The sequence below is a fragment of the Rhipicephalus microplus genome, chromosome X (assembly GCF_043290135.1).
Source record: "Rhipicephalus microplus isolate Deutch F79 chromosome X, USDA_Rmic, whole genome shotgun sequence".
NCBI classification, from domain to species: Eukaryota; Metazoa; Arthropoda; class Arachnida; order Ixodida; family Ixodidae; genus Rhipicephalus; species Rhipicephalus microplus.
This window is the reverse complement of record NC_134710.1, coordinates 8,943,789-9,081,185: the sequence shown is the minus strand read 5'-3', so window position 1 is coordinate 9,081,185 and position 137,397 is coordinate 8,943,789. Positions and strand designations below refer to the sequence as shown.

At 45.8% G+C, this 137,397-nt stretch overlaps 2 protein-coding genes across 2 annotated transcripts; both read left to right on the top strand.

Moving 5' to 3' along the window:
* Positions 1 to 79,250: 79,250 nt before the first annotated feature.
* On the top strand, positions 79,251 to 99,377 carry LOC142776788 (uncharacterized). The gene is made up of 3 exons (XM_075881146.1): positions 79,251 to 79,317; positions 89,542 to 89,683; positions 99,217 to 99,377. The coding sequence occupies exons 1-3, from the start codon at positions 79,280 to 79,282 to the stop codon at positions 99,337 to 99,339; spliced, it is 303 nt and encodes a 100-aa protein (XP_075737261.1). The 5' UTR covers positions 79,251 to 79,279; the 3' UTR covers positions 99,340 to 99,377.
* Positions 99,378 to 113,945: 14,568 nt separating this feature from the next.
* LOC142776787 (uncharacterized) lies at positions 113,946 to 134,242 on the top strand. The gene is made up of 3 exons (XM_075881145.1): positions 113,946 to 114,114; positions 125,316 to 125,457; positions 133,983 to 134,242. The coding sequence occupies exons 1-3, from the start codon at positions 113,963 to 113,965 to the stop codon at positions 134,103 to 134,105; spliced, it is 417 nt and encodes a 138-aa protein (XP_075737260.1). The 5' UTR covers positions 113,946 to 113,962; the 3' UTR covers positions 134,106 to 134,242.
* The last annotated feature ends 3,155 nt before the right edge of the window (positions 134,243 to 137,397 follow it).

The window sequence follows — 137,397 nt, the reverse complement described above, 5'->3', positions numbered from 1 at the left end:
CTCCCGCCATTCGTTCGTGAAGTTTCTTTAAACGCCCTTAAATACATAGTTCGCGCTTTGTGGCCACGTCAGAAAAGCTTTCTGGACAACATGTGGAAGCGAGCTTTTTAGCTATTAGATCGTAGCATGCTTGAGAAAGCTGTGGTAGTGAAACAGCCTCCACTGCAGTATTATTTGAGCGTGGGACTCGACAAACGGATACACTTTTGCTCAAAGCCTGTGGCCATATACAGCTTCTCTAAGTGCAGTGCACCTCCGGTTCCCTTTGGGCACAATTAAATTGCTTAATTAATCTTTAGTTAACTCCGCTAGTTCACCGAAAGAAACTTGCGATTTGCTTTAATGCTCACTTAGATCACTTAGCTCACAATCATGTTCTGCACGTATAAGCTCCGCTTCATGCCCTGCGCTGCACCCGGAATCAACCGAACGCTGCAATATTGCCGTTGCACGCGTCATTCTACCCGCAGACGCGATGCTGTAGAACACCTGCGCTGTTTGAGTGCAATCTGACTCAGCGCAGGCTAATGCAAATAAGGCAGGCCACCAACGCGGGAGACGCCACGTCGCTTTCTGCGTGCCCGACGAGTATATTCACTGCGCAGCCGTTGAAAATAATTTGGCAGACCAATGCCCACTTTCCTCCCGTAGGGAGCATAGTAACTCTCGTGGTGGCGTTTTCTAGTGCTCCTGGCGTTGTTCCGCCGTTGCTTTGAAATTTTTATAATTGAAAACAAAAATGCTTTTGTATCTGGTGAAGAATAAAATGTGTTTGTATCATTTTCAGCACAACATAGCGTTGGCCTATTTGTGACCATAAGGATATAACGTGCGACCTATGGCGTCAAAGCAATCAAAACGAACGACCAATCTCGTCACTCGCACTTCATGACGCGGCGCTTCTGCGATCACAGAAATAGCCATTGTGTGTCGCGGTAGTCTGAGAACAATGTAGTTTCTCCGCAGAAATAAAATTATAACCACTTATTTTTTGGCGTTCCCACTCGCTCCACGATATCGGTGTGATCCACCATTCGAGAAGCAGTAATATCTACGCGCGTAACTCAGGCCGCAGGGCCCTTTAATAATGGAATACTTACACAAGGCTTTAAAGGACTTTTAGCATTGGTTTTGGGCGAACACACACGCATTATCTGGACATCATCAACCGCTTATATAGCCCATAACATAATTAGGCAAACTGCGTTGCTCAAACAATTTAGTTAGCGATTTTTTCGATCACCTCAGGAGGGATTTACTTATTTTTTAAAAAGTCTATGACATTTATGCACTCGCGGTGTCGAAAATAGTTTTTGTCCCTCTTTTGTGACATATTTAGAGGAAATATGCCTGTACCTCTTCACTATTGCTGCGTTTTTCTCAAAACACCATTTTTATAATGTGTGACCTTTTTCTCTGATTCATTTGCGATAACAAACAAGCTTTTCGCGTGTGTCTATTAGTGGCAAATACGTAATGGGAAGCAGAATCAATAGTCAATCAAGGTGCATTTTTTATGATGAAAAAAAAAACAATCATACCTTGCAATTTTCATACGCGGAAAAATATAAAATAAACATAACTAATCTATTGCTTGTCATACGCTCATAATTTCAGTAACACTTCTGTGAAGGGTTTCTTGCTATTTTGGTGCAGTGCTTAAAAAATATTACTTCAAGTACCATATGTCAAAAAAATTTAAAATAAAGTAAACAATGAAGTAAACAACAATCGACACAATTTAAGCTAATTGTGAGCCCCAATACGAGCCGTGCGTTTTCATTAGAATTACCTTGCAGATTTTCTAGCCGTAACCTATGTTGCCACTTCTGTATAGCCAAAGTGAAAAAATAAACAGCACGAAAAACGAGAAACCAGACGAAGAGGGTCATAGAAAGTCCCCTATGTCTGTGTCCCTTTTCGTCTGGTCTCTCGTTTTTCCCTCTGTTTCTTTTTCACTATGTCGTACCAAGGCGCCCAAGCAACCACTTTAGCTGTATAGCCAAATCTTGATACATTTTGAAAGTATCAGACCTCGCTTTAAAATCAATTTGTCGTGCACGTAAAACACCGCACCTCACGACGACGTGCAAACCAACGTGGTCTTAATGTGGACAGCTCGCAAAAGTCAAGCAGGATACTTAGTAGAGAAAGCACTTTTTTCACAGACTTGAATACAACAGATGACGACGTCCTTGACTGCAGTGCATTTTTGGAGGGTCTCACATATAGGGTTTAAATGCTATGGTAATGTGAATGTGGCTCGCGTTGCCAGCCTTGTTTACATAAAAACTATGCAGAGTACTCGGCACTCTCTGAAGTCGAAACGGTATTCTGGCGTTATAGAGCTTCCTCCTGATGATTAGTATCCTGCCCTCGAGTAAACGACGTTTCCTGGCATGGTAAGTGGGTCGTTAGCTACGTATTGCATCAGAAAGAAATGAGACGTCAAAATTGTCTATCAGTTACTTTGATACCTGTGCGACCGTTGGAAGGAAGACATCGGAGCGTGCGTACGTCCTCGTTATTGCGCTCGTGCTTGACGAATTCGAACGCTTTCGCGGAAAGCGATGCGATGCATTTTGAGTGCGGCGTGATAGCACATCCACTTCGTTTCAACTAATGTGCGTTCGCCATCACTTCACAGCCAACTTTATTGCGTCATGCACTTTCATAAAGCGAAAACCCAAGAGCTTGGAAAAGCTTTGCCTCGAAGAGTAAAACGCAACAATGTCCTCCGAGCCTGTTTTCATCACTTCGCCTCTCGGTGGGCGGCACAATTCAGGCATTTTGAGCGTGTTACGTTTACTGTAAGTACACCTGTGGTGTGCCAGGCCTCTTTTTGCGGTTAGCCGCACACGTTGTTGTTCAGAATGATAGTTAATTATAACCTTTCGTTGGGCAGTTCGAACATTTTCAGGCCTGCCATGCCATATTACATGTCTCTTGGCACTATAAATCATTCATGTATCAGGAAGTGTTTTTTTTTATTTTTAAGCAATTTGAAGCGTGTCCGTAGCTCCGTGATTGCACACCTGTTTGCCACACACGAGTTCTAGGCCCACTTTAATAGAAAATACCCCTTTATTAGCATTCGTTTTGAATTTTCATGCGCGGATACAACTGTTTTTCTCTCACAAGCAACTATACGTTAAGGACAATACGAGAATTTCTACGAAACGATCTCTTTAACGCTGTCGCGCTGAAGTTTCCGTAGTTCCCTGCACTGGCTCAGAGCATGCACTAGGTAGCTGTCTGTAGCGCACCAGAGAATCGGTGAAACTGCCTAATCTTGCTATCGGAATGGTGGATTGCCACCATTTAGAGCCTGCATATGATAATTTCTAATGCTTCACTTGAACAGCATAAACTACCACATGATTGACTAATAGCGCGAGTCGTATCAGTACACAAAACAGGTGATAAACATAAAGTATAAAAATACAGACTAATATTCAATACATGTGCATGCTGTAAAATATTCGAACATATATGGTCAAAAATCGTGTTTAGTTTTCTCGAAAGCTGAAACAGGTTATATCCTAACCAGCATGAATTTAGGAGACGTTTATCCACAATCACCCAACTTGCTGAAACAGTGCATGATTTCGCTGAAATAATTAATGAAACAGGTCAAATAGACGGAATTTGCTTAGACTTATCGAAAGCCTTTGATCGCGTTTCCCACTCGCGTTTAATTTGTAAATTACTTGATCTTGGAGTAAAATTAAATATAACTAGGTGGATTGAATCATATTTAGCTGATAGGACACAATACGGGGAGGTGAAAGTAAAGAAATCGAGAATGTGAAATGTAACGTTTGGTGTTTCCCGTGGATCAGTTTTAGGACCTGTTTTATTCCTCTGTTATATAAACGATATTACAAGTGTCCTTAGTAGAAAAATCACTGTTCGTCTGTTTGAAGACGATTGCCTAATATATTCTAAAATATCTTCTCATGAAGATTACCAAGAGTTAGCCTCAGCACTGCAATCTATTGCTGGTTGGTATACACAATGGAAAATGAAAATAAACCAAGAGAAAACGGTATACGCCCGCATAACTAGGAAAACAAAAAATGCGTCAGTTTTCAATTACATATTAGACGGAAAGCCATTGACACAAGTTACGCACTTCAAGCATTTAGGCATTACGATATCAGATGACTTATCTCGGAAAAAGCATATTACTAACTTATGTAATGCCGCTGACGTTAAACTCTGGTCACTTAGACGTAAGTTGAAACCTGCTTCCCGCGATGTTAAACTAACAGCATATCTGACTTTGATACGTCCCGCACTAGAATACGGAAGCACAATATGGGATCCACATACAAAAAGCGAAGCAAAAATATTGAAAAAATACAGAGGTGTGCAGCAAGGTGTTTAATGTCGAAATATAAGTATATAGACTCAGCGACCGAAATGCTGACTGAACTAAAATTGCCCGAGCTTTCATTGCGACGAAAAGTGGCTAAATAAAAATTCATGCACTTAATGAAACACAACTACTTTAACTTCAACCCCTACAGATTCATAGAAAACAGAACGTCATGTATTTCACGGGTTGTTACATCTAGCCATGAGGACCAGTTTGTGCCTATCCCTACAAAGGTTGACACCTTTCAATATTCCCTCTTCCCAAAAACGATTGAAGAATGGAACGCACTACCCCATAGCATAACTCAAATTAATTCTACAGAGGAATTTGTAAAGATGGTAATTGTATATTACTCCTCTAGGTAACCACATCAAGGCGTTGTTACCTCATGTATTCTACCTGGAGATGTTCCCTTTTTTGTGTATTTTTCTATAACTGCACGTCACGTTGGTAGGAAAAGTTCCTACGACGCTGAAGCTTGTGATGTATATGATGTAGCCTTCGTGAAGTGTGTTCCAGGAAGTTATGCTAGAATGCCAATCTTTGATCACTACTGTGTAAACCTTAATTAATATACCTGTTGAATTGGTCCTCTGTTTAAAACTGCCTGTTGTGTTGTCTTTCTTGATTTCATTTTGTAGTGCTTGTGTCAACAAGTGAAGTGTATTTCTTTACCCCACCCTGTAACGGCCTTTGGCCAACAGTATATATAGATAGATAAATAAATATTTAAATAAATGAATGAAACACCGCTCTCACATGAAGCATTTGCTTCTTTTCTTTTCTTCCTTTGCGGAAAGGTGAGTGTGGACTACATTGACCGCACAATGACCGACATTCTAGAGAGCATCAAGTTGTGCAATCGGTGGACCCCGAATGAAGATCAGGCAGCCAGCGGTGGTGTCCGTCGCAAAAGTCCCTAGGGCCACCTTCCGTACCGAGGACTGCGGCATCGATCACACCTGTGGGCCAATTTTGAAAACCAAACTACGCCTGCCCTTTAAGAACCATGAGATTCTTCGCTTCTCAACGCTTCAAAAATTATTGGGCTTAAAATTTTCAAGGGCACCAATATATCTGGCAATAAAAGCATTTGAAAAAGCAACGTGTCTGGCTCATCTACGTCGCCACTCTTAAAATAATTTGTCTATACTGTTCACGCAATCAATCTCTCTCTGCGAAAGGACTACATTTGTCGATAGGATGTCTAGGAGTTATGATATTTGTTACCGGGCTCGCATCTTACAACTGAACTTTGCAGATTGCCGCCAGTCTGGGAAACCACTATCTCCACTTGCATGCCCCTTCCAAAAGCCACCTTTGCAACGCGCCCTTCAAACGGCATGACGAAGCCTTCAATAACAGCACGTGTGCCAAATCATCGACTCTCTGGGACGTGCCCGCTGCCACGTGGTGCTCGCCCGTCAGCTGGTCCATGATCAGCTGGCCAAATTGCACACGGCGCGGGACGGCAGCGACACCTACCTGGAGGCAAACGGACATAAAAGCATCGTCGCCGACGCTCCCCTTCAGTGGGTCCGGCAGCTGCATGATGTGCAGTCGCTACAGTGTCTTCTGCTTCATTTTGCAGATTGCCGACAGTCTGGGAAACCACTATCTCCACTTGCATGCCCCTTCCAAAAGCCACCTTTGCAACGTGCCCTTCAAACGGCATGACGAAGCCTTCAATAACAGCACGTGTGCCAAATCATCGACTCTCTGGGACGTGCCTGCTGCCACGTGGTGCTCGCCCGTCAGCTGGTCCATGATCAGCTGGCCAAATTGCACACGGCGCGGGACGGCAGCGACACCTACCTGGAGGCAAATGGACATAAAAGCATCGTCGCCGACGCTCCCCTTCAGTGGGTCCGGCAGTGGCATGATGTGCTGTCGCTACAGTGTCTTCTGCTTCACTTTGCAGATTGCCGCCAGTCTGGGAAACCACTATCTCCACTTGCATGCCCCTTCCAAAAGCCACCTTTGCAACGCGCCCTTCAAACGGCATGACGAAGCCTTCAATAACAGCACGTGCGCCAAATCATCGACTCTCTGGGACGTGCCCGCTGCCACGTGGTGCTCACCCGTCGGCTGGTCCATGATCAGCTGGCCAAATTGCACACGGCATGGGACGGCAGCGACACCTACCTGGAGGCAAACGGACATAAAAGCATCGTCGCCGACGCTCCCCTTCAGTGGGTCCGGCAGCTGCATGATGTGCAGTCGCTACAGTGTCTTCTGCTTCATTTTGCAGATTGCCGACAGTCTGGGAAACCACTATCTCCACTTGCATGCCCCTTCCAAAAGCCACCTTTGCAACGTGCCCTTCAAACGGCATGACGAAGCCTTCAATAACAGCACGTGTGCCAAATCATCGACTCTCTGGGACGTGCCTGCTGCCACGTGGTGCTCGCCCGTCAGCTGGTCCATGATCAGCTGGCCAAATTGCACACGGCGCGGGACGGCAGCGACACCTACCTGGAGGCAAACGGACATAAAAGCATCGTCGCCGACGCTCCCCTTCAGTGGGTCCGGCAGTGGCATGATGTGCAGTCGCTACAGTGTCTTCTGCTTCATTTTGCAGATTGCCGCCAGTCTGGGAAACCACTATCTCCACTTGCATGCCCCTTCCAAAAGCCACCTTTGCAACGCGCCCTTCAAACGGCATGACGAAGCCTTCAATAACAGCACGTGCGCCAAATCATCGACTCTCTGGGACGTGCCCGCTGCCACGTGGTGCTCACCCGTCGGCTGGTCCATGATCAGCTGGCCAAATTGCACACGGCATGGGACGGCAGCGACACCTACCTGGAGGCAAACGGACATAAAAGCATCGTCGCCGACGCTCCCCTTCAGTGGGTCCGGCAGCTGCATGATGTGCAGTCGCTACAGTGTCTTCTGCTTCATTTTGCAGATTGCCGACAGTCTGGGAAACCACTATCTCCACTTGCATGCCCCTTCCAAAAGCCACCTTTGCAACGTGCCCTTCAAACGGCATGACGAAGCCTTCAATAACAGCACGTGTGCCAAATCATCGACTCTCTGGGACGTGCCTGCTGCCACGTGGTGCTCGCCCGTCAGCTGGTCCATGATCAGCTGGCCAAATTGCACACGGCGCGGGACGGCAGCGACACCTACCTGGAGGCAAACGGACATAAAAGCATCGTCGCCGACGCTCCCCTTCAGTGGGTCCGGCAGTGGCATGATGTGCAGTCGCTACAGTGTCTTCTGCTTCATTTTGCAGATTGCCGCCAGTCTGGGAAACCACTATCTCCACTTGCATGCCCCTTCCAAAAGCCACCTTTGCAACGCGCCCTTCAAACGGCATGACGAAGCCTTCAATAACAGCACGTGCGCCAAATCATCGACTCTCTGGGACGTGCCCGCTGCCACGTGGTGCTCGCCCGTCGGCTGGTCCATGATCAGCTGGCCAAATTGCACACGGCATGGGACGGCAGCGACACCTACCTGGAGGCAAACGGACATAAAAGCATCGTCGCCGACGCTCCCCTTCAGTGGGTCCGGCAGCGGCATGATGTGCAGTCGCTACAGTGTCTTCTGCTTCATTTTGCAGGTAGGGAATCCGTACCGGTATAAATGCCATAGAAGTGACAACCGTTTTTTGCTGCTTTTGCCGGACCCTACCTGCGCATGGCTTTTGAGTGTTGTCACTAGTGTAAAAATTGTCTTGAGATTTCTGTTACTTTTGTCTGGTGACGTCGAGACCAATCCCGGCCCCGCATCCAAAACTGAACAAATATTACTAGAATTGCTAGCTGGGCAAACACGTATTAGCGAAGATATATTAGCACTCACCACAAGGGTTGCAGCGTTCGAAGCCCGTCTAACTAAGTTGGAGTCTAGTGTCACTGATAATAACGATCTTGTGAAACGTGTGCCGGAAATGGAGATTAAAATGAACGATCTAACTAAAGCAGCGCACACACTTGATCGCAAAAACGACGACTTGGAAAATCGATCACGACGAAATAACCTTATAATACATGGATTGCTGGAACCACATGATGAGAAACCCGAGCAGCTACTACCGTCGGTCGTGAACCTTATATCAACGAAGCTTGATATTGAATGTGACAACATCGAACGCTGTCATCGCCTCGGAACACGCAGAAGCGACAGTCCAAGGCCAGTAATTATCAAGCTACTCGATTTTCGAACCAAATCCGAGATCCTATGCAAGGCTAGGAAATTAAAAGGAACGGATATCTTCATCAACGAAGATTTTTCAGTCAGGGTTCGACAAATCCGCAAGGAACTATGGCAACACTCTGCTGACCTAAGAAAAGTAGCCAAAAAAGTACGACTACAGTACGATCAGTTAGTAATTGACAGTGTTCGCTACGTCTTGGCCAACGTCACAAAGTCAGTTATTGAAGCGTCTAGCAATCGTGTTCCCCGTAGCAATGAATGACTTTCCGGAAGCCAGCGTAAATTAGTGCTGCTGAACGTAAATGCTCGCAGTTTGGTGAATAAGACTGTAGACTTTAATTGGCTCATCCAAACTTACGCCCCATCACTAATTTGTGTTACTGAGACATGGTTGCATAATACTATTTCTGAGGCTGAATTCCTACCCCCGGGTTTCTCGGTGCTACGTAAAGACAGAGAGGACAGCCGCGGTGGCGGTGTCGCCATCTTCTTAAAGAATAGTTTGAAGTTCTATCCATTACCCGACCTTCCCGAGTCAGAATCTTTATGATGCAAAATCAGCGTTGGGGGGAAAATAACCGTATTAGGCATAATATACCGGCCTCCTGGTACTGACCACGTTGTTTTTCCTGCTATTAGTGATTATATATTGAAAAACAGGCTTCACAAATTTAAACTGATTTTATGTGGTGATTTTAATGTACCGCATGTTGACTGGAATTTACTCTTACCCACTGGTCGCGATAGAGCACTCAGTGAAGCTTTAGTTGACCTTGTTGTGTCGTTTGATCTTACCCAAGTAGTCGATGTTCCTACGCGGGAAAATGCAAATTTAGACCTTGTATTCTTGATTGAGGCTGTACAGCAGGATGGATTTGAATGTGAAGCAGTGAATGGGGTATCTGACCACAAGGCAGTCCTTCTTAGCTTGAATGTTGCCTGTGAACCCAAACTTCCGACGTACAAAACAGTTCTGGATTTTACCCGCGCGGACGACAATTCAATTCTTGCAGTTCTAGCAGCGTCTTTTGATGATTACTTGTTCAATAGCAACCAATGTCATGTGGACTTGTTGGTTGATCAGTTTTATAAGATTGTTGAACACTGCATACACACATATGTCCCACAGAAGTGCCTAAAACGAAACCCTCGGCATCCTTGGCTAAACAGAGAAATTATTCAGCTTACTCGGCGAATAAAGCGACTTCGCAGGCATCGTAACACTCTCCTATATAACCAGCACTTATTGAACTCTCTGAAAACAGAGCTAAGATAAAAAATGCATGCTGCCCGCAAATTCTACTATGAAAGTTCGTTAACAACCTTTATGAAAAACGACCCATCTAAATTCTGGAAAACTCTTAATCCTGCAGGCCCGACATCTTCCTTACTTATTGTGAACGAGCAGCCCTCTTCGGATTCTTTAACTATCTCGGAAGCGTTCAATGGTTATTTCAAATCAGTTTTTAGTACAGATGATGGCACCAGTCCCGCTTTTGGTCTTGACAGTACATTGCCTGCCTTCCCAGAACTACAGATTAGTTACGCTGGAGTTGTCAATCTCCTACTGAATATCGACACAAATAAGAGTGCCGGCGCTGATAACATCCCTAACACATTTTTAAAACGTTACGCTGAATGGAATGCGAGGTATTTAACAATCAGTTTTCAGAGATCCCTTGAAACAGGAATTGTGCCGCAGATTTGGAAAAATGCAAAAGTTGTTCCGGTGTTCAAATCTGGCGACAAACAAGTAATTCCAAACTATCGACCTATTTCATTAATCTGCACCTGCTGTAAAATTCTAGAACACATTATTCACAAACATGTAGTCACATATTTAACTGAAAACAACCTCCTCTCCCAAAATCAACATGGCTTTCGTGCAGGATTTTCAACAGTCACGCAGTTGCTGGGGTTTACGCATGACATCGCTTCGACTTTAAACGATCGTGGTTAAGTGGACGCCATTTTTATTGACTACTCGAAAGCGTTTGACACTGTTTGCCACAATAAACTCCTCCTCAAATTAAAAGCCTTTCTGCGCGGCACTCACGGCATTCGCTTGTTATCTTGGCTTTCAGATTACCTAAATTTAAGGCAGCAGTTCGTCGCGTTCAACAATTCGCATTCGTCATCCCTCCCTGTCACATCAGGTGTGCCGCAGGGCTCGGTCCTTGGGCCTCTTTTTTTCCTAATTTATCTCAACGATGTTGTCGAAATAACAAAAAATACAAAGGTCAAACTCCGTCTATACGCCGACGACTGTGTCCTCTATTCTTGTATTAGTACCTCCCGTGACCAAATACAGTTAAATAATGTTTTTTCTTCTTTCCGTACCTGGAGCTCAACGTGGCAAATGGCACTAAACCTTAACAAAACGGTAAGCATGACATTCACTAACAAGAAGGAACCCCTACGTTTTTCCTATGGCCAGAACATGAAGCATGTCAACGAATACAAGTATCTTGGCGCAACATTCTCACCGAACTTAAAATGGCATAAACATATAAACCTAATCTGCTCGAAAGCGCTCCGAAAATTGGGCTTCTTGAAGCGAACGTTAAAAGATGCAACTCACGAATGCAAACTAACAGCATACAAATCCCTGATACGGCCTGTTCTTGAATATGCCTCCGTTGTCTGGTCACCTCACTGCGCATGCGACATAGCACATTTGGAAGGTGTTCAAAATAAAGCAATAAGATTCATATATCACCGTTATGATAACAATTTTTCGCCTTCGTCACACGCTGTACGTCTATCACTCAAATCACTTGAACACAGACGTACTTGCGAGCGTATCGGCACTTTACATAAAATCGTGAACAAGATAATCACCATTGACATGCCCTTTTCCTTTGCCAACTCCGTTGCAAACACTCGCAGGTCAAACCCCATTAACACACCCTTCATGCCATTTCTAGATTGTTTTAAGTTTTCATTTTTTCCTTTCACAGTGGAATTGTGGAATAATCTGGATGTTTCTCTCCGAAAGTTGCCTACCATTAGTTTTTTAAATGAACTACCAAACCATATGTTTTGTTAGTTTAGTGTGTATTCACTGTTATGGACCCACTCCTGCAATGTCTCGAACTGTGAGACAGCAGTATTTGTAAATAAAAAAAAAAACTCTCGTGGTGAGGCAAACTACGGAAGCGCTATCGAATGAAGGTAATCCATAATGGCCCAGTATGTCTCATCTATTTTGCATCAATCCGTTATTTTACTATGACGACATATAGCACTTATTTCTTCCTTTGTTACTGTATTATTAACTTTTATAGACCACCTGGTTCGGTATATGCATGGCGGTTCATTTGCAGATACAGCTTCAATTTTAGCAGCGAAGCGTCATGCCATCTTGATTTCCACGCAACTTTTATATACAAATAATTGATGAAAATGTTCCCTGCTCCATACACTTTGTTCAGTGGATATCGTACGATGTGCGGCCACAGTTTCCGTGTCATTTTTAGATGCAGAACTGCAAAAAAAGGACGCAAGATCCGTAAATACACTTTGTTCAATGGACATCGTACGATGTGCGGCTACAGTTTCCGTGTCATTTTTTAAATGCAGAACTGCAAAAAAAGGACTCAAGCTCCGTAACAACAAAACCTTTGATGCATGAATCTTATAAGGTTCAAGAAAAACACAAAAATACAGAATCGACGTTTCAGCGCCCCATATCAAGGTATTCTCCACCGAAACATCAACTGTTGTTTTGTGTTATTTACGAATGACGACTGTATCGTTTATTGAACTATGATTTTTTCTCGCCAGACGAACTTTGGTCCAACCCTGGACATTATGAATGTTGTCGAACCCTGGACATTATGAAGTGACCTAAGTTGCTTCTGCCGCGCACTTGAAGAAATATTCAAATGCACTTGCTTCGATAGCCTGCTTCCCGTTACTTGCAATCAAGACGTAACATGTTTGCATAGAACTCCCCCCTTTTGGTGCATTCTCTGAGGGCCTTTTTAAGGAGTGGAGCGTTTCGTTGCACTGGGAGTGTGAAAAAAAACAATCAACGTCCTCATGAACCACCACGTGCTCTATTCTACATCTCAGTCCTCCTGTTCGCTCTGGCAACGCGTACGAAGCTTTATTTGGCAACTCTCATGGTTGAGAGTGGAGGGGGGGGGGGGGGGCAGAACGAGGCAGAAGGAAAGAAGTTCCTCAGGAGGTGGCGGGCACCCCACGATCCTAATCAGCTGGGCTATGTAGGTATACTGGCAGAGTGAAGTGGAGCTAGGAGCAAGAAAATGGAGAAAAAATACGCGAAACAGATTCTTTCATTTGCGAATCATTCGAAAGGCTGCACGTGAACCTATGTGAGCCACACGGATCCGGTTCTCAGAATTCACAGCAAGTTCTCCCAGCGGGTGAAGCCAGTTGAATGAGTTTCTCGCCGTGAAGTACATTTTAGTGCCACAAGGACTCGGTGCTCAGAGAGAGCAGCACGCGGACGCGGCAGGTGAATCCAGCTGAAGGAGCGTATCACGATTTGCGTTTCGCCACCCACAAGGGCCTGGTGCTCAGAGAGAGCGGCACGCGCTTGTGGCGGTTGAAACCATCGGCAGGAGCGTATCGCCGCTTACGTTTCGCGTCCCACACGGACCCGGTGCTCACAGAGAGCAGCACCCGCTCGCGGAGTGTGAAGCCACTTCCAGAAGCGTGTCACCATTTACGTTCCGTGGGCCCTACGGATCCAGCGCTCAGACAGAGCAGCATGCGCTTGTGGCGGGTGAAGCCATAGGTAGGAGCGTATCTCCATTTACGTTTCACCGGCCACACGGACCCGGTGCTCAAAGAGAGCAACACTCGCTCGCGGCAGGTTAAGCCAGTTACAGGAGCGTATCGCCATTTACGTTTCGCGGGCCTTACGAACCCAGTGCTCAGAGTGAGTGCCAGGCGCTTGTGACGGGTGAAGCCACCATTAGAAGCGTATCGCCGTTTACGTTTCGCGGGCCCCATGGACCCGGTGGACAGCGAGAGAAGCACGCACCAGCGGCAGGTGAAGCCAGTTGCACAAGCGTATCACCGTTTACGTTCCGCGGGCCACACGGACCTGGTTCTTAGAGAGAGCAGCACGCACTCGCGGCAGGTGAAGCGAGTTGCCGGAGTGTCTCGCCGTTTACATTCTGCGGGCCGCACAGAGCCAGTGCTCAGAAGTTTGGGTCACTAGGCCCAATAGAAGGAAAAGTGGGACACGCTCCTGCGAAGTCCCATTATCGAAGATCGAATCCTGGCCATCCAGCGTGCCCTGGATTGGGCCGGCAGGCTAGACTTGTCGGTTCCGTCGTGTGATTAGCCAGGTGCACGTTTTGTTGCGTTTTGCTGGACCAAATAAAGTTCATTCACTCACTCACTCATGACCTCGTGATGGCACTCAGCGAATAGGGGTGCTAGGGTTCCTCGATGCGCGTGCCCCCTCGGAGGGTGGAACCATTCTTTGAAGGGGTGAGTGCCACCAGCTGATCGGTGGCCGCCATTCGGCTCCCTCTGTCTCGTCGTGGGAGTGAGCCACGTGCGCGGCATTTTCTTGGGCAAAATGCCCGGATGTTGCGAGCATCAGAGCACAAATCACTCGCGAAATGGCTACAGAATGTTCATATTTGCGAAAGATCTGAAAAGGCGACTCTTGTGGCTTGTAAAAATCAAGCGCGACATGGGGCAACTTATGGACCATTCGTGTTTGTGCACCATAAGTTATGCCATTTGAGCATTTCGACAGTTACAAAGTTAAAGCGCTGTCACCCAGGCACTTTCAATCGCGATAAAGCTTGATCTGATTGACTATTTTACGTCGGCTACAGAAGGGCGCCAATGACTGTTGAAAATTTTGATTCTGATCGTATCTAATTGCGGTGTCCAGTGCACCGGGTGCAATACACGTTCATTCGCATGCTGCGTACATGCGTATTTAACTCGTTGAATCTGGATAACACCAAATGCGTTGTTCTTAATCTTTTGTTGTACACAAGCTGCAATTGCACGAAGATGTGCGCCTACGTTGTGCGCTTGTTGCTGCCGGCGCCTTCAACTATTTCTTTTAGGGGCAAAGCCTCTTACGCCGTGGGTCGTATGTCGCGTGTCCTCGTAGTGGTCGTAGCCAGTTGCATTGCATTGCATGCCAATAAAAAACAGTGTCATAGCATATCCACGAAGGGAAGGATGATGAATGGTGCGAAGCGTCCATCAGTCCGTCCGTGCTTCCGTGCGTCCGTCTTTCCGTCCATCCGATGACCGTCCGATCATGCGTCCGTCTGTTCGTACGTCCCTGGGTTCGTATGTACGTCCATTCATCTTTCCGTGCATCTGTGCCTCCGTCCCTGCATTTGTCCGTGTGTCTGTTCGTCCGTACGTCCGCCCGGGTGCCCATTCTTAGCGCCTACGACATGAAACGCGCTTTAAAGCTTGTATGCGTCAAACAGTTTTTGCACATGCCAGCATGCTCATGTATTAAAAATGATGGCTCACAGTACTTGGTTGACATGATTTCCCTCATGTCAACCAGTACTTGGTTGACATGAGGGAAAATGGAGTGTTGTGGAGATTTTGTAGAGGGAATTGATTATGGAGAAATTCTTTTCATCGAAGCGTTCACTTCAATAGAGGCGGCATTTTGCACCATAGAGGTGGATTTTGCACTGCCAACACTCCACCATAGAGGTGGAGTGTTGGGAGTGCAGGGATGAAATGAAGGACTTTGTGAACCATGAACACGCATATTTACCTGCACGGAAGAAGTATGTTACCATTGGTGAGAACTTGCGTTAAACGAGCGGTGAGGTTATGAGTTTGCTCATATTTTGTGAAGAGGACTTTAAAGGAATCACATCCTGGATAGGCAACTTGTTCATCCGGAAGTCCCCTCTCAAAGCTGCAACTGAATATTAAATAAAAAGGGTGAAGTGCAATGGGCAGGTATGCGAGCAACACAGGGTTTCTCTGGAAAAAATGTTGATGTCAATTTATGCACAAGTAAAGTTTCGCATTCACCTGTGCTAGCTCGAAACAACGAGAAACAGCAGAAGTGGAAGCAAGGCATGCGCTGCGGTTAACTTGCAGTCAGTTATATCACTTCCTTTTGCAGTATAGTAAAGTTATCACCCAAATAAAGCTATGACATTTGAAATTGCCTTATATTAAATTCACTTTCCTTGCTCGTTGTTGTAAATCCATGCGGTCGCTTCATTTTAACGATACTTTAGCAATTCTTAAGAACTAGGGGGTCTGATAAAACGTATTTATTAAAGGGTGAACCTGTGCCCACAACTCAAAGTGACTATGATCGTAGAACGTGTCAGTCGAACACCAAAGATGCCCACCTTCTTCTTCCTTTTCAAGGAAAGTCCCGAGCGCGTGGCGCACATCAGCCGGGTCCAGCTGGGTTCTCATGCCATCATCGTCATTTCTGCGCAACACTACATGGCGCGCATGTATGTCCCTGTGCGCGCGGTGATGGGCGCCTTGTTTTAATGCAGGAAAGATGTCGCGGCCTAATCCCCCTCCTCATACGCATCGTCCCGATGCGTCAGGCAATTAATAGATTGGTGGTAGGCGTCACAGGTTTTCCGATGATCTTTCTTAGTAAGGCTTCATCCGGACAACATGTACAACCTCTGTAGGGTTGCGGCATTTTGAGCTCCCGTGTGTAGCAGATCTGACTTGGTACGTTACATCGCTTACACGATGGAGTACTTCGTAAAGCCCGAAGTATCACCTAAGAAGTTTTGCAGAAAATACACGGTGACGCACTGGGGTCCGTATCCATACTTTGTCACCTGGTTGATAATGCGCTTCGGTACGACGCTGATTGTACCGGTAGGAGTCGATACGCTGTTGGCGGCGTATTCTGTATCTCGCCATCTGCCGTGCTGCCTCGGCTCTTTGCAAGAAGTCGTCTAGGTCGGGTGGATTTCTGCTTTCATCATTCAGTGGTAACAAGGTATCCAGTGCAGTGGTGACTGTTTGGCCGAATACAAGTTCATGTGGTGTCACCCGCGTTGTTTCTTGAATGCCTGTATTGTATGCGAACGTGATGTAGGGCTATATTTCATCCCACAGTTTATGTTCGGCGTCGACATACATTGAAAGCATATCAGTCAGAGTTCTGTCCAGGCACTCCGTTAGGCCATTTGTTTGAGGGTGGTATGCCGTAGTTTTTCTCTGGTCTGTATGGGTCATTCGCGTCAGACATTTGATTAGGTCTGCGGTGAAAGCTGTGCCTTGATCTGTAATTTCGACGCTGGGTGCACCATGTCTGAGGACTATGTTGTTGATGAAGAACTTGGTAACTTCAAGGGCTGTTGCACTGTACAGCGAGTCAGTCTCAGCGTAATGAGTGAGAGAGTGCGTGGTCACGACTATCCACTTCTTGCGTGTGGTCGATGTCGGAAACGGGCCTAGGAGATTTATACCGACTTCTTAGAATGGGACATCCGGCAGTTCTATTGGCTGGAGGAGGCTTGCAGGTTTCACGAATGTAGTTTTGCATCTCTGACACTGACGGAAAGTTTTACCATAGTGCTGAACTGATGCTAACAGTTTTGGCCAGAAGTATTTTAGATGAATTCTGGCGAATATACGGCTGACACTCATATGTCCAGATGTTGGCTCATCATGACATGCGTGCAGAATCTCATTTGGTAAAGGTGCAGGTACAACGAGTAAAAACTTGTCACCATGTGGCTCGAAGTTCCTCTTGTAAAGGACCCCTTCTCGAAGACGGAGCGAAGGGAGCCCTCTGGTTAAAGTGTGCAGTACTTTAACGCCCCGCGCACTTTATCTGAACTACAAATACAAATACAAACTATACAACTACAATATACAAACTCTGCATGCAGTTACTCAACACTCGTTGGCAGGCCATCGCAGCTGCAGGCGGCTTGCGCAGAAGGCATCGTGATTGCGGACTCCGTGGCAGACGACGCGGTTTTCTCCACTCTTGATAGAGTTTCATACAATAATACTTGGAAAAGAATGTGGCGCTGCCATTGCATTTCCTCACAGGAATTATGGGAAGAACAGGCTTCGGATTGAATCGCGCTTGCCAGTGAACTGTGTACGGGTCTTTTTCTGCAGTTTCAGTTTTGGTCTTCTTGTAGACTGGGTAGTGGGGTGGGTGCAAAAGACTGAAGCTGCGCCTGTGTTGTTCAAAGATACTCTAAACGGCTAGGTCTCTCAATTTACTGCAACGCTAGTGCTGTATAAGTTGTGTTGGACAGTTTAAAGGAAGCATCGTCTACTCACCGCTGCGCATAGATGTAGCGTCCTATGCCAGTGCAGAATATTACATCGAGTTCACGTTTGTTGTTAGTGCTTCTTGCGAAAACTCGTTGAAATAAACTGCAAGGCGACGCGAAGTAGACGCCCCCCCCCCACGCTCTTCTGGCTCAACGTCACAACAAAATCAGAGGTGCGTTGGGGGCAGACCACTTGAACCGACACACCTGGCATCGCAGAATATTAAACGTTAAGTGTTTCTCAATTAATACTGTGCTGTTATTACCATAAATGGATACTGCTTACTTTCGAGGAAAAAACAAAAATATTTGTTTTGAAATGTTCGAAAGAATGTTTTATTGCATCTTGATGTCAAATCTGGAACGCAATGGCAGTTCAAAGCATACCCTGATGATTAAATTTGTCAAAGTCTCACTTCTAACGCGTAGTCACAAAAACCTTTTGCAATAAAGCTTGCGTACAAAAAAATGAAGCAAGTTTCAATTAGACTTAACTTCATGTCACTTTGTTTTACACTCAGGAAACAAGCGTCGAGTCTTAAGAACGTAATCCATCTAGCGCAGATCCGTAGCCTGTACTTCCCATAATTCCCATGGGGGTACAAGCGCCGCTGAAGGAGCCCGCGTAGACACTAGCGCCAGATTCCCCTCTAGGTATTATTTTATGAAACACTATGCCACCCTCCAAAGCGGCAAAAGAAGGCGCGCGCATCGAGGAACCCTAAGAGGCGCTGAACTCCTGCAGATGGAGTGAGCGGTGCTTGGAAAGCAGAGGCGGAACTCTGTTACCAAAGGGCAGCATAGCGCTGTGGCGTGGGAGTACACCGCGAAAGGCCCTCACTCCTCTTACGCATTCACGCGCCGCTTTGTACATTCTCCGAGTTCTAGTGCCTCTACTAGAAACAACCTAAAATAAATTACATTAGTCTTCATCATTTCCCATTTTCTCGATTTGTAAGCTTGCGCGGCGTAGTAGCAAACTTCGCCATTTCTTATTTTATGTTGTTTATCGTGTGCCGCCGTATACAGCCGAATATTTTGTCTGTTGCGTGTAGCAGGAACGTCGCTAGAGCTTCCGCAGTTTCTTTTGTCTTCGCACCTGTCTGTGTCGAAGATCGGTGAATGTGGCGGTAAGAAGGCAATATTGACTGAATCCTAATTTTGTTATCACCGTGTATTCATTGTTCTTCATTTGAACACTGTTCTACCTCCCTGTTTATTTATTTCTCTCTGAACAATTGAGCATTGCTATTACTTAATGAATTGCCCGCTATTTTTGGACATCCAGAGAGCTTGTTCCAGAACTAGAGGAGTAGATAATGTATTCCGTTGTCGTCTTGTTATATTATATGCTATTATATGTTATTATATGCCTTGTTAGTGAACGTAAGGTTAACCTGCATGGTACAAGTGGCATGGCCCAATTTGAGAGAATTTTTAGCTAATACATAGCTTTGTCAGATGTCGCCAATGGGGTGTCCACAGAGATGTTAAGAACAGCATGTACACGATAGTCAGTCAATATCATGCGCGCGTTTTATGCAATTTCCTGCACCTGATGGTCAACTGGCAGTTGGCAGACGACGAAGACGAAGAAACGTGCGGGCACTACGTTAACAGATACCCCCCCCCCCCCAAAAAAAAAAAAGAACGGGTCGAAAAGTAATTTTCAATTCTGGATAAATCCGTGACATACCAAATTAATCGGGTTTGGCAAAACCAGCTGTCTGGTCGGCTCCTAAAATCAAGTTGTAGCTATTAGTGTCTACTTTGTTGTTGATTCTTTTTTCTCACTATCTAAATCTTTGGTTTCTTTCTTTTTTTTTTAACATACTGTCTTCACTATACAACTCCCCAAACCCCCCCTTTTTTTTTCGTTGTAAGCAATGATGCAGTTATCGTCCATATGAGACTATATGTTCTCTTGGCCAATCCTCCAGAGTGGGTACGAGCCATGGATTAAAGGATACAAACAAACAAACAAACAAACAAGCAGCAGCCATGGAGGACGACCACGTCAAACACCACTGCGGCATGAAACCCGATAAGAAGAGGCTCAGTCGGCCCGTCAGGTAACTGTGTTTTTTGTTCGTAATAACTGCATGGCATCAAGGAGATCAAAAAACGCCCGGCCTCCGCACAGTCACTGCGAAAGCTAGAATAAGAGCGGCCTGTCAAAGTCTGTAACAACACTCATTGGGTAACTACTGCAAGCACACTTGCTTGATACCTACTAGGGTATAATATTTGCTTCAGTAGGCTGGCATTCGCTATGGTATTCTCGTCATTCTTCTGAGAAGCGTCGTATCCACTGAACATTTACGAGGAATTTCGCGTCAATTGTTCATGCAGTGGCTGACGACGATGAGAAACTATACCTGAAGTGGGTATGCACCACAGTTATTAAATGATCAAAAACAAGTGCTTTATAGATTGGGACATTGGATGACTCATTCGGTACGCTATTCACATTGTGCGACGACTGGCGGTTCTTTCGCTCTTTTAAAACTCTCTGGAAGTCATATTAACGCGATGACTTTGGCGACATCAAGCCTGCCTGAGGCAGTTTTGCCAGAAAGTCCCAAGCACCGGTGTGGTTCAGTGGTGGAATACTGGTCTCGCACCCGGCACACTCGCATTGAAGCCACAAAGTGTCATTGGTGCTAGCTTTTTTTCTTCCTTTTCTCTCACGCGATATGGTTATGGTCACTGGCGGCGGCGGCGGCGGCGGACAACTGCGCGTCACCCGAGTTGTGATGTCATAACATATTTCGCTGTAAAATGCAGAAAGCAAACGGATAACCTCACGACCACGTGACGGAGAATATTGCCACTGCTATGGCATTTGTTTTTAATTTAGTTTTAATCCAAGAAAAATAGCCGCGATTTGATCTTGACCTAGGATGTATTTCCTGTAACAGCATATGAAGCGAGCCAATGGTATGATCTAAAAGAGTGTCTGTTAATCATGCAATTTTCACTCTAACCACAGAGTCGCTCTTCTATTCCATCTTTTTTTATTTGTTCATCGTAGAAGGCCCTCAGTATAAGGCCACTAAAGTGATTATTTTACAATATCGATAAATAATGCCATTTCTATGGTCCCGAGATGCTCCTGTCGAGTGCCTGATAGTAGAAATATCTTGCGATTTCGAGTGAAATAATAAATGAGTCACAGAATACAAGATTAGCGGTTTTTTTATCGAGTGCCGTACACAGGGACGTAAAACGTAAATCATGCAAAGTGACGCAACAAGCACGGAGGACGAAAGCTAGAAGAGCAAATGCTCAGCGAAAACATGATCACACTGCACCATTTTTGTCGTGACTCTAGCGGAAAATGACCTGTAGTATTGCTTGTTTAGAGTTCGGAGACTGGTTTATACCAAGTTTTTTTCGAGGTTCAGTAAGCAGCCCATCCACCAAAAGACGGCTCTTACTTCTCCGATACTATTCGCCAATCCTGTCGCCGCACAATTGGGCGCTGCTATACACCAACCTATGCACTCTTCCTCTATAGGAGTGTTTCAGTTTGCCCATAAACTAGGCGTTGGCGTTCCACTTGATTACACTAGGCTTGAGCTTGAGAGGCCTCCAGAGGTGATGCCATCAGATCGCGCAGGATAAGTCGGGCAAGCACATAACGTAAACAAATGTATTCTGCGTCATTACTTATGTAAACTTTCAGTAGCCACATGTTTCCTAATGCGCAGAGTTTAAAATTTTTTACGTCAGGAACACCGGCGAAGCCCTGCCGTTTACGTTTTTGTGCAACAGTGGTTGTGGTGGTCAGCTGCTGACCCGAAGGTCGCGAGTTTGATCCCGCCCGTGGCATTCGCATTTTGGTGAAGGTTAATTACAGAGCCTGAGTACTTTGCGATTTCAATGCACGTTAAAGAACGCCAGATGGTCGAAATTTCCGCAGTTATGTGTCATGATTTTAGGCCAGCAAACCTCTGATTTTCGAGCCAAACACATACGATCGTTGCCTGCCTACTCAATACGTTCGGCAGTACCGGCACTTTGAACGTCACGCGCAGTAGGGCCAGTGGAAAGCCAAGCCGAGGAACCAAAAATTGAGATTTGTGGGTTTTCTACGGTTTTCCCAAGTCCACAATTTCGGATAAATAACGAAAGTGTAAAAATTCCGATTGGTACGTTCGTATGTTTCTCCTTCTGTACATAAGCGTGCCCAGTCATATCGATTTTGTTTTCTAGTGAATGTTGATTATTTTTTTCTGCATTTCTCTCGCAATAGTGGCGAGAGACTATTTTTATTTTATTAGGTTTGTTTGTGGCTCAGTATGAGTACACGTTCGCTAAATCATTGTCACTTTAAGACAGCTGTGTTTATATATTTGTGAACTTATAATTATCTGTATTCCTGTTATCATTCTGGATTATTATGTACCAGTGTGCTCTGTACAACAAATTCTTGTTGGTGTGTTTATGCTTTTGCTGCCAGGGTGACACGACCTAGTCAGGCGTTTATTTAGCCTTTGGTCGTGTCCCCCAAAGCAAAGTGTAATGAATATGCCTTGAATAAATGAAATGAAATTATGAAATTGTCAAAAGAAACTTCAGTGGCATCTATTGACCTAAATAAATTGCCGTAGTCTGTATTTAGGGTGCTGTAGCACTTATTCAGTGCTATTCTACGCTTTAGCATATAGAGTGGTGCATTCTAGGGTGTGAAAACCACGCAGATGGCGTCTATAACATTGTAATCAGCTCGTTTGATAACATTTTTGTAGTTTCAAGGCCATCTTTAACACAATCTTGGTTGCCATTTTTCCGGCTAAACACTAAACGAAGACGTTTTTAACGTTTGCGTGTAGGGAACGGCGTTCTAAGGAACGAGGTGCCTGGAACTATAGTTTCTTTTGGGAGGAACGTGGGAGCGCCACCGTTCTAATTAGGATAGCGGAACTGTAAAGGTAACTAGTTACACGTCTACGAATGAATGCCTGGGGAAACGGCATTTCTTGGGTAAACATTCCATGGCTTTGAACAGCCGCGCGCACACACAGTACGTCATGCAGAACCGGGTTGATGGGTGACTGCGTCAGGCTCAAATATATATCGCTTCTCTATTGCTTGACTATGATGCATCTTGGTTTTCTCTTCAAGGCGTCAGCCAAAGTCCCACGGAATCATAATATATGATGTACCATGATCAATGATTGCTCTGATTTCCGCAACCATCAGAGCAAACACCGACGTGCAGCCGCGCATTGTAACAGACCCTGTTGGGCTCGAACTTCGTGCGTTCCCCCAATACCTTATGTTACCCACCCCGCGGCCGGCGACCCCTCGCCAACAAGGAAGCAGGGCCACCGGAATGCGGGTCGATGACTGTCTGCAGGCCACAAAAGACGCGACAACTCCCGTGCCGCTGTCGAGCTCAATTATGGCGCCTTACAGAAGACCAAGCCAGGCTGCAGGTGGCCGGTACACGTGGAAGGTACACGTGGAAGGTACACGTGGAAAGTACACGTGGAAGGCACACGTGGAAGGTACACGTACGCGTCCGCCGGACAATCAGAATCAGCGGAGGCGACAGCATTGGCGCAAGGGCCAATTGTATTGACGGCCTGTCAGCCCGGCATCGCGGGAACTTACTCGGAGGCGCTTTTCCACGACCTGGAAACGTCCGTCGTTGACCATTGCGGGAACCGGCGTGAAAGAAACCTGAGCGACGGGGGAGAACCGATGAGTGGGCAAGAGGCGGTGGGTCTTCGAGGTTGTGGCGAGGAGAGACACATCTGTGCGTTCAAATTGGACTGTAAGAGTGGTTCGTTACGATTGGACTGTAAGAGTGGTTGAATGGGGAGACAGGGGATAAAACCAGGGGTGCAGCGAAAGTGAAAGGAGGAAGAGAAGAGAAACGAATAAACGTCTCTATATCCAGATGATGTCGGAGCGGTCGCTTCCTCAAGGTGCCAGCAGATGAAAAGTTCTCGTCTTCGGCTTCCTTGGCGGCAGCAGCAAATGTCGCGCAACAAGCGAGAGGCGAGTGGAAAGAACCAAACGGAACGTACCTGGCACTATTTAACGATCCATACGTCAGCACGCCTTCTGCGTGTCACAAAAGGATTAAGAGGCCATACGCTTATCAAGTGAGGCCGATGCTAGACGACGACGTGATACAACCCTCGACCAGTCCATGGTCGTCCCCCATCGTACAGGCGAATGAGAAGGATGCCACCCTTAAATTTTGCGTCGATTGCCATAAACTCAAAAGAGTAAAAAAGAAAGACGTTTATCCTCATGGACGCATGGACGACACACTAGACCGCCTGCGACACTCTTAGTATTTCTCCTCCGTGGATTAACGCAGCGGCTATTGGCAGATCGAAGTTGATGAACGTGACCGCAAAAAAAGCATGGCTAATTCCTGATGGGCTGTATTAATTCAAAGCGCTAACATTCAGCCTTTGCTCCACTCCGGCGACGTTCCAGAGGATGACGGATACAGTGCTATCAGGTCTTGAGTGAAAAGCATGTCTGTTTACTTAGATGACGTCCTTGTCTTTTAGAAACGTTTGAGCAGCACAAGCAGGGCTTTGATATGCCTTTGTGGCAATTCGAACCGCAAGGTTATCGCTGAAAGCAGAAACAATTCATTTTGATTATGACGAACTAATGTTCTTTGGCCACCTTGTTAGCCATGATGGTATTCAGGCGGACCAACACAAGTTTATTCAAGTTTACTCACTAATATTGCATGTACAAAGAATGGGTTACATGATACATACAAAATCAGGAGGTCACAAAGTAAGGGACTCTCAATGGGACCTCAAATTAGTGGCGTGCATAAAAACTAACGGCAGCAAAAAGAGTGACCAAATTGAAGTTGCAATCAAAACAGAACGATCTATGCAAATATATATATATATATATATATATCTATATCTATATATATATATATATATATATATATATATATATATATATATATATATATATATATATATATATGTGTGTGTGTGTGTGTGTGTATCGGCGCTAGCTCTATGCCAGAGAGAAAAGACGACGAAGTTCTTGTGTCGCACTCTCGGCCTCCTGTTTTCTGTGCTGCAGCTGTGTTGCTTGCCCTGGCGAGTTTCTGGTGAAACTCCTTCGAAGAACACGCATGGTAAAATATATATATATATATATATATATATATATATATATATATATATATATATATATATATATATATATATATATATATATATATATATATATATATATATATATATATATATATATATATTTGATGAAAATGAATTTATTATGGCTGAACAAAAGCTTCCTTTAACAATATGTTTTCATGTTGTGTTGAAAAGCTTTAGCATGAAGAGGCATGCAATTCCAATGATGAATACCATAGAAGCGAACTGTTACTCTGCCATAGTTCGATCTTATTTTGAGTAAAATAAAGTTTCTTGCTCTGAAAACCTGGTATTATTGTTATCGACAAGGACATAGTGAGGAATACTATCTAATGATATTTCATGATAAATAAGATGATATGTGATGAAGGATAATCTGTGATAAAACAACTCCTGAACTGGTAGACTGCGTAGGTGTTAATAGATGGGTATAGAATGGGAACGGAATGGGCTATATGTCATTAGTTTTATCGCCTTGTTTTAAAGGCGCTGAAGCAGTTAGAGATGAATGGCGTTATGATGATAGGCAGTATGATAAATGGCTGGTAATATAAGCATGATAAAGCGACAAAAATTGGAGGTTCAAAGAATGAACGTGCTTTAATAATACTGCGGATACTAAAAGAAACCTTTTTGGTGAGCTAGTTGGCATGAATATTATATTTAAAGTGTTTATCCAGAGTAGTACCAAGAAAATTATTATCAGATGCCGGTATATCAAGAATATTCAATAAGAGAAGGATGAAAGAAGTAATGGCCATTTGGGAGCCATGAAAAAGCACAAACGTTGTTTTGTGCTTGGCTGTTATTAATTTCCCACCAACTGCGAACAAACGAGATGTGCGTCGATTTTTGAGCCTTTTTGCATACTACATTCGTTTTGTGCAAAATGTTGGTAATGTAGCCCCACCTCCTCCTCGTCCAGCAAAATAGGACGTTGCCTTCGTGTGGGGCCCTGAGCAAATACACACTTTTCCCGTGCTTCAACACGGCCTCCAAACTGAGCCCGTACTTGGACAGTGCGATAAACATGCCGACACTCAGATACACACAAACGCCAATAACATTGGCCGAAAGAGTGCATTCCTAGTTCAGTGGCAAGATGACATCGAATGTCCAATTTCTCATGCTAGCCTGACTTTGCTTATGCTGGATAGTGACTGAAAAGGCGTGCGTAGCTCTTTTCTGAGTGATAGGTAAATTCAGACTGTACCTGTATGGCCGCCCGTTCAGAGTTGTTACCGATCATTTTGCCATCTGCTGGTTGGCGAATCTTAAAGACCCCTCCGGACGTCTGGCCAGGTAGAGCTTATACCTTCAAGAATTCAACTTTACAGTTGTGCAAGTCTAGCCGGAGGCAGACTAACGTGGACTGCCTTTCGAGCTCCCCTTACAAAGGCGTTAGGTGATCGTTTTCACTGCGATATCAGTGCATCTGAGTTGGCTGAACATCTCATAATCAGAAAAGCAAGAAATTCATGAACTATCTTGAAGACCACAGTTTGCATCTGCCACCAGTATTTTCACGATCGCAATCATCGTTCTTTGTTCACAGCAATATCCTGTGTATAAAGAACGTGTGACCACCTGCAATTGAACACCTGATCATCATCCCATCGGTGTTACGAGTGGATGTCTTGTCTGTCTGTCACAATAAATCTTCGTCCGGCCCTTGTGATTCACGCGTACTTTGGCCCGGATTGGCCAACACTACTACAGGCCAAAGGTCAATCGGGACGTGAACCATTACTTAAAACGTGTCGCGAATAGCAGCGCTGCAAGGCACCACCTCAGTGCCCACCCGCTTTTCCGAAGCCCGTTGCCCTTCCAGCACAACCGTTTCAGCAAATTGGCATGGACATGCTCGGACCTGTCACCAAGTCTCATGATGGAATACGCTGCATTTTAGTTGCTGATTACACGACGCGATACTAAGTAACGAAAGCATTACAACGTGACAGCGCCAGTGATATTGCCCACTTTCTCAATCAGAACCCCGTCCTGAGTTGTGCAGTACCAGCAGTTGTCATAACTGATCGTGGAACAGGTCTTACCACCCTGATGATACAAGGCGTCATGCAGCTTAGCGGAACCGTTTATCGAAAAACTACTGCATACCATCCACAAATGAATACCTTTACAAAGAAACTCAAGAAGACGGCCGTCAACAAGCTATTCTTTCACGTTTACCAAGACCACAAAAACGGTGGCTGACAATCTTCCCTACGCACGTTCGCTTATAACACCGCCGTGCAAGAAACTACTGCGTTCACACCTTGCGGGTTGCTTCGCCGGAGAGAGATAACTACAGCGCTGGATGCCATGCTCTTATCCGGAAGGCATCGTATACCAGTGTTGTTATGAACTCGCTACATGCTGGGCATTGCTCTCTCGCCACCCTTTCTGGTGTTCCTCCAAGAGAAAGTGACGCGGCCGTCACGGAAACCAGAAGTGTCCATCAGACACGCCGGACGCGTCTCTCGAAGATGCTGCGCGCGTCCAACAGTGGGTGGTGCTCTCCTCCACGAGCCTCTCGGCGCCTATAAAAGGCCGTCGCATCAAGTGTCGGGGGTTCCCTCGTCCCCGTTATGTGCATACGTTGTAAATATACACGCTTTTTTCCTTCTGGCGGAATTTTGCCTTGTCACTGTCTGGATCCTTCCTGCCCAATCCGTTGGCCCTTGCGACACGCTACCCAAGAAACCTGTGGACCCTATTTCCTTCGTAACAACTGGTAGCAGCGGTGCGATGGCAGTGGGCCTTGCAACTTGAGCATGCTGACACCTGGACAACGCAACAGAACCTATGACTGCATTGACGTGAGTGTCAGACTCTTTTCCCTCAAGATTTGCCGAGCTTTTAAAGGTAGATTTGAAGCTTGAAACTGGTAGGTTATCTGTATCAAACTTTAGCGTTTTTGGCGTAATTTTCCTTAGTGATATTGATGGAGAATAGATAGGGAGAAGAGTTATGTCTGACCTTGTGGTTATAGACCTCAATTCACTACGCAAGCCTGATGTGTTTTGCTTTGTGCGGAATTGAGGAAGGACATGGAGAACGCCGCAAGGAAGCCGCACATCATTCAGGCATTACTTGCCTTATGATTATATGATTGAGAGCTTCACCATTCTTGGTAAATTATTAAGGAGCTCCATGCAAACGAGGAAACGCGCTAAGCTGAAGCTAAAAAGCGTGAAGCAAATGATAAAAAAGGGCGTGCTGAGGAAAAAGGAAAGCATGCTGATGAAATAAAAGGACCATTGCTTCTTTCCGAATTAAAGCGGCTAGAGCTCCAGACTGTGCTGAGGAGGCATGTGAGTGTTCAATGTACAAAAGCGAAGCCACTAGTGGTGATGCGAGTGCTAGGTTTACAGAACGCGCGCGTGAGTTAGATCGTAATGACAGCGTTCCTGGGCAGTATGAGGTAAGATACACCACTAGCCTGGCTGGAATCAGAAGGATTTAATTTATCAGCGCAAGGCAGATGCAGTATTTCCAGCTCAGCAGGAAAAGAGTTCAGACGCACTCGTCAAAGCTCCGAGTACAAAGTCGGAGGTAGAGTTTCTCCGGAAGGGCTCCATTGAAATAACACGCGATTGCCTCTCGGTTAGCGTGGGTGAATGTCAGGCCGAAACTTTTGAGCTTGTAGCTGCCGAACCGGGTATGTTACTCGTTACTACAATGAACTCCATAAGCATGACGGAAGACCGAAGACACGGACAATGACACAGAGGTAGAGAGAGAAGAATCGAATTCTCGATTTGAGGCAGAGAAAGGCGTGTGGATTCAGGCCAATGTCGTTCAGATGCTCTTGCCTTCATGCGTTTGGAAACAAGTTTTTTCGGATAAAGCCCCGTCAATGCTGCGCCGTGGAGGGCGATTCCGTTATGCATCCAAGAAATTTGAGAAGCGCGTGCCAACGAACTATGTTACAAAGTGTCTTCGTGTATCGGATCGAGCCAGGTGGTAAAGAAGTCCCTCCGTCAGGTGTGGGACGCGATTGCTTGAGTGGGCCGCGAATTCTTCTTCCTCTCGCTTGCCAACTTTACTCATTCTTGTACAATAAGCCTGGCAGGTCTTAGGGGGTAGTGTATGGCGCTTGCGGGTTTCACTGTGATGGCGCATCTGCAGAGGGCGAGCCCGGAGGTCAGAGCTGAGTCCACGACGTCTAGCCGGGTCCGACGTTATGCGCCATCAGCTGTTCCCGGCATTTGCAAGAGTGGACACTTCGGCCTCCTAAACAGTGACCCTCTAGACAGTAGCTGCAGATCCTTGTCCATTAGTTCATCGTCTGCCCAGCAGAGATGCTGTCATAAACTCGCTATGCACTGGGCAGTGCTCTCTCAACCCCCTTGCTGGTGTTTCTCTAAGAGCCACTGACGCGTCTTTCACGGACACCGGAGGCGTCCGTCAAAGACGCTGGACGCGTCCCTCAGAGACGCTGTGTGCGCCCAACAACGGGCGGTGCCCTCCTCCTCGAGGGTCTCGGTGCCTATAAAATGCGAGTGCATCAAGTGTCGGAAGCTTCCTCGTTTACGTTATGTACATATGTTGTAAACATTGCTGCGTGCCAGTGCATGGAGACGAAGAAGCAAAGCATATAGACTGGCGCGAGCAAATCTCTGTGGCTGGCGCTGCTCGTTTAACCGGCTGAAAATACACCTGTGACTACCCCTCTGAGTCGGTCTACTTCACGTAACATATTTAGTGAAGTTGTGCGATCCCCGTCCTCGCCACGGAATTCCGAAGCGGACGCTCCCTCGCGGCATTCAACATGACCACTCGAGACTCGGCTACATCCTCCCCGGTTGCCCGCCCTTCTGCCCGGCCTGTCAACCCAGCTTCTACAACAACTTTCGTGACGCTTCCCGCCCTCAAAGACCCTGGCGTGTTCTCGAGGATTCTGACATTGGCTACGCCTCTACGAACGCGTCAGCACCACTTACAGGTGGGACCCCACACTTATGCTTGCGAACGTCATCTTTTATCTCGATGGAACCCCTCGTGATTTGTTTAACAACCACGACCATGACATTACAAGCTTGTACAGCTTCAAGATAGAGATCCGTGAGCTTTTTAGCAACCCCTTCGGTCGTCGTGAAGCTGTGAAGAATGATTTGTCGACTTGCGCATAATCTTACACGGAGTCCTACATCAGTTACATTCAGGCCGTCTTCTCACTATGCCGCAAAGCTGACGAAAACATGTCGGAGCTTGACAAAGTTGCGCATATTCTAAAGGGTATTGCCGCCGATGTTTTCAACCTGTTGGTATTCAACAATGTGTCATCTGTTGATGCAATTATTCGAGAATGCCGCCAGTTCCAACAAGGTGAAAGCAGGCGGATCTCCCATCAGTTCTAGCGCCTTCCGAACACCGCGGCGACATCCTCGTGTCTCGACACATATCATCCACCAGACACCTGTGACAACTTGACGCGACTCGTCAGGCGAGAGCTTGAAGCGGCTGCTCCAGCTAAGGTGGGACCAACGTGCCCTGACCCCTCTCCTCCAATTATGTAGCCCCTCATTCAAGCAGTCATCCAGCAGAAAATCACCAGCTTGGGAATTCACTCTATTTCACCACCTCCCTGCCTCGACTTCCAGCCCCAACGTCCCTTCCCGACCAGCTCTCCCTCAACGTTCCGTAATCATTCCGCATGGCGAACACACGATGACAAGCCGATCTGCTTCTCATGTCACCAAATCGGGCACATTTCTTGCCATTGCAGAAGTCGCTGGGTTCCTCCTGCACAAGCCCTTCCACGTCCCTGCACGTCCCTTCGATGCGCGTTCTGACTATCGCCATGAGGCCAGCCGTGACCATTTTGCCCAGTAACCTGCTACTAAAGACAGCTACTCCCGCTCTCTATTCCCCCAACGTCGCCAGTCTCGTTCTCCACAGCCCCGCCGACAGTCTTTAACCACCTTCACACGAAGTTTTTCGACGGAAAATCAAGTGTTGCAGCTTCCGAAGTTGGCGCTGCATCACTCGGACTGACGGATGTACCTACAAGGATTAGAGGCCAAATTATAGGGAAGTGGACTGGGCTTCACCTCTCTTTCATGAAACAAGGAAAACTCATTGAACAGGCACTACCGGCATTGATGTACGCAGATGATGTAGTGCTAATGGCCGAAACAAGGAAGATTTGCAGAGATTGGTGGACATCTGCGGTAATGAGGCAGATAGGTTAGATTTCAGATTCAGTAAGAAAAAATCAGCAGTCATGATTTTTATGACAATGAAGGTAGTGAGCTCAGAATACAGGAGGTCATGCTAGAGATAACAGATAAATACAAATATCTGGGCGTATGGATAAGCGATGGGGCCGACTACCTAAGAGAACACGAAACATACGTGACGACTAAAAATAACAGGAATGCAGCGGTAATGAAAAACAAAGCACTGTGGAATTACTATAGATATGAAGTTGTGAGAGGAACTTGGATAGGGGTCATGGTTCTAGGTCTGACGTTCGGCAATGAGGTCTTGTGCATGAGATCAGAAGTTCAAGCAAGATTAGAAATTAAGCAACGTGGAATAGGTAGGCTTCCCTCAGGAGCTCACGGGAATACACCCAAAGCAGGGAGCACAAGGTTATAAGGGATGGACATCATTTGAGGCAATCGTTTTTCAAATTTATCTTGCTGCTAGCTTTCTATGCAGGGAAGCTAGCAGCAAGATAAAGTTTGAGAAGCGATTGAGAAAAATGGGACAGGAGCGTTCGGCTAGGAAGGTATTCAGCTACTTGTACATGAAGAATTTCGATACAAAATAAAGGAATCCAACCAGAAAATTGACTGGTAAATACTTAGAAAACAACAGGGGCCAAACCAAAAAAAAATCATCAGTTAAGAAGAAGGTGAAGGAAGCTGAGACCAATATGTGGAGAATCGGTATGATTAAGAAGTCCGCACTAGAGATCTATTGAACTTTTAAGCAGGAAATTGCCAATGAAAGGATATATGATAATACTCGGGGTAGTTCTCGAATGTTTGAGGCCAGGACGGGAGTATTGCGAACCAAGATATATCGGGCCAAATACGAAGGGGTAGACACAGTATACAGTGCGTGTGGAGAGGAAGAAGAAACTGCTGAACACTTGAAAATGGTTTGTAAACGGCTTCACCCTATAGTTCAGGATGATGGCGCAGAGATTTTCAAAGCACTGGGGTTTAGGGACAAGGAAGACAAAATAGACTTTAAACGAGTATAATTAACTAGAAGGAGATTATCTGATTGGTGGCTAAAGTCAAGGCACGAGTGAAAATTAAACCCTTCACTGCAAAGTACGAATCCTCCACCTCACTATTTAAAGATATGTATATATATATATATATATATATATATATATATATATATATATATATATATATATATATATATATATATATATATATATATATATATATATATATATATATATATATATATATATATATATATATATATATATATATATATATATATATAGTTTTCGGTTCATTAAGTAATAAGGCTTGGTGGCGCTAGCCACTGCCCGATCTAAAGGGCACAGCCATATGCATCCATTCATCCATCCATCCATCCATCGACAGAAAACCCTCTCTTGACGATACGGACAAAACGTAACCTTATAGACGTACAAGTAGATGGCGTATATGTCACTGATCTTGCCGACACTGGCTCTCAACTTTCCGTGATGACGAGTTATTTTTCGCCGCAAGCTGAAGAAGAATCTCGCACCTACGACCACTCAGTTCGTCCGTGTTGCGGATGGCGGAATAGCATCTATCGTTGGAATGTGCTCCGCTCATGTAAGCATTGCGGATCGACACACAGTTGTTTTCTTCACCATCTCTTATAAATGCCCCCACGACATAATCTTAGGCCTCGACTTAATGTCCGCGCATTCTGCCCTCATAGACTGATCGACCAGTACGCTCTGTCTACACTTGCCCGCATCAGAATCTCTTGCACAACGGCCGAGTCGCCTCTGCACAACGGGACATGCGCGCCTCCCTCCACAGACACTGACGTACATAGAGCTCGTCTCAATACCACCAGTTCCCGACGGTGACTATGTTTTCATCCCCATCACCGATGTCCTAATAAATCGTGGCATTACAATGCCGCACTCCATTCTGTGCGTCGCAGGAAATCCCACGTGTCTTCCAGTTGTCAACTTTAGCTTGACGCCTCAAGTGCTGTCACAAGGGATCTCTTTGGCGTTGCTCTGCACCTTAGAAGACAATGCCGTAGATGTTTTTTCGATGGCCGCTTCTTCTGACCCCAACACTCAAAATCAATCTGACACTTGCTTCGACAGCGCTATTACGTCGATGACCGCTTCCAACTTAACGCCGCAGCAGACTGACGAGCTCCGCCTGGTTCTGCTGTCCTACATCGACGTTTTTGAACTCAGTGGCCGTCCATTGGGGAAAGCTACTGGTATGACCCACCGCATAAACACTGGTAATGAGCATCCTATTCATAGGCGTCCATGTCGGGTGTTGGTGGCCGAGCATCACATTATTCAAAGTGAGGTCGACAAAAGGCTCGCCAAGGACATCATTGAGCCATCCTAAAGCCCTTGGGCTTCTCTAGTAGTGCTAGTCCGCCAGAAAGGCGGTGCATGTGGTTTCTGCGTTGATTATCGGCACCTCAAGAAAATTACCAAAAAAGACGTGTACCCTGTACCACGAATTGATGATGCTCTTGATTTCTTCTATGGGTCCCACTATTTTTCCTCAATAGATTTCGTTCCGCCTACTGGCAGATAGAGGTAGATGAAATGGACAGTGAAAAGACTGCATTCATCACTTTCTATGGCCTATATCTGTTCAAGTTCATGCCCTTCGGCCTTTGTAACGCCCCAGCCACCTTCGAACGAATGATTGACTCCTTATGTTTCCTTCCAATAGCAGCTTTGTAAAAAGCAGCAGCATTTCGCAGTTTTGAACGGCGAAAAATGAAGAAACACTGCATTGGCGAGCTAAGAAAAAAGGCGGACAAGCCCGAGGTACTGCGACTTGGATGCGCAGTCAACAATTTTATAATTTTTAAATCCACCATTTCAAATAACCTTGCACGCCACCTTATAGACCATGTGCATTGCGAAATTACAATGTCGAGTAAAGGAAGAATGTTGTTTCTTTCACGTTCCGCCATGAATGGAATCGCCAGCATAAATGAATTTAGGTGTGCTAGGAGACTATCGACATTAGACTTCTGGTCACGCAACACACGTACTTTTTATAATTTCGCCCATCCAAACGCATTTCTGTCAAGCATATTTTCTTTTAAAAACTATACCAGGATTCTGTATTACTTAGCCCAAATATTCACAAGAAAGTCATACTAAGAGAACAACAAATTTTGTCAAATTTTTGCCGTCTAAATGTGTATTCCTCTTTTAGGAAAAAAAGCAAATTAAGGAATGTGCGCAATACATAGATTTCCGAACGCCTATAAAGCTATTAATTGAATGCTCATTCATCGCAGTCCTTCATATTGCATATTATGCTTGACGGCGCTCTATTGGATGCATGCGTTTGTGCACTGAAATTGCTCGCTGTGCAGGCACCCCCTCTCTGAGGGCGAGTCGACGGCTGACAACGGTGAACGTAAGGCGTCTCTGCCAAACCCGGAGATGGTAGCCGGCCAAGATCCCCGCGTGGCTGGCACCATCATGAACATCATCCAAGATGTGTCAAAGATCGAGGTCAGGAATCTCCATCGAATGTCTCCCGCATGTCGTAATTATTCGCTGCAACTAAAGTGAAGAGAAAGTTGACAGGACCACGCCTATTTCGACGATCCATAAGTCGATAAGTGCCTTCAAAATGCCGTGGCTTGAAACTATGTTCATCCCGTCAAAGCTTCACCAATCCGTTCGTTCTGCTGAAGTTAGTTGGACGAGCTCAGCGAAAGCATTTTAGTTAGTCAAAAGAAACAGACCGAAACCTTTTCTCTCAGCGCCCGTGCCACGAAATATTTACACTAAAATGAGACAGCACGAGACCCATTTGAACGCACCACATCTGCCGCCGAACACAAGTATTAAGATAATGATAAAGGCTGAAACGAGTCACCTATATAGAACAAAAACAATTACAAAATACTGGTGACTCAGTACTTGATAAGACAACCTGTTGTAAACAGCAGTTTTGTTTCATTAAAATTGAGCAGTCTCTAAAGAAGTATAGCCTTCAGTTAATACAATAATAGTTTGAACTTAAGGTTGGCCCTTGGATGGAACAGCCATAGCGCAGCCCCATCGGGTTGTAAGACAGATGTCCACTACCAGCGCTCAAATTTTTCGCGCTTGGTGAGAGTTTCTTGAACTTTGGAGCTTCTTGTGCAGGGCCTCATCCATCGAGGGGTGCCACGTCGGCAGAATGAACTTGCTCAGGTCACGATGCGTGCTGGCGCCGCCCGGTGGGAGGGAGGGGTGCGATGTTTTTTTTTTTGTCTGTGAGCGCTGCAGTGCAGAATATTCAGATGAACGAAAAAAGAATGACCGAAATTTGTGTAATAACACAACTTATTAGCCTTCAATCCTCAGCAGACAACGAGAAAAAAAGTCTTCTTTAGCGTATCGCTTTGTCACTCTGCCACTAACTTTTAAAAAGCCGGTTCCAATCACCGTGAGCGTCGCTTTAAGGTAGCTCGATTCACCCAAGAAAAATTGGCCCCGTATTTGCATGTTACACTGCAAATGTCGTCGAATGACGATAGTCTTGCATCTGGAGAGAGCGAACAAAACGTTTATTTGATGTCCTGCACAAGAACATTTAGGAATTGTTTGCTAGAGGCGCGACGTTAGTGCCTCGAGCATGCAGTGGAGGCGAACGACTACATCAAGTCACGCCCACGTGAGACAAGAGCGCCATCTGGCAGTTAGCTACGAAAACGAAGCACTCGCGCCCTACGCGCCCATCTCGGTTGTCATAAGGTTTACAACGCGAGGCGACACGTAGGTGCCACCACCGTGTCGTCTTAGCAAAGCATTGGAAATGCTCGCCTATTCGTGCAAGCGTTGCCTAGTCATCGAGCTTGATAAACGCTACGGTCCTTATAATTACTTATGTGTGCCTTTTCTGGTTAGAGACACACATAAAAATATTGAAGTGTTGTTATGGTGTCTAAGATATGCACAATATTTGCTTTTTAATGGACAATTGCACAAGTGTGAACGCTGAATCTTAAGCAATATTAGTGGGTGCTGCGGATGGGGTTGGCCGTTTGGAGTACCGTTTCGCCACTTTGATGCCGTTTAAAGTACCATTGAGGGCAGAGAAACAGGCATATTTACTGAGAGGCAGACCAAAATTTTTGCGTCTAAGGTCTCCAAGAAAGACTATCGGCTTTGAAAAATTCTGAGTGTGACATCCGTTTCCCGCACGCCACCGTCGATGCGATTGGCTCACTCACATCACGTGACTTCGCAACGCCATATTCCTTCCAAGCGCTGTCGGTGCACGCACGCCGAACGCGCAGCGCGGCCATGATTTTCGCATAAGCACCGTTTCTAGAAGTATTTCTGCGGTTTTTTAACCTGACATGCATATGCGAGGAAGTATAGCTTAGCAGAAACTGAACGTGACCTGAGAATCTCGTCTATTTTCGCAATACGTGCACAGAAGATGCCGTAAAACTGCTTTCTACATGACTGCAGAGAATTGATCTCAGAGAATTCACTCTCCCCGCCAAGGTGGTTCCGTGGCTAAGGTACTCGGCTACTGAACCGCAGGTCGCAGGATCGAATCCCGGCTGCGGCGACTGCATTTTCGATGAAGGCGAAAATGCCGTGAGCCTGTGTGCTCGAATTTCGGTGCACAATAAAGAACGCCAGGTGGTCGAAATTTCCGGAGCCCTCCACTCCAGTGTCCCTCATAATGAAATGGTGGTTATGGGACGTTAAACCGCACATATCAATAAAACCAGAGAATTTGCTCCCTCCAAGAACACTGGTTTCTGAAGTAATCTACGAGAAGTTCGCTGGAAATAAACTCGTGTGACAGAATATTTGGACTCGCTCGCTGGATGTCGTGCCGATTGGTTGTGCCCTTGCGATCTCCGAGGAGAGCACAGCTGTGGCCGACTGGCTCACCCTACGCCATTTCCTGCCGCCGACAAGAGCTCTCGCTGAGTGGTTCCCCGTCCTAGGGCTCCTGCGACCGTGTCCATCTTTAGTATCTTCTCCTAGCTTCTTGGTGTCGCTGTCCCTGCGCCGTGCTTTCTACGTCCCCCTCTCTATCTCTATACCTTTAATCCTATGTTTTTAATCCCTCCTTACCCCCATCCCTCGTGAGCTACCGCTGAGATGTCGCACACTGATGCAGACAGTTACGGGGCTCTCTTTTCTTTTCTTTTTGAGAGTCACATAAGAAAGGAAAAAGTATTTCACCTTATGCGACTTCTCTGTTCAGTGATTCAAACAACGCACTAGAACCTCTTCAATTTGCTCGGCTGATTATATCTGAATATTTTGAACAGACTGCGCATGCATTGGGAGTAAACAGGTCACGCATCACAGAAATATCTAAAAGTAAGTAAAATAACTCTTTATGGGCAGACCTTGAAGGCCATTGTGGCGTGATCATTTGCTGTGTCGCAAAACACGAGCGTGACTGATAGATTCCGCATGAAACTTGTTCATACAAAACGCTATCAGGAGATGTTATTAGGCGAATTTATTGCAAAAACGAGGATGCTGACACGCTGTATTCCAACGAGTGTACCTTTGCAATAAAGTTAATGTTCACAATGAAAACAGGTGTCTTTTACATTTCCAGTGAGTTACACTCGTGGTTGGGCCAGTTCGAACAGCTTCATGTCCATATATATATATATAAATAGAACGTGCATTTCGCGCTTCTTTCCTTTTCGTTTTAGTTAACCTTGTATAGACTTCCATTGTACTCCAAGTGCTCAGATAAACAGGAAAGACTGTTTCTCCTTAGCAATTATTGCCGAGCTTATTGGATAGCGACATTATCAGTACCTAATTGAAATATTGTGATTGTTTACCATACGCTTAGAAAACTATTTCGGCTTCGCTATTTCTGAGCAAAAATGTAAAAAGTACTGTGTGAACAAAACCTTAATATGCGCGCATGACGAAAGAAAGTAGAAACTGAACCGAACTTTCAACTGCTCACGCGCTTCCAACTTGAACAAAAAAAAACATATATGCCGCGGAGCACAGCAAAATCTCAAGAACACGTCTCTTCTCGTGTCATTTAGGTGTTCTGCGTTCATTTCTAACCGCCTACTTTTTTTACGCATTGGTTAGGAAATAACAACACATTTACAAATGTGTCGCCGTTTGCTGAACAGTGACTGCACATTCAGCAGACTGAAATGTTAGCTCAAACACGCAATATTCACTCAGTGTAGAAATAAACGGTTTCTTGCGTGAAGTGCCTGTGCCGAGCGAACACCTTCGTACTAAGCGAACGCACCCGTGGCACGAAACGAAATTGATGAAGTGATGATGGCCGTGAAGAGAGTTTGGGAGTAGACGGAGATACTCGCCACAAATTATATTCACAATTACGTGGCTTGCGGCGCAGTTCATTCGTAATCATCGATAACTCAAAATCGCTTCTATAGCAACCTATTGAAGAATTAAACCCACATAGTACAGTTCAGGCGAGAGTAACACGATATCGGACGGAAAGATTAGTCTCCTCTCCACGCACAATAGCGACGGGACGGAGGGCCTAAAATAAAATTAGCTGTCACCGCTTAATGTTGCCCGCAAGCAGCCTAACTTTTCGGTACTATTATTCACGGGACCATAGCGGTATACCATGGAAATATTAATTGTGAAGCAGTTAATGGTTGAGCTTAATCCGGTGCGCTATTCTTACTGTGCATACGCAACATCTGGGCCAAACAATGCCAGAACGCGCTCACGCACTAGCGCTAAGACGCTCTGGCATCTCCCTCTTATACTCCTTCAGCAGAATTCTGTTGATGGCGTCGGGGAACGAGATTCTGCAACCACGCGATGAACAAATATGCTCCCGCGTGTCGTTGCGATGAATCTGCGTGGCGTGCTTCAACAAGAGTTTAAAACGAATAACAGCAGCAGAAACTACACTAAACTCATGGTGTGCTCCACTTGCAAGGGCGCGTTAACATCGCGCAAGGTATACCCGTGTAGAAACGAACTTAAAGCCGATCCATTCGCTACCTCACATGTTACTCATGGTTCCCCTTAGTATAGGAGATGGTGTTTTTCTTTTTTTCAGTGACTCTGTTATAGCGCATATGCTACCACAGGCAAGAGAGTTTAGCACACTTGGTCCTTGCGCCGCTTCCACTGCCATTCGGCGAGCGCCGTCACGTGAGGCAAAATGACGTCAGATGTTTATTTTTGCGTGGCGAAGCCAACTTTACGGACGCGACGGCGCGGCTGTTGCGCCAACTTGTTTCCGTCAGTTCCATCGCCAATGCTTTTTCGAACTTTTAAGCAGCTGCCAATGATGGTTAGAGACAAATTTAACTTTTTCAGTAATCACCAGCGTGACTGTACGCACAACAGTCTTCTGACCACCAATTAGAACGCTCCCGCCATTCGTTCGTGAAGTTTATTTAAGCGCCCTTAAATGCATAGTTCGCGCTTTGTCGCCACGTCAGAAAAGCTTGTGAGCACGTAGTAAAGAATTGCAATATTTTCTGGACAACATGTGCAAGAGAGCTTTTTAGCTATTATATCGTAGCATGCTTGAGAAAGCTGTGGGAGTGAAACAGCCTCCACTGCAGTGTTCTTTGAGCGTGGGACTCGACAAACGGATACACTTTTGCCCAAAGCCTATGGCCATATACAGCTTCTCTAAGTGCAGTTCACCTCCGGTTCAGTTTGGGCACAATTTGATTGCCTAATTAAACTTTAGTTAACTCCGCTAGTTCACCTAAAGAAACTTGCGAATCGCTTTAATGCTCACTTAGATCACTTAGCTCACAATCATGTTGTTGCACGTATAAGCTCCGCTTCATGCCCTGCGCTGCACCCGGAATCAACCGAACGCTGCAATATTGCCGTTGCACGCGTCATTCTACCCGCAGACGCGATGCTGTAGAACACCTGCGCTGTTTGAGTGCAATCTGACTCAGCGCAGGTGAATGCAAATAAGGCAGGCCACCAACGCGGGAGACGCCACGTCGCTTTCTGCGTGCCCGACGAGTATATTCACTGCGCAGCCGTTGAAAATAATTTGGCAGACCTATGCCCACTTTCCTCCCGTAGGGAGCATGGTAACTCTCGTGGTGGCGTTGTCTAGTGCTCCTGGCGTTGTTCCGCCGTCGCTTTGAAATATTTATAATTGAAAACAAAAATGCTTTTGTATCTGATGAAGGAAAAAATGTGTTTTTATCATTTTCAGCACACCATAGCGTTGGCCTATTTGTGACCATAAGGATATAACGTGCGACCTATGGCGTCAAAGCAATCAAAACGAACGACCAATCTCGTCACTCGCACTTCATGACGCGGCGCTTCTGCGATCACAGAAATAGCCATTGTGTGTCGCGGTAGTCTGAGAACAATGTAGTTTCTCCGCAGAAATAAAATTATAACCACTTATTTTTTGGCCATCCCACTCGCTCCACGATATCGGTGTGATCCACCATTCGAGAAGCAGTGATATCTACGCGCGTAACTCAGGCCGCAGGGCCCTTTAATAATGGAATACTTACACAAGGCTTTAAAGGACTTTTAGCATTGGTTTTGGGCGGACACACACGCATCATCTGGACACCATCAACCGCCTATATAGCCCATAACATAATTAGGCAAACTGCGTTGCTCAAACAATTTAGTTAGCGAATTTTTCGATCACCTCAGGAGGGATTTACTTATTTTTTAAAAAGTCTATGACATTTATGCACTCGCGGTGTCGAAAATAGTTTTTTGTCCCTCTTTTGTGACACATTTAGAGGAAATATGCCTGTACCTCTTCACTATTGCTGCGTTTTTCTAGAAACAAAACACCACTTTTATATTGTGTGACCTTTTTCTCGGATCCATTTGAGATAACAAACTTTTCCCGTGTGTCTATTAGTGGCAAATACATAATGGGAAGCAGAATCAATAGTCAATCAAGGTGCATTTTTTATGATGAAAAAAAAAACAATCATACCTGGCAATTTTCATACGCCGAAAAATTATAAAATAAACATAACTAATCTATTGCTTGTCATACGCTCATAATTTCAGTAACACTTCTGTGAAGGGTTTCTGGCTATTTTGGTGCGATGCTTAAAAAAGATAACTTCAATTACCATATGTCAAAAAATTTTTAAATAAAGTAAAAAATGAAGTAAACAACAATCGACACAATTTAAGCTAATTTTGAGCCCCAATACGAGCTGCGCGTTTTCATTAGAATTACCTTGCAGATTTTCTAGCCGTAACCTTTGTTGCCACTTCTGTATAGCCAAAGTGAAAAAAAAAAGCAGCACGAAAAACGAGAAACCAGACGAAGAGGGTCATAGAAAGTCCCCTATGTCTGTGTCCCTTTTCGTCTGGTCTCTCGTTTTTCCCGCTGTTTCTTTTTCACTATGTCGTTCCAAGGCGCCCAAGCAACCACTTTAGCTGTATGGCCAAATCTCGATACTCACTTTGAAAGTGTCAGACCTCGCATTAAAATCAATTTGTCGTGCACGTGAAACACCGCTCCTCACGACGACGTGCAAACCAACGTGGTCTTAATGTGGACAGCTCCCAAAAGTTAAGCAGGATACTTAGTAGAGAAAGCACTTTTTTCACAGACTTGAATACAACAGATGACGACGCCCTTGACTGCAGTGCATTTTTGGAGGGTCTCACATATAGGGTTTTAAATGCTATGGTAATGTGAATGTGGCTCGCGTAGCCAGCCTTGTTTACATAAAACCTATGCAGAGTACTCGGCGCTCTCTGAAAGCGAAACGGTAGTCTGGCGTTATAGAACTTCCTCCTGATGATTAGCATCCGGCCCTCGAGTAAACGACGTTTCCTGGCATGATAAGTGGGTCGTTAGCTACGTATTGCATCAGAAAGAAATGAGACGTCAAAATTGTCTATCAGTTACTATGATTCCTTTGCGGCCGTTGGAAGGAAGACATCGGAGCGTGCGTACGTCCTCGTTATTGCGCTCGTGCTTGACGAATTCGAACGCTTTCGCAGAAAGCGATGCGATGCATTTTGATAGGAACGTGACTTGATGAATAAAGGGTGTTTTTAAGTTCGGCGTGATGGTACATCCACTTCGTTTCAACTAATGTGCGTTCGCCATCACTTCAAAGCCAAGTTTATCGCGTCATGCACTTTCATAAAGCGAAAACCCAAGAACTTCGAAGAGCTTTGCCTCGAAGAGTAAAACGCAACAATGTCCTCCGAGCCTGTTTTCATCACTTCGCCTCTCGATGGGCGGCGACATTGAGGCATTTTGAGCGTGTTACAATTACTGTAAGTACATCTGTGGTGTGCCAGGCCTCTTTTTGCAGGCACACGTTGTTGTTCAGAATGATAGTTAATTATAACCTTTCGTTGGGCAGTTCGAACATTTTCAGGCCTGCCATGCCATATTACATGTCTCTTGGCACTATAAATCATTCATGTAGCAGGATGTGTTTCTTTTTTGTTTTTAAGCAATTAGAAGCGCGGCCGTAGCTCCGTGATTGCACACCTGTTTGCCACACACAAGTTCTAGGCCCACTTGAATAGAAAATACCCCTTTATTAGCATTTGTTTTTAATTTTCAAGCGCTCATACCACTGTTTTTCTCTCACAAGCAACTATACGTTAAGGACAATACGAGAATTTCTACGAAACGAGCTCTTTAACGCTGTCGCGCTGAAGTTTCCGTAGTTCCCTGCACTGGCCCAGAGCATGCACTAGGTAGCTGTCTGTAGCGCACCAGAGAATCGGTAAAACTGCCTAATCTTGCAATCGAAATGGTGGATTGCCACCATTTACAACATATATATGAGAATTTCTAATGCGTCTCTTGAGCAGCATAAACTAACACATGATTGGATAATAGCGCAAGTCGTACCAGTACACAAAACAGGGGATAAACATAAAGTATAAAAATACAGACTAATATTCATTAAATGCGCATTCTGTAAAATATTCGAGCATATATTGTCAAAAAGCATGTTTAGTTTTCTCGAAATCCCAAACAGGTTATATCCTAACCAGCATGGATTTAGGCGACGTTTATCCACAATCAACAAACTTGCTGAAACAGTGCATGATTTAGCTGAAATAATTAATGAAACAGGTCAAATAGATGGAATTTGCTTAGACTTATCGAAAGCTTTGATCACGTTTCTCACTCGCGTTTAATTAGTAAATAACTTGATCTTGGAGTAAACTTAAATATAATTAGGTGGATTGAATCATATTTAGCTGATAGGACACAATACGGGGAGGTGAAAGTAAAGAAATCGAGAATGATAAATGTAACGTTATGTGTTTCCCGTGGATCAGTTTTAGGACCTGTTTTATTCCTCTGTTATATAAACGATATTACAAGTGTCCTTAATAGCAAAATCACTGTTCGTCTGTTTGAAGACGATTGATTAATATATTCTAAAATATCTTCTTATGAAGATTACCAAGAGTTAGCCTCAGCACTGCAATCTATTGCTGGTTGGTACACACAATGGAAAATGAAAATAAACCAAGAGAAAACGGTATACGCCCGCATAACTAGAAAAAAAAAAATGTGTCAGTTTTCAATTACATATCAGACGGAAAGCCATTGACACAAGTTGGGCACTTCAAATATTTAGGCATTACGATATCAGATGACTTATCTCGGGAAAAGCATATTACTAACTTATGTAATGCCGCTGAGGTTAAACTCTGGTCACTTAGACGTAAGTTAAAACTTGCTTCCCAAGAATTTAAACTAACAGCATATCTGACTTTGATACGTCCCGCACTAGAATACGGAAGCATAATATGAGATCCACATACAAAAAGCGAAGCAAAAATATTGAAAAAATACAGAGGTGTGCAGCAAGGATTATAATGTCGAAATATAGGTATATAGATTCAGCGACCGAAATTCTGACTCAACTAAAATTGCCCGAGCTTTCAATGTGACGAAAAGTGGCCAAATTAAAATTCATAACTTATTGAAACACAACTACTTTAACTTCAACCCCTACAGATTCATAGAAAACAGAACGTCATGTATTTCACGGGTTGTTACATCTAGCCATGAGGACCAGTTTGTGCCTATCCCTACAAAGGTTGACACCTTTCAATATTCCCTCTTGCCAAAAACGATTGAAGAATGGAACGCACTACCCCATAGCAAAACTCAAATTAATTGCATAGAGGAATTTGAAAAGATGGTAATGGCATATTACTCCTGTAGGTAACCACATCAAGGCGTTGTTACCTCCTCTCTTCTACCTGGAGATGTTTCCTTTTTTGTGTATTTTTTTATAACTGCACGTCACGTTGGTAGGAAAAGTTCCTGCGACGCTGAAGCTTGTGATGTATATGATGTAGCCTTCGTAAAGTGTGTTCTAGGAAGTTATGCTAGAATGCCAATCGTTCATCACTATTTTGTAAACCTTAATTGTTATACCTGTTGAATTGGTGCTCTGTTAAAAACTGCCTGTTGTGTTGTCTTTCTTGATTTCATTTTGTAGTGCTTGTGTCAACAAGTGAAGTGTATTTCTTTACCCCACCCTGTAGCGGCCTTTGGCTAACAGTATATATAGGTAGATAAATAAAGAAATAAGTAAATAAATAAATAAATAAATAAATAAATAAATAAATGAAACGCCGCTCCAACATGAAGCATTTGCTTATTTTATTTTCTTCCTTTGCGGAAAGGTGAGTGTGGACTACATCGACCGCACAGTGACCGACATTCTAGAGCACATCAAGTTGTGCGATCGGTGGACCCCGAAGGAAGATCAGGCGGCAAGCGGTGCTGTCCGTCGCAAAAGTCCCTGGGGCCACCTTCCCTACCGAGTACTGCGGCATCGATCACACCTGTGGGCCAGTTTCGAAAACCGAACTACGCCTGCCCTTTAGGAACCATCAGATTTTTCGCTTTTCAATGCTTCAAAAGTTATTGAGCTCAAAATTTTCAAGGGCACCAATATATCTGACAATAAAAGCATTTGCAAAAGCAACGTGTCTGGCTCATCTACGTCGCCACTCTTAAAATAATTTGTCTATACTGTTCACGCAATCAATTTCTCCCTGCGAAAGGACTACATTTGTCGATAGGCTGTCTAGGAGTTTTGATATTTGTTACCGGGCTCATATCTTACAACTGAACTCTCGTGGTGAGGCAAGCTACGGAAGCGCTATCGAATGAAGGTATTCTATAATGGCCCAGTATGTCTCATCTATTTTGCATCAATCCGTTATTTTAATATGACGACATATAGGACTTGTTTCTTCCTTTGTTACTGTATTATTAACTTTTATAGACCAGCTGGTTCGGTATATGCATGGCGTTTCATCTGCAGTTACAGCTTCAATTTTAGCAGCGAAGCGTCATGCCATCTTGATTTCCACGCAACTTTTATATACAAATAAATAATGAAAATGTTCCCTGCTCAATACACTTTGTTCAATGGATATCGTACGATGTGCGGCCACAGTTTCCGTGTCATTTTTAGATGCAGAAATGCAAAAAAAGGACGCAAGATCCGTAAATACACTTTGTTCATTGGACATCGTACGATGTGCGGCCACAGTTTCCGTGTCATTTTTTAGATGCAGAACTGCAAAAAAAGGACGCAAGCTCCGTAGCTACAAAACATTTGATGCATAAATCTTATAAGGTTCAAGAAAAACATAAAAATACAGAATCGACGTTTCAGTGCCCCGTATCAAGGTATTCTGCGCCGAAACATCAACTGTTGTTTTGTATTATTTACGAATGACAACTGTATCTTTTATTGAACTATGATTTTTTCTCGCCAGACGAACTTTGGTCGAACCGTGGACATTATGAGTGTTGTCGAACCTTGGACATTATGAAGTGACCACAGCGTAAGTGGCTACTGCCGCGCGCTTGAAGAAATATTCAAATGCACTTGCTTCGATAGCTTGCTTCCCGTTACTTGCAATCAAGACGTAACATGTTTGCATAGAACTCCCCCTTTTTGGTGCAATCTCTGAGGGCCTTTTTAAGGAGTGGAGCGTTTCGTTGCACTGGGAGTGTGAACAAAAACAATCAACGTTATCATGAACCACCACCTGCTCTATTCTACATCTTAGTCCTCCTGTTCGCTCTGGCAACGCGTACGAAGCTTTATTTGGCAACTCTCATGGTTGAGAGGGGGGGGGGGGCAGAACGAGGCAGAAAGAAAGAAGTTCCTCAGGAGGTGGCGGGCACCCCACGATCCTAACCAGCTGGGCTATGTAGGTATACTGGCAGAGTGAAGTGGAGCTAGGAGCGAGAAAATGGAGAAAAAATACGCGAACTAGGTACTTTCTCTTGCGAATCATTCGAAAGGCTGCACGTTAAACTATGTGAGCGACACGGATCCGGTTCTCAGAATTCACAGAAAGTTCTCCCAGCGGGTGAAGCCAGTTGAATGAGTTTCTCGCCGTGAAGTACTTTTTTAGTGCCACAAGGAGTCAGTGCTCAGAGAGAGCAGCACGCGGACGTGGCAGGTGAATCCAGCTGCAGGAGCGTATCACGATTTCCGTTTCGCCACCCACAAGGGCCTGGTGCTCAGAGAGAGCACACGCGCTTGTGGCGGGTGAAACCATCGGCAGGAGCGCATCGCCGTTTACGTTTCGCGTCCCACACGGACCCGGTGCTCACAGAGAGCAGCACCCGCTCGCGGAGGGTGAAGCCACTTCCAGAAGCGTGTCACCATTTACGTTCCGTGGGCCCTACGGATCCAGCGCTCAGACAGAGCAGCATGCGCTTGTGGCGGGTGAAGCCATAGGTAGGAGCGTATCGCCTTTTACGTTTTACCGGCCACACGGACCCGGTGCTCAAAAAGAGCAACACTCGCTCGTGGCAGGTTAAGCCAGTTACAGGAGCGTATCGCCATTTACGTCTCGCGGGCCTTACGAACCCAGTGCTCAGAGTGAGTGCCACGCGCTTGTGACGGGTGAAACCATCGGCAGGAGCGCATCGCCGTTTACGTTTCGCGTCCCACACGGACCCGGTGCTCACAGAGAGCAGCACCCGCTCGCGGAGGGTGAAGCCACTTCCAGAAGCGTGTCACCATTTACGTTCCGTGGGCCCTACGGATCCAGCGCTCAGACAGAGCAGCATGCGCTTGTGGCGGGTGAAGCCATAGGTAGGAGCGTATCGCCTTTTACGTTTCACCGGCCACACGGACCCGGTGCTCAAAAAGAGCAACACTCGCTCGTGGCAGGTTAAGCCAGTTACAGGAGCGTATCGCCATTTACGTCTCGCGGGCCTTACGAACCCAGTGCTCAGAGTGAGTGCCACGCGCTTGTGACGGGTGAAGCCACCAGTAGAAGCGTATCGCCGTTTACGTTTCGCGGGCCCCATGGACCCGCTGGACAGAGAGAGCAGCACGCACCAGCGGTAGGTGAAGCGAGTTGCCGGAGCGTCTCGCCGTTTACATTCTGCGGGCCGCACAGAGACAGTGCTCAGAAGTGTGGGTCACTGGGCCCAATACAAGGAAAACTGCGACACGCTCCTGCGAAGTCCCATTATCGAAGATCAAATCCTGGCCGTCCAGCGCGCCCTGTATTGGGCCGGCAGGCTAGACTTGTCGGTTCTGTCGTGTGATTAGCCAGGTGCACGTTTTGTCGCGTTTTGCTGGACCAAATGAAGTTCATTCACTCACTAAATTATGACCTCGTGATGGCGCTCACCAATAGGGGTGCTAGGGTTCCTCGATGCGCGTGCCCCCTCGGAGGGTGGAACCACTCTTTGAAGGGGTGAGTGCCACTATCCGATCGGTGGCCGCCATTCGGCTCCCTCTGTCTCGTCGTGGGAGTGAGCCACGTGCGCGGCATAATCTTGGGCAAAATGCCCGGATGTACTAGCCTCAGAGCACAAATCACTCGCGAAATGGCTACAGGATGTTCATATTTGCGAAAGATCTGAAAAGGCAACTCTTGTGGCTTGTAAAAATCAAGCGCGACATGGGGCAACCTATGGACCATTCGTGTTTGTGCACCGTAAGTTATGCCAGTTTAGCATTTCGACAGTTATAAAGTTAAAGCGCTGTCACACGGGCACTTTCAATCGCGATAAACCTTGATGTGATTGACTCTTTTACGTCGGCTACAGAAGGGCGCCAATGACTGTTGAAAATGTAGATTCTGATCGTATCTAATTGCGGTGTCCAGTGCACCGGGTGCAATACACGTTCATTCGCACGCTGCATACATGCGTATTTAACTCGTTGAATCTGGATAACACCAAATGCGTTCTTCTTAATCTTTTGTTGTACACAAGCTGCAATTGCACGAAGATGTGCGCCTACGTTGTGCGCTTGTTGCTGCCGGCGCCTTCAACTATTTCTTTTAGGGGCAAAGCCTCTTACGCCGTGGGTCGTATGTCGCGTGTCGTCGTAGTTGTCGTAGCCAGTTGCATTGCATTGCATGTCAATAAATACAGTGTCATAGCATATCCACGAAGGGAATGATGATGAATGGTGCGAAGCGTCCATCAGTCCGTCCGTGCATCCGTGCGTCCGTCTTTCCGTCCATCCGATGACCGTCCGATCATGCGTCCGTCTGTTCGTACGTCCTTGGGTTCGTATGTACGTCCATTCATCTGTCCGTGCAACTGTGCCTCCGTCCCTGCATTCGTCCGTTTGTCTGTTTGGCCGTACGTCCACCCGGGTGCCCATTCTAAGCACCTACGACATGAAACGCGCTTTAAAGCTTGTATGCGTCAAACAGTTTTTGCACATGCCAGCATGCTCATGTATTAAAAATGATGGCTCACAGTACTTGGTTGACACGATTTCCCGAGGGAAAATGGCGTGTTGTGTAGATTCTGTAGAGGGAATTGATTATGGAGAAATGCTTTTCATCGAAGCTTTGACTTCAATTATGGCGGCATTTTGCACCATAGAGGTGGATTTTTTGTGTAAGTACTCTTGAAGAAAACAAAGTGTTGTCAGTGCAGGGATGCAATGAAGGACTTGGTGAACCTTGAACACGCATATTTAACCGCACGGAAGGAGTATGTTACGATTGGTGAGAACTTGCGTTATCCGAGCGGTGAGGTTATGAGTTTGCTCGTATCTTGTGAAGAAGACTTTAAAGGAATCACATCCTGGACAGACAACTTGTTCATCCGGAAGTCCCCTCTCAAAGCTGCAACTGAATATTAAATAAAAAGGGTGAAGTGCAATGGGCAGGCATGCGAGCAACACAGGGTTTCTCTGGAAAAAATGTTGATGTCAATTTATGCACAAGTAAAGTTGCACATTCACCTGTGCTAGCTCAAAACAACGAGAAACAGCAGAAGTGGAAGCAAGGCATGCGCTGCGGTTAACTTGCAGTCAGTTATATCACTTCCTTTTGCAGTATAATAAAGTTATCACCCAAATAAAGCTATGACATTTGAAATTGCCTTATATTAATTGCACTTTCCTTGCTCGTTGTTGTAAAGCCATGCGGTCGCTTCATTTTAACGATACTTTAGCAATTCCGAAGGACTGGGGGTGTGATAAAACGTATTTATCAAAGGGTGAACCTGTGCCCACAACTCAAAGTGACTATGGTCGTAGAACGTGTCAGTCGAACACCAAAGATGTCCACCTTCTTCTTCCTTTTCAAGAGAAGTCCCGAGCGCGTGGCGCACATCAGCCGGGTCCAGCTGGGTGCTCATGCCATCATCGTCATTTCTGCGCAACACTACACGGCGCGCATGTATGTCCCTGTGCGCGTGGTGATGGGCGCCTTGTTTTAATGCAGGCAAGATGTCGCGGCCTAATCCCCCTCCTCATACGCATCGTCCCGATGCGTCCGGCAATGAATAGATTCGTTGTAGGCGTCACTGGTCTTCCGGTGATCTTTCATAGTAAGGCTTCATCCGGACTACATGTACAACCTCTGTAGGGTTGCGGCGTTTTGAGCTCCCGTGTATAGCTGTTCTGACTTGGTACGTTACATCGCTTACACGATGGAGTACTTCGTGAGGCCCATAGTAGCGGCTAAGAAGTTTTTCAGAAAGTCCACGGCGACGCACTGGGGTCCATATCCATACTTTGTCACCTGGTTGATAATGCGCTTCGGTACAACGCTCATTATACCGGTAGGAATCAATACGCTGTTGGCGGCGTATTCTGTATCTCGCCATCTATCGTGCTGCCTCGGCTCTTTGCAAGAAGTCGTCTAGGTCGGGTGGATTTCTGCTTTCATCATTCAGTGGTAACAAGGTACCCAGTGCACTGGTGACTGTTTGGCCGAATACAAGTTCATGTGGTGTCACCCGCGTTGTTTCTTTAATGCCTGTATTGTATGCGAACGTGATGTAGGGCTATATTTCATCCCACAGTTTATGTTCGGCGTCGACATACATTGAAAGCATATCAGTCAGAGTTCTGTTCAGGCACTCCGTTAGGCCATTTGTTTGAAGATGGTATGCCGTAGTTCTTCTCTGGTCTGTATGGGTCATTCGCGTCAGACATTTGATTAGGTCTGCGGTGAAAGCTGTGCCACAATCTGTAACTACGACACTGGGTGCAACATTTGTGAGGACTATGTTGTTGATGAAGAACTTGGTAACTTCAAGGGCTGTTGCACTGTACAGCGAGTCAGTCTCAGCGTAACGAGTGAGATAGTCCGTGGCTACGACTATCCACTTCTTACGTGCAGTCGATGTCGGAAACGGGCCTAGGAGATCCAGACCGACTTCTTAGAATGGGGCATCCGGCAGTTCTATTGGCTGGAGGAGGCCTGCAGGTTTCACGGATGTAGTTTTGCGTCTTTGACACTGACGGAAAGTTTTACCATAGTGCTGAACTGATGCTAACAGTTTTGGCCAGTAGTATTTTAGATGAATTCTGGCGAATGTACGGCTGACACTCATATGTCCAGATCTTGGCTCATCATGACATGCGTGCAGAATCTCATTTGGTAAAGGTGCAGGTACAACGAATAAAAACTTGTCACCATGTGGCTCGAAGTTCCTCTTGTAAAGGACCCCTTCTCGAAGACGGAGCGAAGGGAGCCCTCTGGGTAAAGTGCGCACTACTTTAATGCCTCGTGCACTTTATCCGAACTACAAATACAAATACAAACTATACAAACTACAATATACAAACTCTGCATGCAGCCGCGCAACACTCGTTGGTTGGCCATCGCAGCTGCAGGCGGCTTGCGGAGAAGGCATCATGATTGCGGACTCCGTAGCAGACGACGCGGTTGTCTCCACCCTTCATAGAATTTCATACAATAATACCTGGAAAAGAATGTGGCGCTGCCATTGCATTTCCTCACAGGAATTATGGGAAGAACAGGCTTCGGATTGAATCGCGCTTGCCAGTGAACTGTCTACGGGTCTTTTTCTGCAGTTTCAGTTTTGTTCTTCGTGTAGACTGGGTAGTGGGGTGGGTGCAAAAGACTGAAGCTGCGCCTGTGTTGTTCAAAGATACTCGAAACGGCTAGGTCTCTCAATTTACTCTAACGCTAAAGCTGTATAAGTTGTGTTGGACAGTTTAAAGGAAGCATCGTCTACTCACCGCTGCGCATAGCTGTAGCGTCCTATGCCAGTGCAGAAAATTACATCGAGTTCACGTTTGTGTTTAGTGCTTCTTGCGAAAACTCATTGAAATAAACTGCAAGGCGACGCGAAGTAGACGCACCCCCACGCTCTTCTTGCCCAACGCCACAACAAAATCAGAGGTGCGTTGGGGGCAGACCGCTTGAACCAACAAACCTGGCATCGCAGCTGATGAAAAGTTAAGTGTTTCTCAATTAATACTGTGATGTTATTACCATAAATGGATACTGCGAACTTTCGAGGGCAAAACAAAAATGTTTGTTTGGAAATGTTCTAAAGAATGTTTCATTACATCTTGATGTCAAATCTGGGATGCAATGGCAGAGCAATGCATACCCTGGTGATTAAATTTGTCAAAATCTCACTTCAACCGCCTAGTCGCAAAAACCTTTTGCAATAATGTTGCAAAAATGAAGCAAGTTTCAATTAGACATAACTTCATATCACTTTGTTTTACACTCAGCAAACAAGCGTCGAGTCTCAAGAACGTAATCCATCTAGAGCAGATCGGAAGCCTGTACTTCCCATAATTCCCGTGGGGGTACAAGCGCCGCTGAAGGAGCCCGCGTAGACACTAGCCACATATTCCCCTCTAGGTGTTATTTTATGAAACTCTAGGCCGCCCTCCAAAGCGGCAAATGGGGGCGCGCGTTTGAGGAACCCTAAGAGGCGCTGAACTCCAGCAGATGGAGTGAGCGTTTCTTGGAAAGCAGAGGCGGAACTCTGTTACCCAAGGGCAGCATAGCGCTGCGGCGTGGGAGTACACCGCGAAAGGCCCTCACTCCTCTTACGCATTCGCGCGCCGCTTTGGATTCCCCGTATTCTAGTCCCTCTACTAGAAACAACGTAAAATAAATTAGTCTTCATAATTTCCCATTTTCTCAGTTTCTGAGCTTGCGCGGCGTAGTAGCAAACTTCGCTGTTTCTAATTTAAGTTGTTTATGGTGTGCCGCCGTATACAGCCGAATATTTTGTCTGTTGCGTGAAGCACGAACGTCGCTAGAGCTTCCGCAGTTTCTGTTGGCTTCGCACCTGCCTGTGTGGAAGATCGGTGAATGTGGCAGTAAGAAGACAATATTGACTGAATCTTAATTTTTTTATCACCGTATATTCATTGTTCTTCATTTGAACACTGTTCTACCTTCCTGTTTATTTATTTCTCTCTGAACAATTGCGCATTGCTATTACTTAATGAACTGCCCACTATTTTTGGACAGCCAGAGAGCTTGCTCCAGAACTAGAGGAGTAGATAATGTATTCCGTTGTCGTGTATTATTATATGCCTTGTTAGTGAACGTAAGTTTAACCGGCATGGTACAAGAGGCATGGCCCAATTTGAGAGAATTTTTAGCTAATACATAGCTTTGTCAGATGTCGCCAATGGGGTGTCCACAGAGATGTTAGGAACAGCATGTACACGATAGGCAGTCAATATCATGCGCGCGTTTTATGCAATTTCCTGCACCTTATGGTCAACTGGCACTTGGCAGACGACTAAGACGAAGGAACGTGCGGGCACCAGGTTAACAGATACCCCCCTCCCCCCCCCCCCCCCCCAAAAAAAAAAACGTGTCGAAAAGTAATTTTCATTTCTGGATGAATCCGTGACATACCATATTAATCGGGCTTGGCAAAACCAGCTGTCTGGTCGGCTCCTAAAATCAAGTTGCAGCTATTAGTGTCTACTTTGTTGTTGATTCTTTTTTCTCACTATCTAAATCTTTGGTTTCTTTCTCTTTTTTTAACATACTGTCTTCACTATACAAATCCCCAACCCCCCCTTTTTTTTTTCGTTGTAAGCAATAATGCAGTTATCGTCCATATGAGACTAATGTTCTCTTGGCCAATCCCCCAGAGTGGGTATGAGCCATAGATTAGAGGATACAAACAAACAAACAAACAAACAAGCAGCAGCCATGGAGGACGACCACGTCGAACACCGCTGCGGCAGGAAACCCGATAAGAAGAGGTTCAGTCGGCCCGTCAGGTCAGTGTGTTTTTTGTTCGTAATAACTGCATGGCATGAAGGGGATCAAAAAACGCCCAGCCTCCGCACAGTCACTGTGAAAGCTAGAAGAGCGGCCTTTCAAAGCCTTTAACAACACTCATTGGGTAACTACTGCAAGTACACTTGCTTGATACCAACTAGGGTATGATATTATATTTTTTGTTTCAGTAGGCCAGCATTTGCTATGGTATTCTCGTCATTCTTCTGAGAAGCGTCGTATCCACTGAACATTTACGAGGAATTTCGCGTCAATTGTTCATGCAGTGGCTGACGACGATGAGAAACTATACCTGAAGTGGGTATGCGCCACAGTTTTTAGGTGATCGAAAACAAGCTTTTTTAATAGATTGGGACATTGGATGACTCATTCTGTACGCTATTGGCATTGTGCGACGACTGGTGGTTCTTTCGCTCTTTTAAAACTCTCTGCAAGTCATATTAACGCGATGACTTTGGCGACATCAAGCCTGCCTAAGGCAGTTTTGCCAGCAAGTCCCAAGCACCGGTGTGGCTCAGTGGCGGAATACTGGTCTCGCACCCGGCGCACTCGCATTGAAGCCACAAAGTGTCATTGGTGCTAGCTTTTTTTTCTTCCTTTGATCTCACGCGATATGGTTATGGTCACTGGTGGCGGCGGCGGCGGCGGACAACTGCGCGTCACCCGAGTTGTGATCTCATAACATATTTCGCTGTAAAATGCAGAAAGCAAGCGGAGAATCTCCCGACCACGTGACGCAGAATATAGCCACTGCTATGGCATTTGTTTTTAATTTTATTTTGGTCCAAGAAAGATAGCCGCGATTTGGTCTTGACTCAGAATGTATTTCCTGTAAGAGCATATGAAGCGAGCCAATGGTATGATCTAAAAGAGTGTGTGTTAATCATGCAATCTTCACTCTAAGCACAGAGTCGCTCTTCTTTTCCATCTTTTTTTATTTGTGGTTCATCGTAGAAGGCCCTCAGTATAAGGCCACTACAGCGATTATTTTACATTATCGATAAATAATGGCATTTCTATGGTCCCCAGATGCTCCTGTCAAGTGCCTGATAGTAGAAATGTCTTGCGATTTCGAGTGAAATAATAAATGAGTCACAAAATACAAGATTAGCGGTTTTTTTTATCGAGTGCCGTACACAGGGACGTAAACCATAAATCATGCAAAGTGACGCAACAAGCACGGAGGACGAAAGCTGGAAGAGCAAATGCTCAGCGGAAACATGATCGCACTGCACCATTTGTGTCGTGACTCTAGCTGAAAATGACCTTTAGTATTGCTTGTTTAGAGTTCGGAGACTGGTTTATACCAAGTTTTTTCGAGGTTCGGTAAGCAGCGCATCCAGCAAAAGACGGCTCTTACTTCTCCGATACTAATCGCCAATCCTGTCGCCGCACAATTGGGCGCTGCTGTACACCAACCTATGCGCTCTTCCTCTATAGGAGTGTTTCAGTTTGCCCATAAACTAGGCGTTAGCGTTCCACTTCATTACACTAGGCTTGAGCTTGAGAGGCCTCCAGAGGTGATGCCATCAGATGGCGCAGGATAAGTCGGGGAAGCACATAACGTAAACAAATGTATTCTGTTTCATTAGTTATGTAAACTTTCAGTGGCCACATGTTTCCTAATGCGCAGAGTTTAAACATTTTTAACGTCAGGGACACCGGCGAAGCCCTGCCGTTTACGTTTTGGTGCAACAGTGGTTGTGGTGGTCAGCTGCTGACCCGAAGGTCGCGAGTTTGATCCCGCCCGTGGCATTCGCATTTTGGTGAAGGTTAAATACAGAGCCCGAGTACTTTGCGATTTCAATGCACGTTAAAGAACGCCAGATGGTCGAAATTTCCGCAGTTGTGTGCCATGGTTTTAGGCCAGCAAACCTCTGATTTTAGAGCCAAACACATACAATTGTTGCCTGCCTACTCGATGGCTAACACGTTCGGCAGTACCGGCACTTTGAACGTAAGGCGCAGTAGGGCCAGTGAAAAGCCAAGCCGAGGAACCAAAAATTTAGATTTGTGGGTTTTCTACGGTTTTCACAAGTCCACTATTTCGGATAAATAACGAAAGTTGAAAAATTCCGATTGGTATGTTCGTATGTTTCTCCTTCTCTAAATAAGCGTGCCCAGACATATCGATTTTGTTTTCTAGAGAATGTTGATTATGTTTTTGTGCATTTCTCTCGCAATAGCGGCGAGAGACTATTTTTATTTTCTAAGTTTGTTTCTGGCTCAATATGAGTACACGTTCGCTAAATCATTATCACTTTAAGACAGCTGTGTTTATATATTTGTGAACTTATAATTTTCTTTGTTCCTGTTATCATTCTGGATTATTATGTACCAGTGTGCTCTGTACAACAAATTCTTGTTGGTGTGTTTATGCTTTTGCTGCCAGGGTGACACGACCTTGTCAGGCGTTTATTTAGCCTTTGGTCGTGTCCCCAAAGGCAAAGTGTAATGATTATGCCTTGAATAAATGAAATGAATATATGAAACTGTCAAAAGAAACTTCAGTGGCATCTATCAATTGACCTAAATAAATTGCTGTAGTCTGTCTTTAGGGTGCTGTAGCTCTTATTCAGTGCTATTCTACGCTTTAGCATATAGAGTGGTGCATTTCAGGGTGTGCAAACCACGCAGATGGCGTCTATAACATTGTAGTCAGCTCGTTTGATAACATTTTTGTAGTTTCAATGTCATCTTTAACACAATCTTGGTTGCCATTCTTTCGGCTAAACACTAAACGAAGACGTTTTAACGTTTGCGTGCAGGGAACGGCGTTCTAAGGAACGACGTGCCTGGAACTATAGTTTCTTTTGGGAGGAACGTGGGAACGCCACCGTTTTAATTAGGATCGCGGAACTGTAAAGGTAACTAGTTACACATCTACGAATGAATGCCAGGGGAAACGGCATTTCTTGGGTAAACATTCCATGGCTTTGAACAGGCGCGCGCACACACAGTACGTCATGCAGAACCGGGTTGATGGGTGACTGCGTCAGGCTCAAATATATATCGCTTCTCTGTTGCTTGACTATGATGCATCTTGGATTTCGCTTCAAGGCATCCGCCAAAGGCCCACGGAATCATCATATAAGATGTACTATGATCAATGATTGCTCTTGTTTCCGGAACCATCAAAGGTGACAACACAATACCCGCTACAGTCGATGTCAATGTGAAGCTGCCATGTGTGCAGAAAGAGCAAATCCACTGTTTTCTCTGCATGTTTAGCGACTGTTTCGCGTCTACATTCAAAATAAAGCAAACATCGACATGCAGCCACGCATTGTAACAGACCCTGTTGGGCTCGAACTTCGTGCGTTCCCCGAATATCTTATGTTACCCACCCTGCGGCCGGCGACCCCTCGCCAACAAGGAAGCAGGGCCACCGGAATGCGGGACGATGACTGTCTGCTGGCCACAAAGGATGTGACAACTCCCATGCCACTGTCGGGCTCAATTATGGCGCCTTACAGGAGACCAAGCCAGGCTGCAGGTGGCCGGTACACGTGGAAGGTACACGTGGAAGGTACACGTACGCGTCCGCCGGACAATCAGAATCAACGGAGGCGATGGCATTGGCGCAAGGGCAATTGTATTGAAGGCCTATCAGCCCGGCATCGCGGGAACTTACTCGGAGGCGCTTTTCCACGACCTGGCAACGCCCGTCGTCGACCATTCCGGGAACCGGCGTGAAAGAAACCTGAGTGACGGCGGAGAACCGATGAGTCGGCAAGAGGCGGTGGGTCTTCAAGGTTGTGGCGAGGAGAGACACATCTGTGCGTTCCGATTGGACTGTAAGAGTGGTGCGTTACGATTGGACTGTAAGAGTGGTTGAATGAAGAGACAGGGGATAAAACCAGGGGTGCAGGGACAGTGAAAGCAGGAAGAGAAGAGAAACGAATAAACGTCTCTATAACCAGATGATGTCGGAGCGGTCGTTTATTCAAGGTACCAGCAGATGAAAAGTTCTCGTCTTCGACTTCCTTGGCGGCAGCAAAAATGTCGCGCAATGAGCGAGAGGCGAGTGGAATAAACCAAACGGAACGTAACTGGCGCAGTCGACAGGATCTGCATGGCTGAACTGAGGAGGACAGCGGAGAGAGACCTCGGCCGAGACTGACGACAACCACCTTCAACTGACTACCACGCTGCGGGATCAACGAAGCAAGGCTAGTCCACCAGATTCCGAGCAGGAAGAGCACACCGCAAGGCTACTTCAGGCGGGAACCTCTTGATTTTCTGTTGGGCGTTGGCGATGACAAAGCATTACAACTTGCGAGACAGACAAAGGAAACACTCGGAACTGAACGGGACGGGGCAGGAAACTTGCAGGCGTTCGGAGTCACCGACAGCGGCACGGGGGGTCATGGTGGTGTCACATCAGATACGGCGTCGGAACAGCAGCTAGCGCTGCTCCAGCTTCAATTAAACATTGCTGAGGAAGAAACAGAGAAGCAGTGCTTGATTCTGGAAAGCGAGCGGCTACGAGCCCGTAATGGGGCCGAGTCCAACGAGAGCGATGACAGCGTAGCGCTTGGCGGAAGGTCAGAGGAAGACAGGCGACTGAAATTCGCAAGCTTGTTAAAGGGTGTACTGGCACCAATGCCGAACCAAGAGGCGCTTGCGCCAATGTGGTTCGAGGATGTTGAGGCAACGCTCGAGTCGTATGAAGTTCCGAGCGAATGGTGGGCCGGGCTATTTTTGCCACAGTTGAGTGAAAGGGCAGGCGGGCTGCAGTGCAGGCTTGCAGCACAGGAGCGCAAAGCTTATGTTAAGCTTAAGTCAAGCATTTTGGAGGGTCTCAGGCTTTCGGCGGCGGAGTACAAGAGGCTGTTTGCGGGATCGAAAAAAGGAGAAAGCGAGTCCTGGGATCAGCTTGCCGTATGCCTTGAGAATTATTTCGACTATTATGTCCAGAGTTCAAAGGTAGGCACGTTCGAGGAACTCAAGCAGCTAGTCGTCGCGGATCGCTTGAAAGAATGTTTGAGCCCCGAAGCGAGAACACATGTCATTTGTAATCAGCAGGAGTCCTTTTTGCTGCCCAGTGGTGTGGCTAGGCTTGCGGAGAGATTCGAGGAGAGCGAAAAGTGCAAGGCAGCACAAAAGAAGGCAAATGTAGAGGAGTGGCAAAAGAAAGCTAAAACAGCAGTAGATACACCCACAGACGGAAAAAGGAAAAGGCGATGTTTTGAGTGTAAGGGTGCCGACCACATTGCCAGGAATTGCCCCAATAAGGGCTCAGTTGCAAGGCAAGGAGCTAGGCCAGCAGGACAAGAAAACGGTTCAGTGGTCGCGAGGGTGACGGCTTCTGCATTCGGGTCAGAAATAGCAATGGCAGACAGGTTGTGGCAGCGCAAAGAGCAGAAACAACCCTCACTGGAAACTGTAACGCTTAAGAGCTCAGGTCGATCATTAAACGCCGTGGTAGACTCAGGAGTGGAGGTGCGCGTCATCAGAAAGGCAGTGGTACCTCAGTACGATGGTACGGGTTCGTAGATAAAGTTGACGGGAGTGTTCGGCCAACAGGTAACCGCTGAGTTGGCTTACGTGCCGCTCATAGCTACTGAAGGAAATCCTTACGAGATGTCCGAGGCGGTGCAGTTGGCCGTGCTTTGTGCAATCACAGATAAGCTGCTAGACTGCACCAACGCGCTGATCACGCCCAACGATTACGCACAGCTTCTCGAGGAAAGGGTTAAACGTGACATGGTGTCAGACGAGTGTTCAGCAGTCGAGGAGACCGAAGCTATAGTAGAGCTGTCAGATGAGGCATGCGAGGAGCAACGGGCGATGGCAGGCGTCATAACCGCGGAGAGCAACAGCGTAAGTTCCGAGCCGGTCAAAATCAAACGACAGGAGTTTCGTGAGGCTCAGGGAGCAGACCCGGCTTTGCGAGATGCTTGGGCGCAGGCAAAGGCCGGAACGCATCGCATGCTCGTTCAAGACGAGCTATTGTATCATCAGGAACACCTCGCGGGTCGCATCTGCAAACAGTTAGTGCTACCATCACACAGGCACAAAGAAGTGCTAAAAATGGCTCACGATTCACCACGGGCAGGTCATTTAGGAGAGCGGTAAACACTACAACGAGCGAGTTGGCATGAATATTATATTTAAAGTGTTTATCCAGATTAGTACCAAGAAAATTATCATCAGATGCCGGTATATCAAGAATATTCAATAAGAGAAGGATGGAAGAAGTAATGGCCATTTGGGAGCCATGAAAAAGCACAAAAGTGGTTTTGTGCTTGGCTGTTATTATTTTCCCACCACCTGCGAACAAACGAGATGTGCGTCGATTTTTGAGCCTTTTTGCATACTACATTTGTTTTGTGCAAAATGTTCCTAATGTAGCCCCACCTCCCCCTCGTCCAGCAAAATAAGACGTTGCCTTCGTGTGGGGCCCTGAGCAAATACACACTTTTCCCGTGCTTCAACAGCGCCTCCAAACTGAGCCCGTACATGGACAGTGCGATAAACATGCTGACACTCAGATACACACAGACGCCAATAACATTGGCCGAAATAGTGCATTCCTAGTCCAGTGGCAAGATGACATCGAATGTCCAATTTCTCACGTTAGCTGGATTTTGCCTATGCTAGCTGGATAGTGACTGAAAAGGCGTGCCTAGCTCTTGTCTGAGTGATAGGTAAATTCAGACTGTACCTGTATGGCCGCCCGTTCAGAGTTGTTACCGATCATTTTGCCATCTGCTGGTTGGCGAATCTTAGAGACCCCTTCGGACGTCTGGCCAGGTAGAGCTTATACTTTCAAAACTTCAACTTTACAGTTGTGCAAGTCTAGCCGGAGGCAGACTAACGTGGACTGCCTTTCGAACTCCCCTTACAAAGGCGTTAGGTGTTAGGTGATCGTTTTCACTGCGACATCAGTGCATCTGAGTTGGCTGAACATCTCATAATCAGAAAAGCGAATTCGAGCTTTGAAAATTCATGAACTATTCATGAACCAGCATTTTCGCGATCGCAATTATCGTTCTTTGTTCGCAGCAATATCCTTAGTATAAAGAACGTGTGACCGCCTGCAATTGAACAACTGATCATCATCCCATCAGTGTTACGAGTGGATGTCTTGTCTGTCTGTCACGATAAATTTTCGTCCGGCCCCTTGTGATTCACGCGTACTTTGGCCCGGATTCGCCAACACTACTACAGGCCAAAGGTCAATTGGGACGTGAACCATTATGTAACCGTGTCGCGAATACCAGCGCTGCAAGGCACCACCTCAGTGCCCACCCACTTTTCCGAAGCCCGTTGCCCTTCCAGCCCAACCGTTTCAACAAATTGGCATGGACATGCTCGGACCTTTCACCAAGTCTCATGATGGAATACGCTACATTTTAGTTGCTGATTAAACGACGTGATACTAAGCAACGAAGGCATTACAACGTGACAGCGCCAGTGATATTGCCCACTTTCTCAATCAGAACCGCGTCTTGGGTTGTGCAGTACCAGCAGTTGTCATAACTGATCGTGGAACAGGTCTTACCACCCGGATGATACAAGGCGTCATGCAGCTTAGCGGAACCGTTTATCGAAAAACTACTGCATACCATCCACAAAGGAATAGCTTTACAGAGAAACTCAAGAACACGGCCGTCAACAAGCAATTCTTTCACGTTTACCAAGACCACAAAAATGGGGGCTGACATTCTTCCCTACGCACGTTCGCTTATAACACCGCCGTGCAAGAAACTACTGCGTTGACTCCTTGCGGGTTGCTTCACCGGAGAGAGATAACTACAGCGCTGGATGCCGTGCTCTTATCCGGAAGGCATCGTATACCAGTGTTGTTATGAACTCGCTATGTGCCGGGCAGTGCTCTCTCGCCCCCCTTTCTGGTGTTCTTTGAAGAGAAAGTGGCGCGGCCGTCACGGAAACCAGAAGTGTCCATCAGACACAACGGACGCGTCTTTCGAAGACGCTGCGCGCGTCCAACAGTGGGCGGTGCTCTCCTCCTCGAGCGTCTCGGTGCCTATAAAAGGCCGTCACATCAAGTGTCGGGGGTTCCATCGTCCACATTATGTGCATACGTTGTAAATATACACGCTTTTTTCCTTCTGGCGGCATTTTGCGTTGCCACTGTCTGGATCCTTCCTGCCCAGTCCGTTGGCCCTTGCGACACGCTACCCAAGAAACTGGTGTGCCCTATTTTCTTTGTAACAACTGGTAGCAGCGGTGCGATGGCAGTGGGCCTGGCAACTTGAGCATGCTGAAACCTGGACAACGTAACAGAACCTATAACTGCATTGACGTGAGTGTCAGACTCTTTTCCCTGAATATTTGCCGAGCTTTTAAAGGTAGATTTGAAGCTTGAAACTGGTAGGTTATCTGTATCAAATTTTAGCGTTTTTGCGTAATTTTCCTTAGTGATATTGATGGAGAATAGATAGGGAGAAGAATTTGATGTCTGAGCTTGTGGTTATAGACCTCAATTCACTACGCAAGCCCGATGTGTTTTGCTTTGTGCGGAATTGAGGGAAGACGTGGAGAACGCCGCACGGAAGCCGCACATCATTCAGGCATTACTTGCCTTATGATTATATGATTGAGAGCTTCACCATTCTTGCTAAATTATTAAGGAGCTCCATGCAAACGAGGAAATGCGCTGAGCGGAAGCTAAAAAGCGTGAGGCAAATGATAAAAATGGCGTGCTGAGGAAAAAGGAAAGCATGCTGATGAAATAAAAGGACTATTGCTTTTTTCCGAATTAAAGCGGCTTGAGCTCCAGACTGTGCTAAGGAGGCATGTGAATGTTCCATGTACAAAAGCGAAGCCACTAGTGATGATGCGAGTGCTAGGTTTACAGAACGCGCGCGTGAGTTAGATTGTAATGACAGCGTTCCTGGGCAGTATGAGGTAAGATACACCACTAGCATGATTGGAAGTCAGAAGGATTTAATTCCTCAGCGCACGGCAGATGCAGTATTTCCAGCACAGCAGGAAAAGAATGCAGACGCACTCGTCAAAGCACCGAGTACAAAGTCGGAGGTAGAGTTTCTCCACAATGGCTCCATTGAAATAACACGCTAATGCCTCTCGGTTAGCGTGGGTGAATGTCAGGCAGAAACTTTTGAGCTTGTAGCAGCCGATCCGGGTATGTCACTCGTTACTACAATGAACTTCATAAGCATGACCGAAGACTAACGACACGAACAAAGATACAGAGGTAGAGAGAGAGGAATCAAATTCTCGATTTGAGGCAGAGAAAGGCGTTTGGATGCAGGCCAAAGTCGTTCAGATGCTCCTGCCTTCATGCGTTTGGAAACAAGTTTTTTCGGATAGAGCCCCATCAATACTGCGCCGTGGAGGGCGATTCCGTTATGCATCCAAGGGATTTGAGAAGCGCGTGCCAATGATCTATGTTACAAAGTGTCTTTGTGTATCGGATCGAGCCAGGTGGTAAAGAAGTCCCTGCGTCTGGTATGGGACGCGATTGCTTGAGTGGGCCGCGAATTCTTCTTCCTCTCGCTTGGCAACTTTACTCATTCTTGTACAATGAGCCTGGCAGGTCTTGGGGGGTAGTGTATGGCGCTTGCGGGTTTCACTGTGATGGCGCATCTGCAGAGGGCGAGCCCGGAGGTCAGAGCTGAGTCCACGACGTCTAGCCGGGTCCGACGTTATGCGCCATCAGCTGTTCCCGGCATTTGCAAGAGTGGACACTTCGGCCTGCTAAACAGTGACCCTCTAGACAGTAGCTGCAGATCCTTGTCCATTAGTTCATCGTCAGCCCAGCAGAGATGCTGTCATGAACTCGCTATGCACTGGGCAGTGCTCTCTCAACCCCCTTGCTGGTGTTTCTCTAAGAGCCACTGACGCGTCTTTCACGGACACCGGAGGCGTCCGTCAAAGACGCTGGACGCGTCCCTCAGAGACGGTGTGCGCGCCCAACAACGGGCGGTGCCCTTCTCCTCGAGGGTCTCGGTGCCTATAAAATGCGAGTGCATCAAGTGTCGGAAGCTTCCTCGTTTACGTTATGTACATATGCTGTTATGTATATATTGCTGCGTGCCAGTGCATGGAGACGAAGAAGAAAAGCATATAGACTGGCGTGAGCAAATCTCTGTGGCTGGCGCTGCGCGCTTAACCAGCTGAAAATACATCTGTGACTACCCCTCTGTGTATGCCATTATACATGTCTCTTGGCACTATAAATCATTCATGTAGCAGGATGTGTTTTTTTTAAGCAATTTGAAGCGTGTCCGTAGCTCCGTGATTGCACACCTGTTTGCCACACACAAGTTCTAGGCCCACTTTAATAGAAAATACCCCTTTATTAGCATTTGTTTTGAATTTTCACGTGCGCATACCACTGTTTTTCTCTCACAAGTACCTATACGTTAAGGACAATACAAGAATTTCTACGAAACGATCTCTTTAACGCTGTCGCGCTGAAGTTTCCGTAGTTCCCTGCACTGGCTCAGAGCATGCTATAGGTAGCTGTCTGTAGCGCACCAGAGAATCGGTGAAACTGCCTAATCTTGCTATCGGAATGGTGGAATGCCACCATTTAGAGCCTGCATATGATAATTTCTAATGCGTCTCTTGAGCAGCATAAACTACCACATGATTGGCTAATAGCGCGAGTCGTACCAGTACACAAAACAGGTGATGAACATAAAGTATAAGAATACAGACTAATATTCATTACATGCGCATGCTGTAAAATATTCGAGCAAATATTGTCAAAAAGCGTTTTTAGTTTTCTCGAAAGCTGAAACAGGTTATATCCTAACCAGCATGGATTTTGGAGACGCTGATCCAAATCACCCAACTTGCTGAAACAGTGCATGATTTCGCTGAAATAATAATGAAACAGGTCAAATAGACGGAATTTGCTTAGACTTATCGAAAGCCTTTGATCGCGTTTCCCACTCGCGTTTAATTTGTAAATTACTTGATCTTGGAGTAAACCTAAATATGCCTAGGTGGATTGAATCATACTTAGCTGATAGGACACAATACGGGGAGGTGAAAGTAAAAAAATCGAGAATGTTAAATGTAACGTTTGGTGTTCCCTGTGGATCAGTATTAGGACCTGTTTTATTCCTCTGTTAAATAAACGATTTTACAAGTGTCCTTAGTAGCAAAATCACTGTTCGTCTGTTTGAAGACGATTGCCTAATATATTCTAAAATATCTTCTCATGAAGATTACCAAGAGCTGGCCGCAACACTGCAATCTATTGCTGGTTGGTACACACAATGGAAAATGAAAATAAACCAAGAGAAAACGGTATACGCCCGCATAACTAGGAAAACAAAAAATGTGTCAGTTTTCAATTACATATTAGACGGAAAGCCATTGACACAAGTTACGCACTTCAAGCATTTAGGCATTACGACATCAGATGACTTATCTCGGAAAAAGCATATTACTAACTTATGTAATGCCGCTGGATTAAACTCTGGTCACTTAGACGTAAGTTGAAACTTGCTTACCGAGATGTTAAACTAACAGCATATCTGACTTTGATACGTCCCGCACTAGAATACCGAAGCATAATATGGGATACACATACAAAAAGCGAAGCGAAAAAATTGAAAAAATACAGAGGCGTGCAGCAAGGTTTATAATGTCGAAATATAGGTATATAGACTCAGCGACCGAAATGCTGACTCAACTAAAATTGCCCGAACTATCGTTGCCACGAAAAGTGGCTAAATTAAAATTCATACACTTAATGAAACACAACTACTTTAACTTCAACCCCTACAGATTTCTAGAAAACAGAACGTCATGTATTTCACGGGTTTAACATCTAGCCATGAGGACCAGTTTGTGCCTATCCCTACAAAGGTTGACATCTTTCAATATTCCCTCTTCTCAAGAACGATTGAAGAATGGAACGCACTACCCCATAGCATAACTCAAATTAATTCCACAGAGGAATTTGAAAAGACGGTAATGGCATATTACTCCTCTAGATAACCACACCAAGGCGTTGTTACCTCATGACTTCTACCTGGAGATGTTCCCTTTTTTGTGTATTTTTCTATAACTGCACGTCACGTTGGTAGGAAAAGTTCCTACGACGCTGAAGCTTGTGATGTATATGATGTAGCCTTCGTGAAGTGTGTTCCAGGAATTTATGCTAGAATGCCAATCTTTGATCACTACTGTTTAAACCTTAATTATTATACCTGTTGAATTGGTCCTCTGTTTAAAACTGCCTGTTGTGTTGTCTTTCTTGATTTCATTTTGTAGTGCTTATGTCAACAAGTGAAGTGTATTTCTTTACCCCACCCTGTAACGGCCTTTGGCTAACAGTATATATAGATAGATAAATAAATAAATAAATAAATAAATGAAACACCGCTCTAACATGAAGCATTTGCTTCTTTTCTTTTCTTCCTTTGCGGAAAGGTGAGTGTGGACTACATTGACCGCAAAATGACCGACATTCTAGAGAGCATCAAGTTGTGCAATCGGTGGACCCCAATCGGTGGACTCCGTCGCAAAAGCCCCTAGGCCCGCCTTCCGTACCGAGGACTGCGGCATCGATAACACCTGTGGGCCAGTTTTGAAAACCGAACTACGCCTGCCCTTTAAGAACCATGAGATTTTTCGCTTCTACACGCTTCAAAAATTATTGGGCTTAAAATTTTCAAGGGCACCAGTATATATGACAATAAAAGCATTTCCAAAAGCAACGTGTCTGGATCATCTACGCCGCCACTCTTAAAATAATTTGTCTATACCGTTCACGCAATCAATCTCTCTCTGCGAAAGGACTACATTTGTCGATAGGCTGTCTAGGAGTTTTGATATTTGTTACCGGGCTCGTATCTTACAACTGAACTCTCGTGGTGGGGCAAACTACGGAAGCGCTATCGAATGAAGGTATTCCATAATGGCCCAGTATGTCTCATCTATTTCGCATTAATCCGTTATTTTACTATGACGACATATAGCACTCATATCTTCCTTTGTTACTGTATTATTAACTTTTATAGACCACCTGGTTCGGTATATGCATGGCGGTTCATTTGCAGATACAGCTTCAATTTTAGCAGCGAAGCGTCATGCCATCTTCATTTCCACGCAACTTTTATATACAAATAATTGATGAAAATGTTCCCTTCTCCATACACTTTGTTCAGTGGATATCGTACGATGTGCGGTCACAGTTTCCGTGTCATTTTTAGATGCAGAATAGCAAAAAAAAGGACACAAGATCCGTAAATACACTTTGTTGAATGGACATCGTAGAATGTGCGGCCACAGTTTCCGTGTCATTTTTTAGATGCAGAACTGCAAAATAAGGACGCAAGCTCCGTAACAACAAAACCTTTGATGCATGAATCTTATAAGTTTCAAGAAAAACACAAAAATACAGAATCGACGTTTCAGCGCCCCATATGAAACCGCCACCGCTGCTTTGGCAGCAGCGGTGGCAGAACCGGCAGATCTACTGATTTTCGTCTGTTTGCGCAGATTTTTTTCGTCGACCACTGCCTTCCTGTCGGTGGCCTGTGTGGAAACCATCTCCCTGCTATCAAGTTTCATCGCATCGTGTGCCATTTTCACGCCGCGATTTCTTCGGATCAACTGATATCTCCAACTGAAGCTACCGACGATCTTACCGCTGGGGGCCACCACCATCACCGAGCTTCACTATAAAAGTCACCGACCCTGAGGACAGCGGCTCTTTGGCAGCAGCGGTGGCAGAACCGGCAGATCTACTGATTTTCGTCTGTTTGCGCAGATTTTTTTCGTCGACCACTGCCTTCCTGTCGGTGGCCTGTGTGGAAACCATCTCCCTGCTATCAAGTTTCATCGCATCGTGTGCCATTTTCACGCCGCGATTTCTTCGGATCAACTGATATCTCCAACTGAAGCTACCGACGATCTTACCGCTGGGGGCCACCACCATCACCGAGCTTCACTATAAAAGTCACCGACCCTGAGGACAGCGGCTCTTTGGCAGCAGCGGTGGCAGAACCGGCAGATCTACTGATTTTCGTCTGTTTGCGCAGGTTAGTTCACGCCCGGTTCAAATTTGCTTTGTTGTTCTTAGCGAGTTTTCTGTGCTGCCGCTGCTGCCAAGTGAATTGTATTTGTTCTGTGTGCTACATTTCCTGGTACTATGTCGACACTAAATGCATGCCCTACATGTAACGATGCCATTAAATCCGATGAATTGTCGGTGGCATGTGGCGAGTGTAGCCACTGTTTTCACATTGGAACATGTGCAGGCATATCAGAAAAACAGTATAAAAAGAAGTCCGAATCGGCTAGGCAAAAGTGGGTTTGCTCTACGTGCAAAGATAGTGGAAAAAGTGTCGAGATCACTGAAGGGAGGCCGGAAGCTGAAGTTGACATCAGATCTATTCTCAGTGGCATAAGTCAGAAGTTAGACGAGTTGTTGCCGCTCAGGGAAACAGTGCCAAACATCGAGCGGTCGATACAGCTCATGTCGGACAAGTACGATGAGATGTTGACAAGGCTTGCCGCACAAGAAAAAGATACGAAAGAAATACGGAAAAGACTTGAACGCCTTGAACAGGACACCTGCGCTAGTGATGATGCTTCAAAAAAACTTGAGGCCGATTTAAATGAGCTCGAGTGGAGAAGCCGCAAGCTTAACTTGGAAATACATGGTGTAAGCGTCTCTGAAGGTGAAAATTTGCTTGCAAAGGTAAATTCTGTTGCCAGCATGATTGACGTTTGTGCACTGGACGCAGCAGACGTCGCTGCCATTCACCGCCTCCCATGCAAATTTGGCAAAACACCAGGTATAATCGTTCGGTATGTCAGACAATCTGTTAGAGACGAATGGCTGCATAACCGGTCAAAACTGAGAGAAAAGAAATCAAGCCTGTTCATCCAAGAGAACTTGACCAGCCAAAGTCGGCAACTGCTTCGAGAGGCTAAGGAATGGGCGAGGGAAAATCGGTACAAATACGCCTGGCACAAGAACGGGAAAATCCTACTGCGCAAATCTGACGGCGATTCCGTGTTAGTAGTGCGTCACAGGACCGACTTTCCCGTCTAAGCCTGCTAGTTGCTGACTGTATCTAGATTATTTCATTCCTCAAAATGGCTAGTCAAAGTCCCTTTCTTCCACACGAGCTAGACGCTTTTGTGACAAGTCATCACGCACATTCCTTGAAGTGCCTTCATCTAAACGTTCGTTCACTCTATAACAAGGAAGAAGATATAAATGACTTCATCAATGGTTTTCATTTTCTGTTTGATGCAGTAATGCTTAGTGAAACTTGGTGCAGGGATGATCGTGATTTGTTCAAATTTCCGTCTTATCAATCGTATTGTGTAAACAGAACTAATCGCCGAGGCGGTGGCGTTATGCTGTTGCTAAGAGAGCACGTAAACTGCGAGCTGCTTTCCAACTTTTGTATCTGTTGTGATGATTTTGAAATAATAACAGCTCGTGTGAATGACTGTATGTTTTCCGTTTGCTATAGACCACCAAGTGGAAATCTTCCTAGTTTCTTTTGTTTCTATGAACAGCTGTTATCATTTGTTTCAGAAACTGGCGATTATTTGGTGTCTGCTGGTGATTTTAATATCGACCTGTTGACCATTTCTGCACCACAAAAGGCCATGTTAACCATGCTGACTTCAAACGGATGCGAAAATTTAATCTATGTACCGACAAGGGTAACTACTGAAAGCGAAACACTGTTAGATTTATTTATTACTAATATCGATTCTACAAAAGCCAACAGTGGTGTAATAACGTGGGACCTTAGTGACCACCTCCCAATATTTGCTCTACTAAGAAAGCAAAATTTCACGATAAATGAAAAGCATCAGTACATTTCTTTTCAAAATATTACACAAACAGGTTTGGATAATTTTAGAGCTGAATTGCTACTTAGCGATATTCCGCAAATTCTGAAAATAGACGACGTTGACATTGCATACAGTAAACTTATTGATGAAATTTCTCGTGTGTATAAGCGTCACTTCCCACAAAAAAAGTTTAAATTGGGTAAAAAAATAAGAAAACCATGGATAACCCCTGAATTGTTACAAAAAATTAAGTGTAAAAATGCGCTTTATCACAAGTTCATTAAAAGTAAGGAACCAAGCATATTGAAAGAATACAAGTCGCTTAGAAACAAACTAAACAAAGAACTAAGGTCACACAGGAAATGCTATTTTCAAGCTGAGTTTGATAGCTGCTCAAAAAAACCCGATATGTTATGGAAAAAGCTTAATACTGTCTTAAATCGCCGTAAATCGTCTCCACGTGTAGAAAAGCTATTTCTTGGTGGCCACGAAATATGGGGCGATGATTTGGCGAATACATTTAATGATTATTTTGTGAGCAATTCTAATTCTTGTGCATCTGCTGATATTACAAAATTTATGCCTGATAGCAATCCATCTTCCTTTTTCCTTCGCCCATTTACAGAGTCTGAAGTACTGTCAGTTTTTCTTTCGCTTAAAAATAGCTCAAGTTGTGACGTTGAGGGCATGCAGGTTCGTCCAATCAAGTATGTGCTTGATTTAATTTGTCCATATCTTACCTACATCTTTAATCTGTCTTTGGCGAGCGCTATCTTTCCCAGGAGGATGCAGATCGCAAGAGTTTCTGTGCTTTTTAAGAAAGGTGACATAAACGATATCAAAAATTATAGACCTATTTCAATATTACCAGTATTATCCAAAGGGCTGGAGAAACTTATACACGTGCAAATGTCTAATTTTTTCGATAAGCACAATCTTATATCTACAGCCCAATTTGGATTTAGAAAACACCTTTCTACTGAGTTAGCCTTGCTACAACAAAAAGAATTCATTTTAACACAATTTGAAAGCAAGAATCTTGTGCTCGGCCTTTACATTGATTTCAGTAAAGCATTTGATTGTATCCATCATTCCATACTACTTAAAAAACTTGAAACCTATGGTATTCGCGGGCACTGCTTAAACCTCGTGAAGTCGTATCTAGATCATCGCCATCAGTACGTCCAGATTGAGCATTACCGTTCAGACTTAAAACACATCAGCAGAGGCGTTCCTCAAGGTAGTATTCTCGGCCCATTTCTTTTTATAGTTTACATGAATGACCTAGTAAATATCTACAGTGATGCGAAATACGTTATGTACGCTGACGACGCTAGCCTATTTTTTTCGTCACCTGAACTTGGTAGCCTTCAGAATAACACCAACACTGCTCTAAGGGCGCTCCAAGAATGGTCAGCAGCAAACGTTTTGCAAATTAATACTAAAAAGACAAAAGCCGTGATTTTCAGACCAAAATCTAAGCAGATAACCTGCGAACACATCACCCTTCTTTACACAAATGAAGCAATAGAAATAGTGAGTAGTGTGAAAATACTGGGAGTTACCTTCACACAAAATATGCTTTGGGATTTACACATCGAATCAGTTTTAGGCAAGCTATCTCGTGTGGTTGGTATGATGGCGCGTCACAGATTGATATTACCTTTTAAAATAAAGCTTCTTGTTTACAATGCGCTCTTTTTTTCTTCCTTGTATTATTGTTTTTTGGTATGGGGTACGACGACATATACAAATCTTGAAAGACTTCATGTACTGCAGAAAAAATTTCTACGGGCGCTTTTCAATGTACCCTACAATTCCCATACTTCAGATTTATTCTTGAAGGGAAATGTCATCCGCGTGTTTACCCTATACAATTACAAGTTAAGTATAGCGTTCAAACGAGAGATAAAAGAAAACCTGAAGTTTTTCCACGAGTTATCTCATCTTGCCAAAAACACCCATTCATACGGCACTCGTTACATAGAACAGTGGAAGGTGGTCACTGCGCGGACAAGCTATTCTATGCAGAAGCTATCATACACGCTGCCAACCCTTTTAAATTCATTTCATAAATTACACATTGAATTGAAAATAACCTCTGCACGAACACTGCGCGAGCATTTCATCAATTCATGCTAACATAGTAAATAGTGTAAAATATTGCTTTTTTTCATTTCCTTACTGATGTGTTTTTTTTTTAGACATATCTGTATTCCGAATATGTGTTTCTTGTGATTTTTGCTATGTGAATGTTTTGCCATCGCTGCCTGCACTGTAGGGGTGGCTGCGGGCCTCTGTCAAGTTGCTTGTGCCTTCAAGCAACTTTTACCCGCAGTCTCCTCCATCGCTGATGGAAATAAAAATTATTATTATTATTATTATTATTATATCGAGGTATTCTGCGCCGAAACATCAACTGTTGTTTTGTGTTATTTAAGAATGACGACTGTATCTTTTATTGAACTATGATTTTTTCTCGCCAGAAAAACTTTGGTCGAATCCTGAACATTATGAATGTTGTCGAAGCCTGGACATTATAAAGTGGCCACAGCGTAAGTTGCTTCTGCCGCGCGCTTGAAGAAATATTCAAATGCACTTGCTTCGATAGCCTGCTTCCCGTTACTTGCAATCGAGACGTAACCTGTTTGCATAGAACTCCCCCCTTTTGGTGCATTTTCTGAGGGCCTTTTTAAGGAGTGGAGCGTTTTGTTGCACTGGGAGTGTGAACAAAAACAATCAACGTTATCATGAACCACCACGTGCTCTATTCTACATCTCAGTCCTCCTGTTCGCTCTGGCAACGCGTAAGAAGCTTTATTTGGCAACTCTCATGGTTGAGAGAGGGGGGCAGAACGAGGCGGAAAGAAAGAAGTTCCTCAGAAGGTGGCGGGCACTCCAAGATCCTAACCAGCTGGGCTAAATAGGTGTACTGCCAGAGTGAAGTGGAGCTAGGAGCGAGAAAATGGAGACAAAATACGCGATATAGATTCTTTCTTTTGCGAATCATTCGAAAGGCTGCACGTGAACCTATGTGAGCCACACGGATCCGGTTCTCAGAATTCACAGCAAGTTCTCCCAGCGGGTGAAGCCAGTTGAATGAGTTTCTCGCCGTGAAGTACTTCTTTAGTGCCACAAGGACTCAGTGCTCAGAAAGAGACGCACGCGGACGCGGCAGGTGAATCCAGCTGCAGGAGCGTATCACGATTTGCGTTTCGCCACCCACAAGGGCCTGGTGCTCAGAGAGAGCGACACGCGCTTGTGGCGGGTGAAACCATCGGCAGGAGCGTATCGCAGTTTACGTTTGGCGTCCCACACGGACCCGGTGGTTACAGAGAGCAACACCCGCTCGCGGAGGGGGAAGCCACTTCCAGAAGCGTGTCACCATTTACGTTCCGTGGGCCCTACGGATCCAGCGCTCAGACAGAGCAGCATGCGCTTGTGGCGGGTGAGGCCATAGGTAGGAGCGTATCGCCGTTTACGTTTCACTGGCCACACGGACCCGGTGCTCAAAGAGAACAACACTCGCTCGCGGCAGGTTAAGCCAGTTACAGGAGCATATCGCCATTTACGTTTTGCGGGCTTTACGAACCCAGTGCTCAGAGTGAGTGCCACGCGCTTGTGACGGGTTAAGCCACCAGTAGAAGCGTATCGCCGTTTACGTTTCGCGGGCCCCATGGACCCGGTGGACAGAGAGAGCAGCACGCACTCCCGGCAGGTGAAGCGAGTTGCCGGAGCGTCTCGCCGTTTACATTCTGCGGGCCGCACAGAGCCAGTGCTCAGAAGTTTGGGTCACTTGGCCCGATACAAGGAAAAGTGAGACACGCTCCTGCGAAGTCCCATTATCGAAGATCAAATCCTGGCCGTCCAGCGTGCCCTGGATTGGGCCGGCAGGCTAGACTTGTCGGTTCCGTCGTGTGATTAGCCAGGTGCACGTTTTGTCGCGTTTTGCTGGACCAAATAAAGTTCATTCACTCACTCACTCATGACCTCGTGATGGCGCTCAGCGAATAGTGGTGCTAGCGTTCCTCGATGCGCGTGCCCCCTCGGGGGCTGGAACCACTCTTTGAAGAGGTGAGCGCCACCAGCCGACCGGTGGCCGCCATTCGGCTCCCTCTGTCTCATCGTGGGAGTGAGCCACGTGCATGGCATTTTCTTGGGCAAAATGCCCGGATGTTGCGAGCCTCAGAGCACAAATCACTCTTAAAATGGCTACAGGATGTTCATATTTGCGAAAGATCTCAAAAGGCGACTCTTGTGGCTTGTAAAAATCAAGCGCGACATGGGGCAACTTATGGACCATTCGTGTTTGTGCACCGTAAGTTATGCCATTTGAGCATTTCGACAGTTATAAAGTTAAAGCGCTGTCACACGGGCACTTTCAGTCGCGATAAAGCTTGATGTGATTGACTCTTTTACGTCGGCTACAGAAGGGCGCCAATGACTGTTGAAAATTTTGATTCTGATCGTATCTAATTGCGGTGTCCAGTGCACCGGGTGCAATACACGTTCATTCGCATGCTGCGTACATGCGTATTTAACTCGTTGAATCTGGATAACACCAAATGCGTTGTTCTTAATATTTTGTTGTACACAAGCTGCAATCGCACGAAGATGTGCGCCTACGTTGTGCGCTTGTTGCTGCCGGCGCCTTCAACTATTTCTTTAAGGGCAAAGCCTCTTACGCCGTGGGTCGTATGTCGCGTGTCGTCGTAGTTGTCGTAGCCAGTTGCATTGCATTGCATGTCAATAAAAAAACAGTGTCATAGCATATCCATGAAGGGAATGATGATGAATGGTGCGAAGCGTCCATCAGTTCGTCCGTGCTTCCGTGCGTCCGTCTTTCCGTCCATCCGATGACCGTCCGATCATGCGTCCGTCTGTTCGTACGGGGCTGGGTTCGTATGTACGTCCATTCATCTGTCCGTGCATCTGTGCCTCCGTCCCTGCATTCGTCCATGTGTCTGTTGGTCCGTACGTCCACCCGGGTGCCCATTCTAAGCGCCTACGACATGAAACGCGCTTTAAAGCTTGTATGCGTCAAATAGTTTTTGCACATGCCAGCATGCTCATGTATTAAAAGTGATGGCTCACAGTTCTTGGTTGACATGATTTCCCGAGGGAAAATGGAGTGTTGTGGAGATTCTGTAGAGGCAATTGATTATGGAGAAATGCTTTTCATCGAAGCTTTGACTTCAATGAAGGCGGCATTTTGCACCATAGAGGTGGATTTTTTGTGTAAGTACTCTTGAAGAAAACGAAGTGTTGGCAGTGCAGGGATGCAATGAAGGACTTGGTGAACCATGAACACGCATATTTAACTGCACGGAAGGAGTATGTTACGATTGGTGAGAACTTGCGTTATCCGAGCGGTGAGGTTATGAGTTTGCTCATATCTTGTGAAGAGGACTTTAAAGGAATCACATCCTGGACAGACAACTTGTTCATCCGGAAGTCCCCTCTCAAAGCTGCAACTGAGTATTAAATAAAAAGGGTGAAGTGCAATGGGCAGGCATGCGAGCAACACAGGGTTTCTCTGGAAAAAATGTTGATGTCAATTTATGCACAAGTAAAGTTGCGCATTCACCTGTGCTAGCTCGAAACAACGAGAAACAGCAGAAGTGGAAGCAAGGCATGCGCTGCGGTTAACTTGCAGTCAGTTATATCACTTCCTTTTGCAGTATAATAAAGTTATCACCCAAATAAAGCTATGACATTTGAAATTGCCTTATATTAATTGCACTTTCCTTGCTCGTTGTTGTAAAGCCATGCGGTCGCTTCATTTTAACGATACTTTAGCAATTCCGAAGGACTGGGGGTGTGATAAAGCGTATTTATTAAAGGGTGAACCTGTGCCCACAACTCAAAGTGACTATGGTCGTAGAACGTGTCAGTCGAACACCAAAGATGTCCACCTTCTTCTTCCTTTTCAACAGAAGTCCCGAGCGCGTGGCGCACAGCAGCTGGGTCCAGCTGGGTGCTCATGCCATCATCGTCATTTCTGCGCAACACTACACAGCACGCATGTATGTCCCTGTGCGCGCGGTGATGGGCGCCTTGTTTTAATGCAGGCAAGATGTCGCGGCCTAATCCCCCTCCTCATACGCATCGTCCCGATGCGTCCGGCAATGAATAGATTCGTGGTAGGCGTCACTGGTCTTCCGGTGATCTTTCATAGTAAGGCTTCATCCGGACTACATGTACAACCTCTGTAGGGTTGCGGCGTTTTGAGTTCCCGTGTATAGCGGATCTGACTTGGTACGTTACATCGCTTACACGATGGAGTACTTCGGAAGGCCCATAGTAGTGGCTAAGAAGTTTTTCAGAAAGTCCACGGCGACGCACTGGGGTCCATATCCATACTTTGTCGCCTGGTTGATAATGCGCTTCGGTACGACGCTGATTGTACCGGTAGGAGTCGATACGCTGTTGGCGGCGTATTCTGTATCTCGCCATCTGTCGTGCTGCCTCGGCTCTTTGCAAGAAGTCGTCTAGGTCGGGTGGATTTCTGCTTTCATCATTCAGTGGTAACAAGGTATCCAGTGCAGTGGTGACTGTTTGGCCGAATACAAGTTCATGTGGTGTCACCCGCGTTGTTTCTTGAATGCCTGTATTGTATGCGAACATGATGTAGGGCTATATTTCATCTCACAGTTTATGTTCGGCGTCGACATACATTGAAAGCATATCAGTCAGAGTTCTGTTCAGACACTCCGTTAGGCCATTTGTTTGAGGATGGTATGCCGTAGTTCTTCTCTGGTCTGTATGGGTCATTCGCGTCAGACATTTGATTAGGTCTGCGGTGAAAGCTGTGCCACGATCTGTAATTACGACGCTGGGTGCACCATGTCTGAGGACTATGTTGTTGATGAAGCACTTGGTAACTTCAAGGGCTGTTGCACTGTACAGCGAGTCAGTCTCAGCGTAACGAGTGAGAGAGTCCATGGCTAGGACTATCCACTTCTTACGTGCAGTCGATGTCGGAAACGGGCCTAGCAGATCCAGACCGACTTCTTAGAATGGGGCATCCGGCAGTTCTATTGGCTGGAGGAGGCCTGCAGGTTTCACGGATGTAGTTTTGCGTCTTTGACACTGACGGAAAGTTTTACCATAGTGCTGAACTGATGCTAACAGTTTTGGCCAGTAGTATTTTAGATGAATTCTGGCGAATGTACGGCTGACACTCATATGTCCAGATGTTGGCTCATCATGACATGCGTGCAGAATCTCAATTGGTAAAGGTGCAGGTACAACGAATAAAAACTTGTCACCATGTGGCTCGAAGTTCCTCTTGAAAGGGACCCCTTCTCGAAGACGGAGCGAAGGGAGCCCTCTGGTGAAAGTGCGCAGTACTTTAACGCCCCGCGCACTTCATCCGAACTACAAATACAAATACAAACTATACAAACTACAATATACAAACTCTGCATGCAGCCGCGCAATACTCGTTGGCAGGCCATCGCAGCTGCAGGCGGCTTGCGGAGAAGTCATCGCGATTGCGGACTCTGTAGCTGACGACGCGGATGTCTCCACTCTTCATAGAGTTTCATACAGTAATACCTGGAAAAGAATGTGGCGCTGCCATTGCAATTCCTTACTGGAATTATGGGAAGAACAGGCTTTGGATTGAATCGCGCTTGCCAGTGAACTGTGTACGGATCTTTTTCTGCAGTTTCAGTTTTGGTCTTCGCGTAGACTCGGTAGTGGGGTGGGTGCAAAAGACTGGAGCTGCGCCTGTGTTGTTCAAAGATACTCTAAACGGCTAGGTCTCTCAATTTACTGCAACGCTAGTGCTGTATAAGTTGTGTTGGACAGTTTAAAGGAAGCATCGTCTACTCACCGCTGCGCATAGATGTAGCGTCCTATGCCAGTGCAGAATATTACATCGAGTTCACGTTTGTTGTTAGTGCGTCTTGCGAAAACTCGTGTAAATAAACTGCAAGGCGACGCGAAGTAGACGCCCCCCCCACGCTCTTCTGGCTCAACGTCACAACAAAATCAGAGGTGCGTTGGGGGCAGACCACTTGAACCGACACACCTGGCATCGCAGAATATGAAACGTTAAGTGTTTCTCAATTAATACTGTGCTGTTATTACCATAAATGGATACTGCTTACTTTCGAGAGAAAAACAAAAATATTTGTTTTGAAATGTTCTAAAGAATGTTTCATTGCATCTTGATGTCAAATCTGGAACGCAAAGGCAGAGCAATGCATACCCTGATGATTGAATTTGTCAAAGTCTCACTTCTATCGCGTAGTCGCAAAAACCTTTTGCAATAAATCTTGCGTACAAAAATTGAAGCAAGTTTCAATTAGACTTAACTTCATGTGACTTTGTTTTACACTCAGGTAACAAGCGTCGAGTCTTCAGAACGTAATCCATCTAGCGCAGATCGGAAGCCTGTACTTCCCATAATTCCCATGGGGGTACAAGCGCCGCTGAAGGAGCCCGCGGAGACACTAGCGCCAGATTCCCCTCTAGGTATTATTTTATGAAACTCTATGCCACCCTCCAAAGCGGCAAATGGGGGCGCGCGCATCGAGGAACCCTAAGAAGCGCTGAACTTCTGCAGATGGAGTGAGCGGTGCTTGGAAAGCAGAGGCGGAACTCTGTTTCCCAAGGGCAGCATAGCGCTGCGGCGTGGGAGTACACCGCGAAAGGCCCTCACTCCTCTTACGCATTCGCGCGCCTTTTTGGACATTCTCCGTGTTCTAGTGCCTCTACTAGAAGCAACCTAAAATAAATTACATTAGTCTTCATTATTTCCCATTTTCTCGGTTTGTAAGCTTGCGCGGCGTAGTAGCAAACTTCGCCATTTCTTATTGTATGTTGTTTATCGTGTGCCGCCGTATACAGCCGAATATTTCGTCTGTTGCGTGAAGCACGAACGTCGCTAGAGCTTCCGCAGTTTCTGTTGTCCTCGCACCTCTCTGTGTCGAAGATCGGTGAATGTGGCGGTAAGAAAGCAATATTGACTGAATCCTAATTTTGTTATCACCGTGTATTCATTGTTCTTCATTCGAACACTGTTCTACCTCCCTATTTATTTATTTCTCTCTGAACAATCGAGCATTGCTATTACCTAATGAATTGCCCGCTATTTTCGGACAGCCAGGGAGCTTGCTCCAGAACTAGAGGAGTAGATAATGTATTCCGTTGTCGTGTATTATTATATGCCTTATTAGTGAACGTAAGGTTTACCTGCATGGTACAAGTCCATGGCCCAATTTGAGAAAATTTTTAGCTAATACATAGCTTTCTCAGATGTCGCCAATGGGGTGTCCACAGAGATGTTAGGAACAGCATGTACACGATAGGCAGTCAATATCGTGCGCGCGTTTTATGCAATTTCCTGCACCTGATGGTCAACTGGCAGTTGGCAGACGACGAATACGAAGAAACGTGCGGGCACCACGTTAACAGATACCCCCTCCCAAAAAAAAAAGCGGGTCGAAAAGTAATTTTCCATTCTGGATAAATCCGTGACATACCAAATTAATCGGGTTTGGCAAAACCAGCTGTCTGGTCGGCTCCTAAAATCAAGTTGTAGCTATTAGTGTCTACTTTGTTGTTGATTCTTTTTCCTCACTATCTACATCTTTGGTTTCTTTCTCTTTTTTTAACATATTACCTTCACTATACAAATCCCCAAACCCCCCCTTTTTTTTTCTCGTTGTAAGCAATAATGCAGTTATCGTCCATATGAGACTATATGTTCTCTTGGCCAATCCCCCAGAGTGGGTATGAGCCATGGATTAGAGGATACAAACAAACAAACAAACAAGCGGCAGCCATGGAGGACGACCATGTCGAACACCACTGCGGCATGAAACCCGATAAGAAGAGGTTCAGTCGGCCCGTCAGGTCAGTGTGTTTTTTGTTCGTAATAACTGCATGGCATGAGGGGATCAAAAAACGCCCGGCCTCCGCACAGTCACTGCGATAGCTAGAACAGCGGCCTTTCAAAGCCTTTAACAACACTCATTGGGTAACTACTGCAAGCACACTTGCTTGATACCTTCTAGGGTATAATATTATAATTTTTGCTTCAGTAGGCCAGCATTCGCTATGGTATTCTCGTCATTTTTCTGAGAAGCGTCGTATCCACTGAACATTTACGAGGAATTTCGCGTCAATTGTTCATGCAGTGGCTGACGACGATGAGAAACTATACCTGAAGTGGGTATGCGCCACAGTTTTTAGGTGATCAAAAACAAGCTTTTTTAATAGATTAGGACATTGGATGACTCATTCGGTAAGCTATTCGCATTGTGCGACGACTGGTGGTTCTTTCGCTCTTTTAAAACTCTCTGCAAGTCATATTAACGCGATGACTTTGGCGACATCAAGCCTGCCTAAGGCAGTTTTGCCAGCAAGTCCCAAGCACCGGTGTTGTTCAGTGGTGGAATACTGGTCTCGCACCCGGCACACTCGCATTGGAGCCACAAAGTGTCATTGGTGCTAGCTTTTTTTTTCTTCCTTTAATCTCACGCGATATGGTTATGGTCACTGGCGGCGGCGGCGGCGGCGGACAACTGCGCGTGACCCGAGTTGTGATCTCATAACATATTTCGCTGTAAAATGCAGAAAGCAAGCGGAGAACCTCACGACCACGTGACGCAGAATATAGCCAGTGCTATGGCATTTGTTTCAATTTTATTTTGGTCCAAGAAAGATAGCCACGATTTGGTCTTGACTCAGAATGTATTTCCTGTAACAGCATATGAAGCGAGCCAATGGTATGATCTAAAAGAGTGTGTGTTAATTATGCAATCTTCACTCTAACCACAGAATCGCTCTTCTTTTCCATCTTTTTTTTTGTGTGGTTCATCGTAGAAGGCCCTCAGTATAAGGCCACTACAGCGATTATTTTACAATATCGATAAATAATGGCATTTCTATGGTCCCGAGATGCTCCTGTCGAGTGCCTGATAGTAGAAATGTCTTGCGATTTCGAGTGAAATAATAAATGAGTCACAGAATACAAGATTAGCGGTTTTTTTATTGAGTGCCGTACACAGGGACGTAAACCGTAAATCATGCAAAGTGACGCAACAAGCACGGAGGACGAAAGCTGGAAGAGCAAATGCTCAGCGGAAACATGATCACACTGCACCATTTTTGTTGTGACTCTAGCTGAAAATGACCTGTAGTATTGCTTGTTTAGAGTTCTGAGACTTGTTTATACCAAGTTTTTTCGAGGTTCAGTAAGCAGCGCATCCAGCAAAAGACGGCTCTTACTTCTCCGATACTATTCGCCAATCCTGTCGCCGCACAATTGGGCGCTGCTGTACACCAACCTATGCGCTCTTCCTCTATAGGAGTGTTTCAGTTTGCCCATAAACTAGGCGTTAGCGTTCCACTTCATTACACTAGGCTTGAGCTTGAGAGGCCTCCAGAGGTGATGCCATCAGATCGCGCAGGATAAGTCGGGCAAGCACATAACGTAAACAAATGTATTCTGCTTCATTACTTATGTAAACTTTCAGTGGCCACATGTTTTCTAATGCGCAGAGTTTCAAAATTTTTAATGTCAGGGACACCGGCGAAGCCCTGCCGTTTACGTTTTGGTGCAACAGTGGTTGTGGTGGTCAGCTGCTGACCCGAAGGTCGCGAGTTTGATCCCGCCCGTGGCATTCGCATTTTCGTGAAGGCTAAATAACGAGCCCGAGTACTGTGCGATTTCAATGCAAGTTAAAGAACGCCAGATGGTCGAAATTTCCGTAGTTATGTGCCATGGTTTTAGGCCAGCAAACCTCTGATTTTCGAGCCAAACACATACGATCGTTGCTTGCCTACTCAATACGTTCGGCAGTACCGGCACTTTGAACGTCACGCGCAGTGGGGTCAGTGGAAAGCCAAGCCGAGGAACCAAAAATTTAGATTTGTGGGTTTTCTACGGTTTTCCCAAGTCCACTATTTCGGATAAATAACGAAAGTTGAAAAATTTCTATTGGTATGTTCGTATGTTTCTCCTTCTGTACATAAGCGTCCCCAGTCATATCGATTTTGTTTTCTAGTGAATATTGATTATGTTTTTGTGCATTTCTCTCGCGATAGCGGTGAGAGACTATTTCTATTTTATCAAATTTGTTTGTGGCTCAATATGAGTACACGTTCGCTAAATCATTATCACTTTAAGACAGCTGTGTTTATATGTTTGTGAACTTATAATTTTCTTTATTCCTGTTATTATTCTGGATTATTATACACCAGTGTGCTCTGTACAACAAATTCTTGTTGGTGTGTTTATGCTTTTGCTGCCAGGGTGACACGACCTAGTCAGGCGTTTATTTAGCATTTTGTCGTGTCCCCCAAGGCAAAGTGTAATGATTATGTTTTTAATAAATAAAATGAAAATATGAAATTGTCATAAGCAACTTCAGTGGCATCTATTGACCTAAATATATTGCCGTAGTCTGTCTTTAGGGTGCTGTAGCACTTATTCAGTGCTTTTCTACGCTTTACATATAGAGTGGTGCATTCCAGGGTGTGCAAACTACGCAGATGGCGTCTATAACATTGTAATCAGCTCGTTTGATAACATTTTTGTAGTTTCAATGTCATCTTTACCACAATCTTGGTTGCCATTCTTTTGGCTAAACTCTAAACGAAGACGTTTTTAAAGTTTGCGTGTAGGGAACGGCGTTATAAGGAACGACGTGCCTGGAACTATAGTTTCTTTTGGGAGGAACGTGGGAACACCACTGTTTTAATTAGGTTCCCGGAACTGTAAAGGTAACTAGTTACACATCTACGAATGAATGCCAGGGGAAACGGCATTTCTTGGGTAAACATTTCATGGCTTTGAACAGGCGCGCGCACACACAGTACGTCATGCAGAACCGGGTTGATGGGTGACTGCGTCAGGCTCAAATATATATCGCTTCTCTGTTGCTTGACTATGATGCATCTTGGTTTTCGCTTCAAGGCGTCCGCCAAAGGCCCACGGAATCATGACATATGATGTACCATGATCAATTATTGCTCTGATTTCCGCAACCATCAAAGGTGACACCACAATACCCGCTACAGTCGATGTCAATGCGAAGCTGCCATGTGTGCAGAAAGAGCAAATCCACTGTTTTCTCTGCATGTTTAGCGACTGTTTCGCGTCTACATTCAAAATAAAGCAAACATCGACGTGCAGCCGCGAATTGTAACAGACCCATTTGGGCTCGAACTTCGTGCGTTCCTCGAATACCTTATGTTACAAACCCCGCGGACGGCGACCCCTCGCCAACAAGGAAGCAGGGCCACCGGAATGCGGGAAGAGGACTGTCTGCTGGCCAGAAAGGACGCGACAACTCCCGTGCCACTGTCGGGCTCAATTAGGGAGGACGTTGAGAACGCCGGAATTGAGGGAGGACGTTGAGAACGCCGCACGGAAGCCGCACATCATTCAGGCATTACTTGCCTTATGATTATATGATTGAGAGCTTCACCATTCTTGGTAAATTATTAAGGAGCTCCATGCAAACGAGAAAAAGCGCTAAGGTGAAGCTAAAAAGTGTGAGGCAAATGATAAAAAAGGGCGTGCTGAGGAAAAAGGGAAAGCATGCTGATGAAATAAAAGGACAATTGCTTCTTTCCGAATTAAAGCGGCTTGAGCTCCAGACTGTGCTGAGGAGGCATGTGAGTGTTCAATGTACAAAAGCGAAGCCACTAGTGGTGATGCGAGTGTTAGGTTTACAGAACGCGCGCGTGAGTTAGATTGTAATGACAGCATTCCTGGGCAGTATGAGGTAAGATACACCACTAGCCTGGCTGGAAGTCAGAAGGATTTAATTTCTCAGCACACGGCAGATGCGGTATTTCCAGCTCAGCAGGAAAAGAGTGCAGACGCACTCGTCAAAGCACCGAGTTTAAAGTCGGAGGTAGAGTTTCTCCGGAAGGGCTCCATTGAAATAACACGCTAATGCCTCTCGGTTAGCGTGGGTGAATGTCAGGCAGAAACTTTTGAGCTTGTAGCTGCCGATCCGGGTATGTCACTCGTTACTACAATGAACTCCATAAGCAGGACCGAAGACCGAAGACACGGACAATGATACAGAGGTAGAGAGAGAGGAATCGAATTCTCGATTTGAGGCAGAGAAAGGCGTTTGGATGCAGGCCTATGTCGTTCAGATGCTCCTGCCTTCATGCGTTTGGAAACAAGTTTTTTCGGATAGAGCCCCGTCAATGCTGCGCCGTGGAGGGCGATTCCGTTATGCATCCAAGGGATTTGAGAAGCGCGTGCAAACGAACTATGTTACAAAGTGTCTTTGTGTATCGGATCAAGCCAGGTGGTAAAGAAGTCCCTCCGTCTGGTATGGGATGCGATTGCTTGAGTGGGCCGCGAATTCTTCTTCCTCTCGCTTGCCAACTTTACTCATTCTTGTACAATGAGCCTGGCAGGTCTTAGGGGGTAGTGTATGGCGCTTGCGGGTTTCACTGTGATGGCGCATCTGCAAAGGGCGAGCCCGGAGGTCAGAGCTGAGTCCGCGACGTCTAGCCGGGTCCGACGTTATGCGCCATCAGCTGTTCCCGGCATTTGCAAGAGTGGACACTTCGGCCTCCTAAACAGTAACCCTCTAGACAGTAGCTGCAGATCCTTGTCCACTAGTTCATCGTCAGCCCAGCAGAGATGCTGTCATGAACTCGCTATGCACTGGGCAGTGCTCTCTCAACACCCTTGCTGGTGTTTCTCTAAGAGCCACTGACGCGTATTTCACGGACACCGGAGCCGTCCGTCAAAGACGCTGGACGCGTCCCTCAGAGACGCTGTGCGCGCCCAACAACGGGCGGTGCCCTCCTCCTCGAGGGTCTCGGTGTTTATAAAATGCGAGTGCATCAAGTGTCGGAAGCTTCCTCGTTTACGTTATGTACATATGTTGTAAATATTGCTGCGTGCCAGTGCATGGAGACAAAGAAGCAAAGCATATAGACTGGCGCGACCATCTGAAAATACATCTGTGACCTCCCCTCCGAGTCGGTCTACTTCAGGTAACATATTTGGTGAAGTTGTGCGATCCCCGTCCTCGCCACGGAATTCCGAAGCGGACACTCTCTCGCGGCTTTCAACATGACCACTCTAGACTCGGCTACATGCTCCCCGGTTGCCCGCCCTTCTTCGCGGCCTGTCAACCCAGCTCCTACAACAACTTTCGTGACGCTTCCCACCCTCAAAGACCCTGGCGTGTTCTCGAGGATTCCGACATTGGCTACGCCTCTACAAACGCGTCAGCACCACTTACAGGTGGGACCCCACACATATGCTTGCTAACGTCATCTTTTATCTCAATGGAACCCCTCGTGTTTTGTTTAACAACCACTAGCATGACATTACAAGCTTGTACAGCTTCAAGGAAAAGATCCGTGAGCTTTTTAGCAACCCCTTTGGTCGTCGTGAAGCTGTGAAGAATGAGTTGTCGACTTGCGCATAATCTACCACTGAGTCCTACATCAGTTACATTCAGGCCGTCTTCTCACTATGCCGCCAAGCTGACGAAAACATGTCGGAGCTTGACAAAGTTGCGCATATTCTAAAGGGTATTGCCAACGATGTTTTCATCCTGTTGGTATTCAACAATGTGTCATCTGTTGATGCAATTATTCGAGAATGCCGCCAGTTCCAACAAGGTAAAAGCAGGCGCATCTCCCATCAGTTCCAGCGCCTTCCGAACACCGCTGCGAAACCCTCGTGTCTCGACACATATCATCCACCAGACACCTGTGAATACTTGACGCGACTCGTCAGGCGAGAGCTTGAAGTGGCTGCTCCAGCTAAGGTAGGACCAACGTGCCCTGACCCCTCTCCTCGAATTATGTAGCCCCTCATTCAAGCAGTCATCCAGCAGGAAATTACCAGCTTGGGAATTCACTCTATTTCACCACCTCCCCGCCCCGACTTACAGCCCCCATACACGCCTGCATGTCCCTTCCCGACCAGCTCTCCCTCAACGTTCCGTAATCCATCCGCATGGCGAACACACGATGACAAGCCGATCTGCTTCTCATGTCACCAAATCGGGCACATTTCTTGCCATTGCAGAAGTCGCTGGGTTCCTCCTGCACAAGCCCTTCCACGTCCCTGCACGTCCCTGCACGTCCCTTCGATGCGCGTTCTGCCTATCGCCATGAGGCCAGCCGTGACCATTTTGCCCAGTAACCTGCTACTAAAGACAGCTACTCCCTCTCTCTGTTCCCCCAACGTCGCCAGTCTCGTTCTCCACAGCCCCGCCGACAGTCTTTCACCACCTTTTTCGACGAAAAACCAAGTGTTGCAGCTTCCGAAGGTGGCGCTGCATCACACGGACTGACGGATGTACCTACAAGGATTAGGGGCCAAATTATAGGGAAGTGGACTGGGCTTCACCTCTCTTTCGTCAAAGAAGGAAAACTCATTGAACAGGCACTACCAGCATTGATGTACACAGATGATGTAGTGCTAATGGCCGACAACAAGGAAGATTTGCAGAGATTGATGGACATCTGCGGTAATGAGGCAGATAGGTTAGATTTCAGATTCAGTAAGGAAAAATCAGCAGTCATGATTTTTATGACACTGAAGGTAGTGAGCTTAGAATACAGGAGGTCACGCTAGAGATAACAGATAAATACAAATATCTGGGCGTATGGATAAGCAATGGGGCCGACTACCTAAGGGAACACGAGACATACGTGACGACTAAAGGTAACAGGAATGCAGCGGTAATGAAAAACAGGGCACTGTGGAATTACAATCGATATGATGTTGTGAGAGGAATATGGAAAGGGGTCATGGTTCTAGGTCTGACGTTCGGCAATGAGGTCTTGTGCATAAGATCAGAAGTTCAAGCAAGATTTGAAATTAAGCAACGTGGAATAGGTAGGCTTCCCTTAGGAGCTCACGGGAATACACCAAAGCAGGGAGTACAAGGTTATATGGGATGCACATCATTTGAGGGTAGGGAAGCTAGCAGCAAGATAAAATTTGAGAAGCGATTGAGAAAAATGGGGCAGGAGCGTTCGGCTAGGAAGGTATTCAGCTACTTGTACATGAAGAATTTCGATACAAAATGAAGGAAGCGAACCAGAAAATTGACTGGTAAATACTTAGAAAACAGCAGGGGCCAAACCAAAAAAAAAATTATCGGTTAAGAAGAAGGTGAATTAAGCTGATACCAATATGTGGAGAATCGGTATGATTAAGAAGTCCGCACTAGAGATCTATGGAACTTTTAAGCAGGAAATTGCCAAGGAAAGGATCTATGATAATACTCGGGGTAGTTCTCGACTGTTTGAGGCCAGGACAGGAGTATTGCGAACCAAGATATATCGGGCCAAATACGAAGGGGTAGACACGGTATACAGTGCGTGTGGAGAGGAAGAAGAAACTGCTGAACACTTGAAAATGGTTTGTAAACGGCTTCATCCTATAGTTCAGGATGATGGCGCAGAGATTTTCAAAGCACTGGGGTTTAGGGACAGGGAAGGCAAAATAGACTTTAAGCGAGTATAATTAACTAGAAGGAGATTATCTGATTGGTGGCTAAAGTCAAGGCACGAGTGAAAATTAAACCCTTCACTGCAAAGTACGAATCCTCCACCTCACTAATTAAAGGAATATATATATATATATATATATATATATATATATATATATATAAAATAAGGGAAAGAAGTGTATACCTAAGGGCTCGTTTTTCCGTGTTTTTAACACAATAATAATGAGATATAACAGACAGTAATGCCAAGGAATGTACAGGGGAAGTTATTAACATTAATGGAATGTAAATAAGAAGAAAGAAAAGTGGATGAAAAAATTACCAACTTTTAAGCATTCGAAGGTCGTAGGTTCGTTTCCTGCTTACAGTTGGTAATTTTTTCATCCACTTTTCTTTCTTCTTATTTACATTCCATTAATGTTAATAACTTCCCCTGTACATTCCTTGGCATTACTGTCTGTTATATCTCATATATATATATATATATATATATATATATATATATATATATATATATATAAAAGTCTAGTTTTTGGTTCATTAGGTATTACGGCTTGGTGGCGCTAACTACCGCCCGATCTAAAGGGCACAGCCATATTCTTCCATCCATCCATCCATCCATCCATCCATCGACAGAAAACCCTCTCTTGACGATACGGACAAAACGTAACCTTATAGATGTACAAGTAGATGGCGTACATGTCACTGATCTTGCCGACACTGGCACTCAACTTTCCGTGATGAGGAGTTATTTTCGCCGCAAGCTGAAGAAGGATCTCACACCTACGACCACTCAGTTCGTCCGTGTCGCGGATGGCGGAATAGCATCTATCGTTGGAATGTGCTCCGCTCATGTAAGCATTGCGGATCGACACACAGTTGTTTTCTTCACCATCTTTTATAAATGCCCCCACGACATAATCTTAGGCCTCGACTTGCTGTCCGCGCATTCTGCCCTCATAGACTGATCGACCAGTACGCTCCGTCTACACTTGCCCGCATCCGAATCTCTTGAACAACGGCCGAGTCGCCTCTGCACAACGGGACATGCGTGCCTCCCTCCACAGACACTGACGTACATAGAGCTCGTCTCAATACCACCAGTTCTCGACGGTGACTATGTTTTCACCCCCATCACCGATGTCCTAATAAATCGTGGCATTACATTGCCGCACTCCATTCTATCCGTCGCAATAAATCCCACGTGTCTTCCAGTTGTCAACTTTAGCTTGACGCCTCAAGTGCTGTCACAAGGGATCTCTTTGGCGTTGCTCTGCACCTTAGAAGACAATGTGGTAGATGTTTTTACGATGGCCGCTTCTTCTGATCCCAACACTCAAAATCAATCTGACACTTGCTTCGACAGCGCTATTACGTAGATGATCGCTTGCAACTTAACGCCGCAGCAGACTGACGAGCTCCGCCTGGTTCTCCTGTCCTACATCGACGTTTTTGAACTCAGTGGCCGTCCATTGGGGAAAGCTACTAGTATGACCCGCCGCATAAACACTGGTAATGAGCATCCTATTCATAGGCGTTCATATCGGGTGTTGGTGGCCGAGCATCACATTATCCAAAGTGAGGTCGACAAAAGGCTCGCCAAGGACAATATTGAGCCATCCTAAAACCCTTGGGCTTCTCCTGTAGTGCTAGTCCGCCAGAAAGACGGTGCTTGTGGTTTCTGCGTTTATTATCGGCACCTCAACAAAATTACCAAAAAAAAGACGTGTACCCCGTACCACGAATTAATGATGCTCTTGATTGCCTCTATGGGTCCCACTATTTTTCCTCTATAGATTTCGTTCCGTCTACTGGCAGATAGAGGTAGATGAAATAGACTGTGAAAAGACTGCATTCATCACTTCCTATGGCCTATATCTGTTCAAGTTCATGCCCTTCGGCCTTTGTAACGCCCCAGCCACCTTCGAACGAATGATTGACTCCTTATGTTTCCTTCCAATAGCAGCTTTGTAAAAGGAAGCAGCATTTCGCAGCTTTGAACGGCGAAAAATGAGGAAACACTGCATGGACGAGATAAGGAAAGAGGCGGATAAGCCCGAGGTACTGCGACTTGGATGCGCAGTCAACAATTTTATAATTTTTGAATCCACCATTTCAAATAACCTTGCACGCCACCTTATAGACCATGTGCATTGCGAAATTACAATGTCGAGTAAAGGAAGAATGTTGTTTGTTTCACGTTCCGCCATGAATGGAATCGCCAGCCTAAATGAATTTAGATGTGCTAGGAGACTATCGACATTAGACTTCTGGTCACGCAACACACGTACTTTTTATAATTTCGCCCATCCAAACGCATTTCTGTCAAGCATATTTTCTTTTAAAAAATTATACCAGGATTCTGTACTACTTAGCTCACATATTCACAAGAGAGTCATACTAAAAGGACAACAAATATTGTCAAATGTTTGCCGTCTAAATGTGTATTCCTCTTTTAGGAAAAAAAGCAAATTAAGGAATGTGCGCAATACATGGATTTCCGAACGCCTATAAAGTTATTATTTCAATGGTCATTCATCGCAGTCCTACATATTGCATGTTATGCTTGACGGCTCTCTTGGATGCATGCCTTTGTGCACTGAAATTTCTCGCTGTGCAGGCACCCCCTCTCTGAGGACGAGTCGACGGCTGACAACGGTGACCGAAAGGTGCCTCTGCCAAACCCGGAGCTGGTAGCCGGCCAAGATCCCCGCGTGGCTGGCACCATCATGAACATCATCCAAGATGTGTCAAAGATCGAGGTCAGGAATCTCCATCGAATGTCTCCCGCATGTCGTAATTATTTCTGCATCTAAAGTCAATAGAAAGTTGACAGGACCACGCCTATTTCGACATTCCATAAGTCGATAAGTGCCTTCAAAATGCCGTGGCTTGAAACTATGTTCATCCCGTCAAAGCTTCACCAATCCGTTCGTTCTGCTGAAGTTAGTTGGACAAGCTCAGCGAAAGCATTTTAGTTAGTCAAAAGAAACAGACCGAAACCTTTTCTCTCAGCGCCCGCGCCATGAAATATTTACACTAAAACGAGACAGCACGAGACCCATTCGAACGCAACACCTCTGCCGCCGAACACAAGTATTAAGATAATGATAAAGGCTGAAACGAGTCACCTATATAGAACAAAAACAATTACAAAATACTGGTGACTCAGTACTCAATAAGACAACCTGTTGTAAACAGCAGTTTTTTTTTTCATTAAATTTGAGCAGTCTCTAAAGAAGTATAGCCTTCAGTTATGACAATAGTATTTTGAACTTAAGGTTGGCCCTTGAATGGAACGGCAATAGCGCAGCCCCATCGGGTTGTAAGACAGATGTCCACTACCAGCGCTCAAATTTTTCGCGCTTTGTGAGATTTCCTTGAACTTTGGAGCTTCTTGTGCAGGGCCTCATCCATCGAGGGGTGCCGCCGTCGGCGAAATGAACTTGCTCAGGTCACGATGCGTGCTGGCGCCGCCCGGGAAAGGGAGGGGTGCGATGTTTTTTTTTTTTTTTGTCTGTGAGTGCTGCAGTGCAGAATATTAAGATGAACGAAAAAAGAATGATCGAAATTTGTGTACTAACGGAACTTATTAGCCTTCAATCCTCAGCAGTAAACGAGAAAAAAGTCTTCTTTAGCGTATCGCTTTGTCACTCTGCCACTAACTTTTAAAAAGCCGGTTCCAATTACCGTGAGCGTCGCTTTGGGGTGGCTCGATTCACCCAAGAAATGTTGGCCCCGTATTTGCATGTTACACTGCAAATGTCGTCGAAAGACGATAGTCTTGCATCTGGAGAGAGCGAACAAAACGTTTATTTGATGTCCTGCACAAGAAAATTTGGGAATTGTTTGCTAGAGGCGTGACGTTAGTGCCTCTAGCATGCAGCGGAGGCGAACGACTACATCAAGTCACGCCCCACGTGAGACAAGAGCGCCATCTGGCAGTTACCTAGGAAAACTAAGCGCGCGCGCCCTACGCGCCCGTCTCGGTGGTCATAAGGTGTACAACGCGAGGCGACACGTAGGTGCCACCGCCGTGTCGTCTTAGCAAAGCGTTGGAAATACTTGCCTTTTCGTGCAAGCGTTGCCTACTCGCCGAACGTGAAAAACGCTACGGTCCTTATAATTACTTATGTGTGCCTTTTCTAGTTAGAGACACATACAGATTACTGAAGTGTTTTTATGGTGTCTCAGATATGCACAGTTACTGCTTTTTAATTGACAATCGCACAAGTATGAACGCTGAATCTTAAGCAATATTAGTGGGTGCTGCGGATGTGGTCGGCCGTTTGGATACCGTTTCGCCACTTTGATGCCGTTTAAGGTACCATTGAGGGCAGACAAACAGGCATATGTACTGAGAGGCAGACAAAAATTTTTGCGTCCAAAGTCCCCAAGAAAGACTATCGGATTTAAAAAATTCTGAGTGTGACGTCCGTTTCCCGCACGCCACCGTCGATGCGATTGGCTCACTCACATCACGTGACTTCGCAACGCCATATTCCTTCCAAGTGCTGTCGGTGCACGCACGTTGAACGCACAGCGCGGCCACGATTTTCGCATAAGCACCGTTTCTAGAAGTATTTCTGCTGTTTTTTAACCTGACAGGCATATGCGAGGAAGTATAGCTTAGCAGAAACTGAACGTAACCTGAGAATCTCGCTTATTTTCGCATTCCGTGCAGAGAAGATGCCGAAGAACTGCTTTCTACATGACTGCCGAGAATTGATCTCAGAGAATTCTCTCTCCCCGCCACGGTGGTTCAGTGGATAAGGTACTCGGCTACTGAACCGCAGGTCGCGGGATCGAATCTCGGCTGCGGTGATTGCATTTACGATGGAGGCGAAAATGCCGTGAGCCTGTGCGCTTGAATTTCGGTACACTTTAAGAACGCCAGGTGGTCGAAATTTCCGGAGCCCTCCAGTGCAGTGTCCCTCATAATGAAATGGTGGCTATGGGACGTTAAATCGCACATATCAATAAAACCAGAGAATTGCTCCCTCCAAGAACACTGGTTTCTGAAGTAATCTACGAGAAGTTCGCTGGAAATAAACTCTTGTGACAGAATATTTGGACTCGCTCGCTGGATGTCGTGCCGATCGGTTGTGCCCCTACGATCTCCGAGGAGAGCACAGCTGTGGCCGACTGCACGGAGGAAGGAAAAGGTAAGGAGAGGCCCTGACGTCACTCGTTGTGAAGCCGCGATGAAGCCGGAAGTCGGCCATATTGAGTAGGCAAATTCTCCTCTCTTGTTAACATATGAATGCGAAGCAGAAGGCGCGACTCCCTCTCCGGCTTGGAAAGCACGTGAGCTGCGCAGCGCGCGTGTCGTGACGATCCGAAACTAATGGAACTTGGCTCATCACCCAGAGCCAGCGGGACACCTTCAGCGAAATCGCTTCGTCCGAGTAATAACAAAGAGTAACAGCTCGCTGACAACGAAGCAACTACGAAAGAACGCGCGCTAGATGCACTGACAACGGCGAGTGCTTTCACGTCATTAATTCAGCAACTGTACAGACAACACGATCGGTCGTGCGCCTTCTACGGTTGCATTCCGCCACGCGACTGACGCAGCGTCCTGCCGCTGTGTCCGTGTTTCGCGTGAAACTCACCTGCGTCAGCATTCTGCGACCGTGGTGACTTTGAGCACGGTGCAAGTGACAGTTGAACGTGGTTGCTGTTACGTTGAGATTACATGCAATGCTGGTGGAGAGTGTACCAAGCGGAACAGAAAAGGTGTTTTAATACGCACATGCAAGTGTTTACTGTACACACACAACACGAAACTACGTATGTGCACATGGTCCTCACGGCGTCTTGCTGGGCTCAACAGCGTCGTCCGTTGTCACAAGCAGGAGCACTGCTCAACCGTCACTGACCTGCAAGGCGTTCGTTGTCATTCAGCTTCGTCATGGTGCCCAACGCCATTTCGCTGAACACTAACTGCTTCATCCGCGTCATCCGCCGCACGACACATGGATATGCACTTGTTCTACGCACTGTTGAAAACCCGTGATGAACAAAGAGATTTGTAAACGTTGCTAAGAGTAATGTAACAGCCAGACGAACACTGCGTAACCAATAACGCGGCGCCGAGCACAGATATTGTCCGCCACGGCTCAGCACGAGACCGGCGGAGGCACACATTCCGCCGCCAGCCGCGGCCGCTCACTGCTAGACCAGCTTCACTGCGCAACACGTAACCATAACAACGCCGCCATTGCGCCTACTGAATATGGCCGCCATGATGTCATTTCCGCCACATTTTTTACGCCCTGCGCCGGCTGGGCATGCCCTCTCCTTACCTTTTTGCTTCTTCCGTGGGCCGACTGGCTCACCCTATACGCCATTTCCTGCCGCCGACAAGAGCTCTCGCTGAGTGGTTCCCCGTCCTAGGGCTCCTGCGACCATGTCCATCTTTGGTATCTTCTCCTAGCTTCTTGGTGTCGCTGTCCCTGCGCCATGCTTTCTCCGTCCCCGTCTCTATCTATATACCTTTAATCCTATCTTTTTAATCCCTCCTTACCCCAATCCCTCGTGAGCTACCGCTGAGGTGTCGCACACTGATGCAGACAGTTACGGGGCTCACTTTTCTTTTCTTTTTGAGAATCACATAAGAAATGAAAAACTATTTCACCTTATGCGACTTCTCTGCTCAGTGATTCATACAACGCACTACAACCTCTTCAATTTGCTCGGCTGATTATATCTGAATATTTTGAACAGACTGCGCATGCATTAGGAGTAAACAGGTCACGCATCACAGAAATATCTAAAAGTAAGTAAAATAACTCTTTATGGGCAGACCTTGAAGGCCATTGTGGCGTGATCATTTGCTGTGTCGCAAAACACGAGCGTGACTGATGGATTCCGCATGAAACTTGTTCATACAAAACGCTATCAGGAGATGTTATTAGGCGAATTTATTGCAAAAACGAGGATGCTAACACGCTGTATTCCACCGAGTGTACCTTTACAATACAGTTGATGTTCACAATGAAAACAGGTGTCTTTTACATTTCCAGTGAGTTACACTCGTGGTTGGGCCAGTTCGAACAGCTTCATGTACATATATATATAAATAGAACGTGCATTTCGCGCTTCTTTCTTTTTCGTCCTAATTAACCTTGTATAGACTTCCATTGTACTCCAAGTGCTCAGATAAACAGGAAAGACTGTTTCCCATTAGCACTTATTGCCGAGCTCATTGGTTAGCGACATTATCAGTACCTAATTGAGATAATGTGATTGTTTACCATACGCTTAGAAAAATATTTTGGCTTCGCTATTTCTGAGCAAAAATGTAAAAACTACTGTGTGGACAAAACCTTAATATGCGCGCATGACGCAAAGAAAGTAGAAACTGAACCGAACTTTCAACTGCTTACACGCTTTCAACTTGAACAAAAAAAACATATATGCCGCGGAGCACAGCAAAATCTCAAGAACACGCCTCTTCTCGTGTCATTTAGGTGTTCTCCGTTCATTTCTAACCGCCAACTTTTTTTACGAATTGGTTAAGAAATAACAACACATTTACAAATGTGTCGCCGTTTCCTGAACAGTGACTGCACATTCAGCAGACTGCAATGTTAGCTCAAACACGCAATATTCTCTTAGTGTAGAAATAAATGATTTCTTGCGTGAAGTGCCTGTACCGAGCGAACACCTTCGTACTAAGCACCCGTGGCACAAAACGAAATTGATGAAGTAATGATGGCCGTGAAGAGAGTTTAGGAGTAGACGGAGATACTCGCCACAAATTAGATTCACAGTTACGTGGCTTGCGGTGCAGTTCATTCGCAATCATCGATAACCCAAAATCGCTTCTATAGAAACCTATTGAAGAATTAAACCCACATAGTACAGTTCAGTCGAGCGTAACACGATATCGGACAGAAAGATTAGTCTCCTCTTTACGCACAATAGCAACGGGCCGGAGAGCCTCAAAAAAAATTAGCTGTCACCGCTTAATGTTGCCCGCGTGCAGCCTACCTTTTTGGTACTATGATTCACGGGACCATAGCGGTATACCATGGAAATATTAAACGTGAAGCAGTTTATGGTTGAGCTTAATCCGGTGCGCTATTCTTACTGTGCATACACGACAGCTGGGCCAAATAATGACGCTCTGGCATCTCCCTCTTATACTCCTTCAGCAGTATTCTGTTGGTGGCGTCGGGGAACGAGATTCTGCAACCACGCGATCAGCAAATATCACACACGCATCATCTGGACACCATCAACCGCTTATATGGCCCATAACATAATTAGGCAAACTGCGTTGCTCAAACAATTTAGTTAGCGAATTTTTCGATCACCTCAGGGAGGATTTACTTATTTTTTAAAAAGTGTATCACACTTATGCACTCGCGGTGTCGAAAATAGTTTTGTGTCCCTCTTTTGTGACATATTTTGAGGAAATATGCCTGTACCTCTTCACTATCGCTGCGTTTTTCTCAAAACACCATTTTTATAATGTGTGACCTTTTTCTCGGATCCAATTGGGATAACAAACAAACTTTTCCCGTGTGTCTATTAGTGGCAAATACATAATGGGAAGCAGAATCAATAGTCAATCAAGGTGCATTTTTATGATGAAAAAAAAACAATCATACCTGGCAATTTTAATACGCCGAAAAATATAAAATAAACATAACTAATCTATTGCTTGTCGTACGCTCATAATTTCAGCAACACTTCTGTGAAGGATTTCTTGCTATTTTGGTGCAGTGCTTAAAAAGATAACTTCAAGTACCATATGTCAACGAATTTTAAAATAAAGTAAAAAATGAAGTAAACAACAATCGACATAATTTAAGCTAATTTTGAGCCCCAATACGAGCCGCACGTTTTTATTGGAATTACCTTGCAGATTTTCTAGCCCTAACCTATGTTGCCACTTCTGTATAGCCAAGGTGAAAAAAAAAACAGCACGAAAAACGAAAACCAGACGAAGAGGGTCATAGAAAGTCCCCTATATCTGTGTCCCTTTTCGTCTGGTCTCTCGTTTTTCCCACTGCGTCTTTTTCACTGTGTCGTACCAAGGCGCCCAAGCAACCACTTTAGCTGTATAGCCCAATCTCGATACTCACTTTGAAAGTATCAGACGTCGCTTTAAAATCAATTTGTCGTGCACGTAAAAAACCGCACCTCATGACGACGTGCAAACCAACGTGGTCTTAATGTGGACAGCTCCCAAAAGTCAAGCAGGATACTTAGTAGAGAAAGCACTTTTTTCGCAGAATTGAATACAACAGATGACGACGTCCTTGACTGCAGTGCATTTTTGGAGGGTCTCAAATATAGGGTTTTAAATGCTATGGTAATGTGAATGTGGCTTGCGTAGCCAGCCTTGTTTACATAAAAACTATGCAGAGTACTCGGTGCTCTCTGAAGTCAAAACGGTAGTCTGGCGTTATAGAACTTCCTCCTGATGATTAGCATCCTGCCCTCGAGTAAACGACGTTTCCTGGCATGATATGTGGGTCGTTAGCTACGTATTGCATCAGAAAGAAGTGAGACGTCAAAATTGTCTATCAGTTACTTTGATACCTGTGCGACCGTTGGAAGGAAGACATCAAAGCGTGCGTACGTCCTCGTTATTGCGCTCGTGCTTGACGAATTCGAACGCTTTCGCGGAAAGCGATGCGATGCATTTTGATAGGAACGTGACTTGATGAATAAAGGGTCTTTTTAAGTTCAACGTGATGGTACATCCACTTCGTTTCAACTAATGTGCGTTCGCCATCACTTCACAGCCAAGTTTATCGCGTCATGCACTTTCATAAAGCGAAAACCCAAGAACTTCGAAGAGCTTTGCCTCGAAGAGTAAAACGCAAAAATGTCCTCCGAGCCTGTTTTCATCACTTCGTCTCTCGATGGGCGGCAGAATTGAGGCATTTTGAGCGTGTTACGTTTACTGTCAGTACATCTGTGGTGTGCCAGGCCTCTTTTTGCGGTTAGCCGCACACGTTGTTGCTCAGAATGATAGTTAATTATAACCTTTCGTTGGGCAGTTCGAACATTTTCAGGCCTGCCATGCCATATTACATGTCTCTTGGTACAATAAATGATTCATGTGGCAGGATGTGATTATTTTTATTTTTAAGCAATTTGAAGCGTGGCCGTAGCTCCGTGATTGCACACCTGTTTGCCACACACAAGTTCTAGGCCCACTTGAATAGAAAATACCCCTTTATTAGCATTTGTTTTGCATTTTCACGCGCTCATACCACTGTTTTTCTCTCACAAGCAACTATACGTTAAGGACAATACGAGAATTTCTACGAAACGAGCTCTTTAACGCTGTCGCGCTGAAGTTTCCGTAGTTCCCTGCACTGGCTCAGAGCATGCACTAGGTAGCTGTCTGTAGCGCACCAAAGAATCGGTGAAACTGCCTAATCTTGCTATCGGAATGGTGGATTGCCACCATTTAGAACATATATATGATAATTTCTAATGCGTCTCTTGAGCAGCGTAAACTACCACATGATTGGCTAATAGCGCAAGTCGTACCAGTACACAAAACAGGGGATAAACATAAAGTATAAAAATACAGACTAATATTCATTACATGCGCATGCTGTAAAATATTCGAGCATATATTGTCAAAAGCATGTTTAGTTTTCTCGAAAGCCCAAACAGGTTATATCCTAACCAGCATGGATTTAGGCGACGTTTATCCACAATCACCCAACTTGCTGAAACAGTGCATGATTTAGCTAAAATAATTAATGAAACAGGTCAAATAAATGCAATTTGCTTAGACTTATCGACAGCTTTGATCACGTTTCCCACTCGCGTTTAATTAGTAAATTACTTGATCTTGGAGTAAACTTAAATATAATTAGGTGGATTGAATCATATTTAGCTGATAGGACACAATACGGGGAGGTGAAAGTAAAGAAATCGAGAATGTTAAATGTAACGTTTGGTGTTTCCCGTGGATCAGTTTTAGGACCTGTTTTATTACTCTGTTATATAAACGATATTACAAGTGTCCTTAGTAGCAAAATCACTGTTTGTCTGTTTGAAGACGATTGCCTAATATATTCTAAAATATCTTCTCATGAAGATTACCAAGAGTTAAACTCAGCACTGCAATCTATTGCTGGTTGGTGCACACAATGGAAAATGAAAACAAACCAAGAGAAAACGGTATACGCCCGCATAACTAGGAAAAAAAATGTGTCAGTTTTCAATTACATATTAGACGGAAAGCCATTGACACACGTTAGGCACTTCAATTTTTTAGGCATTACGATATCAGATGACTTATCTCGGGAAAAGCATATTACTAACTTATGTAATGCCGCTAAGGTTAAACTCTGGTCACTTAGACGTAAGTTGAAACTTGCTTTCCAAGAATTTAAACTAACAGCATATCTGACTTTGATACGTCCCGCACTAGAATACGGAAGCATAATATGGGATCCACATACAAAAAGCAAAGCAAAAAAATTGAAAAAATACAGAGGCGTGCAGCAAGGTTTTTAATGTCGAAATATAGGTATATAGACTCAGCGACCGAAATGCTGACTCAACTAAAATTGCCCGAGCTTTGAATGTGACGAAAAGTGGCTAAACTAAAATTCATGCACTTAATGAAACACAACTGCTTTAACTTCAACCCCTACAGATTCATAGAAAACAGAACGTCATGTATTTCACGGGTTGTTACATCTAGCCATGAGAACCAGTTTGTGCCTATCCCTACAAAGGCTGACACCTTTAAATATTCCCTCTTCCCAAAAACGATTGAAGAATGGAACGCACTACCCCATAGCATAACTTAAATTAATTCCACAGAGGAATGCGAAAAGACGGTAATGGCATATTACTCCTCTAGGTAACCACATTGGGGCGTTGTTACCTCATGTCTTCTACCTGGAGATGTTCTCTTTTTTGTGTATTTTTCTATAACTGCACGTCACGTTGGTAGGAAAAGTTCCTAAGACGAGCTTGTGATGTATATGATATAGCCTTCGTAAAGTGTGTTGCAGGAAGTTATGCTACAATGCCAATTGTTGATCACTACTGTGTAAACCTTAATTAATATACCTGTTGGAGTGGTCCTCCGTTAAAAACTGCCTGTTGTGTTGTCTTTCTTGATTTCTTTTTGTAGTGCTTGTGTTAAGTAAAGTGTATTTCTTTACCCCACCCTGTAACGGCCTTTGGCGAACAGTATATATAGATAAATAAATAAATAAATAAATAAATAAATAAATAAATGAAACGCCGCTCTAACATGAAGCATTTGCTTCTTTTTCTTTTCTTCCTTTGCGGAAAGGAGAGTATGGACTACATTGACCGCACAGTGACCGACATTCTACAGCACATCAAGTTGTGCGATCAGTGGACCCCGAACGAAGATCAGGCGGCAAGCGGTGGTGTCCGTCGCAAAAGCCTCTAGGGCCACCTTCCGTACCGAGGACTGCAGCATCGATCACACCTGTGGGCCAGTTTTCAAAACCGAACTACGCCTGCCCTTTAAGAACCATCAGATTCTTTGCTTTTCAACGCTTCAAAAGTTATTGAGCTAAAATTTTCAAGGGCACCGAAATATCTGACAATAAAAGCATTTGCAAAAGCAACGTGTCTGGCTCATCTACGTCGCCACTCTTAAAATAATTTGTCTATACTGTTCACGCAATCAATTTCTCTCTGCGAAAGGACTACGTTTGTCGATAGGCTGTCTAGGAGTTTTGATATTTGTTACCGGGCTCATATCTTACAACTAAACTCTCGTGGTGAGGCAAACTACGGAAGCGCTATCGAATGAAGGTATTCTATAATGGCCCAGTATGTCTCATCTATTTTGCATCAATCCGTTATTTTATTATGACGACATATAGCACTTAATTCTTTCTTTGTTACAGCATTATTACCTTTTATAGACCAGCTGGTTCGGTATATGCATGGCGGTTCATCTGCAGTTACAGCTTATATTTTAGCAGCGAAGCGTCATGCCATCTTGATTTCCACGCAACTTTTATATACGAATAATTGATGAAAAATGTTCCCTGCTCAATATACTTTGTTCAATAGATATCGTACGATGTGCGGCCACAGTTTCCGTGTCATTTTTTAGATGCAGAACTGCAAAAAAGGACGCAAGCTCCGTAACAAGAAAACCTTTGATGCATGAATCTTATAAGGTTCAAGAAAAACACAAAAATAAAGAATCGACGTTTCAGTGCCCCATATCAAGGTATTCTGCGCCGAAACATCAACTTTGGTCGAACCCTGGACATTATGAAGTGACCACAGCGTAAGTTGCTTCTACCGCGCGCTCGAAGAAATATTCAAATGCATTTGCTTCGATAGCCTGCTTCCCGTTACTTGCAATCAAGACGTAACATGTTTGCATAGAACTCCCCCCTTTTGGTGCATTCTCTGAGGGCCTTTTTAAGGAGTGGAGCGTTTCGTTGCACTGGGAGTGTGAACAAAAACAATCAACGTTATCATGAACCACCACGTGCTCTATTCTACATCTCAGTCCTCGTGTTCGCTCTGGCAACGCGTACGAAGCTTTATTTGGCAACTCTCATGGTTGAGAGAGCGGGGCAGAACGAGGCAGAAAGAAAGAAGTTCCTCAGGAGGTGGCGGGCACCCAGCGATCCTAACCAGCTGGGCTAAATAGGTGTACTGGCAGAGTGAAGTGGAGCTAGGAGCAAGAAAATGGAGAAAAAATACGCGAAACAGACTCTTTCTTTTGCGAATCATTCGAAAGGCTGCACGTGAACCTATGTGAGCCACATGGATCCGGTTCTCAGAATTCACAGCAAGTTCTCCCAGCGCGTGAAGCCAGTTGAATGAGTTTCTCGCCGTGAAGTACTTTTTTAGTGCCACAAGGACTCAGTGCTCAGAGAGAGCAGCACGCGGACGCGGCAGGTGAATCCAGCTGCAGGAGCGTATCACGATTTGCGTTTCGCCACCCACAAGGGTCTGGTGCTCAGAGAGAGCGGCACGCGCTTGTGGCGGGTGAAACCATCGGCAGGAGCGTATCGCCATTTACGTTTCGCGTCCCACACGGACCCGGTGGTCACAGAGAGCAACACCCGCTCGCGGAGGGGGAAGCCACTTCCAGAAGCGTGTCGCCATTTACGTTCCGTGGAGCCTACGGATCCAGCGCTCAGACAGAGCGGCACGCGCTTGTGGCGGGTGAAGCCATAGGTAGGAGCGTATCGCCGTTTACGTTTCGCCGGCCACACGGACCCGATGCTCCGAAAGAGCAGCACACGCTCGATGCGGGTGAAGCCAGTTGCAGAAGCGCATTGCCATTTACGGGCCGTGGGCCACACGGACCCGGTGTTCAGAGAGAGCAGCACGCCTCGCTACAGGTGAAGCGAGCTGAAGGAGCGTATCGCCGTTTACGTTTCGCGGGCCACACGGACCCGGTGCTCAGAGAGAGGAGCACGCGCTCGGGGCGAGTGAAGCCAGTTGCAAAAGCGTATCGCCATTTACGTTCCCCATACCACACGGACCTGGTGCTCCAAGACAGCAGCATGCACTTGAGGTGGTGAAGCTAGTTACAGGAGCGTATCGCCGTTTACGTTCTGCGAGCGACACGCACCCGGTGCTCGGAGAGAGCAGCACGCACACGCGGCAGGTTAAGCGAGCAGAAGTAGCATATCGCCTTTACGTTCAGGAGCATTTTGTTGTTTACATTCCATCGGACCTGGTGCTCCGAGAAAGCAGCACGCGCTCGCGGTGGGTGAAGCCATTTGCAGAAGCGTATCCTACCGCGAAACAACCAGAAGCGTATGAGAAGCGTTACACCATTTTACGTTCCGGGGGCCAAGTGGACCCGGTGCTCACAGAGGGCAGAACGCACTCGCGGTAGGTGAAGCTTGTTGCGGGTGTGTATCGTCGTTTACTTTCTGCGGGCCACACAGACCTGGTACACAAAGAGAGCAGCACGCGCTTGCAGCAGATGAAGCAAGTTGCAGGAGCTTATAGCTGTTGACGTTCCGCAGGCCACACAAGCCCGGTGCTCCGATAGAACAGCACGTGCACGCGGCAGCTGAATCCAGCTGCAGGAGCGTATCGCAATTTAGGTTTCGCCACCTACACGAACATGGTGCTCAGAGAGTCAGTTGCAGGAGCGTATCGTCGTTTACGTTCTTCAGGCCACACAAACCCAGTGTTCAGAGAGAACAGTACGCGTTCCTGGCTGGTGAAGCATGTTGTAGAAGCGTTTCGCTGTTTACGTTCTGCGGGCCACACGAACCCGGTACTCAGAGAGAGCAGCACATGCTCGCGGTGGTTGAATCGAGTTGCGGGAGCGTATCGCCGTTTACGTACTGCAGCCCACACGGATCTGGTGCACAGAGAGAGCAGAAAGCGCTCCTGGTGGGTGAAGCCAGTTGCAGAAGCATATCGCCGTTTATATTTGAGGGCCACACGGACCCGGTGCTAAGAGGGAGCAGTACGCGCTCGTGGCACGTGACGCCAGTAGGAGGAGGATATCGCTGTTTACGTTCTGGGGACCACACGAAGCCAGTGCTCAGAGAGAGAACTACACGCTCACGGTGGCTGAAGCCAGTTGCAGAAGCGCATCGCCTTTTACGTTTCACGTACCACGCGGACCCGGTTTCGCGCACCACACGAAGCCTATGCTCAGACAGAGCAGCACGTGCTCGCGGCGGGTGAAGACAGTTGGAGAAGCGTATCGCCATTTACATTCCGTGGGTGTCATGAACACGGTGCTCAGAGAGAGCAACACGCGCTCACGGCAGGTTAAGCCAGTTGCAGGAGCATATCGCCATTTACGTTCCGCGGGCCTTACCAACCCAGTGCTCAGAGAGAGCGGCACGCACTTGTGACGGGTGAAGCCACCAGTAGGAGCGTATCGCCGCTTAGGTTTCGCGGGCCCCATGGACACAGTGGACAGAGAAAGCAGCACGCGCCAGCAGCAGGTGAAGCCAGTTGCAGAAGCCTATCACCGTTTACATTCTGCGGGCCACACGGGCCTGGTTCTCAGAGACAGCAGCACGCACTCGGGGCAGGTGAAACGAGTTGCCGGAGCGTCTCGCCGTTTACGTTCTGTGGGTCGCCCAGAGCCAGTGCTCAGAGAGAGCAGCACGCACTCGTAGCAGGTGAATTGAGTTGAAGGAGCGTATCGCCATTTACGTTCCCCATGCCACACGGACCCGTTGCTCCGAGAGAGCAGCACGCACTCGCGACAGGTAAAGCGAGTTGTAGGAGCGTATCGCCGTTTACGTTCAGGAGCGTATCGCTGTTTGCGTTCCACAGGCCACACGGACCCGGTGCTCAGATAGAGCAGCATACGCTCGCGGTGGGTGAAGTCATTTGCAGAAGCGCATCTTCGTTTACCTACCGCGGCCCAACCAGACCCGGTGCACAGAGAGAACGGCACGCGCTCGATGCAGGTGAAGCTAGTTGCAGAAGCATATCACTACGTTCTGCGGGCAACATGGACCCGGTGCTGAGACAGAGCAGCACGCACTCCCAGTAGGTGAAGAAAGTTGGAGAAGCGTATCACCATGTACATTCCGTTGGCCACGCAAACCGGGTTCTCAGAAAGAGGAGCATGCGCTCTCGACGGGGAAGCCAGTTGCAGAAGCGTATCATCGTTTAGGTTTGTCGGGCTCCACGGGCCTAGTGCACAGAGAGAGTGGCTCGTGCTCGATGCGAGAGAATCCAGTTGCAGTAGCGTATCACTGTTTACGTTCTGCAGGCCACACGGGCCTTGTTCACAGAGAGAGCAGCACGCGCTCGCGTCGAGTAAAGCCAGTTGCGGAAGCGTATCACCATTTACGTTCCTCATGCCATACGGACCCAGTGCTCTTCGAGAGCAGAACGCACTCTCGGCGGCTGAAGACAGTTGGAGAAGTGTATCGCCATTTACATTCTATGGGCCTCAATCAATACGTTATTTTAGTATGACGACATATAGCACTTATTTCTTCCTTTGTTACTGTATTATTAACTTTTATAGACCAGCTGGTTCGCTATATGCATGGCGGTTCATCTACAGCTTCAATTTTAGCAGCGAAGCGTCATGCCATCTTGATTTCCACGCAACATTTATATAGGAATAATTGATGATAAATGTTCCCTGCTCAATACACTTTGTTCACTAGATATCGTACGATGTGCGGCCACAGTTTCCATGTCATTTTTTAGATGCAGAACTGCAAAAAAAAAAGGACGCAAGCTCCGTAACTACAAAACCTTTGATGCATGAATCTTATAAGGTTCAAAAAAACACAAAAATACAGAATCGACGTTTCAGCGCCCCATATCAAGGTATTCGGCGCCGAATTATCAACTGTTGTTTTGTGTTATTTACGAATGACGACTGTATCTTTTGTTGAACTATGATTTTTTCTCGCAAGACGAACTTTGGTCGAACCCTGGACATTGTGAATGCTGTCGAACCCTGGACATTATGAAGTGACTACAGCGTAAGTTGCTTCTGCCACGCGCTTGAATAAATATCTAAATGCACTTGCTTCGATAGCCTGCTTCCCGTTACTTGCAATCAAGACGTAGCATGTTTGCATGGAACTCCTCAATTTTGGTGCATTCTCTGAGAGCCTTTTTAAGGAGTGGAGCGTTTCGTTGCACTGGGAGTGTGAACAAAAACAATCAACGTTATCACGAACCACCACGTGCTCTATTCTACTTCTCAGTCCTTCTCTTCGCTCTGGCAAGGCGTACGAAGCTTTATTTGGCAACTCTCAAGGTTGAGAGAGGGGGGCAGAACGAGGCAGAAGGAAAGAAGTTCCTCAGGAGGTGGCGGGCCCCCCACGATCCTAACCAGCTGGGCTATGTAGGTATCTTGGCAGAGTGAAGTGGAGCTAGGAGCGAGAAAATGGAGAAAAAATACGCGAAACAGATTCTTTCTCTTGCGAATCATTCGAAAGGCTGTACGTGAACCTATGTGAGCCACACGGACCCGGTTCTCAGAATTCACAGCAAGTTCTCCCAGCAGGTGAAGCCAGTTGAATGAGTTTCTCGCCGTGAAGTACTTTTTTAGTGCCACAAGGGCTCAGTGCTCAGAGAGAGCAGCACGCGGACGCGGCAGGTGAATCCAGCTGCAGGAGCGTATCACGATTTGCGTTTCGCCACCCACAAGGGCCTGGTGCTCAGAGAGAGCAGCACCCGCTCGCGGAGGGTGAAGCCAGTTGCAGAAGCGCATTGCCGTTTACGTTTCGCGGGCCTTACGAACCCAGTGCTCAGAGTGAGTGCCACGCACTTGTGACGGGTGAAGCCACCAGTAGAAGCGTGTCGCCGTTTACGTTTCTAGGGCCCCAAGGACCCGCTGGACAGAGAGAGCAGCACGCACCAGCGGTAGGTGAAGCCAGTTGCAGAAGCGTATCACCGTTTACGTTCCGCGGGCCACAGGGACATGGTTCTTAGAGAGAGCAGCACGCACTCCCGGCAGGTGAAGCGAGTCGCCGGAGCGTCTCGCCGTTTACGTTCTGCGGGCCGCACAGAGCCAGTGCTCAGAAGTGTCGGTCACTCGGCCCGATACAAGGAAAAGTGGGACACGCTCCTGCGAAGTCCCATTATCGAAGATCAAATCCTGGCCGTCCAGCGTGCCCTGGATTGGGCCGGCAGGCTAGACTTGTCGGTTCCGTCGTGTGATTAGCCAGGTGCACGTTTTGTCGCGTTTTGCTGGACCAAATAAAGTTCGTTCACTCACTCACTCATGACCTCGTGATGGCGCTCAGCGAATAGGGGTGCTAGGTCTCCTCGATGCGCGTGCCCTCTTGGAGGGTGGAACCACTCTTTGAAGAGGTGAGTGCCACCAGCCGATCAGTGGCCGCCATTCGGCTCCCTCTGTCTCGTCGTGGGAGTGAGCCACGTGCGCGGCATTTTCTTGGGCAAAATGCCCGGATGTTGCGAGCCTCAGAGCACAAATCACTCGCGAAATGGCTACAGGATGTTCATATTTGCGAAAGATCTGAAAAGGCGACTCTTGTGGCTTGTCAAAATCAAGCGCCACATGGGGCAACTTATGGACCATTCGTGTTCGTCACCGTAAGTTATGCAATTTGAGCATTTCGACAGTTATAAAGTTAAAGCGCTGTTACACGGGCACTTTCAATCGCGATAAATCTTGATGTGATTGACTCTTTTACGTCGGCTACAGAAGGGTGCCAATGACTGTTGAAAATTTCGATTCTGATCGATTCTTATTGCGGTGTCCAGTGCACCGGGTGCAATACACGTTCATTCGCATGCTGCGTACATAAGTATTTAACTCGTTGAATCTGGATAACACCAAATGCGTTGTTCTTAATCTTTTGTTGTACACAAACTGTAATTGCACGAAGATGTGCGCCTACGTTGTGCGCTTGTTGCTGCCGGCGCCTTCAACTATTTCTTTTAGTGGCAAAGCCTCTTACACCGAGGGTCGTATGTCGCGTGTCGTCGTAGTTGTCGTAGCCAGTTGCATTGCATTGCATGTCAATGAAAAACAGTGTCATAGCATATCCACGAAAAGAATGATGATGAATGGTGCTTGGCGTCCATCAGTCCGTCCGTGCTTCCGTGCGTCCGTCTTTCCGTCCATCCGATGAACGTCCGATCATGCGTCCGTCTGTTCGTACGTCCCTGGGTTCGTATGTACGTCCATTCATCTGTCCGTGCATATGTGCCTCCGTCCCTGCATTCGTCCGTGTGTCTGTCCGTCCGTACGTCCGCCCGGGTGCCCATTCTTAGCGCCTACGACATGAAACGCGCTTTAAAGCTTGTATGCGTCAAACAGTTTTTGCACAAGCCAGCATGCTCATGTATTAAAAATGATGGCTCACAGTACTTGGTTGACATGATTTCCCGAGAGAAAATAGAGTGTTGTGGAGATTCTGTAGAGGGAATTGATTATGGAGAAATTCTTTTCATCGAAGCGTTGACTTCAATAGAGGCGGCATTTTGCACCATAGAGGTGGATTTTTCGTGTAAGTACTCTTGAAAAAAACGAAGTGTTGGCAGTGCAGGGCTGCAATGAAGGACTCAGTGAGCAATGAACACGCATTATTAACTGCACGGAGGTACACTGTAAACCGAAATGGGAGTTTCTCCAGCACATGAGCCCACAAAACTCCCCTGCCCCAATTATTTACTCCCTGGTAGGGAGTGAACTCCGCACATGTCATCGTAAAACGCCCCCTCCTTAATCACAGAGTTTATGAACGACATGACCTTGTTAAACTCCCCAGGGAGTTTCAGGTCACGTGGTTACAAACTCCCTATAGGAGCTTTAAAAACCCTCTTTGGGCGTGACGTGTGTGTGTGTGTGTGCGTGTGCGTGTGTGTGTGTGTGTGTGCGTGTGTCTGTACGGGCATATGTTTGCACGTCGGTGTGAAACACATGTGATTAGTGTGGCTAACCGTGTAAGCATCTGTCAACAGGCAACGAAATTATAAGTGCAGCGAAGAATAGCAACGACCGGTTGGTATTTACTGGGAACATTTCAATATATTTCGCACCTTAAACCACGCTGCACATCGGTCCGATTCCTCAACGAAACGTCCTGAATACCACGCTTCAGAGGGCCGAGTAACAAAAAACTTCTAAGAATAAATTAATGGTAGCAAAAGTAAGCTGTTACGATCGTCAGCGGCTGCTTCTGGAGTTTCACCATCAGAAACTTCGAAGTGGTCTGAAGTAGGCTTCGCTCGACTACGGCAGGCTGGCCGGCAACCGGTCTGAGAGTACGCCGGCGACGCGCTCGCCCCGTCTCTGCCAATAGTGGCTTCTCGGAGTGTCACCGGTGTTTCACCGGCTGTAACATCTAAGTGGTAAGAAGGCCTCGCTATGCCGTCGGTATCAAGCCGGCATCGTATCGAACTCGCACTGTGCGCTGGCCACCGCGGCAAGCGCTACGAGCTAGCACCGACCACCGGCGATGCAAAGAATGTGTTTCACAAAAAATGAAGGCTGCTGGGATGTATAACAGTCTTCTGCGCCTTGCCACCGCAGCTGTCAATGACTAACTACAAGGCGAGCGCCGAACGAGGCGGAGTACGATCGTCAGCGATTGCACCGTAAAACTTCGAAGCGGTTCGAAGTAGGCTTCGCTCGACTACGGCAGGCTGGCCGGCAACCGGTCTGAGAGTTGCGCCGGCGACGCGCTCACCCCGTCTCCGCCGATAGTGGCTTCTCGGAGTGTCACCGGTATTTCACTGGCTGTAACATCTAAGTGGTAAGGAGGCCTCGCTATGGCGTCGGTATCAAGCCGGCATCGTATCGAACTCGCACTGTGTGCTAGCCACCGCGGCAAGCGCTACGAGCTAGCACCGACCACCGGCGATGCAAAGAATGTGTTTCACAAAAAATGAAGGCTGCTGGGATGTATAACAGTCTTCTGCGCCTTGCGACCGCAGCTGTCAATGACTAACTACAAGGCGAGCGCCGAACGAGGCGGAGTACGATGGTCAGCGATTGCACCGTAAAACTTCGAAGCGGTTCGAAGTAGGCTTCGCTCGACTACGGCAGGCTGGCCGGCAACCGGTCTGAGAGTTGCGCCGGCGACGCGCTCGCCCCGTCTCCTCCGATAGTGGCTTCTCGGAGTGTCACCGGTATTTCACCGGCTGCAACATCTAAGCGGTAGGAAGGCCTCGCTATGGCGTCGGTATCAAGCCGGCATCGTATCGAGCTCGCACTGCGCACCGGCCGCCGTGGCGAGCTTTGCGAGCAATGCATGCAATGCATGCGAGCAACGGGAACAGCGACTGCGAACCGTCTCATTCGTTTAAGTCTATCGCTCCGTAGCTTAAACTGCCTGGATAGCGGACACCTATTTCTGTGCATGGGAAAAATGAGGCGTAAACTGCACATCAGCAAGCATTTTGTGATCGCCAGCTGTCATTCATCGAATCACCGTGCCGTACTCGTGAGTGAGGCCTAGTCGTCGAACGCGGTAGCGGCGGTCTACCTCGGTTCATCGCTGGAGCTGCTGAATGTGCCTCGTTAATGTGTTCATTCAAGGCCGCGCGCACTTTGTGTATGATTCAGTGCATTTTACGGGTCCACAAACAGCACTGCTGATGCGAATTCAGCCTGTACGACAGAGCGTCAACTGATAAAACTTTTTCGTTATAGTAAAAAAATATTAAATATTAGGCAGGATTAGGATAAAAGGCATGTGTGTTGCAGTGCTTACATCAGACCACCGCAAGTTCATACTTACGCCGTGCGTATTTATTGCTTAATTATTAGAAACAAAAAGGCTTTAACCTGGGCTACAGGAGGTCAGAATGTGGTGCCTATATATACTCGGTGACTATATGGTAGGTGTGTACTGCGTGTGGCAAGCTGTGGTGAGTGCGAGTGTTGTGATATTACGTGAACGTTGTGATAATGTTCGTGTACTGTAATCATTGTTGTGCGTATTAAATGTAATGTAATTAAAGTTACGCTTGCGCATGGTACGGCTGCTGACGTGATTTTTTTTCTCGGTCGATGCAAAAAATTTACTCCCATACTGACCTGAAAAAGTTCCCCTATGGATGTAAATAAAAACCCCCCTGACACCATGCGAAAACCCCCTTCTGATGGAGAGTAAATTTTTTACTCCCAGAGACGGGTTTTTTAAAACTCCCATCTGGGTGTGCGCTAGAGGACAGGGTCATTTACTCCCATTTCGGCTTATTTCTGTTTACAGTGTAGTATGTTACGGTTGGTGAGAACTTGCGTTATCTGAGCGGTGAGGTTATGAGTTCGCTCATATCTTGTGAAGGGGACTTTAAAGGAATCACATCCTCGACAGACAACTTGTTCATCCGGAAGTCCCCTCTCAAAACTGCAACTGAATATTAAATAAAAGGGGTGAAGTGCAATGGGCAGGCATGCGAGCAACACAGGGTTTCTCTGGAAAAAATGTTTATGTCAATTTTTGCACAAGTAAAGTTGCGCATTCGCCTGTGCTAGCTAGAAACAACGAGAAACAGCAGAAGTGAAAACAAGGCATGCGCTGCGGTTAACTTGCAGTCAGTTATATCACTTTTTTGCAGTATAATAAAGTTATCACCCAAATAAAGCTATGACACTTGAAATTGCCTTATATTGAATGCACTTTCCTTGCTCGTTGTTGTAAAGCCGTGCGGCCGCTTCATTTTAACGATACTTTAGCAATTCTGAAGGACTCGGGGGTGTGATAAAACGTATTTATTAAAGGGCGAACCTGTGCCCACAACTCAAAGTGACTATGTTTGTAGAACGTGTCAGTCGAACACCAAAGATGTCCACCTTCTTCTTCCTTTTCAAGAGAAGTCCCGAGCGCGTGGCGCACGTCAGCCGGATCCAGCTGGGTGCTCATGCCATCATCGTCATTTCTGCGCAACACTACACGGCGCGCATGTATGTCCCTGTGCGCGCGGTGATGGGCGCCTTGTTTTAATGCTGGCAAGATGTCGCGGCCTAATCCCCCTCCTCATACGCATCGTCCCGATGCGTCAGGCAATGAATACATTGGTGGTAGGCGTCACTGGTTTTCCGATGATCTTTCATAGTAAGGCTTCATCCGGAAAACATGTACAACCTCTGTAGGGTTGCGGCATTTAGAGCTCCCGTGTGTAGCAGATCTGACTTGGTACGTTACAACGCTTACACGATGGAGTACTTCGTAAAGCCCGAAGTATCACCTAAGAAGTTTTGCAGAAAGTACACGGTGACGCACTGGGGTCCGTATCCATACTTTGTCACCTGGTTGATAATGCGCTTCGGTACGACGCTCATTGTACCAGTAGGAGTCGATACGCTGTTGGCGGCGTATTCTGTATCTCGCCATCTGTCGTGCTGCCTCGGTTCTTTGCAAGAAGTCGTCTAGGTCGGGTGGATTTCTGCTTTCATCTTTCAGTGGTAACGTGGTATCCAATGCAGTGGTGACTGTTTGGCCGAATACAAGTTCATGTGGTGTCACCCGCGTTGTTTCTTGAATGCCTGTATTGTATGCGAACGTGATGTAGGGCTATATTTCATCCCACAGTTTATGTTCGGCGTCGACATAAATTGAAAGCATATCAGTCAGAGTTCTGTTCAGGCACTCCGTTAGGCCATTTGTTTGAGGATGGTATGCCGTAGTTCTTCTCTGGTCTGTATGGGTCATTCGCGTCAGACATTTGATTAGGTCTGCGGTGAAAGCTGTGCCACGATCTGTAACTACGACGCTGGGTGCAACATGTCTGAGGACTATGTTGTTGATGAAGAACTTGGTAACTTCAAGGGCTGTTGCACTGTACAGCGAGTCAGTCTCAGCGTAACGAGTGAGATAGTCCGTGGCTACGACTATCCACTTCTTGCGTGTGGTCGATGTCGGAAACGGGCCTAGGAGATCCAGACCGACTTTTTAGAATGGGTCATCCGGCAGTTCTATTGGCTGGAGGAGGCCTGCAGGTTTAACAAATCGAGTTTTGCGTCTTTGACACTGACGGAAAGTTTTACCATAGTGCTGAACTGATGCTAACAGTTTTGGCCAGTAGTATATTAGATAAATTCTGGTGAATGTACGGCTGACACCTATACGTGCAGATGTTGGCTCATCATGACATGTGTGCAGAATCTCGTTTCGTAAAGGTGCAGGTACAACGAGTAAAAACTTGTAACCATGTAGCTCGAAGTTCCTCTAGTAAAGGACCCCTTCTCGAGGACAAAACGAAGGGAGCCCTCTGTATTATATGCGCGGGACTTTAACATTCCGCGCACTTTATTCAAACTACATACAAATACAAACTCTACAAACAACAATATACAAACTCTGCATGCAGCCACTCAACACTCGTTGGCAGGCCATCGCGGCTGCAGACAGATTGCGGAGAAGGCATCATGATTGCGGACTCTGTAGCAGACGACACGGTTGTCGCCACTCTTCATAGAGTTTCATACAATAACACCTGGCCAGAAATGTGGCGCTGCGATCGCGTACCCTCATAGGAATTATGGGAAGTACAGGCTTCGGATCGAATCGCGCTTGCCAGTGAACTGTCTACGGGTCTTCTTCTGGAGTTTAAGTTTCGTTCTTCGCGTAGACTGGGCAAGGGGGTGGGTGCAAAGGACTGAAGCTACGCCTGTGTTGTTCAAAGAAGCTCGAAACGGCTAGGTCTCTCAATTTACTGCAACGCTGGTGCTGTATAATTTGTGTATGACAGTTTAAACGAAGCATCGTCTACTCACCACTGCGTATAGATGTAGCATCCCATGCCAGTGCAGGATATTACATCGAGTTCACGTTTGTTGTTAGTGTGTCTTGCAAAACCTCGTTGAAATAAACTGCAAGGCGACGCGAAGTAGACGCACCCCCACGCTCTTCTGGCTCACCGTCCCAACAGAACGAGAGGTGCGTTGGGGGCAGACCACTTGAACCGACACACCTGGCACCGCAGAATATGAAACGTTAAGTGTTTCTCAATTATTACTGTGCTGTCATTACCATAAATGGATACTGTGCACTTTCGAGGGCAAACAAAAATGTTTGTTTTGAAATGTTCTAAAGAATGTTTCATTGTATCTTGATGTCAAATCTGGAACGAAATGGCAGAGCAATGCATACCCTGATGACTAAATTTGTCAAAGTCTTACTTCTATTGCCTAGTCGCAAAAACCTTTTGCAGTAAAGCTTGCGTACAAAAAAATGAAGGAAGTTTCAATTAGACATAACTTCATGTCACTCTAAAATACACTCAGCAAACAAGCGTCTTGAGTCTTAAGAACGTAATCCATCTAGAGCAGATCCGAAGCCTGTACTTCCCATAATTCCCGTGAGGGTACAAGCGCCGCTGAAGGAGCCCGCGTAGACACTAGCGCCAGATTCCCCTCTAGGTATTATTTTATGAAACTCTATGCCACCCTCCAAAGCGGCAAAAGGGGGCGCGCGCATCGAGGAACCCTAATAAGCACTGAACTCCTGCAGATGGAGACAGCGGTGCTTGGAAAGCAGAGGCGGAACTCTGTTACCAAAGAGCAGCATAGCGCTGCGGCGTGCGAGAAAACCGCGAAAGGCCCTCACTCCTCTTACACATTCACGCGCCGCTTTGTACATTCTCCGTGTTCTAGTGCCTCTACTAGAAACAACCTAAAATAAATTACATTAGTCTTCATAATTTCCCATTTTCTCAGTTTGTAAGCTTGCGCGGCGTAGAAGCAAACTTCGCCAGTTCTTATTTTATGTTGTTTATCGTGTGCCGCCGTATACAGCCGAATATTTCGTCTGTTGCGTGTAGCAGGAACGTCGCTAGAGCTTCCGCAGTTTCTGTTGGCTTCGCACCTGCCTGTGTGGAAGATCGGTGAATGTGGCAGTAAGAAAACAATATTGACTGAATCTTAATTTTTTTGTCACCGTATATTCATTGTTCTTCATTTGAACACTGTTCTACCTTCCTGATTATTTATTTCTCTCTGAACGATTGCGCATTGCTATTGCTCAATGAACTGCCCGCTATTTTTGGACAGCCAAAGAGCTTGCTCCAGAACTGGAGGAGTAGATAATGTATTCCGTTGTCGTGTATTATTATATGCCTTGTTAGTGAACGTAAGGTTAACCTGCATGGTACAAGTGGCATGGCCCAATTTGAGAGAATTTTTAGCTAATACATAGCTTTGTCAGATGTCGCCAATGGGGTGTCCACGGAGATGTTAGGAACAGCATGTACACGACAGGCAGTCAATATCATGCGCGCGTTTTATGCAATTTCCTGCACCTGATGGTCAACTGGCAGTTGGCAGACGACTAAGACGAAGAAACGTGCGGGCACCACGTTAACAGATACCCCCCCCCCCCCCCAAAAAAAAAAAAACGGGTCGAAAAGTAACTTTCAATTCTGGATAAATCCGTGACATACCAAATTAATCGGGTTTGGCAAAACCAGCTGTCTGGTCGGCTCCTAAAATCAAGTTGTAGCTATTAGTGTCTACTTTGTTGTTGATTCTTTTTTCTCACTATCTAAATCTTTGGTTTCTTTCTCTTTTTTTAACATACTGTCTTCACTATACAACTACCCAAACCCCCCTTCTTTTTTTTTCGTTGTAAGCAACGATGCAGTTATCGTCCATATGAGACTATATGTTCTCTTGGCCAATCCCCCAGAGTGGGTATGAGCCATGGATTAGAGGATACAAACAAACAAACAAACAAGCAGCAGCCATGGAGGACGACCACGTAGAACACCGCTGCGGCAAGAAACCCGATAAGAAGAGGTTCAGTCGGCCCGTCAGGTCAGTGTGTTTTTTGTTCGTAATAACTGCATGGCATGAAGGGGATCAAAAAACGCCCGGCTTCCGCACAGTCGCTGCGAAAGCTAGAAGAGCGGCCTTTCAAAGCCTTTAACAACACTCATTGAGTAACTACTGCAAGCGCACTTGCTTGATACCTACTAGGGTATAATATTATAATTTTTGCTTCAGTAGGCTGGCATTCGCAATGGTATTCTCGTCATTCTTCTGAGAAGCGTCGTATCCACTGAACACTTACGAGGAATTTCGCGTCAACTATTCATGCAGTGGCTGACGACGATGAGAAACTATACCTGAAGTGGGTATGCGCCACAGTTTTTAGGTGATCAAAAACAAGCTTTTTTTAATAGATTGGGACATTGGATGACTCATTCGGTGAGCTATTCGCATTGTGCGACGACTGGTGCTTCTTTCGCTCTTTTAAAACTCTCTGCAAGTCATATTAACGCGATGACTTTGGCGACATCAAGCCTGCCTAAGGCAGTTTTGCCAGCAAGTCCCAAGCACCGGTGTGGTTCAGTGGTGGAATACTGGTCTCGCACCCGGCGCACTCGCATTGAAGCCACAAAGTGTCATTGGTGCTAGCTTTTTTTTTTCTTCCCTTAATCTCACGCGATATGGTTATGGTCACTGGCGGCGGCGGCGGCGGACAACTGCGCGTGACCCGAGTTGTGATCTCATAACATATTTCGCTGTAAAATGCAGAAAGCAAGCGGAGAACCTCACGACCACGTGACGGAAAATATTGCCACTGCAATGGCATTTGTTTTTATTTTATTTTGGTCCAAGAAAGATAGCCGCGATTTGGTGTTGACTCAGAATGTATTTCCTGTAACAGCATATGAAGCGAGCCGATGGTATGATCTAAAAGAGTGTGTTAATCATGCAATCTTCACTCTAACCACAGAATCGCTCTTCTTTTCCATCTTTTTTTTTTGTGGTTCAACGTAGAAGGCGCTCAGTATAAGGCCACTACAGCGATTATTTTACAATATCGATAAATAATGGCATTTCTATGGTCCCGAGATGCTCGTGTCGAGTGCCTGATAGTAGAAATGTCTTGCGATTTCGAGTGAAATAATAAATGAGTCACAGAATACAAGATTAGCGGTTTTTTTATTGAGTGCCGTACACAGGGACGTAAACCGTAAATCATGCAAAGTGACGCAACAAGCACGGAGGACGAAAGCTGGAAGAGCAAATGCTCAGCGGAAACATGATCACACTGCACCATTTTTGTTGTGACTCTAGCTGAAAATGACCTGTAGTATTGCTTGTTTAGAGTTCTGAGACTTGTTTATACCAAGTTTTTTCGAGGTTCAGTAAGCAGCGCATCCAGCAAAAGACGGCTCTTACTTCTCCGATACTATTCGCCAATCCTGTCGCCGCACAATTGGGCGCTGCTGTACACCAACCTATGCACTCTTCCTCTATAGGAGTGTTTCAGTTTGCCCATAAACTAGGCGTTAGCGTTCCACTTCATTACACTAGGCTTGAGCTTGAGAGGCCTCCAGAGGTGATGCCATCAGATGGCGCAAGATAAGTCGGGCAAGCACATAACGTAAACAAATGTATTATGCTTCATTACTTATGTAAACTTTCAGTAGCCACATGTTTCCTAATGCGCAGAGTTTAAAACTTTTTTACGTCAGGGACACCGGCGAAGCCCTGCCGTTTACGTTTTGGTGCAACAGTGGTTGTGATGGTCAGCTGCTGACCCGAAGGTCGAGAGTTTGATCCCGCCCGTGGCATTCGCATTTTGGTGAAGGTTAAATACAGAGCCCGAGTACTGTGCGATTTCAATGCACGGTAAAGAACGCCAGATGGTCGAAATTTTCGCAGTTATGTGCCATGGTTTTAGGCCAGCAAACCTCTGATTTTCGAGCCAAACACATACGATCGTTGCTTGCCTACTCAGTACGTTCGGCAGTACCGGCACTTTGAACGTCACGCGCAGTGGGACAAGTGGAAAGCCAAGCCGAGGAACCAAAAGCTTATATTCGAGGGTTTTCTACGGTTTTCCCAAGTCCACTATTTCGGATGAATAACGAAAGTTGAAAAATTCTGATTGGTATGCTCGTACATTTCTCCTTCTGTACATAAGCGTGCCCAGTTCTATTGATTTTGTTTTCTAGTGAATGTTGATTATGTTTTTGTGCATTTCTCTCGCAATAGCCGTGAGAGACTATTTTTATTTTATTAAGTTTCTTTGTGGCTCAAAATGAGTACACGTTCGCTAAATCATTATCACTTTAAGACAGCTGTGTTTATATATTTGTGAACTTTTAATTTTCTTTATTCCTGTTATCATTCCGGATTATTATGTACCAGTGTGCTCTGTACAACAAATTCTTGTTGGTGTGTTTATGCTTTTGCTGCCAGGGTGACACGACCTATTCAGCCGTTTATTTAGCCTTTGGTCGTGTCCCCCAAGGCAAAGTGTAATGATTATGTTTTTAATAAATAAAATGAAAATATGAAATTGTCAAAAGAAACTTCAGTGGCATCTATTGACTTAAATAAATTGCCGTAGTCTGTCTTTAGGGTGCTGTAGCACTTATTCAGTGCTATTCTACGCTTCAGCATATAGAGTGGTGCATTCCAGGGTGTGTAAACTTCGCAGATGGCGTCTATATTATTGTAATCAGCTCTTTTGATAACATTTTTGTAGTTTCAATGTCATCTTTAACACAATCCTGGTTGGCATTCTTTCGACTAAACGCTAAACGAAGACGTTTTTAACGTTTGCGTGTAGGGAACGGCGTTCTAAGGAACGGCGTGCCTGTAACTATAGTTTCTTTTGGGATGAACGTGGGAACACCACCGTTTTATTTAGGATCGCGGAACTGTAAAGGTAACTAGTTACACATATACGAATGAATGCCAGGGGAAACGGCATTTCTTGGGTAAACATTCCATGGCTTTGAACAGGCGCGTGCACACACAATACGTCATGCAGAACCGGGTTGATGGGTAACTGCGTCAGGCTCAAATATATATCGCTTCTTTGTTGCTTGACTATGATGCCTCTTGGTTTTCGCTTCAAGGCGTCCGCCAAAGGCCCACGGAATCATGATATATGATGTACCATGATCAATTATTGCTCTGATTTCCGCAAACATCAAAGGTGACACCACAATACCCGCTACAGTCGATGTCAATAGTGCATTCTTAGTCCAGTGGCAAGATGACATCGAATGTCCAATTCCTTATGCTAGCTGGATTTTGCTTATGCTAGCTGGATAGTGACTGAAAAGGCGTGCCTAGCTCTTGTCTGAGCGATAGGTAAATTCAGACTGTACCTGTATGGCCGCCAGTTCAGAGTTGTTACCGATCATCTTGCCATCTGCTGGTTGGCGAATCTTAGAAACCCCTCCGGACGTCTGGCCAGGCAGAGCTTATACCTTCAAGAATTCAACCTTACAGTTTTGCAAGTCTAGCCGGAGGCAGACTAACGTGGACTGCCTTTCGAGCTCCCCTTAGAAACGCGTTAGGTGATCGTTTTCACTGCGATATCAGTGCATCTGAGTTGGCTGAACATCTCATAATCAGAAAAGCGATTTCGAGTTTCGAAAATTTATGAACTATCTTGAAGACCACAGTTTGCATCCGCCACCAGCATTTTCATGATCGCAATCATCGTTCTTTGTTCGCAGCAATATCCTGTGTATAAAGAACGTGTGACCACCTGCAATTGAACACCTGATCATCATCCAATCAGTGTTACGAGTGGATGTCTGTCTGTCACGATAAGTCTTCGTCCGGCCCTTTGTGATTCACGCGTACTTTGGCCCGGATTTGCCAACACTACTACAGGCCAAAGGTCAGTCGGGACGTGAACCATTACTTAAAACGTGTCGCGAATGCCAGCGCTGCAAGGCACCACCTCAGTGCACACCCGCTTTTCCGAAGCCCGTTGCCCTTCGAGCACAACCGTTTCAACAAATTGGCATGGACATGCTCGGACCTTTCACCAAGTCTCATGATGGAATACGCTACATTTTAGTTGCTGATTACACGACGCGATATTAAGCAACGAAGGCACTACAACGTGACAGCGCCAGTAATATTGCCCACTTTCTCAATCAGAACCCCATCCTGGGTTGTGCAGTACCAGCAGTTGTCCTAACTGATCGTGGAACAGGTCTTACCGAACGGATGATACAAGGCGTCATGCAGCTTAGCGGAACCGTTTATCGAAAAACTACTGCATACCATTCACAAAGGAATAGCTTTACAGAGAAACTCAAGAAGACGGCCGTCAACAAGCTATTCTTTCACGTTCACCAAGACCACAAAAACTGGGGCTGACATTCTTCCCTACACACGTTCGCTTATAACACCGCCGTGCAAGAAACTACTCCGTTCACACCTTGCGGGTTACTTCGCCGCAAAGAGATAACTACAGCGCTGGATGTCATGCTCTTATCCGGAAGGCATCGTATCAGTGTTGTTATGAACTTGCTACGTGCCGGGCAGTGCTCTCTCGCCCACCTTTTTGGTGTTCCTCCAAGAGAAAGTGACGCGACCGTCACGGAAACCAGAAGTCTCCATCAGACACGCCGGACGCGTCTCTCGAAGACGCTGCGCACGCCCAACAGTGGGCGGTGCTCTCCTCCTCGAGCGTCTCGGCGCCTATAAAAGGCCGTCGCATCAAGTGTCGGGGGTTCCCTCGTCCACGTTTTGTATATACGTTGTAAATATACACGCTTTTTTTCCTTCTGGCGGCATTTTGCCTTGCCACTGTCTGGATCCTTCCTGCCCAATCCGTTGGCCCTTGCGACACGCTACCCAAGAACCCTGTGGGGCCCTACTTTCTTCGTAACAACTGGTAGCAGCGGTGTGATGGCAGTGGGCCTTGCAAATTGAACATGCTGAAACCTGGGCAACGCAACAGAACCTATTACTGCATTGACGTGAGTGTCAGACTTTGTTTTCCTTCAAGATTTGCCGAGCTTTTAAAGGTTGATTTGAAGCTTGAAACTGGTAGGTTATCTGTATCAAACTTTAGCGTTTTTTGCGTAATTTTCTTTAGTGATATTGATGGAGAATAGATAGGGAGAAGAGTTTGATGTCTGAGCTTGTGGTTATGTACCTAAATTCGCTACGCAAGCCTGATGTGTTTTGCTTTGTGTGGAATTGAGGGAGGACGTGGAGAACGCCGCACGGAAGCCGCACATCATTCAGGCATTACTTGCCTTATGATTATATGAGTGAGAGCTTCACCATTCTTGATAAATTATTAAGGAGCTCCATGCCAACGAGGAAAAGCGCTCAGCTGAAGCTAAAAAGCGTGAGGCAAATAATAAAAAAGGGCGTGCTGAGGAAAAAGGAAAGCATGCTGATGAATTAAAAGGACCATTGCTTCTTTCCGAATTAAAGCGGCTTGAGCTCCAGACTGTGCTTAGGAGGCATGTGGGTGTTCAATGTACAAAAGCGAAGCCACTAGTGGTGATGCGAATGCTAGGTTTACAGAACGCGCGCGTGAGTTAGATTGTAATGACAGCATTCCTGGGCAGTATGAGGTAAGATACACCACTAGCCTGGCTGGAAGTCAGAAGGATTTAATTTCTCAGCGCACGGCAGATGCGGTATTTCCAGCTCAGCAGGAAAAGAGTGCAGACGCACTCGTCAAAGCACCGAGTACAAAGTCGGAGGTAGAGTTTCTCCGGAAGGGCTCTATTGAAATAACACGCTAATGCCTCTCGGTTAGCGTGGGTGAATGTCAGGCAGAAAGTTTTGAGCTTGTTGCTGCCGATCCGGGTATGTCACTCGTTACTACAATGAACTCCATAAGCATGACCGAAGACTGAAGACACGGACAATGATACAGAGGTAGAGAGAGAGGAATCGAATTCTCGATTTGAGGCAGAGAAAGGCGTTTGGATGCAGGGCAATGTCGTTCAGATGCTCCTGCCTTCATGCGTTTGGAAACAAGTTTTTTCGGATAGAGCCCCGTCAATGCTGCGCCGTGGAGGGCGATTCCGTTATGCATCCAAGGGATTTGAGAAACGCGTGCCAACGAACTATGTTACAAAGTGTCTTTGTGTATCGGATCGAGCCAGGTGGTAAAGAAGTCCCTCCGTCTGGTATGGGACGCGATTGCTTGAGTGGACCGCGAATTCTTCTTCCTCTCGCTTGCCAACTTTACTCATTCTTGTACAATGAGCCTGGCAGGTCTTAGGGGGTAGAGTATGGCGCTTGCGGGTTTCAATGTGATGGCGCATCTGCAGAGGGTGAGCCCGGAGGTCAGAGCTGAGTCCGCGACGTCTAGCCGGGTCCGACGTTATGCGCCATCAGCTGTTCCCGGCATATGCAAGAGTGGACACTTCGGCCTCCTAAACAGTGACCCTCCAGGCAGTAGCTGCAGATCCTTGTCCATTAGTTCATCGTCAGCCCAGCAGAGATGCTGTCATGGACTCGCTATGCACTGGGCAGTGCTCTCTCAACCCCCTTGCTGGTGTTTCTCTAAGAGCCACTGACGCGTCTTTCACGGACACCGGAGGCGTCCGTCAAAGACGCTGAACGCGTCCCTCAGAGACGCTATGCGCGCCCAACAACGGGCGGTGCCCTCCTCCTCGAGGGTCTCGGTGCCTATAAATTCCGAGGGCATCAAGTGTCGGAAGCTTCCTCGTTTACGCTATGTACATATGTTGTAAATATTGCTGCGTGCCAGTGCATGGAGACGAAGAATAAAAGCATATAGACTGGCACGAGCAAATCTCTGTGGCTGGCGCTGCTCGCTTAACCGGCTGAAAATACATCTGTGACTACCCCTCTGAGTCAGTCTACTTCACGTAACATATTTGGGGAAGTTGTGCGATCCCCGTCCTCGCCACGGAATTTCGAAGCGGACGCTCCTTCGCGGCTTTCAACGTGACCACTCGAGACTCGGCTACATCCTCCCCGGTTGCCCGCCCTTCTTCCCGGCCTGTCAACCCAGCTCCTACGACAACTTTCGTGACGCTTCCCGCCCTCAAAGACCCTGACGTGTTCTCGAGGATTCTGACATTGGCTACGCCTCTACGAACACGTCAGCACCACTTACAGGTGGGACCCCACACATATGCTTTCGATCGTCATCTTTTATCTCGATGTAATCCCTCGTGTTTTGTTTGCCAACCACGAGCATGACATTACAAGCTTGTACAGCTTCAAGGAAAAGATCCGTGAGCTTTTTAGCAACCACTTTGGTCGTCGTGAAGCTGTGAACAATGAGTGTTCGATTTGCGCATAATCTTCCACGGAGTCCCACATCAGTTACATTCAGGCCGTCTTCTCACTATGCCGCCAAGCTGACGAAAACATGTCGGAGCTTGACAATGTTGCGCATATTCTAAAGGGTATCGCCGACGATGTTTTCAACCTGTTGGTATTCAACAATGTGTCATCTGTTGATGCAATGGCGAACACACGATGACAAGCCGATCTGCTTCTCATGTCACTAAATCGGGCACATTTCTAGCCGTTGCAAAAGTCGCTGGGTTCCTCCTGCACAAGCCCTTCCACGTCCCTGCACATCCCTGCACGTCCCTTCGATACGCGTTCTGCCTATCGCCATGAGGCCAGCCGTGACCATTTTGCCCAGTAACCTGCTATAAAAGACAGCTACTCCCGCTCTCTATTCCCCCAACGTCGCCAGTCTCGTTCTCCACAGCCCCGCCGACAGTCTTTCGCCACCTTTCCACGAGGTTTTTCGACGGAAAACCAAGTGTTGCAGCTTCCGAAGGTGGCGCTGCATCACTCGGACTGACGGATGTACCTGCAAGGATTAGAGGCCAAATTATAGGGAAGTGGACTGGGCTTCACCTCTCTTTCGTGAAACAAGAAAAACTCATTGAACAGGCACTACCAGCATTGATGTACGCAGATGATGTAGTGCTAATGGCCGACAACAAGGAAGATTTGCAGAGATTGGTGGACATCTGCGGTAATGAGGCAGATAGGTTAGATTTCAGATTCAGTAAGGAAAAATCAGCAGTCATGATTTTTATGACAATGAAGGTAGTGAGCTTAGAATACAGGAGGTCACGCTAGAGATAACAGATAAATACAAATATCTGGGCGTATGGATAAGCAATGGGGCCGACTACCTAAGGGAACACGAAACATACGTGACGACTAAAGGTAACAGGAATGCAGCGGTAATGAAAAACAGCTAGGCACTGTGGAATTACAATAAATATGATGTTGTGAGAGGAATATGGAAAGGGGTCATGGTTCTAGGTCTGACGTTCGGCAATGAGGTCTTGTGCATGATATCAGAAGTTCAAGCAAGATTAGAAATTAAGCAACGTGGAATAAGTAGGCTTCTTTTAGGAGCTGACGGGAATATACCAAAGCAGGGAGTACAAGGTTATATGGGATGGACATCATTTGAGGGCAGGGAAGCTAGCAGCAAGATAAAATTTGAGAAGCGATTGAGAAAAACGGGGCAGGAGCGTTCGGCTAGGAAGGTATTCAGCTACTTGTACATGAAGAATTTTGATACAAAATGAAGGAAGCGAACCAGAAAATTGACTGGTAAATACTTAGAAAACAGCAGGGGGCCAAACCAAAAAAAATTATCGGTTAAGAAGAAGGTGAAGGAAGCTGAGACCAATATGTGGAGAATCGGTATGATTGAGAAGTCCGCACTAGAGATCTATCGAACTTTTAAGCAGGAAATTGCCAAGGAAATGATCTATGATAATACTCGGGGTAGTTCTCGACTGTTTGAGGCCAGGACGGGAGTATTGCGAACCAAGATATATCGGGCCAAATACGAAGGGGTAAACACAGTATACAGTGTGTTTGGAGAGGAAGAAGAAACAGCTGAACACTTGAAAATGGTTTGTAAACGGCTTCACCCGATAGTTCAGGATGATGGCGCAGAGATTTTTAAAGCACTGGGGTTTAGGGACAGGGAAGCCAAAATAGACTTTAAGCGAGTATAATTAACTAGAAGGAAATTATCTGTTTGGTGGCTAAAGTCAAGGCACGAGTGAAAATTAAACCTTTCACTGCAAAGTACGAATCCTCCACTTCACTATTTAAAGAAATATATATATATATATATATATATATATATATATATATATATATATATATATATATATATATATAGTTTTTGGTTCATTAAGTATTACGGCTTGGTGGCGCTAGCCACCGCCCGATCTAAAGGGCACAGCCATATCCATCCATTCATTCATCCATCCATCCATCCATCGACAGAATACCCTCTCTTGACGATACGGACAAAACGTAACCTTATAGACGTACAAGTAGGTAGCGTATATGTCACTGATCTTGCCGACACTGGCACTCAACTTTCCGTGATGACGAGTTAATTTCGCCGCAAGCTGAAGAAGGATCTCACACCTACGACCACTCAGTTCGTCCGTGTTGCGGATCTATCGTTGGAATGTGCTCCGCTCATGTAAGCATTGCTGATCGACACACAGTTGCTTTCTTCACCATCTTTTATAAATGCCCCCACGACATAATCTCAGGCCTCGACTTCCTGTCCGCGCATTCTGCCCTCATAGACTGATCGACCCGTACGCTCCGTCTACACTTGCCCGCATCAGAATCTCTTGCACAATGGCCGAGTCGCCTCTGGACAACGGGACATGCGCGCCTCCCTCCACAGACACTGACGTATATAAAGCTCGTCTCAATACCACCAGTTCCCGACGGTGACTGTTTTCACCCCCATCACCGATGTCCTAATAAATCGTGGCATTACATTGCCGCACTTTATTCTGTCCATCGCAGGAAATACCACGTGTCTTCCAGTTGTCAACTTTAGCTTGACGCCTCAAGTGCTGTCAAAAGGGATCTCTTTGGCGTTGCTCTGCACCTTAGAAGACAATGCGGTAGATGTTTTTACGATGGCCGCTTCTTCTGACCCCAACACTCAAAATCAATCTGACACTTGTTTCTACAGCGATATTACGTCGATGATCGCTTCCAACTTAACGCCGCAGCAGACTGACGAGCTCCGCCTGGTTCTCCTGTCCTATATCGACGTTTTTGAACTCAGTGGCCGTCCGTTTGGTAAAGCTACTGGTATGACCCGCCGCATAAACATTGGTAATGAGCATCCTATTCATAGGCGTTCATATCAGGTAATGGTGGCCGAGCATCACATTATCCAAAGTGAGGTCGACAAAAGGCTCGCAAAGGACATCATTGAGCACTCCTAAAGCCCTTGGGCTTCTCTAGTAGTGCTAGTCCGCCAGAAAGGCGGTGCATGTGGTTTCTGCGTTGATTATCGGCACCTCAACAAAATTACCAAAAAAAGACGTGTACCCTGTACCACGAATTGATGATGCTCTTGATTGCCTCTATGGGTCCCACTATTTTTCCTCTATAGATTTCGTTCCGTCTACTGGCAGATAGAGGTAGATGAAATAGACAGTGAAAAGACTGCATTCATCACTTCCTATGGCCTATATCTGTTCAAGTTCATGCCCTTCGGCCTATGTAACGCCCCAGCCACCTTCGAACGAATGATTGACTCCTTATGTTTCCTTCCCATAGCAGCTTTGTAAAAGGCAGCAGCATTTCGCAGCTTTGTACGGCGAAAAATGAGGAAACACTCTATGGGCGAGCTAAGGAAAGAGGCGGATAAGCCCGAGGTACTGCGTCTTGGACGCGCAGTCAAGAATTCTATAATTTTTGAATCAACCATTTCAAATAACCTTGCACGCCACCTTATAGACCATATGCAATGCAAAATTACAATGTCGAGTAAAGGAAGAATGTTGTTTGTTTCACGTTCCGCCGTGAATGGAATCGCCAGCCTAAATGATTTTAGGTGTGCTAGGAGACTATCGACATTAGACTTCTGGTCACGCAACACACGTACTTTTTATAATTTTGCCCATCCAAACGCATTTCTGTCAAGCATATTTTCTTTTAAAAAATTATACCAGGATTCTGTATTACTTGGCCCACATATTCACAAAAACGTCATACTAAGAGAACAACAAATATTGTCAAATGTTTGCCGTCTAAATGTGTATTCCTCTTTTAGGAAAAAAAGCAAATTAAGGAATGTGCGCAATACATGGATTTCCGAACGCCTATAAAGTTATTATTCGAATGGTCATTCATCGCAGTCCTACATATTGCAGATTATGCTTGACGGCGCTCTATTGGATGCATGCGTTTGTGCACTGAAATTGCTCGCTGTGCAGGCACCCCCTCTCTAAGGGCGAGTCGACGGCTGACAACGGTGACCGCAAGGTGCCTCTGCCAAACCCGGAGCTGGTAGCCGGCCAAGATCCCCGCGTGGCTGGCTCCATCATGAACATAATCCAAAATGTGAAAAAGATCGAGGTCAGGAATCTCCATCGAATGTCTCACGCATGTCGTAATTATTCGCTGCATCTAAAGTCAAGAGAAAGTTGACACGACCACGCCTGTTTCGACGTTCCATAAGTCAATAAGTGCCTTCAAAATGTCGTGGCTTGAAACTATGTTCACCCCGCCAAAGCTTCACCAATTCGTTCGTTCTGCCGAAGTTAGTTGGACGAGCTCAGCGACAGCATTTTAGTTAGTCAAAAAAAAAACAGACCAAAACCTTTTCTCTCAGCGCCCGCGCCACGAAATATTTACACTAAAACGAGACAGCACGAGACCCATTCGAACGCACCACATCTGCCGCCGAACACAAGTATTAAGATAATGATAAAGGCTGGAACGAGTCACCTATATAGAACAAAAACAATTACAAAATACTGGTAACTCAGTACTTGATAAAACAGCCTGTTGTAAACAGCAGTTTTTTCTTCATTAAAATTGAGCAGTCTCTAAAGAAGTATAGCCTTCAGTTATGACAATAGTATTTTGAACTTAAGGTTGGCCCTTGAATGGAACAGCAATAGCGCAGCCCCATCGGGTTGTAAGACAGATGTCCACTACCAGCGCTCAAATTTTTCGCGCTTTTTGAGAGTTTCTTGAACTTTGGAGCTTCTTGTGCAGGGCCTCATCCATCGAGGGGTGCCACGTCGGCGGAATGAACTTGCTCAGGTCACGATGCGTGCTGGCGCCGCCTGGGGGGGGGGGGGTGGCTGCGATGTTTTTTTTTTTTTTGTCCGTCAGCGCTGCAGTGCAGAATATTCAGGTGAACGAAAAAAGAATGATCAAAATTTGTGTAATAACGGAACTTATTAGGCTTCAATCCTCAGCAGACAACGAGAAAAAAGTCTTCCTTAGCGTATCACTTTGTCACTCTGCCACTAACTTTTAAAAAGCCGGTTCCAATCACCGCGAGCGGCGCTTTGGGGTAGCTCGATTCACCCAAGAAAAATTGGCCCCGTATTTGCATGTTACACTGCAAATGTCGTCGAAAGACGATAGTCTTGCATCTGGAGAGAGCGAACAAAACGTTTATTTGATGTCCTGCACAAGAAAGTTTAGGAATTGTTTGGTAGAGGCGTGACGTTAGTGCCTCTAGCATGCAGCGGAGGCGAACTACTACATCAAGTCACGCCCCGTGTGAGACAAGAGCGCCATCTGGCAGTTAGCTAGGAAAACGAAGCGCGCGCACCCTACGCGCCCGTCTCGGTGGTCATAAGGTGTACAACGCGAGGCGACACGTAGGTGCCACCACCGTGTCGTCTTAGCAAAGTGTTGGAAATACTTGCCTTTTCTTGCAAGCGTTGCCTACTCACCGAATGTGAAAAACGCTACGGTCCTTATAATTACTTATGTGTGCCTTTTCTAGTTAGAGACACATACAGATTATTGAAGTGTTTTTATGGTGTCTCAGATATGCACAGTAACTGCTTTTTAATTGACAATCGCACAAGTATGAACGCTGAATCTTGAGCAATATTAGTTGGTGCTGCGGATGTGGTCGGCCGTTTGGATACCGTTTCGCCACTTTGATGCCGTTTAAGGTACCATTGAGGGCAGACAAACAGGCATATGTACTGAAAGCCAGACCAAAATTTTTGCGTCCAAGGTCCCCAAGAAAGACTATCGGCTTTAAAAAATTCTGAGTGTGACATCCGTTTCCCGCAGGCCACCGTGGATGCGATTGGCTCACTCACATCACGTGACTTCGCAACGCCATATCCCTTCCAAGCGCTGTCGGTGCACGCACGTTGAACGCGCAGCGCGGCCATGATTTTCGCATAGGCACCGTTTCTAGAAGTATTTCTGCGGTTTTTTATCCTTACATGCATATGCGAGGAAGTATAGCTTAGCAGAAACTGAACGTAACCTGAGAATCTCGCTTATTTTCACATTCCGTGCAGAGAAGATGCCGAAGAACTGCTTTCTACATGACTGCAGAGAATTGATCTCAGAGAATTCGCTCTCCCCGCCACGGTGGTTCAGTGGATAAGGTACTCGGCTACTGAACCGCAGGTCGCGGGATCGAATCCCGGCTGCTGCGATTGCATTTTCGATGGAGGCGAAATTGCCGTGAGCCTGTGTGCTCAAATTTCGGTGCACATTAAAGAACGCCAGGTGGTCGAAATTTCCGGAGTCCTCCACTGCAGTGTCCCTCATAGTGAAATGGTGGTTATGGGACGTTAAACCGCACATATCAATAAAAACAGAGAATTTACTCCCTCCAAGAACATTGGTTTCTGAAGTAATCTACGAGAAGTTCGCTGGAAATAAACTCGTGTGACAGAATATTTGAACTCGCTCGCTGGAAGTCGTGCCGATCGGTTGTGGCCCTGCGATCTCCGAGGAGAGCACAGCTGTGGCTGACTGGCTCGCCCTACGCCATTTCCTGCCGCCGACAAGAGCTCTCATTTAGTGGTTCCCCGTCCTAGGGCTCCTGCGACCATGTCCATCTTTGGTATCTTCTCCTAGCTTCTTGGTGTCGCTGTCCCTGCGCCATGCTTTCTCCGTTCCCCTCTCTATCTATATACCTTTAATCCTATATTTTTAATCCCTCCTTACCCCAATCCCTCGTGAGCTTCCGCTGAGGTGTCGCACACTGATGCAGACAGTTACGGGGCTCACTTTTCGTTTCTTTTTGAGAATCACATAAGAAATGAAAAAGTATTTCACCTTATGCGACTTCTCTGCTCAGTGATTCAAACAACGCACTACAACCTCTTCAATTCGCTCGGTTGATTATATCTGAATATTTTGAACAGACTGCGCATGCATTAGGAGTAAAGAGGTTACGCATCACAGAAATATCTAAAAGTAAGTAAAATAACTCTTTATGGGCAGACCTTGAAGGCCATTGTGGCGTGATCATTTGCTGTGTCGCAAAACACGAGCGTGGCTGATAGATTCCGCATGAAACTTGTTCATACAAAACGCTATCAGGAGATGTTATTAGGCGAATTTATTGCAAAAACGAGGATGCTAACACGCTGTATTCCACCGAGTGTACCTTTACAATACAGTTGATGTTCACAATGAAAACAGGTGTCTTTTACATTTCCAGTGAGTTACACTCGTGGTTGCGCCAGTTCGAACAGCTTAATGTATATATATATATATATATATATATATATATATATATATATATATATATATATATATATATATATATATATATATGTATTTATATATATATATATATATATATATATTTATATATATATATATATATATATTTTATATATATATATATATATATATATATATATATATATATATATATATATATATATATATATATATATATATATATATATATATATATATATATATATATATATATATATATATATAATTAGAACGCGCATTTCGCGCTTCTTTCTTTCTCGTCCTAATACACCTTGTATAGACTTCCATTGTACTCCAAGTGCTCAGATAAACAGGAAAGACTCTTTCCCATTAGCAATTATTGCCGAGCTTATTGGTTAGCGACATCACCAGTACCTAATTGAGATAATGTGATTGTTTACCATACGCTTAGAAAAATATTTCGGCTTCGCTATTTTTGAGCAAAAATGTAAAAAGTACTGTGTGGACAAAACCTTAATATGCGCGCATGACGCAAAGAAAGTAGAAACTGAACCGAACTTTCAACTGCTTATGCGCTTCCAACTTGAACAAAAAAAAACCTGTCTCTTCTCGTGTCATTTAGGTGTTCTCCGTTCATTTCTAACCAGCTACTTTTTTTACGAATTCGTTAGGAAATAACAACACATTTACAAATGTGTCGCCGTTTCCTGAACAGTGACTGCACATTCAGCAGACTGCAATGTTAGCTCAAACACGCAATATTCACTCAGTGTAGAAATAAATGGTTTCTTGCGTGAAGTGCCTGTACCGAGCGAACACCTTCGTACTAAGCGAACGCACCTGTGGCACGAAACAAAATTGATGAAGTAATGATGGCCGTGAAGAGAGTTTGGGAGTAGACGGAGATCCTCGCCACAAATTAGATTCACAATTACGTGGCTTGCGGCGCAGTTCATTCGTAATCATCGATAACCCAAAATCGCTTCTATAGCAACCTATTGAAGAATTAAACCCACATAGTACAGTTCAGTCGAGCGTAACACGATATCGGACAGAAAGATTAGTCTCCTCTTTACGCACAATAGCAACGGGCCGGAGAGCCTCAAAAAAAATTAGCTGTCACCGCTTAATGTTGCCCGCGTGAAGCCTACCTTTTTGGTACTATTATTCACGGGACCATAGCGGTATACCATGGAAATATTAAACGTGAAGCAGTTTATGGTTGAGCTTAATCCGGTGCGCTATTCTTACTGTGCATACGCGACAGCTGAGCCAAACAATGACGCTCTGGCATCCCCCTCTTATACTCCTTCAGCAGTATTCTGTTGGTGGCGTCGGGGAACGAGATTCTGCAACCACGCGATCAGCAAATATCACACACGCATCATCTGGACACCATCAACCACTTATATAGCCCATAACATAATTAGGAAAACTGCGTTGCTCAAACAATTTAGTTAGCGAATTTTTCGATCACGTCAGGATGGATTTACTCTTTTTTTTAAATGTAGCACATTTATGCACTCGCAATGTCGAAAATAGTTTTGTGTCCCTCTTTTGTGACACATTTCCAGGAAACATGCCTGTACCTCTTCGCTATTGCTGCGTTTTTCTAGAAACAAAACACCAATTTTTATAATGTGTGACCTTTTTCTCGGATCCATTTGGGATAACAAACAAACTTTTTCCGTGTGTCTAATAGTGGCAAATACATAATGGGAAGCAGAATCAATAATCAATCAAGGTGCATTTTTTATGATGAAAAAAACAATCATACCTGGCAGTTTTCATACGCCGAAAAATATAAAATAAGCATAACTAATCCATTGCTTGTCATACGCTCATAATTTCAGTAACACTACTGTGAAGGGTTTCTTGCTATTTTGGTGCAGTGCTTAAAAAATAATACTTCAAGTACCATATGTCAAAAAAATTTAAAATAAAGTAAAAAATAAAGTAAACAACAATCGACACAATTTAAGCTAATTTTGAGCCCCAATACGAGCCGCGCGTTTTCATTAGAATTACCTTGGAGATTTTCTAGCCGTAACCTATGTTGCCACTTCTGTATAGCCAAAGTTAAAAAATAAACAGCACGAAAAAGGAGAAACCAGACGAAGAGGGTCATAGAAAGTCCCCTATGTCTGTGTCCCTTTTCGCCTGGTCTCTCGTTTTTCCCGCTGTTTCTTTTTCACTATGTCGTACCATGGCGCCCAAGCAACCACTTTAGCTGTATGGCCAAATCTCGATACTCACTTTGAAAGTATCAGACCTCGCTTTAAAATCAATTTGTCGTGCACGTAAAACACCGCACCTCACGACGACGTGCAAACCAACGTGGTCTTAATGTGGACAGCTCCCAAAAGTCAAGCAGGATACTTAGTAGAGAAAGCACTTTTTTCACAGACTTGAATACAACAGATGACGACGTCCTTGACTGCAGTGCATTTTTGGAGGGTCTCACATATAGGGTTTTAAATGCTATGGTAATATGAATGTGGCTCGCGTAGCCAGCCTTGTTTACATAAAAACTATGCAGAGTACTCGGCGCTCTCTGAAGTCGAAACGGTAGTCTGGCGTTATAGAACTTCCTCCTGATGATTAGCATCCTGCCCTCGAGTAAACGACGTTTCCTGGCATGATATGTGGGTCGTTAGCTACGTATTGCATCAGAAAGAAGTGAGACGTCAAAATTGTCTATCAGTTACTTTGATACCTGTGCGACCGTTGGAAGGAAGACATCAAAGCGTGCGTACGTCCTCGTTATTGCGCTCGTGCTTGACGAATTCGAACGCTTTCGCGGAAAGCGATGCGATGCATTTTGATAGGAACGAGACTTGATGATTAAAACGTCTCTTTAAGTGCGGCGTGATGGTACATCCACTTCGTTTCAACTAATGTGCGTTCGCCATCACTTCACAGCCAACTTTATTGCGTCATGCACTTTCATAAAGCGAAAACCCAAGAACTTGGAAGAGCTTTGCCTCGAAGAGTAAAACGCAACAATGTCCTCCGAGCCTGTTTTCATCACTTCGCCTCTCCGGGGGCGGCATAATTCAGGCATGTTGAGCGTGTTACGTTTACTGTAAGTACATCTGTGGTGTGCCAGGCCTCTTTTTGCGGTTAGCCGCACACGTTGTTGTTCAGAATGATAGTTAATTATAACCTTTCGTTGGGCTGTTCGAACATTTTGAGGCCTGCCATGCCATATTACATGTCTCTTGGCACTATAAATCATTCGTGTATCAGGAAGTGTTTTTTTTTATTTTTAAGCAATTTGAAGCGCGGCCGTAGCTCCGTGATTGCACACTTTTTGCCACACACAAGTTCCAGGCCCACTTGAATAGAAAATACCCCTTTATTAGCATTTCTTTTGAATTTTCACGCGCGCATACCACTGTTTTTCTCTCACAAGCAACTATACGTTAAGGACAATACGAGAATTTCTACGAAACGAGCTCTTTAACGCTGTCGCGCTGAAGTTTCCGTAGTTCCCTGCACTGGCTCAGAGCATGCACTAGGTAGCTGTCTGTAGCGCACCAAAGAATCGGTGAAACTGCCTAATCTTGCTATCGGAATGGTGGATTGCCACCATTTAGAACATATATATGATAATTTCTAATGCGTCTCTTCAGCAGCATAAACTACCACATGATTGGCTAATAGCGCGAGTCGTACCAGTACACAAAACAGGTGATGAACATAAAGTATAAAAATACAGACTAATACTTAATACATGCGCATGCTGTAAAATACTCGAGCATATATTGTCAAAAAGCATGTTTAGTTTTCTCGAAAGCCCAAACTGGTTATATCCTAACCAGCATGGATTTAGGAGACGTTTATCTACAATCACCCAACTTGCTGAAACAGTGCATGATTTTGCTGAAATAATTAATGAAACAGGTCAAATAGACGGAATTCGCTAAGACTTATCGAAAGCCTTTGATCGCGTTTCCCAGTCGCGTTTAATTTGTAAATACTTGATCTTGGAGTAAACCTAAATATAACTAGGTGGATTGAATTATATTTAGCTGATAGGACACAATACGGGGAGGTGAAAGTAAAGAAATCGAGAATGTTAAATGTAACGTTTGGTGTTCCCCGTGGATCAGTATTAGGACCTGTTTTATTCCTATGTTATATAAACGATATTACAAGTGTCCTCAGTAGCAAAATCACTGTTCGTCTGCTTGAAGACGATTGCTTAATATATTCTAAAATATCTTCTCATGAAGATTACCAAGAGTTAGCCTCAGCACTGCAATCTATTGCTGGTTGGTGCACACAATGGAAAATGAAAATGAACCAAGAGAAAACGGTATACGCCCGCATAACTAGGAAAACAAAAAGTGTGTCGTTACGCACTTCAAGTATTTAGGCATTACGATATCAGATGACTTATCTCGGAAAAAGCATATTACTAACTTATGTAATGCCGCTGAGGTTAAACTCTGGTCACTTAGACGTAAGTTGAAACTTGCTTCCCGACATGTTAAACTAACTAACTGCATATCTGACTTTGATACGTCCCGCACTAGAATACGGAAACTTAATATGGGATCCACATACAAAAAGCGAAGCAAAAAAATTGAAAAAATACGGAGGCGTGCAGCAAGGTTTATAATGTCGAAATATAGGTATATATACTCAGCGACCGAAATGCTGACTCAACTAAAATTGCCCGAGCTTTCATTGTGACGAAAAGTGGCTAAATTAAAATTCATACACTTAATGAAACACAACTACTTTAACTTCAACCCCTACAGATTTATAGAAAAAAGAACGCCATGTATTTCACGGGTTGTTACACATAGCCATGAGGACCAGTTTGTGCCTATCCTTACAAAGGTTGACACCTTTAAATATTCCCTCTTCCCAAAACCGATTGAAGAATGGAACGCACTACCCCATAGCATAACTCAAGTTAATTCCACAGAGAAATTTGAAAAGACGGTAATGGCATAATACTCCTCTAGTTAACCACATCAAGGCGTTGTTACCTCCTCTCTTCTACCTGGAGATGTTTCCTTTTTGTGTATTTTTCTATAACTGCACGTCACGTTGGCAGGAAAAGTTCCTACGACGCTGAAGCTTGTGATGTATATGATATAGCCTTCGTAAAGTGTGTTCTAGGAAATTATGCTAGAATGCCAATCGTTGTTCACTATTGTGTAAACCTCAATTATTATACCTGTTGAATTGGTCCTCTGTTAAAAACTGCCTGTTGTTTTGTCTTTCTTGATTTCATTTTGCAGTGCTTGTGTCAACAAGTGAAGTGTATTTCTTTACCCCACCCTGTAGAGGCCTTTGGCTAACAGTATATATATATAGATAATTAAATAAATAAATAAATAAATGAAACGCCGCTCTAACATGAAGCATTCGCTTCTTTTATTTTCTTCCTTTGCGGAAAGGTGAGTGTGGACTACATTGACCGCACAATGACCGAAATTCTAGAGCGCATCAAGTTGTGCAATCGGTGGACCCCGAACGAAGATCAGGCGGCCAGCGGTGGTGTCCGTCGCAAAAGCCTCTAGGGCCACCTTCCGTACCGAGGACTGCGGCATCGATCACACCTGTGGGCCAGTTTTGAAAACCAAATTACGCCTGCCCTTTAAGAACCATGAGATTCTTCGCTTCTCAACGCTTCAAAAATTATTGGGCTTAAAATTTTCAAGGGCACCAATATATCTGGCAATAAAAGAATTTGCAAAAGCAACGTGTCTGGCTCATCTACGTCGCCACTCTTAAAATAATTTGTCTATACCGTTCACGCAATCAATCTCTCTCTGCGAAAGGACTACATTTGTCGATAGGCTGTCTAGGAGTTTTGATATTTGTTACCGGGCTCATATCTTACAACTAAACTCTCGTGGTGAGGCAAACTACGGAAGCGCTATCGAATGAAGGTATTCTATAATGGCCCAGTATGTCTCATCTAATTTGCATCAATCCGTTATTTTAATATGACGACATATAGCACTTATTTTTTCCTTTGTTACTGTATTATTAACTTTTATAGACCAGCTGATTCGGTATATGCATGGCGGTTCATCTGCAGTTACAGCTTCAATTTTAGCAGCGAAGCGTCATGCCATCTTGATTTCCACGCAACTTTTATATACAAATAATTAATGAAAATGTTCCCTGCTCAATACACTTTGTTCAATGGACATCGTACGATGTGCGGCCACAGTTTCCGTGTCATTTTTTAGATGCAGAACTGCAAAAAAAAAGAACGCAAGCTCCGTAACTACAAAACCTTTGATGCATGAATCTTATAAGGTTCAAGAAAAACACAAAAATACAGAATCGACGTTTCAGCGCGCCATATCAAGGTATTCTGCGCCGACACATCAACTGTTGTTTTGTGTTATTTACGAATGACGACTGTATCTTTTATTGAACAATGATTTTTTCTCGCCAGGCGAACTTTGGTCAAACCCTGCACATTAGGAATGTTGTCGAACCCTGGACATTATGAAGTGACCACAGCGTAAGTTGCTTCTGCCGCGCGCTTGAAGAAATATTCAAATGCACTTGCTTCGATAGCCTGCTTCTCGTTACTTGCAATCAAGGCGTAACATGGTTGCATAGAACTGCCCCCTTTTGGTGCATTCTCTGAGGGCCTTTTTAAGGAGTGGAGCGTTTCGTTGCACTGGGAGTGTGAACAAAAACAATCAACGTTGTCATGAACCACCACGTGCTCCATCTCCTGTTCCATCTGGCAACGCCTCCTGTTCTCCTGTCCTCCTGTTCCATCTCAGTCCTCCTGGACTCAGTCCGGACTCAGTCCTCCTGTTCCATCTGGCAACGCGTACGAAGCTTTATTTGGCAACTCTCATGGTTGAGAGGGGGGGGGGGCAGAACGAGGCAGAAAGAAAGAAGTTCCTCAGGGGGTGGCGGGCACCCCACGATCCTAACCAGCTGGGCTATGTAGGTATACTGGCAGAGTGAAGTGGAGCTAGGAGCGAGAAAATGGAGAAAAAATACGCGAAATAGATTCTTTCTTTTGCAAATCATTCGAAAGGCTGCACGTGAACCTATGTGAGCCACACGGATCCAGTTCTCAGAATTCACAGCAAGTTCTCCCAGCGGGTGAAGCCAGTTGAATGAGTTTCTCGTCGTGAAGTACTTTTTTAGTGCCACAAGGACTCAGTGCTCAGAGAGAGCAGCACGCGGACGCGGCAGGTGAATCCAGCTGCAGGAGCGTATCACGATTTGCGTTTCGCCACCCACAAGGGCCTGGTGCTCAGAGAGAGTGGCACGCGCTTGTGGCGGGTGAAACCATCGGCAGAAGCGTATGCCGTTTACGTTTCGTGTCCTACACGGACCCGGTGCTCACAGAGAGCAGCACCCGCTCGCGGAGGGTGAAGCCACTTCCAGAAGCGTGTCACCATTTACGTTCCGTGGGCCCTACGGATCCAGCGCTCAGACAGAGCGGCACGCGCTTGTGGCGGGTGAAGCCATAGGTAGGAGCGTATCGCCGTTTACGTTTTACCGGCCACACGGACCCGGTGCTCAAAGAGAGCAACACTCGCTCGCGGCAGGTTAAGCCAGTTACAGGAGCGTATCGCCATTTACGTTTCGCGGGTTTAACGAACTTAGTGCTCAGAGTGAGTGCCACGCGCTTGTGACGGGTGAAGCCACCTGTAGAAGCGTATTGCCGTTTACGTTTCGCGGGCCCCATGGACCCGCTGGACAGAGAGAGCAGCACGCACCAGCGGAAGGTAAAGCCAGTTGCAGAAGCGTATCACCATTTACGTTCCGCGGGCCACACGGACCTGGTTCTTAGAGAGAGCAGCACGCACTCGCGGCAGGTGAAGCGAGTCGCCGGAGCGTCTCGCCGTTTACGTTCTGCGGGCCGCACAGAGCCAGTGCTCAGAAGTGTCGGTCACTGGGCCCGATACAAGGAAAAGTGGGACACGCTCCTGCGAAGTCCCATTATCGAAGATCAAATCCTGGCCGTCCAGCGTGCCCTGGATTGGGCCGGCAGGCTAGACTTGTCGGTTCCGTCGTGTGATTAGCCAGGTGCACGTTTTGTCGCGTTTTGCTGGACCAAATAAAGTTCATTCACTCACTCACTCATGACCTCGTGATGGCGCTCAGCGAATAGGGGTGCTAGCGTTCCTCGATGCGCGTGCCCCCTCGGAGGGTGGAACCACTCTTTGAAGGGGTGAGTGCCACCAGCCGATCGGTGGCCGCCATTCGGCTCCCTCTGTCTCGTCGTGGGAGTGAGCCACGTGCGCGGCATTTTCTTGGGAAAAATGCCCGGATGTTGCGAGCCTCAGAGCACAAATCACTCGCGAAATGGCTACAGGATGTTCATATTTGCGAAAGATCTGAAAAGGCGACTCTTGTGGCTTGTAAAAATCAAGCGCGACATGGGGCAACTTATGGACCATTCGTGTTTGTGCACCGTAAGTTATGCAATTTGAGCATTTCGACAGTTATAAAGTCGAAATGCTCAAATTGGCACTTTCACAATGGCACACGGGTACTTTCAATTGCGATAAATCTTGATGTGATTGACTCTTTTACGTCGGCTACAGAAGGGCGCCAATGACTGTTGAAAATTTTGATTCTGATCGTATCTAATTGCGGTGTCCAGTGCATCGGGTGCAATACACGTTCATTCGCATGCTGCGTACATGCGTATTAAACTCGTTGAATCTGGATAACACCAAATGCGTTGTTCTTAATCTTTTGTTGTACACAAGCTGCAATTGCACGAAGATGTGCGACTACGTTGTGCGCTTGTTGCTGCCGGCGCCTTCAACTATTTCTTTTAGGGGCAAAGCCTCTTAAGCCGTGGGTCGTATGTCGCGT

Coding starts and splice junctions, on each gene's coding strand:
- LOC142776788 (XM_075881146.1), top strand. CDS start 79,280: ATGAAACCCGATAAGAAGAGGTTCAGTCGGCCCGTCAG. Junction 79,318..89,541: donor AGGTTCAGTCGGCCCGTCAG/GTCAGTGTGTTT, acceptor CTCGCTGTGCAG/GCACCCCCTCTCTGAGGACG. Junction 89,684..99,216: donor AAGATGTGTCAAAGATCGAG/GTCAGGAATCTC, acceptor CTTTGCGGAAAG/GAGAGTATGGACTACATTGA.
- LOC142776787 (XM_075881145.1), top strand. CDS start 113,963: ATGTTCTCTTGGCCAATCCCCCAGAGTGGGTATGAGCCATGGATTAGA. Junction 114,115..125,315: donor AGGTTCAGTCGGCCCGTCAG/GTCAGTGTGTTT, acceptor CTCGCTGTGCAG/GCACCCCCTCTCTAAGGGCG. Junction 125,458..133,982: donor AAAATGTGAAAAAGATCGAG/GTCAGGAATCTC, acceptor CTTTGCGGAAAG/GTGAGTGTGGACTACATTGA.